This window comes from Cornus florida, unplaced genomic scaffold (genome assembly GCF_030987335.1).
Source record: "Cornus florida cultivar Cherokee Brave unplaced genomic scaffold, ASM3098733v1 CherokeeBrave_3.0.0_Hap2_Chr08, whole genome shotgun sequence".
NCBI classification, from domain to species: domain Eukaryota; kingdom Viridiplantae; phylum Streptophyta; class Magnoliopsida; order Cornales; family Cornaceae; genus Cornus; species Cornus florida.
The window spans coordinates 11,415,582-11,520,918 of record NW_026775578.1 but is presented as its reverse complement, the minus strand read 5'-3'; the positions used below and the strand labels follow the sequence as shown (position 1 = coordinate 11,520,918).

At 34.7% G+C, this 105,337-nt stretch overlaps 12 protein-coding genes and 1 pseudogene across 17 annotated transcripts; 7 read left to right on the top strand and 6 right to left on the bottom strand.

Annotated features, from left to right (window-relative positions):
- The first annotated feature begins 14,684 nt into the window (after positions 1–14,684).
- On the top strand, positions 14,685–23,315 carry LOC132269358 (phosphomethylpyrimidine synthase, chloroplastic). Of its 4 annotated transcripts, XR_009469486.1 has the most exons (8): positions 14,685–14,787; positions 16,747–17,063; positions 17,261–17,388; positions 19,143–19,969; positions 20,767–21,448; positions 21,920–22,015; positions 22,195–22,408; positions 23,059–23,315. XR_009469486.1 is itself a non-coding variant. In XM_059770521.1 (6 exons), exons 2-5 carry the CDS (start codon positions 16,759–16,761, stop codon positions 21,436–21,438), a joined length of 1,932 nt encoding a protein of 643 aa, XP_059626504.1. In that variant the 5' UTR covers positions 14,685–14,787; positions 16,747–16,758; the 3' UTR covers positions 21,439–21,448; positions 21,920–22,128. The 4 variants fall into 4 exon arrangements, 1 of the variants encoding a protein (XP_059626504.1); XR_009469484.1 differs by lacking the exon at positions 22,195–22,408; XR_009469485.1 differs by lacking the exons at positions 14,685–14,787; positions 22,195–22,408 and adding an exon at positions 14,890–14,958.
- A 1,866-nt stretch (positions 23,316–25,181) lies between these two features.
- On the top strand, positions 25,182–26,705 carry LOC132269359 (josephin-like protein). The gene is made up of 2 exons (XM_059770523.1): positions 25,182–25,432; positions 25,818–26,705. Exons 1-2 carry the CDS (start codon positions 25,340–25,342, stop codon positions 26,280–26,282), a joined length of 558 nt encoding a protein of 185 aa, XP_059626506.1. The 5' UTR covers positions 25,182–25,339; the 3' UTR covers positions 26,283–26,705.
- A 2,017-nt stretch (positions 26,706–28,722) lies between these two features.
- Positions 28,723–29,307, bottom strand: LOC132269360 (uncharacterized). Its single transcript, XM_059770524.1, has one exon. It carries the CDS (start codon positions 29,164–29,166, stop codon positions 28,879–28,881), a length of 288 nt encoding a protein of 95 aa, XP_059626507.1. The 5' UTR covers positions 29,167–29,307; the 3' UTR covers positions 28,723–28,878.
- Positions 29,308–31,180: 1,873 nt separating this feature from the next.
- LOC132269718 (transcription factor MYB119-like) lies at positions 31,181–33,687 on the bottom strand. Its single transcript, XM_059770973.1, has 3 exons — positions 33,221–33,687; positions 32,928–33,054; positions 31,181–32,038 (listed from the first exon to the last, which is right to left on the bottom strand). Exons 1-3 carry the CDS (start codon positions 33,685–33,687, stop codon positions 31,181–31,183), a joined length of 1,452 nt encoding a protein of 483 aa, XP_059626956.1.
- A 3,217-nt stretch (positions 33,688–36,904) lies between these two features.
- LOC132269717 (cell division control protein 6 homolog B-like) lies at positions 36,905–44,446 on the top strand. The gene is made up of 17 exons (XM_059770972.1): positions 36,905–37,237; positions 37,345–37,438; positions 37,570–37,790; positions 38,441–38,515; positions 38,597–38,706; positions 38,883–38,989; positions 39,129–39,188; positions 39,720–39,793; positions 40,487–40,537; positions 40,816–40,865; positions 41,620–41,755; positions 42,325–42,414; positions 42,782–42,844; positions 42,927–43,022; positions 43,205–43,294; positions 43,415–43,540; positions 44,173–44,446. The coding sequence occupies exons 1-16, from the start codon at positions 36,905–36,907 to the stop codon at positions 43,445–43,447; spliced, it is 1,683 nt and encodes a 560-aa protein (XP_059626955.1). The 3' UTR covers positions 43,448–43,540; positions 44,173–44,446.
- Positions 44,447–45,355: 909 nt separating this feature from the next.
- LOC132268396 (large ribosomal subunit protein uL10-like) lies at positions 45,356–48,571 on the bottom strand. The gene is made up of 6 exons (XM_059769249.1): positions 48,449–48,571; positions 48,281–48,349; positions 47,449–47,517; positions 46,108–46,206; positions 45,650–46,042; positions 45,356–45,572 (listed from the first exon to the last, which is right to left on the bottom strand). The coding sequence occupies exons 1-6, from the start codon at positions 48,536–48,538 to the stop codon at positions 45,429–45,431; spliced, it is 864 nt and encodes a 287-aa protein (XP_059625232.1). The 5' UTR covers positions 48,539–48,571; the 3' UTR covers positions 45,356–45,428.
- A 5,534-nt stretch (positions 48,572–54,105) lies between these two features.
- LOC132269354 (anthranilate synthase alpha subunit 2, chloroplastic-like) lies at positions 54,106–66,314 on the top strand. Of its 2 annotated transcripts, none has more exons than XM_059770517.1 (11): positions 54,106–54,336; positions 54,474–54,655; positions 55,392–55,581; positions 56,814–56,965; positions 58,542–58,657; positions 58,752–58,998; positions 59,087–59,143; positions 59,340–59,492; positions 62,440–62,520; positions 62,941–63,027; positions 65,667–66,314. In XM_059770517.1, the coding sequence occupies exons 1-11, from the start codon at positions 54,177–54,179 to the stop codon at positions 65,988–65,990; spliced, it is 1,749 nt and encodes a 582-aa protein (XP_059626500.1). In that variant the 5' UTR covers positions 54,106–54,176; the 3' UTR covers positions 65,991–66,314. The 2 variants fall into 2 exon arrangements, with proteins under 2 accessions (XP_059626500.1, XP_059626499.1); XM_059770516.1 differs by having other exon boundaries at positions 54,107–54,336; positions 54,471–54,655.
- A 1,049-nt stretch (positions 66,315–67,363) lies between these two features.
- LOC132269355 (probable NAD(P)H dehydrogenase (quinone) FQR1-like 3) lies at positions 67,364–74,895 on the top strand. Of its 2 annotated transcripts, XM_059770519.1 has the most exons (6): positions 67,364–67,462; positions 67,767–67,877; positions 68,152–68,245; positions 68,354–68,619; positions 70,901–71,085; positions 71,710–74,895. In XM_059770519.1, the coding sequence occupies exons 2-6, from the start codon at positions 67,852–67,854 to the stop codon at positions 71,715–71,717; spliced, it is 579 nt and encodes a 192-aa protein (XP_059626502.1). In that variant the 5' UTR covers positions 67,364–67,462; positions 67,767–67,851; the 3' UTR covers positions 71,718–74,895. The 2 variants fall into 2 exon arrangements, with proteins under 2 accessions (XP_059626502.1, XP_059626501.1); XM_059770518.1 differs by lacking the exon at positions 71,710–74,895 and having other exon boundaries at positions 70,901–71,352.
- LOC132269716 (probable LRR receptor-like serine/threonine-protein kinase At3g47570) lies at positions 74,509–77,525 on the bottom strand (annotated as a pseudogene).
- A 3,802-nt stretch (positions 77,526–81,327) lies between these two features.
- LOC132269353 (uncharacterized) lies at positions 81,328–84,157 on the top strand. The gene is made up of 4 exons (XM_059770515.1): positions 81,328–81,690; positions 82,904–82,949; positions 83,036–83,196; positions 83,355–84,157. The coding sequence occupies exons 1-4, from the start codon at positions 81,475–81,477 to the stop codon at positions 83,955–83,957; spliced, it is 1,026 nt and encodes a 341-aa protein (XP_059626498.1). The 5' UTR covers positions 81,328–81,474; the 3' UTR covers positions 83,958–84,157.
- A 397-nt stretch (positions 84,158–84,554) lies between these two features.
- LOC132269715 (putative receptor-like protein kinase At3g47110) lies at positions 84,555–87,962 on the bottom strand. The gene is made up of 3 exons (XM_059770971.1): positions 85,349–87,962; positions 84,673–85,090; positions 84,555–84,585 (listed from the first exon to the last, which is right to left on the bottom strand). The coding sequence occupies exons 1-3, from the start codon at positions 87,960–87,962 to the stop codon at positions 84,555–84,557; spliced, it is 3,063 nt and encodes a 1,020-aa protein (XP_059626954.1).
- Positions 87,963–91,237: 3,275 nt separating this feature from the next.
- On the top strand, positions 91,238–92,951 carry LOC132269351 (ammonium transporter 1 member 3). The gene has a single exon (XM_059770513.1). The coding sequence runs from the start codon at positions 91,292–91,294 to the stop codon at positions 92,684–92,686; it is 1,395 nt and encodes a 464-aa protein (XP_059626496.1). The 5' UTR covers positions 91,238–91,291; the 3' UTR covers positions 92,687–92,951.
- A 593-nt stretch (positions 92,952–93,544) lies between these two features.
- Positions 93,545–96,945, bottom strand: LOC132269352 (E3 ubiquitin-protein ligase AIRP2-like). The gene is made up of 5 exons (XM_059770514.1): positions 96,669–96,945; positions 95,075–95,225; positions 94,798–94,864; positions 94,450–94,684; positions 93,545–93,933 (listed from the first exon to the last, which is right to left on the bottom strand). Exons 1-5 carry the CDS (start codon positions 96,860–96,862, stop codon positions 93,711–93,713), a joined length of 870 nt encoding a protein of 289 aa, XP_059626497.1. The 5' UTR covers positions 96,863–96,945; the 3' UTR covers positions 93,545–93,710.
- Positions 96,946–105,337: the final 8,392 nt, after the last annotated feature.

The following is a 105,337-nucleotide window of genomic DNA, read 5'->3' as shown; positions in this document are numbered from 1 at the left end:
ATTGAAACCTTCCAAAGGTAATCAATCAAATTAACCAAGACCACCATCAAACTGCCCTATAAACTTACAGTACCTCTTGTTGGGCCGTCCAAGCAGGAAATGAGAAGAATTTAACTGAAACCCAATACAATATATACATAAATAATTCAACACACACTGATCATATATATATATATATAAGAGGAGAGAGAGTATAGTTAAACCCAATACAATATATATACATATATAAATCAACACACTGATCATAAGAAAGTGAGGATGAGATCTGAGCTTACAAAGAGAATCTCCAATGAGAAAGCTTCAAATCCCCATAAACCAGCCAAATCCAACTCAATAAAAAAAAAATTAATAATAATAAAACTCATCAAATCAACGATTTGCACTGGCACACAATATTGTAATCATTGGTAAGCAACTCGGATTTGTATCCTCGGCCTTCAGAATCGGCAGCGGCTCGCTCTCATTTATTCTCAAATCAAAGAGTCGTCATTCTTGTACAGCCTTATGGTCCACGATTCCACATCCTCGTTGACTCTACACTTCAACACGGCTTGCTCTGGCAACTCAGTCATCACTCTGGTGCTCGATCAGATCTCCAAATTCGACCGGTTCTTTTACATCGGCTCAAAGGACTCGGCGTCTGCGGTTAGATCCCCTAAATCTCGCCGTGGGATGTAACCAATCAGTGGGTGTCCAGAGGACAGCGCCTCCATTAGGTGATAGGTTAGAAAGAGAAAGTAGTAAAATGAATTAAATAATAATAAATAATTATAATGGGCATTTTGGTCATTTTGCACTTCTGATATTTTAATGAATTAAATAATGAAGGGTTATATAGACATTTCACATGTTTTTTAAAGGAAAAAACTTATAGGGGTGTCAATGTACAAAAAATGGCTAACTTTCATCTAACTGTCAATATATCAAATCTCAAGGGGCGTGAGTGTAATTAACCCTTTATTTAACTTAGTTAACTTGTTTTTTTAGTCGCGTCAAAAGATGTAACTTTTTTGTTGGTGATTTTTGATGGGTCGCGTCAAAGAAAATAATTTATTCAATAGAAATAACTTCTTCTTCATTTTTGTTTTTTTTTTTTTTGTGTGTGTGTGTGTGTTTGTCATATCCAAATAGATAATTTATTCAAAGAGATAAAAAAAAAAAAACTTTGAATCCTCTTTTTTTTGTTTTTTTTTTATTTTTATCTTGACCAAAAAGATAATGTCTTTAATAAATATAGATAAGGAGAGGAAATCGAAAGGATAGTTGTGTCATTTAAAAGGTAATAATAATTTACTTGTAAACTTAATATTAGAATTGTCATTTCATTTGAGATTGTAGTGCAAATTTAGAAAAATGGAGTGCGAGTATCGCCTCCCAAAATAGGAATTTGGATTATAAAAAATTATTAATTTTTAAAAATGCAAATAAATAAATATATTTTATCAAGTGGACAAAGCACTTCATCATATTTCATCGGGTTATGTGCAAAAAAAAAAAAAAAAAAAAAAAAAAAACCTGCACTATTGATATAGTGTCAAAAAGTCCATGTGTGGTATAAAACACCCATTTACTTTTAATTTGGTGCAAATACCCCATGTCTATATAAAAAGACTATAATACCCTCTTGCCAGTAAAATGAAATAATATTTTAAAAATAAAGTAAGGTAAAATTACCATTTTGAGACAAGGACACAGGTCTTTCAATCCTAATTGGTTAGGTGGCCCAATAGAAAAAAAAAAACATGTGTACAAAAATTTATGTAATATTAAAAATAAATAAATAAATAAATAATGGAGAAGGCCCGTTGTTAAACGGGTGAAACCAACTGATAAAAAAATGCAGAATATGAAAAGAGAGGGGACAAATTAGGGTTTTTAAATTTATTTTATGTCCATTTTGATCAAAAAGTGGTCAGAGCTTATTTGCACCTTTTTTAAATTTTATAGACTAAGATGTACATTTTCAAAAAAGACGAATTATTTGTGCATATAACCTATATTACAAGTAGTTTTCTCCACTTAATCCTATTTCATCATATGATATCAAATATATAGATTTTTAACACGAAAAAGCTTCAAATTTTATATTAAATTTATGGGCGACAAATTTATATGAGTCAGTAAAGACAAAGTTAAATTGAAAAGGAAGTTCTAAAATTTGTGATAAATAAAACTTATTTATATCAATATATATATCATCAAACATTTTGTTGTCTTATGGTGTTCTCTGAAAGTGTAGCAGTTTAATGGAACGGAAAGATTGTTTTATGGCGGCATGGAGACAAATGTTAGCGCGTGCGTGAATAAGTTTTGTTTCCTACAAAATTTTAATTATTAGTAAATGAAATTTATTTTTGTAAAAGTTATCCTATCATTTCTCAAACAAACAACGCAGTGTCATGAATTGTAAATAAACAAAAGTTTCATATGTGTGATAATGATAAATGAAGAACTCTACTTTCACGAATGACAAGTTGAAGAGTTTTCAAGATACACCGTATTCTTATAAGTAAACGAAATTCCATATGTGTGACCAACCATTAGCAAGCATATAAATGGCATGACTAATCACACGTTACATGCTTTCTATGTCATAAAAAATCAATGACTAATCTACTGAGAAAATTAAAATTAGGTTAGAAAAAGTATGCTATATGAGATACCCCTCGGATCCGAGACACGGGTTGATCAGGCCCAGGCCCAAACCCGAGGGAATATCAAACAATTAATATTTTATAATGAACACGGAATACAAAATAAATTAAGAAATGAAATTAAAGCTGGAAGGAACTAAAAATAGAATCCGCAAAATATTATAATTATTAAAATCCATCAAACCCAAACTCCAAAACTCCATTAGTTTACAACTTGGGAATCCATCTCTAGTGGACCCCTATTAAACATCCTAACGGAAGATAGAACAACTGTAATAAATGTCCAGAAATAAAACTATAGAGAGAGCCCTACATCGTCGGAAGAGTGAATAGAGACCCCTGCTCAGCACGAACACGTCTAAGCCTGGAACTGTCGTGTACCTGAAAAATAGAAGTGGGTCAGGCCCACGCGCAAGTTCTATACTACTACAATCCAAACAGAGGCCCGATACGCATGTACATCCTAAACAATTCAACAATAGCTAATAGTCCGTAAATATATATATAGTCACACTAAAGGACTCTCACTGGACTACAAGCCGGTCTCAACCTGAATAGAGGTAACATGTTAAAACGCACACGAAGTGGGCATATGTACCTATACCTAAACAGGGTACACCTCCAACCATCGTAGCTAGTTACACATCCCGATGCATATACGCTCCCTAGCCATCGGTCCTGAGGCTCAAGCTCATACCGAGGCACCATAACAGTACATATATAAAATCCATCCAAAATCCCTGGTATTGCCGCTCAACAAGTAGTTGCCATGACAATACAAATCCACGGGACTTAACTTTTAGTTAATCCCATCCTTATTCCAAGTAGGTGGGTAATGGTATTGTTTTAAAAACCAAACCCATCCTTAGTATGCCACCGTCTCATACCGGTGCCTACTTTCCAATCCTCCAGTAGTCAATAATACCAATAAATCAAGTATATATCAACTAAATTCCAACATCCAACATTCAATGTTAGCAGTGATAAAATAAGCATTGATAAACAGGGTCACAACAACAACATATACATGCCCAATTTAAGTTGTTCCCTTTAGTCTGATATAAAGACAATTAATTAAAACTTCCATTTAACACCTTACAAATGACATACAGATATGTAGGGTATGTATCACAAAATCCTAACCTCCACAGTTGATACTAACTGTGATAATATAAGCATCAAAACAATATTCACAGTATGTATGTAGACATGCTTAAATTATAGTGTTCCACAAAACCGATCTAGTGTTAAATTCAAATCCTCCTAGTATTTAAGTTCCAACAGTTGCTATTACAGAAGTTAAGATAGCTATCATCTAGACCCATCCTTCCAATAATTTATACTAGCAGTGGTAAGGAAAAACGTGAACCACAGAATCACAATGCATCCACAAACATGCTTAGTCTAGGTTGAACAAGCATACAACACTACTGTAACTACCAGTTTCATAGTAAAACAGATATCATTTTAGTTTGGTTTAATCTTCATTAATCCTGAAATCATTTAAAAGTGCAAAGAGTATGAAGCCTAAGGGAAAGAGTAAGGATAGAATCTTGCCTCAGAAACTTTTGTTCAAAGTTTCAACGTCGTCTTCTTAAAAAAAATCCCGGCGAGTTCCAAAACCCGGTTACTGTTCACTGGTACGAAACACTATTCCCGAACTCAAAATCTGATCTCCACCGTTCAGATTGTGTGACACTGAGTCATAAACCTATCCTCCAAATTTCAGCTCGATCGGACCACGGATGAAGCGGAATCGGATGTTTGATGAAATCTGGGCAGAATGGAAAAAACCTGTACGACCCAGTTACTGTTCACGAGTACAAATCACTGTTCCCAAGGTCAAACTCTGATCTCCACCGTTCAGATTGTGCGTCACTGAGTCGTGAACCTCTCCTCCAAAATTCAGCTCGATCGGACCACGGACGAAGCGGGATCGGAGCTTTGATCAAACCTTGGCAGAATGTGAAAAACTGCATTTTTCCTTCTCCACTTCCACAAAACGTGTGTTTTGTTTAAAAAAAACCCTACACAGACGTCTACCTTATACTTATAGAGTTTTTCTAAACCCTAGGTTCATTTAAGTCTAACTCACAATCCTAACCGGCTCATCCAATTAACGTAGAAACCTACGACGGCTATAATATAAAACCCTAATTTATACTGTAATTAAAACCCTAGTTAGATGTATTTACCTAATTACCCTATTCACCATTAAATACTTAACAAATAATCTAATTGAACAAAATAATAATTAGTAAACCCAATTAAACCAAATAAGACACACATAAAATAAGACACACATAGAATAATTAAACCAATTACACTTAAACCATTAATGCCAATTAAATAATTAAAACACTAACAAGTAATTCCAATCAAATAACTAAACTAATTACACTTAAACCATTAATGCCAATTAAATAATTAAAACACTAATAAGTAATTCCAATCAAATAACTAAAAATAAATATCATTTAAATAAATTAAATCACCACAAAAGAAATAAATTAAATCACCACAAAAGAAAACAATTAAGCACCTAATAAAAAAAATAATGACACATAATCAAATAAAATGCACTTAAATAATAAATTAAATACCATTAAATACCAGGAATATCCTTTTTAAAATTAGGGGTATTACACTATATCATGCATGTGATTTCATGAAAAGAAAAGATTGTTCTATGCTGGCATGGAGGCAAACTTTACCGTTATTTGTTAGCGCGTGCGTGAATAAATTTTGGTTTTCCCCAAAATCTTAATTATTAGTAAATGAAATTTATTATTCAAACATCCTATCATTTTTCAAAGAAACAACAAAAAAAAGTTTCATATGTGTGATAATGATAAATGAAGAACTCTACCTTCACGAATGACAACCTGAAAAGTTTTCAAGATATAACATATTCGTATAAGTAAATGAAATTCATATGTGTGACCAATCATTAGCAAGCATATAAGTGGCATGACTAATCACAAGTTATATATTTTCTATGGCATAAAAAATTAATGACCAATCTACTGAGAAAAATAAAAATTACAAATCCATAATTTTTTTAAAAATATAATTCTTCTGTTGGATGAAATAAAGTCTTACAAATTTAAACCCTCCATGATTCACGAACTCACACAATCAACACAAAAAAAAATTATGTTAAAAAAAGTATGCCATATCATACATGTAATTTTATATCGATTCACCCGCTAGTCAATCGTACACTCTCAAGTGCTAAATTTGAGAGTGTAAAATTGTAAATTGTAATAAATAGATGTATGTATATATATATATATATATATATATATATATAGTATAATATGTATTATAACTTGCACGGAGAGATATATAGAGAAAGAACGAAAGAGAAAGAGATAGAGAGAATTTTTATTTCATGCTTTCATTTCATATATATGAAGCCTATTTATAGGCATATACTGAGTCTTCTCTTGTAAGCCAATAAAGCAATCTTACTCTATTCGCCAATAGGAAAATCTTCATTGATGCCTTTAGGAATTCATGGACCCCACACATTGATAAATATATACATAACACTCCCCCTTGGGGTCCACAAAACTACACTAAGAATATGTCTCGTTAAAACCTAGCTAAGGAAAACCCAGTGAAACAAAACCCTAGCGAAAGAAAAAGAGTACAGTATTCTTGTGTACCAGAAAATGGTATTGCATAAATTAAAACTGCCTTATTAAAACCTTGCTAGGAAAACCCAATGGGACAAAACCTGGACGAAGGAAAAAGAGTACATCATGCCAATACCTCTTTGATCAATTGCTCCCCCTCATTAGTTTAACCCTGAAGATCCTTTAGTTGACGCATTCCAATGTTGTGCACTACCTTTTTTAATGTTGTAGTTAGAGGCGTTTTAGTGAATAGATCTACTAGATTTTCACATGAACGTATCTTCTGAATATCAATATCACCTCCTTTTTGGAGTTCATGTGCATAAAAGAATTTTGGTGAAATGTGTTTGGTCCTGTCACTTTTAATATACCCTTCTTTCATCTGTGCAATGAATGCCGCATTATCTTTATATAATACTGTTGGGCTATTTTTTTTTTATGAAAGACCACATGTTGTTCGAATATGTTGGATCATTAACCTCAACCAAATGCATTCCCTACTTGCCTCATGAAATGCAAGTATCTCATAATGATTTGAAGAAGTTGCAATCATTGTTTGTTTCATAGATCGCCATGATATAGCAGTGCCGCCACAAGTAAACACATATCTTGTTTGTGAATAAGCTTTATGTGGGTCAGAGAGATAGCCGACATTTACATATCCAACTAATTGAGAACTTGATACTTTTGAATAAAACAATCCCATATCAGTTGTGCCGCGAAGATATCGCAATATGTGTTTAATTCTATTCCAATGTCTGCGAGTTGGTGCAAAACTGTACCGTGCTAGCAAATTGACTGAAAAATTATGTCAGGTCTTATGCAATTTGCAAGATATAAAAGAGCACCAATCGCACTGAGATAGGGCACTTCAGGACCTAGGAGTTCTTCATCATCCTCTCGAGGACGAAAATGATCTTTTTTAATGTTAAGTGATTGGACAACCATTGGGGAGCTCAATGGATAGGCTTTATCCATATGAAAACGTTTCAGAATCTTTTCTGTATATATTGATTGATGGATAAAAATACCGCTCGAAAAATGTTCAACCTGCAGCCCAAGGCATAATTTTATCTTTCCGAGATCTTTCATTTCGAATTCTTTCTTTAAATAAGTGGTCGTCTTTTTGATATCGTCCAATGTTCCCACAAGATTCAGATCATCAATATATACTGCAACAATAACAAAACCAGTGTCTGATTTGTTAATAAAAATGCATGGACAAATATGATTGTTTACATACCCTTCTTTGAGTAAGTAATCGCTAAGGCGATTGTACCACATTCGTCCAGATTGCTTCAAACCATATAAGGATCGCTGTAATTTTATCGAGTACATATTACGTGGTTTTATTTCAGGCATTTTTAATCCTTCTGGGTTTTTCATATAAATATCACTATCTAGTGATCCATATAAATATGTTGTAACCACGTCCATTAGATGCATATGCAATTTTTCTATGACTGCCAAATGTATTATGAATCTAAATGTGGGTGCATCAATCACAGGGGAGTATGTTTTCTAATAATCAATACCAGGTCTCTGTGAGAAACCTTGCGCTACTAGTCGGATTTTGTATCTCACAATTTCATTTTTCTCATTACGCTTTCGTACAAATACCCATTTGTACTCAACAGGATTAACACCTTCAGGTGTCTGGACTTCTGGTCCAAATACTTCATGTTTAGCTAATGAATTTAGCTCTGCTTGTATCGCTTCTTTCCATTTTGGCCAATCATTTCTTCGTCAACATTATTTGACGTTTTGAGGTTCCGGATCCTCATTATCGATATCAAGAATAACGAGATATGAGAATATGTTGTCGACAACAATTTCATTTCTATTCCATCTCGTTTCATAATTTAATGAGATCTCATCATTTTCAGGTACCTTTGTCTCATCAAGAGCATGTGCCTCATCAAGGGCTATATCATCATCTGTTACTTTTGCCTCATCAATATTTATTATTTCATCATTTTTAGGTACATGAGACTCATCAAGAGCCTTTGCCTTATCAAAGGCTATTATCTCAGATTGATTAATAATATCCGTTGCTCCTTTTGTGGCCTCTTCAGGAGTGCCAGCTTTTCTTTGTGATTTCTTCTTACAAGGAACAATATCTTTTGCACCGACTGGTCTGCCACGCTTCAGGCTTATTTTAGATGCATTTACTGCATTACTAACAGAAGGTCCCTTAGGGACAGCAATTCGAGCTGGAATATTTGCAGCTGGTATATGTGATTTTATCACTTTATTTGTATCAGTAAATATATCAAGTAACTGATTTGCAACATTTTGCAAGTGAATGATCTTCTGAACTTCTCATTCACATTGATTTATGCGAGGATCAAAATGAGACAATTCCAGGGCATTCCAAGTAAGATCACATTACTGCTGTGCCTTTTCTCCCCCTAATGGTAGGAGAACAATTTCATCAAAATGACAGTCAACAAATCGTGCTTTAAAGACATTACCTGTCAGGGGTTCAAGATATCTAATAATAGATGGAGAATCAAAACCAACATAAATTCCAAGTCTACATTGAGGACCCATTTTAGTACGTTGGGATGGTGCAATTGAAATATATACAGTATAACCAAAAACTCGCATGTGAGAGATATTTGGTTGTTGACCAAAAACAAGTTGCAATGGTGAGTACTTATGATAAGCAGTTGGTCGTATACAAACTAATGATGCAGCATGTAATATGGCATGACCCCAGGCAGAAACAGGTAATTTTATTCGCATAAGCAAAGGACGACCAATTAACTGAAGTCTTTTAATAAAAAAATTCAACCATATCATTTTGAGTATGAGTGTGTGCAACAGGGTGTTCAACATTAATTCCAACTAACATGCAATAATCATCAATTGCTTAAGAAGAAAATTCAGTGGCATTATCAAGACGGATTGTCTTAATTGGGTAATCAGAAAAGTGTGCCCGTAATTTGATGATTTGAGCAAGGAGTTTAGCAAATGCAACATTACAGGTAGAAAGCAGACAAACATGCGACCATCGTGTTGAGGCATCAATTAAGACCATAAAATAGCGAAATGGTCCACAGGATGGATGAATTGGCTCACATATATCCCCGTGAATTCGTTGTAAAAATAGGGGAGACTCAACAATGACTTTTGAGGGGGATGGTCTGATAATCAACTTACTTTGTGAGCAGGCGGTGCATAGATGATTATCTGGTAAGATGATTTTTTGATCCTTTAGTGGGTGTCCATATGAATTTTTAATAATTCGACGCATCATTGTACTCCCCGGGTGACCAAGTCGATCATGCCAAAGCATAAAAAGTTTTGAGTCACAAGATTTTTTATGTATCACACCATTTAACTCAATTGTCCTAATAATTGTATAGTATAACCCAAAAGAGAAAACAGGGAGTTTTTCTAATATCAACTTTTTGCCTGAGGTAATGGAAGTAACGTAGAGATATTCCACATTTCTTTCATTTGCAGTCTAAATATGATACCCATTATGACGCAAGTCTTTAAAACTTAACAGATTTCTCCGAGATCTTGTAGAATATAAGGCATCACTGATTTGTAATCTTGTTCTATGTGTTAAAATGATGTTGGCTCGTCCGGAGTCTTCAATTAAGTCGGTGGGACCTGATATTGTACTGATACTAGCGTCTGTTAGAATTAAGTGGGAAAAATATTTTTGATCTCAAAGGATTGTGTGTGTCGTTCCACTATCTGCAAGACATATATCTTCTCCATTTATTTTGGAACTAGTAAGATTCATTCCTATGCATGCAAATTTCTTTATTATAAAAGAAACTTTTATAACAAAAGAAACTTTAATACAAACTAGAAAATAAAAACTTTAATACAATGAAAATAAAAACATAGTAGACATAACATGAAAAGAAAATAGGTTTAATTGGTGTGGACATTTCCATCACCAATCAGGAAGTCTATCTTTCCATCACGGTCCTCAAAAAAATCTGATACACCCAGATTTGCGACTGGCTCATTATGATCAATGAAATTCATTTCCAGATTTGTGATGTCAACTGGCTCATCATGATCAAGGAAATTCATTTCCTTTTGTTTCCCCTTTTCTTTCATTAAGGCTTGGTAAAGTTCAGCCAGATGCTTAGGTGTACGACAAATGCTTTGCCAATCCCTCGTCATTCCACATCGGTAATAGGTATTATCATGTGTCTTGGAAGGTTGAGCCACATCCTTCCCTTTTCCCTATTTCATTTCATTATGATCTCTCCTTTGGAGATATAGTGTGGATCTCTGATTGCGAAAATGTGAGGATTGATATCCTTCACGGTAATAAGAATGATTTCTACCACAACCATATTTATTATTGTGGTAGTTATTTTTACCACGACCATATTCATTATTGTAGCCATTTCTACCACCACGACCACGTCCGCGTCCACGAGATGAGTCAACATATGTTTCAGGGATCGGTGTCGATTCAGTTGGACGAGACTGGTGGTTTCTTAACAAAAGCTCATTATTTTGCTCTGCCATAAGCAAACATGATATCAGCTCTAAATATTTTTTAAATCTACACTCTAGATATTATTGTTGTAAAAGCACATTCGAGGCATGAAATGTGGTGAATGTTTTTTCCAGAAAAAGTTCATAAGTAATAATATCACCACATAATTTCAATGTAGAGCTGATTTTGAATAGGGCAGAGTTATATTCAGCCACAATTTTAAAATCTTGTAACCTCAATTACTGCCAATCAGCCCTGGCCTTTGGGAGAATAACTGTTTTTTGATTGTCATATCTTTCTTTCAAATTATTCCATAAACAAAGTGGATCTCTTTCAGTGAGGTATTCAGTTGAGGAAAATCATGGCATTTGCTTTATCTTGTAATGATGCATCATTTTCTTCTTTAATTGTGTCTCCAAGGCCCATTGCAACCAAATGGATCTGAGCATCCAGAATCCAAGATAAATAATTTTTACCAAAAATATCCAGGGCCACGAATTCCAGCTTTGTCAAATTTGACATTTTCATAATAACCTTTGGAATCGGAAATACTATTTTCTTCGATAAAGTAAACAAACCCAACAATCTATCAAAGCTAATATCACAAAATAGATATATAGTTGGGATAGAAAGAGGGAGAGAAAGTTTCTCAGATGAATAGAGATCGTGCTGATAACGTGTAATAAATAGATATGTGTGTGTGTGTGTGTGTATAGTATAATTTGTATTATAATTTGCACAGAGAAAGAGATATAGAGGGAGAGAACGAGTATAACAAAGAGAGAGAATTTTTATTTCACGTTTTCATTTCATACATATGAAGCCTATTTATAGGCATATACTGAGTCTTCTCTTGTAAGCCAATAAAGCAATCTTACTCCATACACCAACAGGATAATCTTCATTGATGCCTTTGGAATTCGTGGACCCCACACATTGATAGATATATACATAACATAAATGAAAATTTTCACACTTAACATTTGTCTTATTTTAAACCATATTTAAATTGCATAAGACACTCTCAAGTGCTAAATGCCAGAGTGTAAAATTGTAAATGAATTTTTTCACACTTAACATTTGACTTATTTTAGACCATATTTAAATTGCATAATTAAATAATCTTAATTGAATAACTATTTAAATATTTTTAAAAAAATTTAAATTGAATTATCAAACACTATCAAATTTTTTTTAAAAATGCATATATATAATAAGTATGTCTTTCCTTTATCAAGTGGTGGTGGATAAACGGATTTTGTTCACATATTATTTATTTATTATTATTTTTTGTTCACATATCATTTTATTTATTTATTTTATTCCTATATTAATAAGTTTGTTAAAAGTAATGTTTGTGTCAAAAAGTAATGTTTTAAAAGCCCCATGCAAATAGGAAACAATAATTAATGCGTTTAAAAAACAAATATTATAGGAGCAACTGTGGAGTTAAACTACTCCTCCTTATTCAAATACTATAAGAAAAATTCCCCATTAGTCTTACTTTTTAGCTCTAAAAATAAATAAGTACTGTGAAATCACAAAAAAAAAAAAAAAAAAAAAAAAAAAAATCGTAATTAAAAAGTATTTTCAAATAAGTTCAGATTACGTGTGAATAATGAACAGTTTTTCAATATTGCCCTTTATTGTTAAGTTACAATAACATTTTTTTTTTAATACAAATTTTCTTTCTACTATCATTATTTTGTAATTAATTAATTTTATAAAAAAATTATTTATTACCAAAATAAATAATCCTAAAAAAATTAATAAAGTATTTCAAATACATTTTTTTAAAAAAATATTCACATGTTAAAATATGAAGAAGAAGTTCAAAAAGAATAGAAATAATTCATTTGTTATTCATAGATGTATTTAACGAAAAAAAAAAAAAATCATGGTATTTAGGCATACACTTTGTAATTATGACTTTATGCATCTAAAGCAATTAAATATATTGATGGAAATAAAGGCTTTACAGTGATATTTTTTTTTTCTTTTAATTTTGTCCTTTTATATTGATGGAAATAAAGGCTGAGGTAACCTTAATCTTAACAAATACATAAAGACATTTATTTACTGTAATATAATATCTGCCAAGAATGTTAAACATTAATTTCAATTTTACCAAATTGAGTGTGAACTATAATTAGTTCACATCAAATATATATTTTGACAAGACTTGGCCTCCAACCAAACTAACTAAATGCTGAAAATGTGAAATTCAACGTATGAATACTGGTAAATGTGATGATTATGGTAAAAATAAGGATAATATTTAGGTCTCACTAGTAAAGATTTATAACATACCCATCGCTTATGTAAATCAATAATAAATTGATATATGATTTTTAATTACCAAATCAAAGATGGTGGTCCCGGTAAGGGTGTTTAAAAAATCCGGTAAACCGAAAAACCGGACCAGACCGTACTGAATTGGGTTAGTTGTATAGCGGTTTGGTTCAATCTTGGGTCCAAAATTATGAAACTGCAATTTTTTGGTTTGGTCTTGGTTTAGGGTCATGTTGGACCGAACCAGCCCGGACCGAACTGTTACTATGTGATATATATATATATATATATCATATTCTAAACCTAAATCAAGTAAAGTTTTCACGTGCCCTATTTCTTTCTTTTGTTCTTTAAATTCCTTAAATTTCTTTTAAAAAAAAGTCAAATTTCCCTTTTGCAAATATATCTCAATTTTCTTTCTTTTCAAATATATCTCCATTTTCTTTCCTTTATTTATTTTTTAAATTTTTTTTTTTTTAAAACTTTGTCCCCTCTAAATTAAAATAAAATAAAAAGGAAATCAACTGAAACCGACAAACCGAACATAATCAAACCAGTTTTTCGCGGTTTGGTTTGGTTTGATTTGGTTCTACGGACATTATGGCTCGGTTTGATTTTAAAAATAGTGGAACCGTTATAAATGGTTTGGTCCCAAAATACTCCTAATTCACTCCAAACCGGACCGTGTGCACCCATTGGTAGATAGATATTCACTCACCAAATCAGAGATTTGATTACCATCTATGATTTGGTAATAAAAATAGGAGTATGTTGCAAATTCTCACTAGTGAAAACATTTGTATTGTCTAATAAGTAATAAGTAGTAGTGCTAAAACAAGTTGATTATTTTGTAAGAAAAAGGAAAAATACGTGTAAACCAAAATCAAAATCAAATATTCCCATTTTCAGTAGTCTAGACGCTGCGAAAAATTCGTTTATACTCACATGTTAAAATACAATGATATTTTTTCACTAAATACATTTATGTAACAAATGAATTATTTTCATTCTTTTGAATTTTTTACTTTATATTTTAATATGTGAATATTTACGAAAAATGTATTTGAAATGCTTTATTAAATTTTTTAGAATTATTTATTTTGGCAACAAATAATTTTTTATAAAAGTAATTAGTTACTAGAGAGAAAATTTGTATTTTAGTATAAAATAAAATAAAAAAGTAATGGTAACTTAGCAATAGAAGACAAAAAATATTGATTATTCACATAATCTGAATTTATTGTAAAATATTTTTAAAAAATATGACTTATTTGTCTTTGTGAAAGATTTCATTTATGTCAAGTAGGACTAATTAGAAAATTTTCTAACATTATATTGTGTTTGATTGATAGTATTACTCAATTAGCAAATAGCAAGGAAAAAAAAATTAGCATATAGCAGCAAACAGATATGACTCGGTGACAACGAGTTAACTCAATTACAGACGGTCCTGATCGATCTAGCTGATCAGACCTTTAAAAAAAGTCATGGTGCTTGGCGCGTGAGTTGGGTGATCTTATCACATCAATCGTTGTAAGTCAATAACTACTGTCTATTAACATTCCACAAATAACTCTCTCATATGATTGCCACGTGAACATTCGCTTTTTGGGTATTTTTTGAAGGATACGAAAGGTTCTCTCTATATAACGCTACTAAGCCCGTGAACGACGTGTTCAGTTAGTGCTCTCGTAGCGAGTGAAGAGATAAGACCAGACTAGAGGTTCGTGTTCTCTCTCTTCTACAATTCCGACTATGATTTATATATATATATATATATATATATATATCTATATATATGAATTCGAATAATCTAATACATAGTAGCTTAATCGCTATTCTCTGCCTGGACTTTCACTTCGTTACTTCTTGAATTGATCATTGTAACCCTAAGGTGTCTACTGAATCTGATTGATGTGAAATCGTGATCTGATTTTTGTTTCGTTTCATCATTTCTAGCATGTTTTTGTTCTTACCATTTACAAGCTAAATGTGTACATCTTAATGCTATAATAGCATTTAATTGGATTGTGATCTGCTTTTTATAGTTTCTTTCTGTTATTATTTCTGTGATTCTAAATTAGAGAGGTGTATATGTGCATTCGACAACCTAAAATTTCCAATTATCTGATATTTTTGCAGGTTTTGTGTGAATTTTAAAGATTTAAATCAATTTTTCGAAGTTCTACTTTTATTTATTTATTGAAAGACAAATAAATCTTAAAAAAATTCTTTAGGACCATAAGTCCTACTTTTGAGAATATATATTTTTTCATTTAAGTTATAAATCACGGAATCTTCCATTTATAAACTAACTAAATAGAAGTAGAATTTCTAATCATAAATTTATTCCTGAATTGATATATAATCTATTTTTTCGTATATTCCTTTAAGTTTTAGTTAGTTAATAATATTGCTTTGTGAGTTCAAATGATAATTAATCTTTTTAAAATTTATTCTAATACAAAAAATAATTATTCTATAAAAAAACATTTTATTTTTTTCGTTTTATTCAAATTTTATGTCGAATTTTGTAAGAGTATATATGAAAGCTTGAGTCTAAATTTTATATCTAATTTAGCAAAATTATATCTAATTTAGTAAGGGTATAAATGGAAGATTAAGTAAGTGGCTTAAAGACTTATATGGGAAAATATCTCAAGTTGGACTTAATGATCTTCCAATTTGAAAAGTAGGAGTTGGTGGTAATTTTCCCAATTTTCTTAGCATGTTTTATGTGAATGTAATACGGGTAGGATAGGGTATGTCGTAGTTCCTTGATCATGTCTGCTATGAGTTGTCTTTTTCACCAGCATATCCTGCCATGTTTTTTACTATATATCAGCTATCTAATATGGCGGCCTCGTGACCGGACTACCCTTTTTAGGCCATAGAAATCAACTTGTGCTAGATGACCACTATCTGATAGACTAGCCCTTTTTAGGTCATAGAAATTAATCTAGAAGAGAGAGATTGCAACTTGAGATTGCTACATGCACATGTACGCTTGCTAGTAATATTAGCGCTGTGTTCACGGTGTTAGGACCACTATCTAATAAGCTTAGCCACAAAAAACTGTTCATTGGGAACTAAGGAGCTCATACCAAGATGCCGTCATCGGACAAGCTTTTTTGTCAGATTTTTGGGTTCTTTTTTCTGATAGGGGGAGGGGAAATGTTTCAAATATATTTTCAAGAAGTTTGGCCGGTCAAAATTTTTTAAATTGGGTTGAGGAATTGTAAGATTTTGGAAGAGGCTTGTAAATAAATAAATAAAACTTTGACAATGCACTCACATCCCTAAACTGGTAAAATAAATATACAGGAGCAAATGGCCCTAAGAATTGATAACATAATAATGCGGAACCAAAGAGAGAGCATTGATGTGCACTTAAACTTGAAATATGTCATACTAAAGAATGGCTTTTAAATATATAATAAGCTTTTGTTTAAGATCTTTGATGATTCACAAGAATACTAGGAGCCTAATATAATTGTATTACTTGATTTGTTAGTTCAAAATTTAATTGTTCTATGAGGTTTCTTATTCCTATCATTTTGCGAAGAGACAGTCCCTTATGTTCATATTCTTTTGAATTTCTATTAGTTTTGTTGGCTATCCATGTCAATTAATTGTTTATTAATAGATTTTGACCTTGTCATTGTGCTATTCTTTTTTTCAGTTCATTCCAAACATGGCATCAGTGAACACTACTTTGACATCAATTGTATGCAAGAATGGCAACCATTCTGCTGCCTCAAAATTGCCAAATACCACCTTCTTGCCTGGGTTTGATGTGGTTCGGAATGTTGCTAGTATGAGGAAGGACATATGTCTCACTTCCTCTTTAGGCCCTAGAGCCACATTAACCTTTGAACCCTCAACAACCAATTCAGAGAAAACTAAACAAAGGAAACACACAGTCGATCCTGCTGCCCCTGATTTTCTCCCACTTCCATCCTTTGAACAGTGTTTCCCAAAGAGCTCAAAAGAGTACAGGTGTGTATTTGCTTCTATTACTTTACATATTTTTTTTGTTCCCATCTCTAGATATGTAAATTGGTGATATTTTTCATGGTTAGATTTGCAAAAAAAGGTTATGCCCATGCTTGTGTGCATGTACTCACATGTTTATGCAACGCATGCTCTTAGATACATCAGTTTGCATAGGTTTGATGCATGGATCTGCCTTACAGGGATGTTATTCATGAAGAATCTGGCCATGTGCTCAAAGTTCCATTTAGAAGGGTACACCTAGTTGGGGATGAACCGCATTTTGACACCTACGACACTAGTGGCCCCCAAAACATTAGCCCAAGCATTGGTATGCACAAAAGTGTTGCTTTTACATAATTTTTCATCTCTAAGAGTTTTTATTCTCTTGGCTACTTGATTTTGTACTGCTTTAGTATGATGATTTATGTTTGATGTCTTGCATATTTATACTTTAGTATGTGCAGTATGTGCATGATCACTACTATAACAAGTTTACTTCTTTCCTCTTATATATTTTATTTTTGGATAAATTACAATGACACCGCATGAGGTTTGCTATAATGACAATCGTAATCAAGTTAGGCCTTTTTTGAACACTGACGCTTCTCAGGTTTGGTAAAGTGCTCAACCCCACCTCTACGACAACAATACCATAGTGTTTTGAACATGCAGATCAATACCAAACCCAATTTTCACCTTGGAACCGTGAACTTGTTTGCCCAAACTCAAGCTCCGAATGCCAACATAGGCATCCTTAAGGACAAAAAGGTATGTAATTGAGAGAGAAACTTACGGGAAGAGAGTGAATTACACCTCGACCAAGATGACAGTCATCACCGCTGATTTGGTCGTTGCCAACATACAGTGGTGGTGGTCATCATCATCAGTAAGATTTGCAGAGGGTTTGTCATGATCTATGTTACATGGACTCGGATACATGTATCGGACACGGGTATGTATCGATGTGTCCGTATGTCGGACATGACAAATCTCCAAACAGGACACACGGACATTGCTAAATATTCATTTTTTAATTATTTTATTTTATTTTTTAGAGTAAAGTAATGTTTTATCTAATATAGTGTTCAATAGAAGCATTTAACTCATTTTAAAGTAATAATATAATTGAATGATTGGATATGCTTTTTAAGTACATGTCCAGCCAAAAATGCCGAACACATATCCCATACCCATGTCTGTCCGACAACGGTGTTTCACTACTTTTGAAGAGTCCATGTAACATAGGTCATGATCCAAGGGTTAGGTAGCAAGAGAATCTGCATGCCTTTCTGTTCTCTACAGTGGTGCTTCAGGCCGCTAAGTGACTCCTCTCCACTGTCGGCAACTTCAATTCCCAGATCACCTTTTATATATATACATACACACAAACATGTATATTGATTTTTGCAAAGTACTGTTAGAGAGGGATTATGGTGAGGTGTCAATGTTAATAGTTGATTTTTTTAAAAGAATGGCAGTTTGGTCATTTCATGGTTCTAATATTCTTTTATCAAATATGAATAAAGTATTAAAGGGCAATGTAGACATTTCAACATCTTTTAGGCCCTGTTTGGATTCAAAAATTGACAAGGGGGTGTCATTGTTAAAAAAAATGCCCAACTTGTATATGGCTGTTATTACGGCAAACCTCAGGGGATGTCACTGTAATTTACCCTTTATTTTTATATTATTGATATATTACGGATCTCAATTATGAGCCTAAATTTTCCCTTAATATCCTATGATATTCCACATTTCTACTTCATAATTATTGATTTGTGTATATTGAATGAATTGACTTCCTTTCTCTCTTTCATAGTTTCGAACTATTTCTGAGCCTCTCCATGATCAAATGGTAACTCTTATCCTTAAAAAAAAGAAAAAAAGAAAAAAAAAAAGTCATATATATATATATATATATATATATATATTTTTTTTTTCTTTCTTTCAAAGTTTTATTTATTTTTATGGACATTTTTTTTTTTTTACATTGAAGGACAATAAGTTAGATACATCATAAAGTAGTTTGTAATAATTGTATGATATCCTTCTTAAGAGTCCTGTATGGCTTATTCTCGACAGGACTCCCTAAATTGCGCAAGGACTGGATTGACAGGCGGGAGAAGTTAGGTGGACCAAGATACACTCAAATGTTCTATGCTAAGCAGGGGATTATAACTGAGGAAATGGTGTTCTGTGCTGCTCGTGAGAAGCTTGACCCAGAGTTTGTGAGATCAGAGGTTGCCCGTGGGCGGGCAATCATCCCTTCCAACAAGAAGCACCTAGAGTTGGAGCCAATGATAGTTGGAAGAAACTTTTTGGTGAAAGTTAATGCAAATATTGGAAATTCTGCTGTTGTGAGCTCCATCGAGGAAGAAGTTCAAAAGCTTCAGTGGGCAACAATGTGGGGTGCTGACACCATTATGGATCTCTCGACAGGTCGCCACATCCATGAAACCCGTGAGTGGATCCTACGTAACTCTTCTGTACCTGTGGGGACTGTGCCCATCTATCAAGCACTTGAAAAGGTAAATGGAATTGCAGAGAATCTGAACTGGGAAGTCTTCAGAGAGACCCTGATTGAACAAGCTGAGCAGGGTGTCGATTACTTCACAATCCATGCTGGAGTTCTGCTTAGATACATCCCATTAACAGCAAAGCGTATGACTGGAATTGTTTCTCGTGGGGGTTCAATTCATGCAAAATGGTGCTTAACTTATCACAAAGAGAACTTTGCTTATGAGCACTGGGATGACATACTAGACATCTGTAATCAATACGATGTAGCACTGTCAATAGGTGATGGGTTGAGACCTGGGTCAATATATGATGCCAATGATTCTGCTCAGTTTGCGGAGCTATTAACTCAAGGGGAACTGACGCGTAGAGCTTGGGAAAAGGATGTACAGGTAATGACATAACGGAATATGTTAGGCCATGTAAATATATAATATTTGCAGGAAATCGGTCTGTAGTCTCCTCTTTGATAAAAATGGGGGAAGGACTATGTATACGGCAAGTCATAGATTTTTTTGGCTAATATTAAATTAAAAAATTATCACTTTCCAATCCTAAAAAATGGTCACTCTCTCATTCTTCTTCTGCATTATATATATATATATATATATATATATATATATATATATATATATATATATATAAAATTTTCAACTTAATCTTTATGCTGAAAAGGCATTGAACATATAATTTGACCATATCAAGCCATTAATCTTTTTTGGAAAATCTAAATTTATAAAGCAGGAGTGTCTATAGAGTTCAAGCCTTGTTTTTTACTGTTTTCTTTCTGATTTTTCAAAAGAGCATTATATAAGAAGTAGGGCATCAATCATTGCTCTGTAATGATATGATTGTTAACCTATATGCACAGTAACTTTATTAACTTCTGATCCAGTTGCATACATATTTGGGCAATACCTTAGGATGTTTTCCCCCTCCCATGGTAAGTAGGATGTTTATACTTTATAATATGGTAGATTACTCTTTCCTTTGTCAAATTGAATATTATGGATATTATATTTCACTATAGGGAATATAAAACTTTTGTTCCATTGGGCCTTTTAACATCATTGTTGCATTGCTTGTTGCACCTTTTCTGTGTCACTTTCCTTGCTTAAAATTTCACTTTGACCTAGCTAGCATTTGAATTACCATTTTGATATGCAATATGCTGTTTATGCCTTTTCAGGTGATGAACGAAGGACCTGGACATATACCTATGCATAAGATTCCTGAAAACATGGAAAAACAGCTGGAGTGGTGTAATGAAGCGCCTTTCTACACTCTTGGACCTTTAACAACTGATATTGCTCCTGGATATGATCATATCACGTCAGCCATTGGTGCTGCCAATATTGGGGCCCTTGGTACTGCGCTTCTCTGTTATGTAACGCCAAAAGAACACCTTGGTTTGCCTAATCGAGATGATGTGAAAGCTGGGGTTATTGCATATAAGATAGCTGCTCATGCAGCTGACTTGGCGAAAGGTCACCCACATGCTCAAGCCTGGGATGATGCGCTAAGCAAGGCAAGATTTGAGTTCCGATGGATGGACCAATTTGCTCTAGCGTTGGACCCCATGACTGCAATGTCCTTCCATGACGAAACCTTGCCAGCAGATGGTGCCAAAGTGGCACACTTTTGCTCTATGTGTGGGCCTAAGTTCTGTTCTATGAAGATAACAGAAGATGTGCGGAAGTATGCTGAGGAGCATGGTTATGGTAGTGCTGAGGAAGCTGTGCAGCATGGGATGGATGCTATGAGTGCTGAATTTCTGGCTGCAAAGAAAACTGTCAGTGGGGAACAACATGGCGAGATTGGTGGAGAAATCTACTTGCCAGCAAATCAAATAAATCCTTGAAGAGTTAAAGGTCAGTATTAGTTGATTTCATGTTAATGGAATGCCAGCATCATGACTTCCATGACATATGTGTCTAAGAAACAAATTCACTCAACTACTTTGGTGTCATATCTATAATAAGAGAGAAGGAAAGAGGGACGGGGTTTTTTATACTTGAAAAGTTAAAAGGAGTGGCGTACCTAAATTCTTTACATTATTGGGAATGAAGCTGGAAATGTGAAAATTTGGTGAAGAACTTTTTTTTTTTTTTTTGGAAAGGTTACCTAAAGAAAACCTTATTTTCTTTTCATAAATCCTTTGGTATATAAATGTTGAACTAGAAGCCCCAGCAGCCAGAATTATCTGACATGGTAAATCGTAATGCATTTTGTTGTCTCTGTCCAGCTATAGGCATCTAGGTCTCTTAATTTTTACATTTATCACCTTGTCTTGATTTTCTTACATCTATCCAATTGGGTTATCTTATAGGACTTTTTTGCAGGATATGTGGATATGGAGAATGAGTTTGGAATTTCTTGGACTGTTGGCACATCATTAGTCAGTCAAGAATGGAGTTCTGCAATCTTCATTTTGTTTTGTAAGTACCGAATTTTAGCTTATTTAATAGCTCGAGACTAATATGTCTTTAATCTGCTCGTTTTGGAGCACCTTTGTAATAATAATAATAATAAATTCGGCATGTTCTGTCCAGTTGATGTTTGTTTTGCTCTCCCATTGACATAAGAAATGCACCGGGGGTGTCCGTATCTGCTTCAGCACTAGCTGTATGGCTAGGGTGCGGGCAGGTCAGGCTGAGAAAGTCCCTTTGAACCTGAACAGGATAATGCCTGCGTAGGGAGTGTGCAGTTTCTTTCCCATTGTTTTTTGTGCTTTCACAGGGAGGGAGCTTCCATCTATGGTTTGGGTTAGCTGATCCATGTGCGGGCTGGTTCAGCATAATGGTCAGGCTTATAACTGATATGGCCAGGAAGTACTGAAGCTGACAATTTTTCTTTTTCTTTTCTTTCATGCTTTCATCATAATTTATTCTTGGCTGGTCAGAATTTATTGAAATCTCTAGCGAGATGAAACCTAATTTTCTTATACTACCATGCCAGGGGGAGCCTTATCATGCATTATTTTTGGCTAGTGAAAATTTATTGAAAAAATACACCTAATTTTCTTTCACTACCATGCCAGTGGAGCCTTGTCATAGAATGAAATTTACAACACCCCAAACTCGATTTTTTAAATCTTAAAAAATAACCTGCAATGTGGTTAAAATTCTATTGTACAAATTTGTCGTCTTATCTCATTTTCCATCCACAAATAGAATGTGGTAGGAGAAGTTTCATTCTTTGCGCTAAACTGGGCCAGACAAAATTGTCAAATACTTGGTAGTTGAGATTGCAGAAAGTTCCTTAAGCCTGCTTACTTTCATGTTCTCCATCCGATTCTTTGCACTAATGGGGAGTGACTGTATATTTGAGATTCGTTTTTTAGAAGTTCTTCCTTTTATTATTCTTGGACACTCAAAAGGTGGGAAAACTTGCTGTATATTTATCACTTCTAACCTTGATATTTCATTTGATGTTGTTTCTAAAGAATTCTTTCTTCTATTTTTTGTGTCTTGGTGGACAGGGAAAAGAGGGCTCTCTTGTTAGTAGTTATATTCAGAAGTGGAAAATACTGGCCTAGTTAAACCTTTTATTCAGAAGATGCGGAACTTCATGCTTGCTTTTTCATCATGTATGTGACCGATGGTATGCTTGTTTATCCATTTTCAGAACTTTGGGGCTTCCTGTCTAATAAGCGCCCGAATGTTATTTGTTCTGAACACATGGTTTGTTTAAAATTCTCTTCAATAATTTCCATTCATAATTTTAGAATTTTCGTAATTCTGAGTCACCAACTCTAAAGTTAATATTTGAGGTTCTAACCTTGATCCCAATCCATAAATTATTGTATGAATGTGGCAGGAGAACTTTTCATCGGCACCCGAACTCGTGCCATGGGTAAATCAGAGAGCTTACCTGAGTAGTCAGCTCTCAAGACTATAGAAGATTGAGAAATTATAGATGACAGAATATATAGCAACGTGTACTCTCTCACTTAAACCTTGTTTGCTGTGAAATCTATCCCTATTCCATTCTCTGGTAGACATTAATGTATTAGAAGTTCTTTCTCTTCCTGATCGCCATGGTCAATATCACAGGGTGCAAATTACACAAAGACCAACACTCGAACTCATACGACCATAGAAACTATAGTGTCAATTGCCCACTTTTTTTTAGCATTCATAAAATATATTCCCATTGTACTTTTTTGTGGTTTAGCAAATAATCACTGCGGGATCATTGGCTTGGCGCAGGTTGTATAACATCTCCAGATAGGAGTGAGGATTTGAGCCTCTTAGGGTGTGAATATTTATGTGGCCAAAATAATAATAATTTTAGTGAGTTAATGTCCTTTTATGATATGTTCTACGTTTTAATATGGCCCAAACTAATAATATACTTATACCAGGTTACTGTAGAGGAGGCATCGCGTATATAAGTTCCATGTTTTTTGAAACCCTTGCATTTATGCCTCTCGTTTCTCTCTCTTCTAGCGCTAGCTCTGTATCTTTTAAGGGCATCAACTTTAGGAGAATGTGCATAGCGGAAGCGGAATTATGTTCTCATCCATAGAAAATGTGGAGCGACGAAGAGTACCAATATAATCATCTTCCTATGTGCATATCAATACATGTATTATGCATAAATAAATAAATAAACTGAAACCATTTCTATCTTGCAAGATGCTAAAATGCAAACTGACAATTTCAGGAAGATGGCATTATTTGAAAGTTACTACTTAAAAACAAGATTTATGAGCTCAGTAATTTTTTAAGAGCAATAAAAAGTTATATAAATTATTGAATGATTCTTTTCAATTTTGTAGTCAAACGTGAATAATTCATAGTGAAGTATACTAAATATACCACTTCTGCAATTCACAAATATATGTTTGATTATAACTCTATTAATAACATTAGCACCTACTAATTAAGTGTAATAATAGTCCAGTGATACCTCTTCCACTGTTAAAATTAGAGGTTAAGATCTTGTGGTCTAAATCCCCAATTCATAGTGAAGTATACTAAATATACCACTTCTGCAATTCACAAATATATGTTTGATTATAACTCTTTATTAATAACATTAGCACCTAATAATTAAGTGTAATAATAGTCCAGTGATACCTCTTCCACGGTTAAAATTAGAGGTTAAGATCTTGGGGTTTAAATCCCTAGAACATACAAATATGTTATATGTGAGTGTTGGTCAACGAGAGAAAAATATTAAGAGTGAAATTAAGTCATAGAAAGTGCGTGAAGATATGGGAGTTCAATTTAAACTCTTTGTTATTTTTTAATACTTATATAATTAAAAAAAAAATCAGAATATCATAAATTCATAAGTAAATTAAAATGAAAATAGAGGATATATGGATTAATTGCGATTATTTGATTGTCCTCAAACCAACGACATAAATTTCACGGGATTCATCTCACCTGACATCAAACCAACGACATAAATTTCACGGGATTCATCTCACCTGACAACTATGGATGTATAGGACAGGAGTGAAGGGGTTGTATTTGAAAGTGAAACCAAGATGAGGTACTTAATCGCAATTTAATAAATTTAAGAGGAGGTTCTTGTAATTATGAGAAAAGACAGGGTTATGATAACGAAATATTACGCTGCTCGGTCACCGACTCACCACGCCCCTGGTTTTCAACGCATCCCTTGCTTACTTGTCGCGATCTCTCTATATATACACAGTATATATATATATATATAGATATTATCAAAAAAATTTGTTTTCGCTTTCAAGAATTGTTATAATAAAGGGGAAGTAAGTGGAGTTACTGAAGATGGAAGAGGAAGAGAAAGAGAAGACGCAGATATATCACGAGAGGCAAAAATTGCAATTCTGCCTCTTGCACTCACTCAACAATCTTTTCCAGGTACCTATTGCTTCCCTTTACACACACATATATGTATCTTTTACTTTTGTTTTGAAATCTTTTGTTTCATAAATTAATCGATCTCAAAACCCTTTTTTTTTTTTTAATGAGTATCTCAAATTCCCTTAATTGCTGGTTTTTTTTTTTTGGAAAAAGAGTGAAAAGTTTATTTTTAACATATTGAATATTTAGGTCTTCCTGAAATTTATACTATAAAACACAAACGGTTACCTAGTTGTATCTCTTAATTTTTATTTCGTTTTCTGGTATTGATTTATACTATTTATGGACTTTCTTCAAGTGAATTATGTTTCTTTTAATTCCTTTTTATTTCTGTTTTGAGAATTTTCTATAAATTTGTAGTAAGAAGTTCTTTGTAATTTAGGAAAAGGACGCATTCACTCGTGAATTTTTGAATGCCACTGCTGAAAGACTCGTTCTCGATGATCCAAACAATGCAACCTGGACACCTTTATCTGTTATCTTCAAGCCTCATCATAATGCACTTACAGGGAACTATGATATAAATGTTCTAATTGCAGCACTTGAAGGAAAAGGTAAAAGGGTAGTATGGCATGATCGGCGTAATGGAGGTTCGGGCATTGATCTTGATGGGTCTGATGATAAACTAATGGGTATTGTGCTGAACATTCGAGTGAGAAAGTATGGTGGGATGTGGAGAAGTAGGCATTGGGTTGCTTTGAGAAGGATCGATGGGGTTTGGTATAATTTGGATAGTGATTTTACTGGTCCTTATGCTTTTAAAGATACAGAAGAAGTTAGGGAGTTCTTGGACTACATCATTTCGGGTGGCGCAGAGGTTTTGCTTGTCATGAATGATGAACAGTGAGGTTTCTTTTTTGGGTTGTGGCTGCCTTAGGACTTCTAGATACGCATATTTCCAAGCTAGCAACTGTATCATACCAGTTTGAGAAGCAGCTTCATTACAGAATTTAGTTTCTTTTGAATGTTCTCTTTTCAAGGTGAATGATGGCGTTCTCTTGGCAAACTAAAAGCGTTGAATTGGCAATGTAAATTAGGAAGACAGGAAAAGTGCTAGTTGTATACATATTTTTGGTTGGTGATAATGGATGCTGATTTTGAGCTGTCAGTCTGACCTTATTACAGTTTACTGTGAGTAAAATTCATTAAAAAAATTAGATGAAATCTCTCATGAATATGAATTTGACTTGTATCTGAATTGCATGGTCTTGTATTTTGTTGAGTGCTTTTAGCTCATAAGAATTTATTTTCTTTTCTTCTTTCTTTTGAAGTGCAATGATCTAAATCCTAAATTCAAGACTTTCATTCTTTGTACCTTTTTCTCGTTAAAATTCAATTAGATAGATCCATGCACTAGAATGAGCTTATGATCCAATTGTTACATGTAAAATGTACAGTATCACAGGTCAGAATCACTGTATTGTCAAATGCTTGGTAATGAGCTCAATTTTATATACGAAGTCTTTGAAGTTGTGACCCCTCCTTGTACATTACCAAGTGCAGGAAACCTTAAGATATGCTCTCCCCTTGTGCACTGTTGATGTTGCCTTATTGTGCATTTCTGGCCTACCTGTTTCTCTGTAGTAAATTTCTGTAGATTTTGTTGTAGATATCTAGGCTCTATAGCGCTTAAAGGGTCGTATAACCTTGCTGTTGTGCTTTCATCTTCTCTCAGTATCTCTTTTCTTTAAAGAAGTTGAATTGAGGGCATGTTCTTTGTAGTTCATTCAGAAAGATGTGTTTAGTGTTCAGATTAAAAGCATACATTGTGAAACATTATGCAACCTTCTTTTGGAGGGTTTGGCACTGATTTATGTAAAAATATTAAGCAACGCCATATTCTCGCCCTTTTTCCTTATGTAGGGGTTCCTCTCTAGCTTATGATGCTGCAAGGACATCTATTTATCATATAGGGTGGCCAGTGGTCATGATGGGGAAACGATTTCTAAAACCGAGCAAAGCAGTGTTAGTACTTAGTAATTATGGACAAAGGGGATAAACAGATTTTGCTTTCCTTCAGGTGATTTTGTGTGAACAAAGAAAATTTTCCTTTCTGATCCTTGAGCGTCCTTCTGCCGAGCATATGATTTCTTGAAGTAGGTTCAGAGGGTAGAATTCTTCCTATTCAGGAGGGTATTTGAATTCCTGGCATGCCCAATATAAAAGTTGTTTTTTTATTTTTTTCTTTCTTTTTTCTGTTTGTCCGATATCTGTTTATCAGGTTATATTTAAGTATTGCTTCTTTTGCGAAGCATTCAACTGAAAGAGAGTGCTGAAATTTTCACAGTTTGAGTAGTGCTTATCAGGTAACTAAACCAACATGACTCCTAAGATGTTTGAGCTCTCAATCACCTGCTTCCTCCACCCTTGGAAGCAGAGTTGAAATGCAGAAAAGGCAACAAGTCATTGTTACATAAAAAATCTTCAAGACGGATTACCTCTGCAGCTAGTTCATTTTTCGGTTCTCAGTTGATAGAAAATCTTGGCCCTTGGCCAGTATTGAAGATCACGGTATAATTCTTTGCAAGTGAATCAGCTCCAGTTTCCTTTGTAAAGTATTTGGCAAACTAAGCAGCTGCGTGTGGTACATAATGCTTTCAGATGAGTTTATTCTTTTTTTTTATTGGATGTGTCTCCTTATTCTTCTTTTTTCCTGTGGTTAGCTTTGGTTTCTGTCTACCTGAAAAATGATGATTATAGTTAAAGAGAAAAAGGAACAACCTAGATTTAGGCAATGTGAAATGCAGTTGTTAATTGCCCATTTTGGAGAGAGATTGTTACCCTTGAGACATTGTCAGTGCCAAAATCATCTTGAGCTGATATACATCAGATCACATATCTTCTGAAAATCTTATTTTATTAATTTTGTATAGTTATATGTCTTAGTCTCATCATCAAGGTTACAGTTCTGGTATTCTCTTTGTATTCTACGTTTCCTGAATCTGAATTTTGTGTGATAAAATTAGATAGACTCCACACTATTTTGTTAGTTTCTGTTTGGAATTTTAATGTGAACTTTAACCATCTTGAATGTATAGATTCATTTAAAGAAAAATTTTAGTAGTTCCACCATATTTCAAAATTTTAACCTGAACTTCACTGACAAAAATTCATGATTTTGATCATTCGAGTTGGCTATTTGTCTCTTAAATGGATTTTTATTCAGTTGGATGATTTTTTTTCTTGTTTATACTTTTGCTTAGTGAATTGTGATACTCATTACCAAATGTTCATATGCTGAAATGAAACTGCATTTGTTCTAGTAATACTGCTGTAAAAGTAGAACATATCAACTAACCAAATATTTGAAGGTAATAGATTACTTTGCAGCAGATTCGAAATGTATGAAGAATGGTTAGATATAATGCAGTGTGGAGAAGAGTGTGTAAATTGCAGAGAAGGAAACACAATACAAACTGTATTTGACAGAGAGAGTAGACTGATCATTTCTTGGCGAAGAGGCCTCCGAAACCACCGAACCCGCCTCCGTTCTTCTTGGGCTGTGGAACCGCCACGGAATTCTTCCGGCCGGTGGTGCCGCCACTCTTGTCCTCCACCTTCTTGAGGATTGGGTCAGTCTCCAGCAGCTGGTCTTCCTTCTGTAAGCCCCCAATGATCCAGTCCCAGAGCCCTTTCTCCTCACTGCTTCCTACGGAGCTCTTTGCCGCGGACGCCGCAAACACTCTTCTGGGGGTGGCTGCCGGAGAGAATAACACGTTCAGAGAAGCCATCTCTGCTCAGCTCACCTCAATGATCAGTCAAAAGGTGTGGTGGAGGGAATGGAGAAGAGAAGCAATGTGGGTCAGATAAATATACCGGTTTTGGGGGGCCTATTGGGTGAATATGAGCCTTTGGATGGAGGTGAAGGTTGTGATACAGAATTACATGAGATGGCTTTACCGCGAGTTCTCCATAAGCGTCTTATCCTCATCACTCATTTTTTTTATTTCTATTTTTCTTCTCATATAACGACAATATAAACTCTTGGCATGGGAAGAACTGACACGTGGCAGATTTTGTGCCAGACTAAACAAAAAGGAAATTAATTCTGGACCTAAATTCTCCGGTACATTTTGGGGTCGACTCTACAACCATTAGGCACGCTTTAAGTCGACAATGCAAGGGTATAACAAAGATGCAAGTTTGAAGAGTACTAGTGTGAACCGGATGGGATGCTGATTTTTTATTACATTTGAAAAAATTGTTATTAAAATACTATGTTTAATCAACGGGATTGAAGGAAATTATTATTTGAAAAAAATTATGTATATATATATACACACACACAAACACATGTAAACCATTTGATTCACATTCGACATTCTTTCTAATCAAAACCAGTTACCATGGGGAACAAGAGCAAATGAAGCCTGTAGGACAGATTTTAATATTTTTTTAATTAAGTTTATTTATTTCACTTATCAAAAAAAAAAAAAAAAAAGTTTATTTATTTATTTTTATTTTATACTTTTAAGAGAGTTTTTAGTTTTAGATAATTTTCTTATATTTTTAATTTTCTTAAGCAATTACTTTCTTTTTTGCTACTAATTTTCTTATATATGTAGTCAAAAAACCGTCCTTCCATACGTCAAATTCACGATTATATGTGAATAAAGCCCATGGTGCATGTTGAAACCTTATAAAATTGTTGTTTCTTCAATTTTTTATCTTTTTATTTAGGAAATTCGATAGGTATAATTGGGCCTGGGAGTACTACCCCCAATCCGATCAAAAGCTAACAGGCCTAAACGGTTACAGAGTCATAGTGGTACAAAAAAAAGAGTCTAATCAAGCTAAACCCTAAAGCCCAACCCAATCATAGTTGTCCAAATTTGTTTGTTAGTACACTTCTATATCTTTACCTAAACACTGGACCTTTTTTGTTTTTATTTTTTTCCGGTAAACAACACTGGACTTGTATATTGATATGAGTTTGTTTGATTTTCTTCATTTTTTTTTTTTCTTTTCGGATTATTGTAGGTTTATTTGTTTATTTATTTATCATTTGGAGTTCTCATTATGTCCATAAAATTAACGGTCCGTATCCATTTTGTAAGAATCATCGAATTGAAGGTGGTGATCATGATTGACAAAAAGCTACATGGAAACAACTTAACTCAAATGCACCATTAATTAAATACCTATCTTGATGTTTCATTTATTGCATTAATTAATTCATCAGTCTTAGCCAACAAGGGCCAGTTGGTATGTTTTCTGAACCCAGATCTCCTCTTGTTCATAGGGATCAATGGTATTCCAGCTGACACCATTTTGATGTACAAGACGAGGAGTATTTTTTTCAAAAAAATTATAAAACTTCTATCGAAAACGAATTGATTATCATAAGAAGCGGTTGAGAAAATGAGAAAAAGAAATTGATTAATAATTAGAAAAAAGAAATTGTTACAATTAATGCAACTAATTAGTAACAAAAAAAAAAAATTTGACAAAATGTGTATTTGTTAAATGAATACACATTACATGAACAAAATAAATCAGTCCACCACAAAACATGAACCAACAAATTTTAATCTGACAATTTTTTCTCTTCAACCATTCTTCCCAATTAAATTAAAGTGAGCCAAATAGTTTAGTTTTCTACACCCCAAAATCTACATGCAACCATAAAATTAGTTTTAAGCAACATAACCCTAAAAACGGAGGGAATAAAGAGACCATACTCATCATCATCATAATCATTCTTACTTTTATTCCGTTCAAACGAAGTCCCCAGTATACTTTAAATCACAAAACAATATTATTACCTTGGGATCCGAACTGAGAAGAAGAAATCATCTCTATCAGATCCATCTCTTTCTTTCCACCTGGAGAAGCTTGACCTAAGTCCATCTTCAGAGTATCATAGCAATAATCCATGGAAGGCAAAGAAGTGGTTCCATCTAGCAGATAGGAGAGACAAAGATCAGAATACAGATGGGTTTTGGAAGTCTCATTCTTTTGGGCATGTACATACATGTTTTGGTCTACATGATCTGTAGAGGAGCAGCCACATTGAACCATTTCATGGAGCAAATGATCACCACCACTGTGTAGCCCTAACTCGGGAGGGTGGTTTAAGGCCGAAGAATTATTGACACCATCATCGTTGGATATATTGATCACTTCCACTGTATCCATGACTTTTTTGTTGTCATTATTAAAAAAATTCATCATGAAGTTCAGTTCATCATCATATGTATGAGTCATGAATGGTGGAGAGTCGTCGTCAATGGGGGATTCAGATAGTTCGGGGAGAGAAAGGTCAGTGAATTGGTTTGACACGGCGGTGGGGGAGTTGATCATGTTGGTGCTTTGGGTACTAATGGTGGTTGAAGTAGTATTGATATCGTTCGGATTATTATTCTTGCTTCTGATGTAGTCTTGTAATATGGATGATTGAGGAGTCTTTCCATTTTGGCCTGATTGTGGTTTCCTAGTCTTCGGTCTTCTTGAATTCTGCCTCCTCCTTGTGGCATTCCAATGGTTCTTTATTGAATTTTCAGTTCGTCCCGGAATTCGCTTAGCAATTTCAGCCCATCTGTTCCCAACCTTCTCATGAGCTTCAATCAACAGCCTCTCTTCTTCTTCACTCCAACTATCTTTCTGAAATGCATGCAACAGATGCATATAAATTAACAATTTGAGTAAAATAAAAATAAAAGAACAAGTAATATATATAGCTCCAAGAAGAACTTTCCCATATATGGAAATATTTAAAGGTGTAGACTTTTATAACAATCAAGATGCTTTGTCAGAAAAAAGTTTCCCAAATCACATGGAAATGAACATTGAAACAAGAATGGAAGAAGGAAGACAAAACCCTAAAGAGATTTTATATTTATTTATTGGCAATAAAAAAAAAAATTAAAAAAAAGAAGATAATAAAACAAAAAACCATATACTGAACATGAACAAGTATATAGATCTCATGGATACATGGAATAACGGAAGAAAGGGTGTGAGATGGTGTGAACGGACACGAAACTCACCTTAGGATTGCATGTCAAATTTCGTGATCTATAAAACAAAACCCTAGGCTGTTTTAATTAAGAATGGAAGTTAATTAACTGATCATCACCAAAAAGAAAATATTGAAAGAAGACGAAAAAAAACTAGAGATGAACAAATACAACTCCTTTATATATAAATCCTCAACACCTCATATCTTCAATATTTTATAGTATATATATAACAATTTGTTTGGGAAAAAAGGAAAATTAACTAGGGTTTTTTTTTTTTTTTTTGGGTAAACTACTTGAAAATAATTACTCCGTATAACAAGCAACAAAACCAAATATATCTCGGTTCTAAGATACTCAGAATATATAGGAATCTACTTAGAATCTAACAATCATATAGTAGAGAGGTACAAAGAAGCTAGTTAGATAACTTGACAATTAGTTATACAATACTAAAGTTGACCGAAATCACGACAGAAAAGAGAAAAGTGTCTTTGCAAAACTCCAGAAGAATTAAAGCAAATGAAAAGAACCTTGATATCCGGGCGCAAATGATTATGCCATCTCTCCCGGCACTGTTTTCCGGCTCGACCAACCATCTTTTCAGCTATCTGAGCCCATTTCCTCACCCCATATTGCTTCACTAACCTAAGCAGTTTTCTTATTTCATAAAACAAATTTATACAATATTTTAGTATTGACTGAATTTATACTATGGTGGAAGATCAACCAACTAATATATATATTCATGGGTTAACAAATTCAAAGAAAATTAAGAAAAAAAAACCTATATATATATATATATATATATATATATATATATGACCTGTCTTCTTCATCTGTCCATTGCCCTTTGATCAAAGTTGTAGAAGAGCCACCTTTCACTCTCTTTTTCGAAATTTTCTGCGTCACTTTAGTTTCTTCTTTCAAACACAAGTTATGATTTATCTCGTTTGTCCAGTTAAGAGTCTCTCCATCTAGAAAAAGCCCGTCAACAAAACGAAACTCCTCGTGTTGTCTCGGCCACGAAACCCCAACTCCATAGCTACCAATTGCACCACTAGAAGAAGAAAAATCACATAACCAATTTGCAGAATTGAGTGTTCCGTTGTTGTTCACATCTTTTAGAGTTGGTTGCTGCGAGAAACAATGGTTTTGACCACCACCCCACAAGAACTTATCTATGGCTGTTAATGGAGGACTAGGTCGATAAGGAGGGTCGTTTTGTAAATTCACATACCCTAAACCCCCACCACCTCCACCTCCACCTCCACCTCCACTTCCACCTTCCATGAAAGGAGAGCTAATTAAACAAGAAGGGAAAGAACTGTTTTTAAGCAACAAAAATTGCTTCAAGACTAGCTTTGATTAAGGGTTGTGTTTTTTTTTTTGCCTTCTCTCAGCTTGTAAGGAGAATAGTTTGGACAAACAGGTGGTGATCATACTTGTGATGAGCTTATAGATGGGCTGATTGATAACCTTTGATTTGAAAGTTGATCCAACGGATGAGAATCAAAGATGGCTGTAACTCCTGAGCTTCCTCTATCAGACAAAAGTCGAAAGAGGGGTGGAGAGATTAGTGGGTTCGTTATTAAACCCACAGTAATTAGTTAATTATTAGTCATTGAAATTACTATTGTTGGTGAAATATGGAAAGTCTTTTTTTTTTTTTTTTGGAATTATCCACTCACTGCCATTTAAATTTAAATTACTACTATTATTTTTGTGAGTTAATTGTAGTTATGAAGGGAGAATTTTCAGCCCTGGTGTACTAAATGCTTAATTACCATTTGTAAAGCTAACAATATATGACATTTGTACCCTACATTTTTTTTCTAACATGGTTGACTAGGGTTGACCTTGGCAAATGACCTATTGACATTTTGGAATGCAAGAAACGACTGTTATACAACAATTAATTCATATATACAAATTTAAAATCTTAACTGATTATTCAAATCCCGTTGGGACATACTGCCTTTGAAGAAATTTTTTTTATTATTATTATTTAGTGCAGAGACAAATTTTTAAACATGTTCAAGGTAAATTATAAAGTGTTCTAAGAGACTTGACATTACTCAACATCAAAAAATAAAAAATAAAAAAAATCATAACCAATTGGAGTTGGCAATAACCAGATTTGAATAGTCTAGTCCACCAGTACTTTTCTTAAACTAAATGAAAAATATAAAATGCAGGAAAATGGATAAATAGGAATATGAACTTGTTGATTTCTTATATATATATATATGTTGAAATAATTTAAAATATTTCACAAATTTTTTAGTAACATTATGAGCTAGTTTCACAAACCTTTACAAAAAGATAAAATTATTTCATTGCAATCTCCATGTCACGAATTTGAAATAAAGAAATAATAGGCATAAAGTTTACGTACAACAAACCAAACCCATAATAATATGAGTCTCATGTACCGTGACCTTACTAGTCTAGCTAATCACTCTACTTTTCGTATAATAAACAAAAAGCGCCTTGTGTTATAGCTCAAAACCCTAACCCTCTGGGAATGAGCTTTTTGTTGGTTTTTGATATAACTGCACCAGTGGCAGTGACATTCTTGCATATGTTAATTTTATATCAGTTCACAAACAGGTGCCTAATGATTGAGATCAAACGAAGTATAAAAATATACATTACATATTACACATGATAATTTTCCATTTATGTGCCACGCGTTACACCAAACACCGAATCTTAATATGAAGCCCAAAACTACGCTAATCTTAAGAATGTCAATGCTAATCTTAAGAATCTCAAAAAAAAAAAAAAACCTTAAAGACGAAGATATCAGGCATGGTGCAGCGGAAGAAGTCGAGACATCCTGAGACAGTTGGCGAAGAATCTCATAATTCATCTAATTCTACCCACTCATCTAACCAATAGATGGGAACTGCTACCCGAATAGAACTTTCTAACCGATTAGATGAACCCATCTTCAATTCAGATTGTTGGATCAGATCATAACTGGCCCAAACAATAGGTAGACGGGATCTACACACTAAGCTAATTTGAAGCCCAACGTGTACAAGCCGCTCCATAGATGGCCCAGTTCCCAATGCTAATTGATTGTAAATGAGCCCAATCAAGTGTACCTTAGCATATTGGAGCAATAGCAGTCCATATCTAAAATAAATTACTGCCCTTTCATTTTTTACTGCTCTAGAATAAAGTTCTAAAATAAATGTCATGCTTGAAAAGTCAAAGTAGTGTTTTTTTTTTGACTTTACTAATTTAACCTTTAAACTTATAAAAAGTAAATAATCACATACCCACTGTAATCATAGGTCATCACAGGTGAAAATTTACAACTTACTCACCGTTAACGTGGACCAATAATAAATAGACACGTTCTATTTTAATTACCAGATCATAAGTACGATTTAATGGGTAGATATTCACACGTTCTATTTTAATTACCAGATCATAAGTACGATTTAATGGGTAGATATTCACTTAGTAAATCGTACTTATGATCTGATAATTAAAATATGACGTATCTATTTATTATTGGTCCACATCAACGGTAAATATGTCGTAAATTTTCACGACTTAAATATTGTCCAAAAATTTATACATTAAAACTCATCATTTTAAAAAGTTATATTTTAAAAAAAGAACGTTTAATTTGGGACCGATGAAGTAATTGTTATTTTCTTCTTTTTTTCAAAAATGATTGTAAATGATTGTGTCGGGCCGCTAAGAGCTTCCTAAAATCCGTCGCCAAGTAAGTGTGGTTGTAGTTCCATCCACATATATTAAGCAATTATCGAAAGAGTTGGGAATGAAACTTGGGTGTAAGTTGAGCGAGCTAATCATCATTAAACTCAAGTTTTTAACATCTCATCACATCTAAAGTTGCATAGAGTTATCCAAATTGTAATATTGCACTAATAAATAAATATCAAAAAAATATTAATATATATAACTATGTATTAAACATAAATAAAATCTCTCAGATAATATGATAAAAAATAACCAAATTATATTATTAGAATTTGAAAATTTGTAAAACATAATAAAATTCATCCTTTTGAAAAGAACTCAAATCTTAAACTCCTTGTGTTTCAAATTAAAAGTACCTTTTGAGAAATGACTCATAAATTACTCCCTCATTCTCAAATTAGTCAGAAATTACCGAATTTTTTTTATTTTGTTTCCTTAACTAAAATTCTATTACTATAATTTTTTTTTTTAATTTTTACTTTAAACTTTTAAAGCAAATGTGTTTAAGTTAGGTGAAGTGAAAACCTGAACACATCAACATAAGCTTTTTTTTTTTTTTTGTTAGGTGTCAGAGAAATTTCCCCCCTCTCAAAAAAAAAATATATATATATATAAGAAAAAGTGGGGGAAAAAAATTAAAAGTTGTATCCAAGTAGAATACAGCCTATCGAAAAGAAAAGAATACAAAAAAAATATATGGCGGGAAAACGCAATTGTTATGGTCCTGCATTTCCCGCTAAAACACATCAACATTATTTATATACATATGCGTACATTATATACACATCATCTTGTACCTATTATCTTGACGAACGAGATCGCTGTTACTGAATATCGTGGCCGTCTTCATTTTCCAATTAGTTCAACCATGCCAACCATCGTCTCATCTCCATTCAATAACAGCAACGAATTGAATGAAACGTTACGTCTCAAAGTTGAGAGATCCAATGCCGACACCACTCCGAAACGGAGATTGAGATCCGATTCCGTTCTGCAAGGCAGTCCGATCTATTCGAGAAATCCGCCCAGGTCTTGTTCTCCGATGAAGTGGAAATCGCCTCGCCGATGCATCAATCACAGCCCAAACACTCCCGCAAACGTGAGTCCACTACTTCGATCTCATCATAAATTCTCATTTCACTCATTATCTAACAATATCATGATTCGTTTTAGTAATTTTCATGAGTGATTTACAATAATTTGCAGGAAATGCAGGAAGAATGTTGCGAGAAATCGCCCAAATTGCCGGTGAAAAGATTGTCAGATAGTTTTCTCGATAAACCAAAATGGAATCCGAGAGGCAAGTTTAATTTTAAACTGTAATTATGTTGGTGATCATATAGGTGTATGTATGTTCTTTCTTTGTGTTTTAATTTGGTGATATGTGTTGCATTTGGCTTTAATTTAGGTTCGCTTTTGATTTGTACGCAGATCCGGTACAGTTGAGTGCAGTGAAGGAGGCATTGCATGTATCGACCGTGCCATCTATGACTGTGTGCAGAGAAAATGAGCAGAGAAGAGTTTTGGAGTTCTGTAAGCAATGCATAGAAAAAGAGAAGGCCGGGAGTTTGTATGTGTGTGGATGCCCGGGGACCGGGAAATCACTGTCGATGGAAAGAGTTAAAGAGTCTTTGATTGATTGGGCAAAGGAGGTGCGTTAATGACCCTTTATTGATTCTTCTGTTAAATTGGTATTGTTTCAATTATTATGCCAGCACTAATTAAGTGCAAAATTGGAATAGTTCAATCATTTTACACATTCTTGCATTCTTCAATTTAGTGTATAATTAGGTGAAGATATTGCTGAACTTATCTTCGTTCTTTTTTTCTTTTTCTTTTTATTCTACAAGAGGGCTAATTATTACTTACACTTATGATTGTCAGTTATATCAATACATTTTATGTCAATTTTTAAGTTTGAATAGTTTAGAACATGGCAATGTGCTATAAATAGATCTGAAAAGTTTAAACTCCATTTTAATCCATTCCAATGGTTGTTGTTAGTTGATGTAAAGTTGATTTTGTTGGCAAATTCACTTTTATTTACTGGCAATAAGACATTACCTTTTAGCTTTTGCTATGTATATCTTCTATTGATTTTTGGGAAATACCATTTAATTGGACAGAGAAACGTTATCGAAATCCCTTAATGATCTCAATATTGCACATTATTTACATGCTTGTTCGGGTTTCTCAAGAAGGAAGATTGTTGGTTCCGTGCTTGCATATAAATTTCTTAATAATCTTGATGTGGGATTGTTTACTTTCTGTATACTAATTTAATCATTGTTCTTGCTATCAGGAAGGATTTCAGCCACCAGATGTTTTAGCCATAAATTGTACTTCTCTTGCACACACTTCCGAAATTTTTAGCAAGGTAGTGAAATTTGTAGCATTTTTCTTTATGTGCATCAGCACTGCAATGGCACAAATGCTTATGTTCTGTTAGCTTTGGCAGATACTAGAGAAGAACCAGCTGCGGAAGAAAACAAATGGTTCTAATTCACCCTTGCAGCATCTTCAGAATTTGTTTTCTCAAAAGCAGCAATCAACTGGCATGAAGATGATGTAAGTTTGCATTCCCTCAGCCATGTGTGCTCATAGATCCCACCATACATCTACATATAATATTTGGTGTACATGTTGAATCAAATATGATCATAGTTTTTCTTGGAATCTTGTCTGTACAGTTAGTTACTAAACTCAGTGTCCCTAAGTAGATTTCATTGTTCACAACTTCACAGGCTGATTATTGCTGACGAGTTGGATTATTTGATAACTAGAGACCGAGCTGTGCTGCATGATCTTTTCATGCTTACAACTTTGCCATTCTCCAGATGCATATTGATAGGTATTATATTGCAAATTATTGTTACAAGTTTCCCGCCCTTTTGTGTCACTGTTCTTTAAAGTTCAAGAACTTCAGGTTTTCCAAGTAAAACAACTGTTTGCTAACTTGTGCAAGACTTACAATTCATTTGCTTTTATAGGAGTAGCCAATGCCATAGACCTAGCAGATCGATTTCTTCCAAGACTTCAATCATTGAATTGTAAGTTCATTACTTGTTTTTATCAGTTAAATCTTTATTGATTGTCCTTGTGATATGATTGGGTGTGTTGGACGAAGTTTCTTTTTTCAAGAACCTCTATATGATGCTATCTAGGCCTTGTATTTGAATTGATTATATTCTTCAAAACTTGATTCATAGCCAATGTGCCAGCCAGCCTAGTTGGTAAAGTCTTGGCAATTGTATTAGACTTTGTACCAAATTATACCTTCAATCCTGGTTTTGGTTGTTATTCGGGTAGGGGAAGGCACCCTCAAATTGTCACCAAATTATCTTCCTGGATTCCATCAGTGAAGAGAAATTGTTTTGGTGTCTCATGTCTGGTCGTAGGTCAGCGACTATGAATGATGATTTTATAGCTGGCTGTATTCTAAATCTCCTAGCTGTTTATTCCTCCTTTTCCTTATCCCCAATAAGCAACCTTAGGAGGCATTGAGCACTACTGGTTCTAATATTTGCTCTGCTGTTTAAGAATAGTACTTACTCTTTGGTTCTACTGGTTTCTTATGCTAGGCAAGCCTGCGGTTATAACTTTTCGGGCCTACTACAAGGATCAGATCATCACGATTCTTCAACAGAGACTAACGGTAAATGTTGTGCTGCTTTTTTTAAATATCCATTAACAAGTGCAAGCACTTTTCTTTAGTCCATGCAATATCATTAGGAAGACCAACTGTGACATTGTTTTTCCTTGAAGAAAAACACCTTTAGACAGCTTAGCTCAAAGATAAATATGGCCCAGATTCCCCTATGATGCAACAAATGAAATTCCATGCCTTGTTGATTAATTATGTTACATAAATCTTATAGAACTTGGAATAAATGAGAATGTTTCATTCACTTATCAGTATTTTTCATTCAGGTTGGCTGTAAATGTTCTCAGTTCGTCAGGTTCACATTTGCAAGAAGGTCTGCTTTAACATGCTGCACTCATCCCATTGAGTCTGGCTAAAGAATTCTTATTTTTTCTGAATAAAAAATGTAAGGTTTGAAGCCACAAAAAGTGAACATAGACTAGCAGTCCTAAATACAAGTTAAATGATATTTGAACAGCTCAATGATCTTAATAAAATTTCACTTGGAATCCAGTAATCCAGTAAAGTTCTCTCTTGCCTTATTCTTTATGTACCATTGGAACATCACAAGATTCAACAAGTTGAAGTACCTGTGTTATAGGAATCATTTATATGAACATAGTTCTTTTGGATTTTGTAAATTCTGAAAAATAGTAAAATGTTTTCATTATTGACTTAAGAATGACCAATATTATGTTCTGACAGGTACTTCCTTACACTGTCTTTCAATCGCAAGCCTTGGAGCTCTGTGCCAGAGTAAGTCACCACCATTGATTTTTAGCTGTCTTCTGACAAATCATGTTTGCTTCTCCTCACTCCACATTTTGCCATCAACTTTTGAGAATATCCATCTGTGTACTATTATTTAATTGAATATCATCTTATGAGAAACTATTTTCTCTTAACATAAAGCATGAAGCATCACTATTTCTGAACTTTATTACACGTTACCTATTAAAATATGGCACATGAATTCAGTATTGTAAATCATGACGTGTGCAAGTTTAGAAACTGACATGGGTAAAACATGGCAGAAAGTTGCAGCTGCTTCTGGAGACATGAGGAAAGCTTTATGCATTTGCAGGTTGGTTTTTGATTTGCAATTGTTGAAGCACTTTGTGTAACCTATATTGAATTTGTAATCATAAGATCTGGAATTAGAATGTTGGGTAAACTCTGCTTATAAACTATAATTTTAAGGAGATGGCTATGTAATTAAAACCACAATTAAATTTGTACTGTTTGGATTCATAACATTGCATCTTAGTGATTACATCCACGTCTGTATAACAACTAGAACAATGATCTTAATGTTAAAGTTTATTCACTTAGAACTCTATAAATATGAAAAGTCCATATTCTGTGTGGAATTTAATTAATTTTTTGTAGAATAAACAAGAAAACTTAGGAAGGTAGTGCAGGAAGTTTTGTATGTCAATGTCCAACAGGAGCAGTCACTTGTTTGCAAGTGTCTGTGCAAGTGGGTTGTACCAATTTGTCTGCAAGTGTCTGTGCAAGTAGGTTGTACCAATTTCTACATTTTCATTTATTTGCATGGAACTAGAAGTACATCTATGATGCACTTCCTTGCTCTTATTGAAAAAGTGATTATACCAATAAATTAGAACTGACAGGAAATATAGGACTTCTTGCATGCCTGTAACCAATATTTTTAACCACAGCATTTTCAAACAGCTCTGTGATAGGTCTAAATCCAATGCTAGAAATGACTAAAACCAAGGACCTAGAATAGTATTAAATACAGATCTGGTGAATACAGTTATTTTGCTTGGATAATAGGAAAAACTGCAATATTAACTGTTTTAATTTTGTACCAGGAGTGCAATTGAGATGCTAGAAGCAGAGCTGAGAGAATCTTCCTGCAATCTAAATATGCCGTCAGTAGAAAACGTGCTTTTTGATCAACATACAACTCCAGCTCGGGAAAGTTTGACAAAGCAAGAAATTGATATTGTAAACATTCTTTATCCATTCCAAGCATAGACTTGTGAAAATGATATACAATCTTGTCTCTTGAGTAAATGTCAGGCTCATTGCAGCAAATATAAAAAATTGTGAGCACTTTGTTTACTAAAGAAGCTAAAAGTGCTCACCTTCAGCCATAGCTTTTAAGCATTTTTCATATGTTTTGTTGGCTGTTCTATTTATTCTCAATATTCCATTGAAATATTTATTAGATTTAAGTTTTGTGGTGCAAGATTGGTAGTAATTGGAGCCAGTGAGATTGAACGCTTTAGTTTAGTACCATTAACAATGTTCTTGCCAGATTTCGTTATCATTGTTTTCTCATATTTCTAGTGAGCTTTTAAACCAATAATTCTCATATCCAGAGAGCTTAGCTCTAGTGCATATGTCCTCTGCTTTCCAAGTGGAAGGTTGAAGATTTAAGTCCTATAAAGGTCAATTAGGGGTGGGTGAGTTACCAAAAGTAATAATAATTTTTTATTCTGATTTAGTTTCCATATCTTCTTTATGTCAATTATTGTCTTCTTTATTCTTACAAGTTTTGGAACCTGTTACAGGTGAGGGTTGATCACATGGCCACTGCTTTGTCAAAGACGTATAGATCACCAATAGTTGATACTATACAATCTCTTCCACAACACCAACAGGTAGGTTCTTGCTAATAAGTTAATAACATACATAACATGACCTACAATATGTGTTGCATTTTGATAGATGTCTGCAAACTTTTTATTTAATCTTGGCATGCCTTGTGGTGCTTGTAATTGATGGTCATCATGAGAAGTTTTAGATACATCATAAGATATTTGGCATAGTACTTATTGCAGCCAACCCAATCTGCATGAGCTTGAGTTTGCTACAAATTTCTTATTTAGTTAGCCCTTAGGTTTGAACCCAAGTTAATCCCAAAACAACATATGCCATATAATTGAGGCCTTTTAGCTCATCACTTTTTGACTGCTTAGTTACTATAAATATGTCTTTGAACTTTTTAATTATGTGTTCATGCTGCAGATTATACTTTGTTCAGCTGTGAAACTATTCCGTAGGGGAAAGAAGGATACAACCATAGGGGAGGTATATTTCCTATCAGTATTGACAGTAAAAGACTTTGGAATAAAATAGTAGACTGATTTGTGAGTTTTCTATATGGATGCAGCTCAGTAAATTTTACATGGATATTTGCAAATCAATATTAATCCCACCAGTCGGAATCATGGAACTTTCTAGCATGTGCAGAGTGCTAGGTGACCAGGTGAGCAAAAGACATTACATTTGCTGATTAGGTTCATATCCTTTGACATAAATTATCTTCACAAAGATTTATATCAGAGCACATAAACCTCATTTGAACTAAATTTCAGGATCTAATACCAGCTTACCAACTGGAAAAAATAATGAAATCGGCAAACTAATGGGACATTTTTCGAATTGCAGGGGCTTCTCAAACTTGGTCAATCTAGAGAAGATAAATTAAGAAGAGTAACATTAAAAGTAGACGAGGCAGATATTACTTTTGCATTGCAGGTATATAAAGATAAATCTAAGTTTCCTAGACTTAAATCTGCCAAAATATTACAAAGTTATCTTCTGAGATAGCTTGGACTATTTATTTTTTGGCTCACTATTATAATTGTTCTGGAACAGGGATTTCGCGTATTTCGAAATTGCCTTCAGTAGTTCAGGACATAAGTACATGGGCTCATGGTTATTCTCATGCATGGTGGTGGTGAATGTTCCGTTTTCACTTCTTCGCTTACTCTGAATTTAAAGGTTAGAAGGTATTGCTTTTAGAGTTGTTTCTTAAGCTGCCATTTGAAGTTAAGTTTGTGTTGATACTCCCTCTTCCATACCTGTTACGGCAGTTGATACCACTCTGCTTCTGGGGTTTACTCATTTCTTAACAGTAAGAACCAATATGTTTTCTTCCTCGGCAAAAATAGCCACCCTGCCAACCTAGATTTTTCACATCTCATTCTTCAAGATGATCAGAATGAACACAATCAACACCGTCAGTCTGTCACTGATGTTGTTCAATGTCACAAGACCAAATACTTGTGATATGGGGTATTGGTGGTGGAAGGAATCTGACACAAGATATTTTAAAATTGGAAAATACTTATAAAATACTTATTAACACTGCAATATTTGGCCAAAATTATCATTGCTTGGCTAATTTGCTGGTCGAGTTTTCTAAGGATGGCTGCACGAGCCCATTTATATTTGGGAGGGGGTCAAGTTTTCTCTGTTTGGTTCCATGAAAGCTTTGGGGTCCTTTTAGATATTGGATAGGGAGTTACGACATTTTGTGACATCAATGCATGTTAAATATATGCTTCTCTCTCTTTCTTGCTTTACAGGTTAGCCTTATTCTTATAGGCTACATTTTCATTTTGTAAATGCAGATATCAGTGCATTGGCACAATTGCTTCAGTCTATTTTCATCAGATGTGGAGTAATGGAGAGAACAGTTGGTAGACTTCTAGATGTGGTATTAGCCAGTTGCCAGCAAAGAGTTGCCGCTGCTGACATATCTATTATCATTAGTTCCAATCATATAAATATATATATATATATCTTTATTTTTCAAGAAAAAACTGATAAATGTAATATACAAATGTCACTTGTAACAGAATTTATTGATAGCAGAGCTATTACATACATTTTAGCAATAAAGTAATTTTGATTCATTTCCAAATGTCAGTCTCTTGACAGTATCTGGATGGGTTGTGTGTGCCATGGCTTCCCTTTGTTGAGTAAGAAGACCAAGGAGTGGTGGTACCGCCATTTAGCAGTCCGGGTGTAAGCCAACCCCATGGAACATTACTCGAGCGAGCAAATGTTTTCTTTAAATTTAATCCGATAAAATCTGTTTTTATTTAGGTAATTCATTGTTCATGCTAAAAATCTTTTATGAAAATAACAAGAACTTTCTAGAGTATAAAAGTAATGTAAGAAAAAGAAGACGATGGATGAACATAGGTGTAATTAATTCACACAAGGAACAGATTTATCCTTTTTAAAATTAAAACAGAGAATCACTAGTTTTTAGAATTGTTATATTATCCTGCACCGGGTGTATTGATAAAAATGTTGTATGTAAGATCCAAATGCAAGGAAAATTGATTAAATTGAATATCTATGTGCAATAACAGTGTAGAAGTGAGAGACTTGTAGGCTCATCCATAACCCTACGAACCGAGAATTTCGAGAAAACCATCACAAGATATCTATTGAAAATGTGCACGGAGCCGAGAGCGGCACCCGTTTGAAAGAATTGTGTGACTTAGGCCAAAATGACATTATCATGAACTTATTTTTTTTTCCTTAAAGAGATCATGAACATTGTGATAAATAGATATGTATAACAGTGCCAGAGGTTGCTGAAAATGCCAGCCATCTAAAGATGAACGGACAAGAATTGAATTAGAAGAGGGAACAAATCGCCACTACCTAGGGTTTTGATTCAACCACAAATTTGCAGTGGCTTTAAAATAGAACTATCACAAATGAAAAAGCATATGATTAGAATATGAAATAACTGAAGCTAGAAATGTTGTTTCTAATTAAATCCAGTGTTTCCCAAATGTCATAAGCAAACATGATAGCAAAATATAAGTTCGGTCTGCTACCCTACTCCATCTAGCAGTCCGTGGACAACTCAATCAAACAAACCAAATAAGCCTTCTTCTTCAGATTCCTCTTCCTCATCCTTCTTTGCTTCCTCCTTGGCGGGAGGAGCTGCAGCAGTCCCAGAATCAACAGCATCGACTGGAGCCAAAACAACTGCGAATTTGCTTGGGTCCTGCAATTTTGTTATTTAAATGAGATATTGCTGTAAAAAAATAAACAAAGACAGATTTTATAGTGCCAAATGCAAACCTTTAAGTACTCCTTCACTTGCTCAGCCTCTGGGAAGGAATACTCGGTTGCCATTGCAACAGCCAGAACATTTTTGTAGTCATTAATGAACATGTGAGGTGCAGCAGCAAGTGTTGGGTATGCGGCAGCCATTGACAGAGAGGTAATCATGCACACCCCAGCAGCAAATTTCTCAATAAGGTCGTCTTCTGTGAGGTCAAGCACCTCAGGATTGAATACAGAACCATTGTCATAGACAGAGACGACTATGAGACCGTAGGAGAATGGCCTTATCCCTAGCTTCGAAAGAAGGGCAGCTTCAGAAGAGCCCACCTTGTCACCCTTCTTGATAAGCTCCACAGCAGTGACAATTTCAACTGTGCCTTTGTTAATCTTCGTTGGGATGTTAAGCACCTGAAAAGTGAAAGGGTTACAAGTATAGCAGAAATTCAGTGGTGCTAGAAGTTCGAATATGTAACCTGAAAAAAGGAAGTCTGAGAAGGATCCAGTCCAGTGTTCCCGGGTGGGACAACAACGTCAATCGGAGCAACCAGGCCAACACGTGCAGGAGCTCCAACCTGTTCAAGAAAATATTAGAACTCCGTGAGCTTATACTAAATATTACAAAATCAACTAGCCATGAAATGAGCAGTAACAGCTATGAAATTGCAGAATAGACAAAATAATGTGACCAACGTACATCCCAATTTGTAAATTCGACTAATGAAATTAACAATACTAACTACCAAGGAGAGCTAATTAAGGTATAGCAGAGTTGATGATAGACCAAACTAATGAAAAACTACTAGTGAAAACTCTTACAGATTGTAGTCAAAACTTGAATGTCATTTATGACAAGTAAACTGTATGTCCTCGAACAGAAACATATTTCTCAAGCACAAATAGTTCATTTGCTAGTTAAGAACAAAGCAAGAACTTGGATTTCCTAAGTTTTCACATAAGCATGGGATTAATTAAACTGATAATATCTGAATAAGTGCTTCAATGAAATAAACTTTATTGTGGTTAAAACCAAATACAAAGATTATGGTTGCTTCAGCTCTCAATCCTCAAATAGTACAATCATGTTCTACTCCTTCAGGTCCAGCTCCAACAAAGTTGAAATCAGAAATACATGTAGTACACCGAATTTCGACTTATCACCCACCTATATATTCAGGTTAATTAAACCCCTTTTCAGTTTTTCCCCGAAATTAGGGAAAATTGGGAGTCAAGCATGTGCTAAAACATGACAACAAGAAATACCCATGTTTAAAAAACATTCTTTTACACCTTTTATCTTCTGATTTATTGCTGCTCTCCAACTATTTGAGTTAAATGCATATATTGTGACAGTACATTATACTAATGCATACCTAGTAGCATAAATACATGTACAAGCATCATAATGTAATTTGAAGTTGCACATATAGCGAGCTGTGGTTAACTTATAAGATTAAGAATAAGGAAGGACAGACATGACTAACAAAGATGCACATTCTTGTAATGCATGATTCGCAATTAAAAGGAAACAAATTGAAGAAAGAAAAACAATAATAGATAAATCAAGAAACTAATGACAATAATAGATCAAGAAACTAATGCAATAATAGATCAGTCTAAAGTGAACACTACAACATGCTTATCACAAAAAACTGACAATGATAGATCAAGAAACTAATGCAATAATAGATCAATTAATAATAAATCAGTCTAAAGTGAACATTACAACATGCTTATCACAAAAAACCACTCTATCAAAAACAAAAATAGAAATACATTAACAATATTAATCATAGTAGTAGCACTAATAACCATACCTTATACTTTGCAACCTCATCGCTTACTTCCTTCAAATCACCCTTTGTAAAGATCAATCCCACATTACCCTAATTCAAAAGGAGAAAATTATTTACTAGGCATCATCAACAGGAGCAGAGTGAGTATATTAAATAACCCAACCCTACAAAATTTGAGAAAAGAACAATAATCAAACTAATATCCTCCAATTGATTGCTGAGACAACAGATAAATCAAAAAATTAAGTGCACATTTGGGAGTGTTTCTGAGGATTGCCTTGTATTTTTGGAACAAAAAATTGGTAGAATGTTTAGAATATTTTCTTGAAAGAAAACTGGAAACACATCCTGAAATTTTAATTTTAGAAACTTTTTCAGCCCTTTTTCACTTTCTATCTTATTTTCAGAAATTAATTAAACCCTAAAAAAGAAAACCATTCCATATCTTCTGCAAAAACAAAAACAAAAACAAAAATAAATAAATAAATAAATCTCAAACCAAAAGAGAGAAGAAAAATCGATCAGTAGCATAATACATCAACCAAATAAGATATTTATAAAAAAAAAAAAGAAAAAGAAATAGAGCCAAAAAATTAAAAATCAAGCAGTGATATAATATTAGAGAGAGAATAAAAATCGAGCAGTGACATAATATATTAACCAAGTAAAAAAAAAAAAAAAAAAAAAAAAAAATCTCTTGAGTCCCAAGTAACCAAAAAAGGGGAAAAAAAGAAGCGCGTAGCAGATCATTTAGTTTTCTTTTCTTTCCCACGCTTTCTCGCCAACCAAACAGACCAAAGCCCAGGAAAAACCCACAAAACACCTAGAAAGTTGACATAAAAACGTGACGTACCACAAGAAGAGGCACGAGACTGAGGAACTCATTGTTACCGGTCTTCTGAACATGCATCTTGATGGAACGCTTCATCATAGTGTTCTTACCCATCAACACCACCGAGTGACCACGCAAACCCTGGCGTATTTTCTGAAGCTGGTTTGATCCGACGTTGTCTGCATACACGATCAAGATCTGAGAGTACATATCAAGAAGATCGCACAACTTCTGGTCGTACTTGATCTTCTTCTCCATCCTTGAAGGTTTCACCGCCATTCTTGAGATCAGAGCAAGCTAGTTCTAAGGGTTTTTGTTTCTGAGACAAGTAGTCAACAAAACCCTATATTACTATATTTATATATACACGGATATATATATATATATATATGTATATGTATACATACATACATACATACATACAGAGAAAGAGAGAGAGATTACCTTGCTGGGTGTCTATATTCCACGGCAGCTTTTGTGAAAAGAAACCGGAAAATTGCAAGGGTTGGCGCAGAGAGAAAAAGTGTGAGCGTGTACGTACATATATATATATTACATGGAGTAGGTAATAAAGACAAAAGATATTTAGGCCCTGTTTGGACAAAACATATTTGAATTTGGGTTTTTTTTATAAATAAATTGGAATTTCTGAAATGAAATTAGGGGGTCAGACGTAGTAAATGCAATCAAACTAATTCGACGGTCTAGATTCATCGACCATTGGGGGCGAGGAATCTCGATTCTCGTGTGGATTGGATGTTTTTAAGCTATGTAGTAGGTTTTGGACGAATTAACACGGTATGACTTATGAGCCTATCAGGCTCGTATCAGTGTATTTTTTTTCCAACATTGGCTATGAAGCCTATGATGCAAATTCTTTACTTTTTAAAATATAATTCAATAAAAATAAATTCCTGTGATAATTGATGATTTTTTTAAAATAATTTATTTATAAATTATAAGTAGCATAAATTTATGAATGAGAGACATTGGCATTCTACCTTTTATGCCTTTGCACTCCATCAAATAATATTTAATACTTCTAAGTTTAACTCTATCTTTATAGGTGAATGATTGTTTTCTTTTAAATTACACAATTAGATATGATTGATTTTACCAGTTAATCTTTAATGTTTTACCAGTTAATCTTTAATGTTAGGGTGCTTTTTCACCTTATACTTTCTGAATACGTGAACTTTTAAATATAGGCTATAAAAGTTATTTAAAAATTAAATTATCTCAAAAGAAAAAATCCTAACCCTAGAAGTTGAAGGAATTAAATTAATAATTTAATACATTCCTTATTAGACTCCGAATTTCCATTATTATTATTATTTTTTTTCTATTTTCTCTCACACCGCTTGGATGAGTGTTCATTAGTATCAATTTAATTTTTAAATACCAACGGACTAATGGCCCAGCGATATCAGCCACTTACTTTTTAAAGGGAGGTCAGGTTCAAGTCTTAGAAGAGAAAAAAAAAAAATTAGTTTTAAAATTCTTCATTATTTTCTTTTAAATAATGAACTTTTATTATTACAACAAGACCCTTATTTTTTTATAAAATGATTTTCGATTTTATTTAGTCGTATTCTGAAAATATTCCACTGTATCCGATTTATAAAATATATATATTTAAATTCATAACATTTCTTAGGCATTTGGGACACATATCTAACCCGTATCAGTTCTGATTCTGCAAGAATTGTCTAGTGCTTCTGTAAATACGTAGTAGCATTCTTCCTCTGCATTTTTAGTTGTCAGTTTGGGAGAACATTGTTTGGGTTTTTGGGGCTTCGGCCTTCTTGTTTTCTTATTTCTTTTGCTGGGCCACCTTTGATTGTCTGCTTGTTTTGTGGGCTTATTTTCTCTATAAGCCCACCTATCTGTATTATCCTTTTTAATCAATAATATATTTGCTTTGCTTTAAAATAAATTAAAAAAATAAAAAGGATAATTTCACTGACATCTCCTGAAATTTGGCTAAATATCACCCTCGAATATCTTTGAAAAATAACTCTCACTCACATTACAAATTTTTGCTCCGTTTTTCACTCACACCTTAAAAGTTAATTGACAGATGCGTCAGATTATTTTTTACATGTAAAAAGACATTCTTACTTTTTAACTTTGGTTTGACTCACTTCTTTAATGATTCAAATGATATATTTACCCTCCTTTTACTAACTAACTTTTTTCTTTAAGTACTCAAATGACATATTTACGCTTACTTTTCCATTGAAATCAACTATCCCTCTTCAACCGCTACATAAGACTCATATTAGGTGACCAAAATACCCATTATATATATATAAATTTTAGATTGCCAGACTTTTCGCAAACAGCCCCTAAACAAACAAATGATGGTTTTTGTAGTCCTCTGCAATAAAGAAAATAGAAGGTGAAGGTGAGGCTGGACAATTGATATAAAAGTTTTTTTCTTTTCTTTGTCTTTGGCCAAATATACGAGTGAATCTTAAATTAAAGATCTTTCTGCAACTGCGAGACAAAAAGAGATTGACTTCTCTAAAATGAAACAAATAAAACCAAAAAAATAAACTATATAAATAGAGAGAAAGATTGTTGTAAAGAGAGAAATTTTCATTCTCTAATTCGTGTAACTAGTCGATTATGTTGTATGAATTCAACATATATATATATATATATATATATAACTCATGTATAAAATCAACCCATGGTCTTTAAAAAAGGGGCACTCTGAAACTAGGGTTTCATGATTTTGTTAATCTATGAAAATGGACCTAAGTAATACTTATTTTCGAAAAATGTTTGAGGTTAATATTTGGTCAAATCTAAGGGAGTATTAATAAAATTAATAAAAAAAAAAAAAACTAAACTAAGCACAATAAATATTAGCTTTGAATTATTATTACAAATATATATACGATTTTGTTTGATGGTTATTGTATTATTTTATTTTAAAAGTGGAGTAAATTGAAAACTAATGGTAAACACTGTACTTTATTATTTATTTTTTGTGAATTTTGTCACCTGACTCTGTTGATTGTTAACATGTGAAGAAATTTGTTGCAAAATACTTGAATTGTAATGTACAAAGCATTTACACGTGTGTGTGTACATATACATATATACATACATACATACATATATATATATATATAGGTGATGAATGGGAAGGGGGTGAGTACCCTACAAATTATGGTAGGCAGTGATAGGTAATTAAATTATCGATGTAAGGAAAATGGGCAAGTGATGGGGGTGTAAATTATACGAAGTCATCTTAACTTCGAAGATAAGAACCCCTTCAGAGTCAAGGTGGGTTATATGAAGTCATCTTGACTTTTGAGATAAGATTTTCGAAAGCAGTAAGAAGTAATGGACTGCATTTATCATCGTAATAAGTAATAGACCACAACTATAAGGTCAAAAATTGACAATCGATTTCAATATATTTGATGTGCTTATGAAATGCATTAATATGTGCAATATGGATTGCATTCATATTATCACAAAAACAATACTTGCCTACTCACCGATGAGTAGGGAATTTCTACTGACTAGGTAGGTGGCATAATAAAATTATGACAAGTGTTATAAAATTTATAAAATATAAATATAACAAAAATAAAATTAGAACTGGTTTGACCAATTTTTAATTGGATTCACAGTATATTTTACAATTTTCCTCTAGTACATTGTATACATTCTTGACCACTATCTCTATAAATATCAGAATATGTGTATGGACGTTATAAAAAAAATAATTGAATTGAAATATAGCAATAGTGTTTTGAGGGGTTAGTTTTGCTCTCTACTTTCTGTGGAAAATATGTGATTGATATGAAGAACCATTCCTATAATCATAAAATGCTTCCGGTTTGTGTTTTAAAAAAAAGGTTCTTGCCCTTCTCTAGTCCAACTTAGGATTGTTACAATGAGAATGAGGAATACTTTGGGAGTGGAGGTGAATGGGTATTTTAATAACATGGTTTATGTATATGTATTTATATTTGTACAGTTATGGTGAAATCCAAATTTTGATCTTTCAATTCCAAAGAACAAAAACTATATATTGTTTTAGGAATATCTTGTTTTTGGAAAGTATTGTTTTAGGAAGCTTGAATCCTAATTTTTTTCTACTTTAAAAGCTAAATTTGTACCTATGTATGTACAAGTGTGTATAGATATATATAGAGAGAGAGATGCGGTTAACCCGATTAAAATGAATAAAATACGTTTTGGTTTGATTTTTTTTATATTTTATATATTTATAAAATTTGAAACATTTGTCATAATTTTATTATGCCACCTATTAAGTTAGTGGAAACTCCATACTCACCAGTGAGTAGGCAAGTATTGTCCTTATCACAATAAATAGGAGTGGTAGTGGGTGATGAAAATCTCATGTTATGAATTAAGGAGCCAACGCAACTACGAAAACTCATAATTAATATCAGTAAGTGCCCAATATTCAACTTTTGTACGAGCAACCATAGTTAGTTTCTTGTTGTGCCAAGAAATAAGTCATCGATAAAGAAACAGAAGCCTGTGGTGGAACAACGATCTGTGGGATATCTTGCTTAGTTTGCATCTGAATAGGCATGAAGTACAAGTGATGATTGAGGATAGAAATGAAATCTATGAAACATAGTCCTTTGAAGATGCTAAAAAAATGCAATAAAATGAGTATATCTAGGGACAAGCATGAATTGACTAACTATACGGATGACATAAGAGATGTCTAGATGAGTGACAACGATATAAATCAGACTACCACCCAATTGGCGTTACAATGTAGCATCTTGAAGAGATTCGCCATCATGTAGATTAAATCTCGTGTTGTTCTCGAATTATATATCAACAATTTTGCTATCAGTTAAGTCCACTCTCAAAAGTAGTTCTGATATGTATTTTGCAACTATAAATGAGGGATCCAACATCCAAGATCATTCATCTTGAACTGATGACTGATAAATTGTTTGAGCTCCTGAATTCTCGTAAGTAATCTCTAGTGATTATAATATCATCGACAAAAAGATAAAAGAATAATATCCCAATTAGTGCATCGGATGAATAGAGCTGAGTCATGAAAATTAGCAGAGTATCAAAGACGAGAGATAATTTGATTGAATTTTCATAAATTTTATCACCGGACTTTATTGATTGTTAACATGGGAAGAAAAATGTAATTTTTCAATCAACAAAGTATTTTCCCGTCAATGAATTAAAGAATAATTTGCAATAATATTTTTTAAAGACTATATTCATACTTTTAAAAAGTTTCTTATTCATGATAATAATTTATTTGATAATTTAGATTATCCTCTTCAGAGATATATTATAATTACACGAGTCTCAGCTATTGATTTAAAATATTTATTAGGTTATGATCAGTTATATAAAATTAGAGAATTGAAATTGAATTTGATAGAATTAGAAAAAAATTTAGTTCAATTTTCGACTAAACTTTGCTTGAATTTTACCGATTACAATTTCAAAACATCAATTTTATACTGTCAAACATAACTACTTATTTATTTGTGTCTAGAGTGAAAGCAAGAAATTTGTCCAGTAAAATACAAAAATAAAAAGTCGGTATATAATAATGTCATAATTTAAACAAATGAGGCAAGAAAATTTGAGGTTCAAGCCAACAAATGTATTGGTACTTCTTTTCACTTCGAAAAATAATTTTTTACGGAGTAATAAAAAAATATTTCTGATATGTATAGTGCAAAACCTGAATTAGAAAAACATAATCCTGTTCACAACCGACAAAGTTTAAGATATATTGACACACGTTTTTTTTGTTTTTTTAAAGATTAAATTGACACGTTTTTACAACATGCAAAACCTGAGTTTTCCGTTATAATTTGCCCTTAAAATCAAACAGGGCAAAGCCGCCTATCTTCCTCTCAAATGCTCCCCTGACCAAATGGAAACCCTAGTTCTCTCCCATCGTCCTCTTCCCTCCGACCTCCGTCGTCTGCCATTTACCTCCTGTCACAGACTAACCTCAACCTCTTTCTCTCTCGTCAACATCCCAAACTCGCGTGTCCGTAAACTCAAATGTTCCGCTCAATCTCCTCATGCAGGTACTAATCTCTCTCATTTCCTTCCCAATCTTGATCATAATGATATGTTGATATTTATGCTTGATTTTTCATTTATTTTTATTGATTGTGTGAATACATAATCGAATTGATATGATATGATTTGGCTCGTCCAGTAGAGCAAACTGTGAAATTCAAGGAAGCTGCGGAGTATGGGAATTTGATTCCGCTGTACCGTCCTGTGTTCTCCGATCACTTGACTCCGGTGCTTGCTTACCGTTGTTTGGTTAGGGAAGATGAAAGAGACGCCCCTAGCTTTCTATTCGAGGCGGTGGAGCCTGGTCTACAGGCTTCAAGTGTTGTAAGCCCCTTCTTTTACCCCTCTCGTATCTTTTTTGCTTGGTGAGAGAATGTAGGAAAAGAAAATATATCGTCTAAAAGGGGATTTCTGAGGTTTTTATTTTTTAGTTCTTGATTTTGTCACTGAAAGAAAGAAATGGAGAACAGGTGATATTTCGTTATTTCATTACTATTCAACATTCATTCAAAATATTCAAACAGGATTTAATGAAAAACCCACATTATTGGCGTTTTTGGATTTTTACAGGAACAGTTTTTTTTTTTGGTTGGACAACCAAGAAAAGCAAATTTTGAGTAATTTGTCCTTACATTTCTTTTCCCATTTTCAAGAACTGAAGAGTTTCCAGAAAATGATCCAAAAGGCGGTGTTATTATTGTAAACCTGAGAGTACTTATGTTGCAAAAATCAAAGTTTTTTTTTAGTTGGCCATATCAAAGAAATTTCTTCATTGGAATCTAATTGTTTTGAAAATGCTATTGGAATGGTGCTACATCCACAAATTTAAGCATTTGAATTTGGGCCTACTTCGATGTGGGTTTTAGTTTTCTTGAGGATCCAAATAATGAAAATTAGAAGATTTGAAAAATTTAATTGATTTTCTATTCCCAACATATTCTTGAAAACCAAACTTATATTTTTCTTTTCCTTCCATGTTTTTATTCGTCTTCTATTTTATTTTTGTTTTTGTTTTCCCCCTATCTCTTATACCTTATGTTTTTTGTGTTATTATTGTTAGGGGCGGTATAGTGTCGTTGGAGCCCAACCGGCAATGGAAATAATTGCAAAGGAGAATATGGTGACGGTTATGGATCACGAGGAAGGGAGGAAAACAGAGGAGATCATAGAGGATCCTATGCAAGTACCTCGGAGGATTATGGAGAAATGGAAACCCCAACGAGTGGATGAGCTCCCTGAAGCATTTTGTGGTAGGACTTATTGATTGATGAAAATTTGTGAGAGAGATGTTTTATTTATTCATTTATTTATAATTTTTAAACATTGGCAAGAAAACTCACACACCCACTTTGTCACTACGGGTAGTTGAACCCTCGATCTTCTACTTTGGAAGGCAAGAAATACCACTAGGCTACAACTTTTGGTGGTTTATGAGAGTGATGTTGAACCATCACATATTCCATAAATGAGAATGAAAGATGCCTCTGTTGATCGGTTGCTCACATTCGCGCGCACACACCTAGAAAAAGAGAAGTTCTATTCTGCCATTTGCTCTATTATTATTATTTAAAAAGAAAAAGAAAAAGAGAGAAAAAGAAAATGACATGGTGCCATTCATTGCTTAGTTGCCCATATAACCAAATAAATTTTCATTCTGTGGTCAACAATAGTATAATGGTCAAAAAAAAAAAAAGAAATGAAAAGAAAAGAGAAGAAAAGTAAATGAAAAATACAGGGCGCCGTTCATTGCTTAGATGCCCATCTAACCAAATAAATGTTCATTCTGTTGTCAGCATTAGAATAATGATGCGCAATTTCATCATTTTGATAGTTGTTACTAAAGAAAAATATTAATAGTTGGGTGATTAGCGTAAAAAATATGGTATATCTCTTTAATCACGACTTTCCTACACTTTTATTTTTGTATATTTTTTATTTTTCCTGTTGTAAGTTTCTTTGTGCTGTTTGACTTCAGTTTGATCTTTGATTTTTGATTTTTTTGGACTGATAAACTTTTCTGAAGAGATCATTTGCTGTTAAGTGTAATGTTGATGTTATGAGTATCATTTGATGTATGTAATTATATCCTTTAGAAATGAAAATTATAAACTGAGTTTACTATCAGATACACACAAGACCTCATACAGTTCTAAGTAAAGAATTACTATCATTTTTTTTAGTAGGTAGAAAGGATATGATATAGATATGCAACTCATATATTTGTCTCTCTTATATATATATATATATAATTTTTTTCTTCTTTCTTCTTTCTATTTGTATCTAAGATCCACACAGAAGAGAAAAGATTTGGTTAAGACATAAATTACCTATTAGATTCTCGCCCAAAATTTCCTTAGTCATGCGATCACAAATTAGAAAAGTTAATACGTTTAAATTATTATTCTGTTTAGTCTTAAGAAAATGGAGGTTTTATTATAAATTTACTTAACTATATCTAGCAATGTACTTCCTTCTTGACCAGGTGGGTGGGTTGGTTATTTCTCATATGATACAGTGCGATATGTAGAGAAGAAAAAGCTTCCATTCTCAAGTGCTCCAATGGATGACCGAAACCTTCCTGACATTCATCTAGGCCTTTATGATGACGTGATTGTGTTTGATCATGTGGAGAAGGTTCTTTGACTTTGGCCCTTCAACGTTTAGTTCTTAACAATGTGGAACTTATAATTTGTTGCTTTTTCCATGTATTTGCTCATTATTTTGTATACTTTTAGGTTTTAGTTACATGTTCCTTCTTCCTGATGTTCATCTAGGCCTTTATTATGACGTGCTTGTGTTTGATCATGTGGAGAAGGTTATTTGATTTTGGCCCTTGAACGTTTACTTCTTAACAATGTGGAACTTAGAATTTGTTGATTTTCCATGTATTTGTTCTTCCTAACGTTCATCTAGGCCTTTATGATGTCGTGATTGTGTTTGATCACGTGGAGAAGGTTCTTTGACTTTGGTGGCCCTTGAACATTTAATTCTTCAACAATGTGGAACCTAGAATTTGTTGCTTTTCCATGTATTTGCTTATCATTTTGTATACATTTTGGTTTCAGTTGCATGTTCCCTGTACCATATATATTCTTATATCACTTTATTTGAAAGGAAATTAGGGGCCATGGCTTGGTGAATTGGTAAAAGCTCAGGATAACAAGTGTGGCAACAGGGTCCTTAATTGGACATGAAATTGAGTAGGTTTCATTTAAGATTTGATTTGATTTAAGAACTATATTTTTTTTTTGATCAGTGAACGGTGCAATAATCCTGGGGTCTTGATTTGAGAACTAATTTATAGGATTTGATATGTGATTTTGAATAAAAAATTGGCTAGATATAACTATTCTCCAGAAGAACTGTCATTAATCTGGGGTGGACCCATGTATAATGAAAATACCAGTTTAGTTCTTTATAACTATTTAACCATGAATTAAATTCCGAAACTCCTTTAGTAAGAAATCTTTATTTTATTAGTAAATTCACCTCTCTTCTTTTGAGATTTTGTGAGCCCATCTAAATTTAAAAGTGTACTCTCTCTTCTCTCCCTAAAACACAAGTACATAGTGAAACCCAACAATGAGACTATGGTTCAACGACATGAACTGTAGCGATGCTGCACCATCTCTATCTTTGGGGCACCTAGATGGGAACATTTTCCTTGAACCACCTTCCCCTCTCCCTTCTAGCCAACTCTCACTCTCCAACCTCTTCTCTGTTGCCGCGGACTTAATGTAGCGATGCTGCACCTAGATGGGAACTTTTTCCTCCCCCCCTCCGCTTCCTCCTCTTAAAAAGAATGTACTTTATCTAAACGAGAGAACAAAATATGATGTAGGTTGAGATATCGACTCAGATCCTTGAAATATTCTTAAAGTTTGATTTCTTTATGGTCTCATTCATTCTTTTTTATGTTTAATATTGATAATGTTTTAAGTGTTCTCAAGTTATTTTGCTAGGAACATATATGGTGATTTTTTTTTTGTGGAAAGGTTTCTATGGTGAAGTTATGTCAAGAATCAAGTGATATCTTTCCAATCTATGGATTTGATTTATTATGAAGTGATAACTAATAGCTTCAATTGTGAATTTTTTAGATGAAGTGGTAACTAATAGCTTCAAATTCTGATTTTTTTAATAGATCGGGTGATTTCTTCATTAGATATGATTGAGTTCCTTTTTTCCATGGCAATTTGTTCAACTTCAGAAAGCAATTGTGATCCACTGGGTGCAATTGGATCGATTTTCTTCTGTTGAGGAGGCCTATAATGATGGAATGAAACGGTTGGAAACTTTAGTGTCTAGAGTGCATGATATAGTTCCGTGAGTAATCATTTTTATGCTTAATGATCCACTCCATTCATTATGCTGTTTATATCTTCATTGGTAGGATGCTTAATTTGACTTTAAATTTCAGCCCAAGGCTGGCTGCAGGTTCAATTAAATTATACAGTACCCCATTTAGTCCTTCATTGAAGGAGTCAACGATGACAAGTGAAGCATACAAGGAGGCAGTGCTTCAAGCTAAAGAACATATCCTGGCTGGGGATATTTTTCAGATTGTATTAAGTCAACGATTTGAACAACGAACTTTTGCAGACCCATTTGAAATCTACAGGGCATTGAGAATTGTTAATCCAAGTCCATATATGACTTATTTACAAGTGTGTCTGCTCTTCCCTGAAACTTTTTGCTGAGGTGTTCATTTTAATTTTTAATTCCAACTCTTATTGGAACTTTTCTTGTGATCAGGCTAGAGGATGCATTTTAGTTGCTTCAAGTCCAGAAATTCTTACTCGCGTGAAAAAGGTAATAAATCCATTTTTAAAAGGAGTAATAGAGCAATTGGTGCTCTCAACTATTCCTGTATTCTGTCATTGATAGCACAAAAATTCCAATTTCTGCCCATACTCACTGCAGAATGATTGCATTTTCCATAAGCATCTCTGCAGCAGTTTAATTTTAATTAACAGCATGGATGTGCATATTCCACTCTTATTGACAGACGAAGGTCACCAATCGACCCCTTGCTGGGACAATTAGGAGAGGGAAGACGCCCAAGGAAGATTATATGTTGGAAAAGCAGCTTTTGAATGATGAAAAGCAATGTGCAGAGCACACTATGCTGGTTGACTTGGGAAGGAATGATGTTGGAAAGGTTTGTACTCTTATTTCTTCAAAATATTGATGTAAATACTTCATGGTGCAAAACTGATTATATTATTTATCATACTACGCTTTTGCTGAATTTGTGTAAACTTACTCTTAAATGATGAAGAAGTATATCACTAACTGAATATGAAGTTTGTCATACACTGAATGTCCTTTGATAGTTCCCAGGTTAGCACTATCTGCTTGTTTTTTTGATAAATTAAAATCTCTATTAAATGCTTTTTGAAGAGATGTCATACACTGAATGTCCTTGATAGATCCCTAGGTTTGCGCTATCTACTTGTATTTTTGATAAATTAAAATCTATATTAAATACTTTTTTATGATGAATACATTATTCAATCCCTTTAGAATTTTTTTTTCCTCTCTTGTCGTAGCTTTTATAATGTTGTTTTTGATAATAAATGCATGTGTTGCCAACAATGGTTCCTCGTTACCCCCCAAAGCATTTTGTTGCTTACCATGCCCTTCCTTGTCTTTTTTGGGTGATAGGTATCCACCGTAAGCCTTTCCTTGTTTGAACCTTGCCCTTTACTTACTTCAAGGCTATGCATCCTAAGGTGCTGCTAATTTGAAGGATCTTATCCAACGTCCATGAGGGAGGGGGGAGGGCTGTAAATCCTTTTAATATGGATGTGCTTTAGATGAATGATTGGGTAAAAAACTTTCTCCCACCACGTGTTGGGGTCTATTGGAAAGGTGCTACATATTGCCTATATCACTTAAGAATATTGTGTATGCCCCCTTGAGAGGTAGTTTGATATTCCACCATGAAATAAGGAGGATTTGGATTTCGGAGCTCAATTTATCTTGGGGTAACTTCTATTATGGGAGACAAGATGATATCATGTTACCTGGGTCCTGGCGATACATTCCGCCATTCAACACATTTTTGGTGTGTTTTTGGGTAATTTATCTGTCTATACTTTATGGTAAATTGCACTGACCACTCCAATACTTCTATTAGGGTACATTGAACAGACTGCTTCTAAAGTTTGTCATAATTACAAAGATCTCCCCTCTAATTTAAAAGTATCACTGACCTCTCATTAGACGTTGTTAACATCCTGTAAAATGACTTTTTTATCCATAACTTATTTCTATATTTTTTTTTCAAAAAATAACAGAAGTTAATGCAACTTAAAAGTGTGATTTGTCCTCTATCTGAGATTCTGATTCATTATTTTCCTTTTATAGTTTATACCAGTCTACTTTCTCTCTCTAAAATTCTCTCCTCTCTTTATGAATATGGCTAGATTTGTGTGTGTGTGTGCATCTCACAAACAGGGCAAGAAACATCCACTTTGGATCTATTGGTTTTTGATCATTGATCACCACCAAAACAATTACAAAGCTAACCTCCATTTTTGCAACAGAGGGAAATCATACCCAACCCATCAAACCTTTAAATTTATCTCTCTCTTTCTATCACTTCACTCTTGTAGGAAGCCAAAGATGATTATACTCTCAACCCATCAATTGGGAACACTGTGCCATTCCCAAGTTGTATATTAAAGAAGAGCTACCCAAACCCCAAAGCTGTTTTAACCTCTGTTCATTTGTCTGTAAAGCAGAGGCACATGCTCTCTCTGTCTCTCTATCTCTCTGGTTCCTATCATAGCAGGTTTTAAGCATTGCGCTGCTTTAATAATGTGGAGTAAAGCCTTGAAAAAAATCCTTAGCAAATGCACCACCCTTGCTTATGCTGCCATAACTGTCTTGCATGTTATGTGGAACCTTGACCTCTACTTTCCATCACTCCACTCCACCCAATTTAAACCCCGCAAATTTCCCTCACTTTCCCACCAATTTTCCTTAAATCCAAAGTCCACCATGTTCATTTTTTATTTTTATTTTTCCCGAGGGGGATAAAAAAAAACCCCACCATGTTTTAGTTTCCATTTGTTCCCATCTTCAACCAATCTCAACCTCACCCATCCTCCAAGTCCTGCCTTTTTTCCACAGGCAGATTCTTATAAACACACACGTATATATAGTTATATATATATATATATATTAGGGCTTTTGAAAGAAAGAAGAATTGAGGAAGGAGAGATGAATGATCTGTACACATAAAGTAAGGGCATTTTGTCAATTAATTTTAGTTAAAATGAGGGTATTTAAATCATCGCATGAAACAGAAAGAGGATAAGACCATTTTTGGTTGGTGTTGACCGCGTTTTAGTTTCCATTTGTTCCCATCTTCAACCAATCTCAACCTCACCCATCCTCCAAGTCTTGCCTTTGTTCCACAGGCAGATTCTTATAAACACACGTATATATATTTATATATATATATAACATATTACCTATAGCGTATATATATATTTATATATATATATAACATATTACCTATAGCGTATGTATATATATTATACATTATATATATATATATATATATTAGGGCTTTTGAAAGAAAGAAGAATTGAGGAAGGAGAGATGAATGATCTGTACACATAAAGTAAGGGCATTTTGTCAATTAATTTTACTTACAATGAGGGTATTTAAATCATCGCATAAAACAGAAAGAGGATTAGACCATTGTTGGTTGGTGTTGACCGTTAATGGAGGGGGTAATTTGTTACAAAACTATGCCTGACAGGTTAGTCTTGTAATAAAAGCTAACCTTAGGGAAGTGTAATTTACCCCCACCTTATATTAATTATTCCTTGTCTTTAATTCTTATGATTGACTCAATTTCTTGTGAAGCTTATATGTTTACCTTTATTGTGTAACCAACACAGTTCTTTGATTTCTTCCAACTAACTGAATATCTTGAAAAGGTTATATATCGTTGCTTTTATCTTGTAATTAACGTTTGCCTTTATCCTGAAACCAGCACAGTTCTTTGATTTCTTCCCGATTAACTGCATTTCTTGAAAAGCTTGTATATCGTTGCTTTTATCCTGTAACTAACAGGGCCATTTGAGCAGGTCTCGAAACCTGGTTCTGTGAAAGTGGAAAAGCTTATGAACATTGAGCGATATTCTCATGTCATGCACATCAGCTCCACAGTAAGTGTTTATTCATTCTCTTTACATGGGCGTCTGTATTCATATGTGAATGGAGGAGGATATAGATAATAATTAAATGTTGCTTATATTGTGTGGAAGTTTGAACAACGAAAGACCCATCATAAATTTTTTTTTTTTTTTTTTAAGGGGAAACAAATATCTAAGGTTGTGGCTTATATGCATATGAAGCACTGAATTGGAAAAATATTTGGTTTCATGGTGACGTTTTTTCTTTTGACTTTTTTCCTAAGTTCATTATGACATTTTCCCCAATTTGTTATGGCTATAATGTTATAGTCTATAGACTCACAGCTTTTTTCATCATAGGCTTAGAAAATATTTGAAGCAATGAACTGTTTCATTTTGCTGTGCTTTTAACAACTGCACACATTTAGTGGCAGCTGATACCTGGCTTTGCAGGTCACTGGAGAGTTATTGGATCATTTAACTAGCTGGGACGCTCTGCGTGCTGCGTTGCCTGTTGGAACTGTTAGCGGAGCACCAAAGGTCTCCATTCACTTTCCTTCTTTTACAAATAATATCGAATTTGTTTAAGCTATTGATTATTTATGCTCCTGAATATGGGTGAAGTCACTAGACATTCCAATACTTATTATATATGGTAGCAAGAAAGAGTGAGAGAAAAGAAATGGGGGAAAGAGAAAAGGGAAAAGGGAAAAGAGAGCGATATACAGTATTTTTCTTGTTTGGTAGGAGGGAAGGGGGAAGCAAAGAGAAGGGAATAGAGGAAGAAAGCAATTCCCTTTGGTTTCACCATATTCCAAAGGGTGGAAGAAAGGAGGAGGGGAAAAGTATTCTCAAATTTTGTTTCTTACATTTTTTTTGCCTCGAATACCATATTTTCTTAAAATGTAAAGATATATTTATAAAATCATGAAACAAACTTTTCCTTCATTCCTTCTCTCCTATCTTAACCAGGCAAAAGGACAAAATAGATCCCATCCTTTTTCTGATATACCTTCATTATCCTTAGTACCTTCCAATTCTTTCAAATTTTCATCCCTCGTATTAGTGCAGTTTTCTCAAAGCTATCTAATATTGCAAGTACAACTGGAAGGTGCAAAGTAGGGGTGCACACGGTTCGGTTCCTTACGGTTCCGACTGGAACCGGAACCGGAACCATTCATAACGGTTTCTTAAAATTAGAACCGGAACCGTATAGGTATTGAACCGAACCGAACCGAACCGAACCATGAATACCGGTTCGGTTCCACAAGAACCGATTGTTTGCTTCACAGGCTTGATTGAGGAAGACGATGAAGCCGGCGATTTGATAGAAAAGAAGGAATAGTATGTATTTTTCGTTGTGTCGCTGACTGAGATGGTATGTGGGTGTAGATCGAAGAAGTCGTGTGACGGTGTGACCGTGTCGCACTTTTCTGTCGCTGATTGATGAGAAAATGAGAGGATGAGATGGTGTGTGGGTCACTGGGTGTAGATCGGAGAAGCCTAGTGACTCGAGTGAGAAACGAAGATGAGGGGGGGCGATGAGGAAGCTTTGAGCCTTCGAGATTGGGGAGGGCGATGAGGAAGCCTTGAGATGAGGAAGGCGATGAGGAAGCTTTGAGCCTTTGAGATGGGGGCGATGAGACTTAGGTTTAGGATGAATGAGTGAAAACTGTGAAATTGTGAATTGACTGATGAAATTGTGAAATGAGAACCACGTGGTTTAGTGTGGACCACGTGGCTACCTCTGCATCAATCATTCACAATGACTGTTTAGTAACTTTAGTTGGTATAGGATTGACTACTGAGCTGTAAGTAATTAATAATATATATATATATATATATATATACGGTTCCGGTTCTTACCCGTTCCAATGGTTCTGGAACCGGAACCATACACTCACGGTTCTAAAATTAGGAACCGGGACCAGTACCGGAACCAAAACCGAAGCCCACGGTTCGGTTCGGTTCTCACGGTTCCACGGTTCTTTTGTGCACCCCTAGTGCAAAGGCATACTATGCCTAATTCCTAAGGTGATGGACTTCTTTAGCACTGGTTTGTTGGTACATGCAATCTGCTTGCAAAAATGTTAATGTCTTCCATTTATTGGGTCTTTTCCTCAACAGAACTCCTCTTGGATGTACTCATGAACATTCTCTTCTGATCTACTGATTTTGTCTGATTTTTGAGAAGTATGAGATGTTCATTAAATGAGGATGATTTGGATCATTATTAGCCAGTTGAGGTGGTTTATTCTAGCAGTTCATGTTACAGCTTGTAGTTGTGGGGAACATGAAAACATCTATGGCACAACAGGGTGGTGCCTTACCACCCGGCAGGCGGACGCGAGGTCTATGAAGAACATTAAGACATAGTCCAACAGTTGACAGTAATGCTGCCAATGAATTAAAAGGAGCTTGAGACTGTTCTTGGGTTCAGGCTGGGGCTCGGCTCGAGCTTGCTCGTGAGAAGGTTTGGCTTGTGAGGTTGAGAAACATATTATATTTAAAAATTTTTATTATGCTTTTTTATATCATGATTTTTTTTGTTACTTTTTTATTAATAAATAGGAAAAAAAACTTTTCAAAATTACAAGGAAAAAAGAAGAAAGAAGTACGTTCAAGAGCGGAGCCTATACAAATCATGCCTCTATGGTGAGTTTAGGTTATATATATATATATATATCAAGTCATGCCTTTATGGTGGGTAGGTTATATATATATATATATATTTTAAAATTATCAAATTACGGTGAGATTTTTGGGCATGGAATGTGTGGATATGGCGTATGTGTAGTTGTACAATGATCATTAACCTGAACAGGTTCAAGGTAAAGATTAACTTAATTGGGTTATGATTGAGCGAAAGGCCCCCTTCCAAAACCTGCCTTGCTATGCCCAAGCAGTTTTTGTATTTTCAAGTGCTCTTTGGTAGTTACATTTCCAAGGCAATCTTGGATATTAGAAGGAATCAATCCTTCATGTTGCCTCCAACAGAACGTCTTATCAGTTGACCATATGGCGAATTTGATAGTTATTCGTACTAATGGTCCAATATACAACTTATTGACACTAGTATGGGTTTATAAATATATATGCTAGTGATATATTTATCTTTGTTACCTTGCAACATTGCATTTTTAAGTGGTTCTTATCGTTGGATGTTCTGCAATATATAGGTGAAAGCGATGGAATTAATTGATCAGCTGGAAGTCACGAGGCGTGGGCCATATAGCGGTGGATTTGGAGGCATTTCCTTTACTGGTGATATGGATATTGCCCTAGCTTTGAGAACCATTGTATTTCCAACTGGATTGCGTTTCGACACAATGTACTCGTACAAGGACGTGAACAGGCGGAAAGAATGGGTCGCTCATCTTCAAGCTGGGGCAGGTATTGTGGCTGACAGTAAACCTGCTGAGGAACAGAGAGAATGTGAGAACAAAGCTGCGGCTCTTGCCTGTGCTATTGAACTTGCCGAGTCATCATTTATAGAGAAATGATAAAGATTTATCTGCCTGTAGAGTTTGTTGTTTTTCTCCAGAGCAATTCTATACAAGCCCAACACCTCAACCGAAGCGTTTGGCAGAGAGCATCCCAGCCATGGGATGCTATGCCCTTGGCCCAACGCTCCGGTTGAAGTGTTGGGCTATGCTCTCAGCCCAACACTTTGGTTTTAGTGTAGGGCTTTGCAAAGCATTTTCCTTCTCTCTATGTAGTTCATAGAGGTAGCAAGACATAGTGTGGATGGTTTATCATTGGAAATGGAAAAATGGAACTGTAAATGATCTGAGATGAACGGGATTAATATTTTGTTTTTTGCTTGATATTTTAGCATGTGCTACTTTAAGCATTTTTCTTTGTGTGATCATCTCTATTTATATTTTATCAACTTATCACACAGGTACATATCAACAAGTTATAAATTGTTCTGTCCTGTAAATTAAACTGACCTCTCTTCAATTTGGGTAAATTATACACGGATATGACCTGAGATCTGGCATCTTTTTTATTTTTATTTTTATTTTTTTGTGGGCAGAATAAATTTTATAAAATGATGATTTTGTCTTTTATCTTTCTATAGCATTATTAAATATTTACACTTAAAAGGTCGACTAGAGGAGATTCTATCAATCCGTTTGTAATTTGTTATGAGAAAAAGGATTTAAATTTTATAATGACTTTTATACTTGGTATGACGGGTTAAAATCGGCAGTCCATGTTAAGGGTGATTTGTAGAATTTCAGTAAAGATGAAGGGGTCTTCTAGTAAAATGATATATAGTGAGTTTTTTATTTGGTATATATATTAGTGTTTTTTTCCGTATATTTACTGCTTACAATACGGAGAATATATTCATTCAAAAAAAAAAAAAAAAAATTTACCTGCAAAATGTAAGAATAAGTATTTATTATAGAGAGACATTAAATAATTAATACACGTATAAAAAATAAAGAATTCAGGCAAACAGACAATATATCTTTACTTCTATTAGTAGTCCTTCTGTCTTATTTTAATTGTTGGAGGACAATGAATCTTTGTGAGTCATGGTTCGGAAGTGACAATTAAAAAAAAATTGAGGGAGCATTTAAATTGTGGGGACAAAGAATCTCACAAAATATTAAAATATATAGCATGTTGGCGTGTCGCTTTCTATTTAAATTCAATCCTTGTCAGACTTTTATCTTTATTATTATTATTTTTCGGAAAGTTTTATCTTTATTATCTTGTGGATAAAAAACACGATCACTAGTACATAAGGCTTGTGTGGTGATGTAGTACATAAGGCTTGTGGGGTCATGTTCGTGATTTGGCGGATAGTGAAATGAATTTTGAGCATATAGATATGGACAAGAATGTGTATAAGTTATAACAACGAGTCATATAATAAACCTCTTAACGTGGTTGTTTGGTTCACGAGCGCCCTCATTCTTAACGCTTCATTAGTCATTTTGGCAAAGCGATATTGAGCAGGTGATACCTCTTTTCCCGTTAGATTGCACGCCCTCTATCTATCTGATATAACCATCTACAAAAAAAAGTTGTATATATATTTATATATACACACACACTTAGCCTACCAGAAATTATCAGTGATGATATGTGATTTTAATTAATTAATTTTATTTTTCTAATTTTTTTGTGATTTGGGTATTCTTGTTGAGCTTATATGATAATTGGGATTGTTTGCTTTACTTTGAATTTTTATCAATTTGAAATTGAATTGTGATACAAATATGTTAATTCATGCATTATGTGGATTGCATTTGCTTATCAAGGTGAGTGCTGCAGTTGTGCTAGTGTGTTTTGCGTAAATAGTCAGTTGTTGGGTTGGTGTCAAAAGCCCTCCTTCAAACTGCAACAATGGCCACCACCAAGGTTTACATAATGTGAGTACAATCCCCTCCACCCCCTCTCTGTCTCTCTTACTGCACCGGATAATTGCTTTGACTTTGGAATGGAATTCTTGTAGTAGTCGTAGGTTATGGCCTTAAATATAGCAGAATGAAAACATTGGATTCATGTGGCCGACCCAAGTAGTTGGGAGATAAGGCTTGGTTGTTATTGTTGTTGTTGTTGTTGTCGTTGTCGTTGTCGTCGTTGTCTTCATTATATCAATCCTACCCTGAATTGCTATGGATGTGAAATCTCAATGGTGTTCAGTTACTATTCCTTGTATGGACATGTGGAGATCATGGCACGGGAAGTACAGCGAGGAGCTAATACGGTTCAAGGGGTTGAAGCCACACTTTGGCAGGTATGACTTCTTAGTTGTTATATTGCATCCTGAGAATGTGTATTTATTATGTAATAACAAGAAATGCTCTCGGTGTAGGTTGAGTTTAATGTGATTGGAATGAATTAGGTACCTGAAACACTCCCTGACCAAGTATTGGAAAAGATGAAGGCCCCTCCTAAAGCGAACGAAGTAGCAGAGATTAGTCCTGAACAACTTGTAGAGGCGGATGGTTTTATCTTTGGCTTTCCTTCTCGATTCGGCATGATGGCAGCTCAATGTAAGGCCTTCTTTGATGCCACCCATGAGTTATGGGAGACCCAAGCACTTGCTGGCAAACCTGCTGGAATCTTCTGGAGTACTGGTTTCCACGGTGGAGGCCAAGAGCTTACTGCGTGAGTTCTCATCGTCCACTGCTTCATCCTTTATGGAGTCTTCTTTTAGTTATTGTGTAGCAATGTACAAAGTCATTGCAATTTCTCTACTTAAACTCATTTGATGGGGATATTGCCGTTCTATTTAGTACCTGCAAATTTGATTCCTTCACTCGATATCATCTCATATTAGTATCAAAGTAAATATGAGTGGATCTGATTGGATTTTTTTGTCTATTCATAATTAATATACATATAGAAAACAATGCCATATAATTTCGGATAAATATTGAATTTTATGGAACATAATCATTAGTATAGCAATATAACATTTTTGATTTATCAGCCAACTATGAGGATTAAAAGATTTTTTAGTCTTTTATCCTGCATATGTTTTGTTTCTAGTTTGTTGCAATATCATTGGAGATAGCAAGATCATATAAGTTCTTTTCGTTGAATTGATGAACCTCATTCAGTTTATTATTCTGTTGACTATTTGTAGACTTGCAGGACTAAACCATTGTTTTTGGTTGTTCCCAGCGCTGAATTATGTGTGAATATATAATAACTAGCAGGATGTTTCATGCTTGCTATCATTTTGCAGACACATAGCGTATTTCATGCTTGTTATCACTTTGCAGAGACAAACGAATGACCTCCAAGGTTGTGTAGTGACTTTTTCTATATAATTATCATACTTCATATTCTCAGGCATTGTTTAAAGGCTTAATTTATTGATTCCAAATTTGTATCCTCAAAATTAATATAAAAGTGGAGGTGATGTCACTTTCTTAAGGTAGGGTGTCCCCTTCCAAATAATTTGATCTTTGCCCAGTCATCCAGGTTCGATCATAGATACCTTTTTCCCGCCAAAATAATGATGTTATAGATACCTTTTGGCCTTTAAGTAGATGGTCTGAATGGTTGAAAGTAAACCTATAGGACGCTGAAAGTAAACCTATAGGAATTATACCATAGGATTCAGACCTCCTGCATCATGCAACTAGCCTGATGCATCCGAAGTTTTTCCTTCAATTTTGATGCATCAGACCTGCTCTGCTTGGGTGGAACACATACTCTAGTTCATCTTTTTTATAGGTTTGATTTTTGGCCTACAGCTTTCCTACAATGTCCACCCCTTTCAAATTTTGATTTTGGAAGATCAGCGTTACCAAATACATCTATTCTGAGTCCAGATCAATATACTCCCAATTTTGGATGGGACACTCTTTGATCGCTCCATGAAGTTCTAATGATTTATTTATTTATTTTCTATCTGATCTTCAAATTAAGATAGTCATTCGTGGAAGGAAGCAGCAGCTCATGCCTCAACTCCCTCTCTCAAAGAATATCTGAGGAATTTTCCGAATGTGGTCATCATATATAGATGCAAACAACTTAAAATTGTAATTGGTCTAATTTGGTCTTCTAGGTATCACTAGTGATGCTTATTTTTGAAGTATTGCTGGTGTGATCCTGGTTCTATAAGTTCACTGGCTGACTGATAAAGCTTTTTAATCTTTTGAAAATAGTTCACGTGAGAAGAACTTCTTGTTTTCACTATCTAGATAAAACTACTCTGAGGCTCAAAGTCCAAAACCTGGGCTAAATATGTGCCAATATCCCAAAATGATGGACTGATAAGGAACCTGATCAAATTAATTGATAGACGTGGCATACATGTATTGTGTTCCACAGCATTCGCTTTAGCAGACTCCAGATAGTTGAGACTTTATGTTCAGTCGGTTTGTTGACTTGACTTTTATATCTTCAGCTTTCCCTTTGAAAGATTGTTGAATTTTTAAAAAAAAGGATTTCAGTTTGTGTAACTGCATGAGCAACAATAACTTACTATTTCTGATGATGACTATGTTGTAACCCATGATCTGGCAGTCCTCCTGCAGATTGCTGCACTTTCCTTGGCAAGGGCTCTCTTGATGGGATGAGTGGCCATGCGAAATGAAAATTTGTAATGCTAGAATCGTTATCACTTCGCAGATAAAACAACAAATTTGTTGTAATGGAACTGATCCCGCATGACCATCTCTTTACACAAACTGTGTCCAAGTTGGTGGCGACCTACGAAAAATGCCAAAAGATTTCCAATATATTTTATAAGTTGATGGTCATTAATTAACCTTCCATTAAAGTAAAACTCCAAAAAGTTATTGCCAGAAAGTATGATCCCTTTTCTTGAATGGTGAGATTATGAACTGTTATTTGTCTATTTTCTTTTCTTTTTTCCTCTGTGATGGAATATTTGGTTAACTTTTGGTATTTGATTCCACTCTTTACCTTGCAGCCTAACAGCCGTAACACAGTTAGCACATCACGGCATGATATATGTCCCTCTCGGATACACCTTTGGAAGCGGAATGTTTGAGATGAATGAGGTTAAGGGTGGATCTGCATATGGTGCTGGAACTTATGCAGCGGATGGATATCGCCAGCCCACTGAGCTAGAACTCCAACAAGCCTTTCATCAGGGTAAGTATGTCGGCGAAATAGCAAAAAAGCTCAAAAACCAGCCCCTTCCAGCATGACATGTATTTCCTGATTTGCAGCATGTGACAATCTACGTAATATCTTACTGGATTTAATAATGAAAAAAAAAAAAAAAAGGGTGATGTTTTGCTGAATTGGTGACCATTGTTTGTTATACACAAAGCCTTGCATTTACGGACTCCAGTTGCTGTTCACCATCTCTGCAAAAAATTGTTTAAATTTAACAGAGAAGAACACCAATTGCTGCTATTTTTTTTTTTTAGTAGTTGTTACATTGCCATAAATTCTATACAATGAAGTCCTGAAAAAGAAAGAAATTATATATGTTAAACCAGAAAGCGACTGCAGTTTACCTTTACCACAGGCAAATGAACCAGTAGAGTATGACAGCACGATAAGATTTGGTGACTGCAAAACAAAATTAGTTCTCTAATTCAAGAAATCTTCCTTTTTAACTCCCCCAGTAATGCAATATCCATTAGCCTGTCTTTTTTATGATATATCTTCAACATGGCAAGTTCCTTACTAGCAACTTGCTTAACAGAGCCTTCTTCTTGATGCCTGTTTGGCATTATTGCAACTCTAATAAAACACTTTTTCCTATAGGACTCTAAAATAAGTTGGCTGTTGGAAGATGAGAAAGTGACAGTGTAGGAGATACAATATTGAAAGTACATTTGAAGTACCAAATTTGCAATTCAGCTAGAAGAGTTGTGGGATTAAATTCTCGACGATAAAAGAAGTGCTTATATAAGATTTGGGAAAATAGCATGTAAGAAGTTGATCAACTGAAAGCACTTTGATTCCTGCTGAACTGTAATGCAAAACAGGTAGTTTTGAGATCCCTAAGATAGGCCTTCTTATAATGCATGTGCCCCATCTAGACTCTGGGAACACAATTCTATAAATGCATATTAAAATGGGATGACTGAAAAACCAAACAAACATTTGTCTTAAAATGAATAAAATGAGTAGGACCTGTTTGAAAGTTCAGTTGAATTGAGTAAGGGCTTCGTTCACTTTTTGCATAGCATTTTAATGTGAAAATTTATAGTTTTGAATGGATTCGTTTGGATTTACTTGGGATTTCAAGAAACTTTAATTGAATTTCGTCATTTCAAATAATTCTAAATATGTCCATGTGAGAACAAATATAATAAAGATCCTATTATTTATTTATTTATTTTTTAAATTGTTCAATTTCTAAGATGATAAGTTTATATACTACAACACATTCACAAACCCAAAATGGGGTTGCAAAATGAGAGGAGGAATGCTTACATCACATTATTAGCTTTACTCATTTTAATTCCAAAAGTCTTATTATCTAGAGAAACATAACCTAAGTTTCTGAATGATAAATCAGTAAATGTAGGAAACATTATTCCATGAACTTACTCTCACATGCATGACCTAGACTCTATGCTCCTGCATTCCGGTTCCAAGAAATTTCTCCCTGATGGAAAGCAGTTCAATAGAAACTTGTCTCACATTCATTCTCTCTTGTAGTAATTCAGCTGAACATGCAACTGCAAGTTGAAAAATAGAAATCAAACACTGTATGTCTACTTCTGCATTTGCTTCCCAATCTGTCCACTGATGTGTGTAATTTTATCACTCACAATAGCACAAATCTTTGTAGAATAGAACTATATTAAGGATGTCAATCCCACAATGAGATGAGTGTTTACTATAATATCCAATTAACCCAGGCTTTTGATTTAGAGAATAAGGATTGTTTGATTGGTTGTTTGTCACGAACATAAAATAAAATAAAACTAAATTAAAGCAAAGAGATTAGAGAGAGAAAGTCTTAAGGATTGAATTCACCACGAACTTTGTATTATGGTCAACCGTTCAACCTTGGAATTTCAACAATTTATGTATCATATGAATTAAACTCAATAATATTCATTTAATTCGGTTTTAAAGAAAGATGTTTCATGAATTTCAACTAACTATATAACCTATCTTCGGTTAGCATGATCTCTATTCTTAACGTCAAAAAGCCCTTATGCCGCCATCTCGTACATTGAGAGTAGGTTGAGAATAATTAAAGAACAATTAAATCTAAGACAAGGTATTAATTATTCAAAAAACTATTATTTCATAAAACACCAATTGATATTACTGAATTGCTCATAATCATGCAATCAAAATACATAAATTATTAAATTCCCAAAGTTAAAACAATCGAACCATAATACTCAAATCGGGTTACATCAATGCCCTAAGAGAGGAATTAACTACTCATGATGACGCAAGATATCATCTGTGTTGTCGTGGTTTTCATCATCATGGACTGCATTTCTCTTCTTTGGATCTTCACTTTTTTCTAACTACAGAAACCCTAAAAACCACCATTAGATCTAAAACAGAAAACTGAGATAAAAATTGAACTAAAACTAGGAGAGAGTTTTTCTGTGGCCTTATGCCTCCTTTTATAGAAGAATTAACTTCTATTAAGGTGTGAACAGGCTTTTAGGTCTTCTGGGATGATTTGGGCCCATTTAGGATGAAATATGACATAACTAGAACAAATCCCGCAACTTAAAGTTCTGACTTATCTTCAATGGCTCGAGCCTAGAAGCCTCGGCTCGAGCTATTTGGTCAATGGCTTGAGCTATATGGAAGGGTGCTTGAGCCCTAACTTCTATACTTAGCCAAATTTCTTCAAATATTTTCCGAAGCGTCTTTTTCATCAACACTTAGAATATTTTTGAATTTCTTCTTTAATAGTGCTCGATCCCTCCTTCATGGTGCTCGAGCGTTGGGTTTCTGGCTCGAGCTTTTTGGCAATGGCTCGAGCTATTTGACTTTTGGCTCAAGCTCTTGAGTCTTGGCTCGAGGCCCTGGCAACATGGATTTTCTTGAAGCAACTTTTCATATTCCGACGCATCCTGCTCAAGCTTTTTGGCAATGGCTCGAGCACCTAGAGGTTCGGCTCGAGCTATTTTGCCTTAGTAGGTTTTCTTGCTTCTTGCTGTTGTGCTCGAGCCAATGGACTTAGACTCGAGCTGTGGCACTTGAATTCTTCCAATATTCACCATTTTGACTCCAAGCTTGCTTCGGATGATCGACAACGACTCCGTAAGCTTTGATATCAATCTTTTCATCTTAAAGTCCCGGTTTTAGCCGTTTCTTTGGGAAAGTACATACAAACACGAAATAAACACAAATCAGTCTAACACCGGATAAAAGTATCACTTTAGGTCCTAACAAACGTATATTTAAGGGCTCGAATATGCAATATTCAGCGCTTATCATCCATTCACATTCAGCTCCATTTTCATGCACTTCTAGCTCTACATGTAAAAAACTGATTTATCCACAATATCCATTACCCCGCTCGGCAATGAAAGTTTGACGAAGTTGTGTAGGTTAAGATCATCTTTAAATAGTTCATCAGTAGGTCGTCTTCCAGTGAACATCTCCAACAAGAGTTCCATAACTGTACACATCTCCTTGAGTTGACACCTCGCTACCCATTCTATACCCTGCATAGTTCATAATATTCTATTATTACTGTAATGCTTGATGACACAGCTATTTATAATTGGTATTTCTAATTGAGAAGGAGGGCTTCGGATTTTCATGCGACATATGAAGCTTTAGATTTGATGAACATATAGATAGGACTTGATGATGGTGTTACTGGTGAATAATCTATATTGTTTTTCTGTAACTAGTGACACAAGTGTCCTTGTTTACTGAATATATTTAGACTTGTCAAATTAAGAAAATGCTCCTTTATAGCCACTAGTAAAACTAAAACTTCTCTAAAATGTATGATGGAAGGAAAATTACCTGGAGCAGCATATCCAATGGTTCCCTTAATCCCGAGTGAGCTGAGCAGACTCTGATTAGCTTCTTTACTGAATTTTGAAAGTAGCCTTGCTAAACCAAAGTCACTTACATTAGCAGTGAAATCATTGTCAAGGAGAACATTGCTTGGCTTTAGATTGCAGTGCACCACAGGAGTTTGGCACTGATGATGAAGATAGTGCACCACTGAATCTATATCTATTGCAATGTTTATTCTTTGTAGAATGTTTAAAATTTTCCTTTGCAATCCCCTTTCTTCTGGATGCAGCCACTCCTCCAAGCTCCCATTTGGCATATACTGATACATGAGCTTTGAAATCATTGCCCCTTAAAATCAGTACTTGAGCAAACAGTTAAGACCTTGACAAGGTTCCGGTGGCAGATATTTCTCAAGGCTTGGCACTCAGCCATGAAGCTTTTGAAAGCTCCTTGACGTTGAAGGTCGAGTACCTTAACTGCAACTACTGCATCATATTGCCTGAGATCTCCTTTATACACAGCACCAAAATTACCTGAGCCTATCAGATTACGTGAAGAGAATCCACCAGTTGCATTGAGGAGCTCTTTGTAAGAAATCTTCGGATAGAAAGGTAAATACGGAATGAGTCTTACTCTCCAACCTTTTCATCCAGTGAAGTGTCGGTAACAACAGCAACAGGGCTGAGCATGAAGCAACACTGGCAATCACCAATATGAACTTCGAAGCAATATGCTTTCTGTGATGCTCAGGTTCTTGAGCAGGGCAAGGTTGCAGATGCAGCTTCTGGATTCCCCCACAAAGCTTTGTATTTCCGAAGGCTTCAAATGCACTTGCATTCTGGAAGACTCCTTGAACAGGTACTTCTCCCTCAAGATTGTTTAATGACAGATTCAGATATAGTAGAAAGGAAAGATTCACCATATATCCTGGAATTTTCCCCGACAAGTTGTTGCTAGAAAGGTCTAAATATTAAATGGTTTTCAGATCAGTTAAATAAGGAATCACTCCTTGGAAGGAGTTTCCTTGCATATAAATTTCTTCCATGGCCAAACAACTCCCTAGGGTGCCTGGAATCTCACCAGAAAATTTGTTGTTTTGAAGCGCAGCAAGATTTGTCAAGTTTCCAACTTCCTTTGGTAAGGGACCAGTCAAGGAGTTATAAGACACATCAAGGACTATTGAAACGGATGAAATATCGTTAAGTTGTTTGGGTATTGTGCTTTCCAATTTATTCTGAGAAAGGTCAAGGGTTAGTAGGCAGTTGAAGTTGCTGAAACTCGAAGGAATGCTTCCTTCTAAGATGTTAATTTTGCAAATTAAGACGCAGCAGTTGCATGATGTTGCCAATTAAAGAAGGGATCTCCCCGATCAATTGATTTGATACCAAATCCAGATATTTCAAGTTTGGAAATTTACCTGATATGAAGTTCAGATCAAAGCTCAGAATATTTAAGTTGACGAGTTTAGCAATCTCTGTAGGTATGCTTCTGGAAATTTTGTTTACTCCAAGAAGTAGGCGCGTCAATTGGGTTGATAAATTGGTTATTGAGTGAGGCAACATACCTCCAAACTGGTTGATGGAGAAATCCAGGAACTGTAGCTGGCTGCAATTTGTCAAAGAAGTTATGATGCTCAAATCATCAATTGAGCCACCACATATTCTGTAGCTTGCTGAAACTCATAGGTATGCTTCCAACGAAATGGTTGTCTGGGATATCAAGCTGTAGGAAGTTCGGAAGCATTGGACAATGAAACTAGAATTCGTCCAATGAAGTAATTCGACGCCAAATAGAATTTCTGGAGATTTGGAAAAGCAAAGCCTGTGTTGGTTCTCAAATAACCAGTAAAGTTGTTAAAAGACGAACTTATGAGTTTGAGTGAGGACAGATTGTAGAGTGCAGGAAGAAACTCCCCAGAAAGACTGTTTACTGACAATCCAAGTAGTGCCAAGTTTCACGTTTGGGAAATTGCATCTGGAACTTCTCCCTCTAAATTGTTAAATGATAAATTTAGCTCCTAGAGCAATGTAAGATTCCGATAGAAGCTGGAAAGCTTCCGGTAAGGTTGTTGCTTTTGAGATGCAGTTTCACAAGCTTTGACGGTATCCCAAATTCAGGAGGAATATTTCGTGTGAGGTAATTATGGTCCAGTACAAGATTCATGAGGTTGGAACAGCAAAACAGGTTAACTGGGATTTCCCCTTTCTTAAAATTATAGCTCAAGTTCAAAGATCGAAGTCTGATCAAGAACCGAGTTGTGAGGGGATTCCACTATGAAAGGAATTCTCTGAAAGGTAAGAGGATTTGAAGGAAATAAAGATTTCTGACATGGGGTGAGATGGTTCCAGCCAATCTTCGCTCTCTAAGATCCAAACTAGTGACCCTTTGGTGTTTGCGGCCACATTTACTCCAATACACTGGCAGAAAGAATCGTTCCAAAGAGCAAAGATTGCTCGAGGATCTTCGGTTATGTGGGACTCAAACTCTTGCAATGCAAGTTTATCCGTCTCATTTCCATGTATAGCATATTTGGTAGAGTACAAACTGAGGAACATGAAACAGAACGCCCGGATGGTCAGTGAGGAAAAAGGCCGGAAATTCACTTGGGGATGCTCCATTTGTGAGGAAAAATGAAGCCAGTGATGGGCAGTGCTAAATCATATTCGTTTGTAGGTATAGGCTATAACATTATCGAGTCCTTGTGAATTTATATTTTTGACTACGGAAATGGGAACTTGATAAATGCATATGTTGTAGCAGGGAGGTATTTTCTGAAGTCACCTGTCTACACAATTAAATTAACCGTAATGACCCTGCAGTTTGGAGTTATGAATCAATTGTGTTATAGCATTGGACTTGCACATGCGCGCGCGCACACATATATATATTGGCGCGCGCGCACATATATATATATTTTCATATATAATTTAAGAAGATTGATTAAAGCTACGTATTCAGAATTTGCAAACCAATCGAGAGTTCAAAGTGGATGCTAATCTGTGGTGCTTTTGTGAGAGTCACAGTGATTGCACACTCTTGAAGACATACAACTGATAGTGATAGACTAAACATGCTCTGAATAAAACAAGAAGATTCATGCTGTTCTTGCGATTATGCCATTTAAGAATCTTGCTTCCACAAGAGTTGACTTTGACAAAACAGAAATTATAATTTGTTCTCTGAATTCATAACTGGGACTTTAATTTCTTCCCACCAGATTATATAAAGAAAGCAATGACATGGGAACTTCTTCCTTGGTTGACAATACAGTTTGTACCCCGTTCTTTAACGGTGGGAATTCTTTATTTTTTATTTATTTGTTTTTTTTTTTTGGGTCTAGGTTAGTGGTGTCTGCCCTTTTAAAACACTCTATAATTCACCACTAGGCATATTAAATCTTTCCAAAAAAATTCTTTTAAGGGAACAAACTCCCAACCTCCACATGTGAGGTGTATCACTTCACTGCTTCTTGACTCCAGCTAGTCTTTGATCATGCTGGAAATAAAACAAGATATGTGGATTATTTCAATTAGTACCGAGAGAATTATTACATTGAAAGGTACATAGTCCCTGATAAATGCCAGTATTTATTTATTTTTATTTTTTATTATAAGGAATACACTTTTGAAGACAGTATTTACATATGAAAAGATGCAAACTAGTAAATTAATTTCTGGTACATAATTATTATTAGATGTAATCCTTTTTCAATAAATTCAACCAATACAGAATTCTTTATTGAACTATACCGTCCAGTCCATAGTCCATCCTTGTTTAATTCTCACATTTGGTTAAGCCAACTTCTAGTTCAAAATTAGTTAGACCAAGATTGATGTAACGACCTGAAAAGATACCAAAATAATAATAATATTTATAAAAATTTCGGCATGACCTCCGCAGAAAAAGTCCTTCTACAATCTGTTGAAATACAAAAATAAATGCAATGGCCTCACTGGGCCTTAAATTCAACCTATCCTATCCCAACGCACAATACGGATATTATATTACATTCCCAAAATGGTTACATACATACAAAAGTCTCGTTCCCCCATCTCATCTAAACAAGGGACACACTTTAGTTACATCAATTTACAGTCCAAAAATATAGTTATAATTTAAAAGTCCATAACTTACAACATTATACTAATTAATCTCACAAGATAGTTAATATTATATTTATAAAATATTAGAATTCTAATACAAAAGATAGCAAAAATAAAATAGATCCCCCAAGCTCGTCTAAACTTGTGGTGAATTGTCTTTCGCCACATTTTTTCCATATCCTGAAAAATGTTAAAAATAATGGGGTGAGCATAAGCTCAGTAGGAAGTGTCTAAGACACACTTCTTATATCCCCGTGAATCCATACAATGAATAGATAAAAAGTGAACGGGATCATGGCATAGGGAAACACACATTTTCAATCACAATAACAAGTATGTAACAAATATCAACCAATCACAATTTTACCACAATGTTATGAAGTGCAATGTTTTGCAAATATTACTCCCTATTTTTGAAACAATTCCGTTTCAACAACCAAACCGTTAGTGTAATCCGACCCAAGACACCTCCAAGGCGTCATGAAAGGAAGGTTGATTAACTATCCACGATCACAAGGCACCTCCAAGGCATCGCATCCGGCCTAGTTAACTCAACTACATTCCCTTCTAAACTACACCAACATCACGGACCACTAGACGTCTCCTAGACGTCCAGTTTTCGCAACACTTTTAAAAAATATTTTCCCCAAAATAATTTCGTTTGTTCAAAAAAAATATTTTTCCCCCTTTCTCTTTCCCAATGAATGCATGAATGTGTGTGTTTCAATTTATCAATTCAACTATCGGTTTTCACACATTCCATTTACATCATCATCACAATTCAATAAGAATTTCTAAACATTCATTTATTTTAGTTATTTATTTATTTATTTATAACCGTAGCATCCATTTCTTTTCAAGACAATAAATAAATAAATAAATAATCATATAACTTACAACATATGAAACATTAAGCATGTTCATTTATTGTAATGAAAATAGACATGTATATGAACTCAAATAACTCATGGAACATAATTATCATTTTAATTACACATAACTACAACAACAAGAAGTTAGGTAATGAAAATTTAGCATGCTTAGGATCAAATTTAAGGGGAAAAATTCACAAAAGGCCAAGAAATTGTAGATTAGAATACCCCTACTTCAAATTGATGAAAATCTCCAATTTGAGTCCAAGAACCCTAAAATTTCGAACTCCCTAGAGTGCATCAAATGATGATTGGCTCCTATCAAATTGAAGGCCTCGACGAGCTCTCTGACTTTGCTTTATAAGGTTCTACCAAATTTCAAAGAAATAGAGCTAGATCAAGTTTGAAATTGCAAAAAGAGAAAAAAATAAGAAAACTATTGAGAGGAGTGATGCAGGGGAGAGAGAGAGAGAGAGGGAGGGGGAGGGGAGAAACCCACGAGTATGAGAAATGGTCTTATGGTTTTTTGTTATTTTTTTTATTTTATTGGTGGGGCCCATTAACTTTTGAAAAAAGAAATCTTTTAACTTTAATATATATATACATATATAATCATAACTATTACAATTGAAGAGCAGAAAATTAATTATAAATGTAAAAAAATTGTTCAGAGTGACAATTCTTGTTTGGAAGTCATAATTTTATTGAGTCGACCGAATAGTCCAGAACACTCGACACAAATTGTTATTAATTAGGTAATAAATAATTGATATAAAACATGACCGTTTAATAACCTATTTAATCTATTTACATTAATTGGATTATATAATTAGTTTATTAACTTAAGTATAAAATATAAATATAATTAGAAAAATGAATTCATTCAAATGAGGATAATTGGGACAATATAATTACTAACAAAAATATAAATATTAATTTTATATTAAAATAACAAAAATATTCATAGTTATTGGGGAATTAATCGGACTGAATTAACACAATTATGACACGGTTAATTTAACGGGTTGATGTTCAAAATACGAATTGGAACAATTAATTAAATGAGTTGATATAATTATGACTTAAACGTGATTAAAATAAATAAAAATCTACTAATTTCGTATTGTATTTTAGACCTGTTAAGATAGTGTCAAATTTTGTAACCCCTTTGTTAGGGAGGAGATAGGTTGAGAGATTTTCATTTTTAGTGGATTAGCGAACAAATAAAATCTACTTAAGACATAGTAACACCCATGTAACCTATAAGAAATTGATTTTTATATGTAGGACTAAGACCTAACTTATCAAGCAGAACAGAGGAATAGGGACAAAAATAAGATCCGGTAAAACACAGTAAGACCTTAAAAATCTGAGTTAGTTGAGATCCATTTAGAATTCTAAAACGAGATCTCAACAACACAACAACATCATTGAGATAACAGAATCACTGTGATGTTGCCACCACATTAGATCTAACCTGCTGCCATCATTTTCTTACACTTCTTATCTTATATATACACACACATACATACACGTCCTAGTAGCCAACACCAATCCCCCCCTCTCTCTCTCTAACCTGCATTGGTTGGAAGATGGATACTCTTATTATAAGATCATCCGCCAAGATCTTTACAAAAGAAACTTTACCATTATCAAGAAGAACTCTTGTCGGTAAATGTTCTGATACCAATTTGTTCCGACCTTGGCCATTTGGTGTTACTACTACCGTCTCTCAAAAACCCATTTTGCTTCGACACAGAACTATTCAATGCGTCGCTTCGTCATCTCATTTTTCATCTGAAACAGGGGTACCATTTTCATTCTCTCTCCCCTTTTTTTAGTATATTATGTTTTCTTTTACAAAAAAAGTTTTATTTATTTATTTATTATTTTTTAAAAAACTAATAAACCCATTTGACCAATTTACTCGAACCTTCACCTTTCACGTTAGATTATAGCCTTTATAGGTCTTTTCGGAAAAGGGTTCTTGTGGATCTTTAAGATTCCTTATTTTATTATTCAATTCCCTCTTTGTGAGCGCAATAGATAGTTCCAATTGATTTGATATATATATATATATTTTTCTTAATTTGTTCTTGAGATTCTTTTCTTGCAGTGGCACACCAAGAGACCGGCAAGGGTTTGTTTTTCTATTTGCAGCCATTTTGCTTTGGGCTTCTAAGAAGCCACATACTAAAACTTTGACCAACCTTTTAAGGCATACACAATGGTGATTTACAGTATGCAGGTTTTCATGTTGATTCTCACACACACACACGCATATATATAAATATTGGATGAATAGATTACATTCCACATTGTTGCTGAAGTATCATGGTTTATATCATCATTGTCATCATCCTTATCTTTGTCTCATATGGATATAGTCGTCAAGAATTATTATTATTTTTTGTTCTTTTCTATTATATACCATATTTTATTTAATTTTTAATTTTTCAAAATCATTTTTCCCATGCAGTTTTAGCCGGCCTTTTTGTCGCTTACCTTATAAGCAAACAACTCTTTGTTTGATTCATGCATTTTCGGATTAACCATTATCAACATGTCTTTGTTACTTAAAATGGAGCTCTCAAAAAAAAAACGTAATTGAAGAATGGTAAAATCACAAAATAGTAAAATCTTAATTATATTTCATATCGGTGTCAAGACAAACATATACAGACTTGTTTACATGCCAAAAGACTTGAAACGTAATAGACTAATTCAATTTCAATGAACATCCATAGGTATTGGTCTTATTTCAATGAACATCCATAGGCATCCAGAGTCTAATGTGAATTCCTACCCAAGAATGAATAGAATATGTGTCTTGTTTGGCACAGGATGAGTTTGCTTTACATTCCAAACTATATAATCCGAAAAAAGATTCCAATAGTATAAAATATTATTGGTAGACATATATAATTTTAAGTTTAATATTTTTTGCACATTTATTTTCTTTTGCATTATAGATGATTTGTCACATAGATGATTCTGCCTAATCTTATTTGAATTACACAGGCGTGGACAAGCTTGGATACTGCAAATATCAGGATTCAAACAATACGTAAGTTCTATTGTTTTTCAATTATTTCCATAGCATGTCTTGCAGTGACTTCTTTTCTGTTGATGTGTGATTTCTATCCTGTCCAGAGCCATCAAAGACTGTTCATGTGAAATTCCAGTTAGAGAAGAAATGCCGGTTTGGTGAGCACTTTTTCGTGGTTGGGAATGACCCTATTATAGGTTCATGGAATCCCTCAGATGCCATACCACTAACCTGGTCAGATGGACACATTTGGACAGCTAAACTGGTGAGTAGGAACTCCTTGTAAAAATGTTTCATCTGCTAAAACAGAAGTTAGTGCGTGTGTTTGCTTTAACTTCCAAAAAAAAAAAAAGTAAGTTAGTGTGTGTGTTTGCTTTAATTTCCAAAAAAGAGTTTATTTCTGATACAGTTTCTATATTCTAGGATTTACCCATTGGAAGGTCAGTCCAGTTCAAGTACATACTGAAACAAGAAACAGGGGATATTGTGTGGCAACCTGGCCCTGACCGTATTTTCCACACTTGGCAAACCGAGAACACAATAGTTGTCGAGGAAGATTGGGAAAATGCTGAACTTCAGAAAATAATTGAGGATCTAGAAGACGAACTGACATTTGATATTGAGAAGGAGACGATCAATATTGGTGGGAACGTGACTCACTCTCACTTAAGAGAGGAACTTATGCCTAAAGCAAATGCGAAATACAAACCATGGATTAGCAGAAACAAAAAATTCATAACTGCAGCAGAGGAAATGAGTGGTCCAAAAGAGGGGTCCTCGAAGCTTCACATTGGAGACAGAGGTTACAAAAGAGATACTGAAGGCAAAAACATAAGGAGAGCTACGACGGAAAGGAATGCAAAAAGCATGGAAGATGATGGAGGGACTGTGATTACAAGTGAAGAAGGTCATGTTCTGGTACCTGGCCTGAATCCACTGCAAGAGACCTCTGCCGGTGAAGCATATCCTGAAGAAATTGGTAAATTCATTGTTGCTGATGCCTCAGCTAGAACTGATGTAGCTTAAGGACTAAAAAAATAACTTCTTGTCGAGTTAAGCTATTTGATGCAAGTACATCTATGCACTAGTTTTTGTCTGTTGAGTCCATCCCATTTGGAAATCTGAGAGCCAATATTGTTAATGTGGTATTGGCATGAAACCCCTCTTCTTCTTCTTTTTGACACATATTGCTTATTGAGAGTAATATCGAGCTTTCTTTGTTTCTACCTGACAATGCTAATGAGAGCCATTTCTTGCTATTTCATATAAGCTTGCAGAAAAATAAAGCAGAAATGTTAAACATCATTTCCAATCTGAGGGACATCATTTTCACGATAAACATGAATATTTACACTACAGTGAAATCGCCAAAGGGTTTTTACATGAACTTCATACTTTACTTGCCAGAACTCAAAAACAGACTACATGCATACATTTTATATATATAGGGAAGCACAAATCTTAAAAGCTTAAATATAAACAAGGAACATGTAGGAAACGTAATTACATCGGCATAGCATCTTATTTCATGATGTGGTACAGATGCAGCCAAACCCTTACCCAATTGGCAGCTTCCACATAATTGGATAAACATACAGGCTTCATCACAATGATCTTCCTCTTTCATATGGCTTCAACAAGCTCTGTTGTACTGCTGCAAGTAGGAAACAGATCAGATTCATTCCATATTAGATCATAAGTAGGAAGTGCCTCATGGCTTAAACTACATCAGAAGTTTCACCTGTTTTCTAGGTGTGAGCTTTTCAGTCCATGCATTCCAATCCCAAAATATTTTTCCCTGATCAAAACCAGTTCCCTGGAAACTTGTGTCATATTGATTCTGTCTAGTGGAGATTCCATTGAACATGCAACCCCAATCCTTAATACACCGAACAAGCACTCAGTCTGTTCATAACTTCTCCAGTTGCTCCAAACCTCAGCCTTGTCTGTTTCTTTTCCTACCTCTATGTTGTATAAAGCTGATTGAACGACAATCTCCATTAGTTGCCCAGGCAATGCTAGCTTGACAAGGTTGTGAAGGTTTAAATTATCTTTAAATTGTTCATCAGTGGGCCTTCTACCTGTGAACATTTCCAACAAGAGAATACCATAGCTGTACACATCTCCTTGAGTTGATACCTGACCTCCCATGCCATATTCTGCAAAAATCATAGAACTTCCCTTAACAGTACTTGTGTCAATATATACTATTCATGCAACAGATTTCGAATATGTACTTTTCCCATGTTTGCTTGTAAAATTAAGAAGAATTTTCTTACTGTGATAGTTATTCTGTATAGATTGCCAATATATACTTTTCCCACGTTTGCTAGTAAAATTAAGAAGAATTTTCTTCTAGCAACAGATGTTTTAAAGAATAGGAACTTGTTAAAACAAGAGGAACTTGAAAAAGTTACCTGGTGCAGTATACCCAATGGTTCCCTTGACCGCAAGCGAACTGGAGTTATTTGAATTAGCCTTCTTACTGGATCTTGATAGGAGCCTTGCCAAACCAAAATCACTTACATGAGCGGTGAGGTCATTATCAAGAAGAACATTGCTTGGCTTTAGATCGCAATGAACCACAGGCATCTGCGAGAAATGGTGAAGATAATGCAGCGCAGAAGCCACATCTATTGCAATGTTTATCCTCTCGAGAAGGTCTAAACTCCTCCGTTGTATTTGCCCATCTTCTGGATGCAACCATTTCTCCAAGCTCCCATTTGGCATGAACTCATATACTAAAGCTTTGAAATCATTTCTCTCAAAATCAATACTTGAGCAAGCAGTAAGAACCTTGACAAGATTTCGGTGCCGTATATTCCTCAAGATTTGGCATTCAGCCATAAAGCTCTTGAAAGCTCCTCGCTGCTGAAGTTTAAGTACCTTAACTGCAACGGTGGTTTCTTCTGGACCTAGAATTCCTTTATAGACGGTGCCAAAATTTCCTGAACCAATCAAGTTGCTCAGAGAGAATCCGCCAGTCGCATTGAGGAGCTCTTCATAGGAAATCCTGTGGTAAATTCTCCCAAATGAAGATGTGAAAAGAGGTTTCTTCTGCAACTTTCTTGTCCAGCAAACAAAAGTCAGCAACAGTGTCAGAGCTAAGGCAAAAACAACAATGACAATCAGCACAATAAGTTTGAGAGCAATATGCTTGCCGGGTTTCTTTTGCTCTTTTATTGTGCACAGGCGCAAATGCAGCTCTTCAATCCCCCCACAAAGGTTGATGTTGCCTAAGATTTCAATTGCACTTGCATTTTTGAAGACTCCTTGTACAGGTACCTCACCCTCAAGATTGTTGAAAGACAGATTCAAATTTTGCAAGTAGGAGGAGAAGTTCACCATGTATAGTGGAATTTGGCCAGATAAGTGGTTGTTGGAGAGATCTAAATATTGAATACCTTTCAATCCACTTAAATTAGGAATGGTCCCTTGAAAGAAGTTGGCTTGCAGATAAAGTGTTTCCAATGCCAAACACTTCCCTATTGTGCTTGGAATATCGCCAGAAAATTTGTTGTACGAGACATCTAGATAAACAAGATTTCTCAAGTTTTCAGTTTCTGGTGGCAGGGAACCATACATGGAGTTATGAGACAAGTTAAGGTCTACCAAGGATGAAAGACCAATGAGTGGCATGGGTATGGTGCCATTGAATTTATTATGACAAAGGTGCACAATTTGCAGCGATTTGCAGTTTTCAAGACTTGATGGTATGATTCCTTCTAAGCTGTTATTGTACAAACTAAGTATTAACAGCTGACTGATGTTGCCAAAGGAAGAAGGGATCGCCCCCCTCAATCTGTTTGCGCCCAAAAATAGTTTTTTCAAATTTAGAAGCTTCCCAATTGAGTCGGGAATATTTCCTGTCAACAAGTTTTGCTCTAAGCTAAGTTGATTTAAGTTAACAAGTCTTGAGATCTCTGTAGGAATTCTTCCGCCAATATTGTTTCCTGCTAGCTCTAGCCATGTCAATTGGATCGAGAGATTTGTTATTGAATTGGGCAACTCGCCTCCGAAATGGTTGTTGCTCAACTCCAGCAATTGTAACTTGCTGCAATTGATTAAAGAAGTGATAAAACTCAAATCATCCCCCAAACTACTTCCAAGAAGATTGCCAAAGACATTGAGATTCAATAAGTTCTGTAGGTTGCCAAAAGACATAGGTATGCTTCCTGTGAAATTGTTTGAAGGGGCGTCAAGGTATTGGAATTCTGAAACATTGGACAACGAAACTGGAATTGGTCCTGTGAATTGATTTCCTCCAAGTAACAGCATCTGGAGATTTGGAAGAACAAGTCCCATATTGGGATCGAGATTACCAGAAAACTTACATACAGCCAAAGATATGATTTGCAGAGAAGAAAGATTGTAAAGTGGAGGAGGGAACACACCAGAAAATTTATTCTGTGCCACTATGAAAACTATCAGACTTTTCATTCCAGCTATTGCATTTGGAATTTCTCCCTCCAAATTATTATATAGTAGTGAAAGCTGCTGCAGAGATGAAAGGTTTCCGATAGAAGCTGGGAACCTTCCTTTAAGATTGTTGTTATTGAGGAACAGTATCACAAGGTTTGACAGAGAGCCAAGTTCAGAGGGAATGTTCTGTACAAGATTATTGTACTGAAGATCAAGATTGAGGAGGTTGGAGCAGTGGGACAGATTGGCTGGAATGCCCCCACCCAAAGAATTATGGCTCAAGTTCAAAGTTCTAAGCCTTAACAAGCGACCGGTTTCAAAGGGGATGTCAGCATGAAAGCTGTTGCTTGAAAGGTCGAGCAATCGAAGGAAGGAGAGATTTCCAATGTGTGGTGATATGGTTCCAGTCAAACTCTGCCCACCAAGGTCTAAGCTGGTGACTCTTTGGTGTTTGCGGCCACATGAGACTCCGCTCCACTGGCAGAAATGGAGAGAATCATTCCAAGAGGCCAAGACTCCAAGAGAATTGTCACTTATTTGAGACTTGAACTCGCGGAGTGCAAGTTTATCAGTGACATTTCCTGTTAAGGCAGCCAAAGCAGGATTCATAGTTGACAATTTCAAGCTCAGGAGGACGACATGGATGACTAGCAAGAATAATAGGTTTAAACTCACAACTGGAGGCTCCATTTCTTAGAGAGTAAGTGTTTGCAACTAAGAGAAGCCAGTTTGGCAGTTATGATCTTAATGAATAACTTATATAGGCTACTAACTTGACGTCTCTTTCAACAGGAAATGCTTTCACAAGCCAATTGACCCAAATGCCCAGATTCATACTCTCCCAACTTAACAAATCCGTTAATCAGTTGCATTTCGGATTTAACACAGTGAAGTCTACCCTTGGAAGAAAGCATAAATCAAAGTCAGATGCAGAACATTTTGATAATATATTATGATGCTATCAATGAGGTTAGTTTGTGATACGTATGACATGCACCAACACACAGCGATTCGTGCAAAAGATTTATCAAAGAAAAAAAGGGGTAAGCGTGACTTTAATTTGGTATATAATTTTATTTTTGTATTCTTTTATTGCAAACAATGTGGAAATGTGGGAAAATTTATCGTTACACGGCTGATCTTCCAATACCAGATTATTGGTATAGGAACAATTTTTTTGTTTAGTTGGTGAATATAGGGATCTTGCACCAGTGCATGCTCATTGCTCACTACAACATCATGCATTTCAACACCTGAGTATGTAGATATGCCTCCAGAAAATAAGTAGAACCAAGTGAGTGCTTCCCTTTGGTCTTAGTATTGTTGCAACTAAGTGATAGCTGCTATCATAATGATTTGAACTTATCAGGCCTCTCAGTAGACATTGGTTCGGTTTACTTAAATCTGGTTTGTCAATCTTAACCAAAAAAAATTATTATAATCTTGATGACGAGTGTATGAATTAACAGATCAAGGTTAAGGGTTCTGGGATTGGTGCCATGTCATCATCTTCCTCCATAATCAAAACTAGGACTTATTCCATGGACTCGGATGTTGCCCTTACGAAATGTGAGCTCCATGATGGAATTAAATATATTCAGTGTGCCCTTATCATGGTGGTAGTTTAGTTCGGAAAAAGAAAGAAGTGTGAACTAGTAATCGATCCAGCATCCACCAGATAAAAAAGAAATGAAAATATATGAAAGAGTTGCTATATATTCAGTCTTTCATGACATACATGATTTTGATGCAACTAAGGATTGGTAGCAAATTAGGTGAAATGATCCTACACTGAAAAGTACAGGACAACTTAACGCCTCAAGTTAAAGTTAGAATTGGTCAGAAAATTATTTTTAGATGAAACCCCAAGGTTAATTATAAATGAAGAAAACGTATACGAAAATTCAACTTTGTTCCTGTCATTTTGACCAAATCAGATGGTTTACTTTAAAGATTAAACCCTCTGATAAATTGCATGCTTTTGATTTGGACACGAGATAATATTGATTTATTTATGACCATGAAAGCTGAAAGAATTATCTGTAAATAAAGTTAATATTGGTTTGGTCATCCAATTTTATAAATTTTCATCCATGGACTCCCAAGTGGAAATGCTGAAACCTCTAATTAAGAATAATATAATAAACTGCTGCATTTTTCATGTAGATAAACCTGCCCCATTCAGGGTTAAAAAAAGTCCTTATTAATACAACAAGTTAAAACATCAAAGTTCATTAAAATTAAAGAAATTTGACTTTTCTGTTTTCTGCTTACAACCATGGGATAAGGACTCACAATTTACTTCAGTGGTTTAAACCTGCCTCATCCAGGGTTAAAAGCAACAGAATTTGAGAAATTTGACATTTCTGTTTTCTGCTTACAACCATTGGATAAGGACTCAAGATTAGCTCAAGTGATTTATTACAGAGAAAGTTTCAATCTTTTTCGATTGTGATTAACAAACTTACTTTAGTAATTTAATAATTTATATTGTTTTTTTGACTAGGTCATAAAGTGGCATGGTAACCAAAAGTTGAAACCTTGGGAACATTAGTTACTCTCAATTAGTACAATGATAACCAAATTTACTATTTCCATTGATTTTCTTTGTCAATGATAATTTTCATAGCATGCACCCAAAGCTTGAAATGTGATGGTATTCTTAGACCCATTGCTTTTACCATTGATACTAAAAACAATCTCTTATTCAATCCATTAATGGAGGACATCTGCACTTTCTGATGAGGGTAGGCCATAGTGTAACTGTAAATCCAGACCCCACAATGGTGGGAGTCTCGTGCCCTAGGCTGGCCCGCCTTTATCTGCATTTTCTGGTGGTTTATTCTGGGAATATTTATTGGATGAAAAGTTCCAATAGAAATTTAGAATGTCCCAAAGAGGAATTCATGTGCTTCCAAGATGACGGCAGAACAAGATGAATTTGTTCCTTCATATTTTCTAGGGCATGTGAAACTAACTACTCCTTTGTCGTCAAGGATAACCTGGTCTTTTTAAAATTTTATATAAGAATAAATTCCCCCCAAAAGAACTACTAACCGACTTTCAAATGTTCAATAACAACATCATTCCAATAATTAATCTTAGGTTTACAACTCCCTTGAATTATGCATTTAAGGACTAGTTGGATGATACTAAAATAGAGAGATTGAGGCATGTCAGTGATTCATCATCCTCTTTTTGACATGTATTAGCTCATTTTAGAGTCCTTGTCTCTTACCTAATTACAATGTTAAGGAAGCCACTTCATAGTATTTCATTTTTGAACAAGCGAAGCTGCATAAAAATGAAGCACAAAATTTATGCATATTTCCAAATTCTTTTTACCTCAACCGTGTAAGAGAGCTTAGATAACAAAATACACAAATTCTTTATAGTAAGAGTCTGAATCTATTAATTTTCTGTATTAGTTTTCATAGGAGGAGAGGGTGCATCTTATAAGATTGCTCCATTGTGATTTAGAAGTCACGAGTTTGAATCGCGAAAATTATCTCTCCCCATACCGGGGTAAAGACTAGCCTTTTTAATTTTCACTGGAGAAGTATCTCTTAAGCAGAGGAGATGGTATGACGTCAAGTCCTCAAGTCAGGGAGAGAATCCTGACCCGAGTTAATTCGATCAAACCTTGGTCCTCTCTTTTGTACATTTCTTCCTTTCTTTTCTATTTATTTCATTCATAGAATCCTGACCCGAGTTAGTTAATTGGGTTGAAAAGCCTGACTTTATGTCTATCCATACCTACTAGCTCATTGAACCACAATGCACAAGTTGTCAACTGTCAACAACTTGAGTACGGACTGGAGGACCACAGCACCCACTGACCTACCCTTCAACGGAGTCCTTTTTAATATCCTTCTATCTTCCCACTTCTTTGAACACCAACCATCTCTCTCTCTCTCTCTCTCTCTCTCCTGCTTGCAATGGAGGTCTCATGGGAAACCAGTGTCACAGATTCAATAAACACCATTTACCTTCTATTTTCAGCTTACCTTGTTTTTGTAATGCAGCTTGGCTTTGCTATGCTATGTGCTGGCTCTGTCCGAGCCAAGAATGCCATGAACATTATGCTCACCAATGTGGTTGATGCTGTTGTTGGTAGCATCTCCTACTACCTCTTCGGCTTCGCTTTCGCCTTCGGAGATGGTTCCAATTCAAACCCATTCATTGGCACCCAATTCTTTGCTCTCAAAAACATTCCCAGTAGCTCCTATGACTACAGTTTCTTTCTTTATCAATGGGCTTTCGCCATCGCAGTTGCCGGTATCACCAGTGGCTCCATAGCTGAGCGTACTCAGTTCAGTGCCTACCTTGTTTTCTCATTTTTCCTAACTGGTTTTGTTTACCCCATTGTGGCTCACTGGGTTTGGTCATCCAGTGGTTGGTTGAGTCCTAGCTCAAGCGACTTGTTGTTTGGCTCTGGTGCAATTGACTTTGCTGGGAGTGGTGTGGTGCATTTGGTAGGTGGGATTGCTGGGCTTTGGGGCTCATTGATAGAAGGGCCAAGAGTGGGCCGATTCGATGCTTTTGGAAAGCCCGTGTCATTGCGAGGTCATAATGCCACTCTGGTGGTTCTTGGCACATTTTTGTTATGGTTTGGGTGGTTTGGATTCAACCCAGGTTCGTTCGATAAAATCCTCGTGTCATACCCTGACACGACCGATCAAGGTAACTGGACCGGGGTGGGCCGAACGGCGGTCACGACCACACTAGCTGGTTCAACGGCCGGACTGGTCACCCTATTCGGCCGACGGTTACTAGTGGGCCATTGGGATGCTTTAGATGTGTGCAACGGCTTGCTCGGTGGGTTCGTGGCGATCACGTCGGGCTGCTCGGTGGTGGAGCCTTGGGCTGCCATCGTGTGCGGATTCGTTGCGGCTTGGGTCTTGATTGGGCTCAATATGTTGGCACTAAAATTGAAATTTGACGACCCGTTGGAGGCTACACAATTGCATGGTGGGTGTGGAGCTTGGGGTTTGATCTTCACGGGCTTATTTGCAAAAGAGGAGTTTGTTGTTCAAGCCTATGACTCAGGGGAGAGTGGAGTGACGAGACCATATGGGTTCTTGTTGGGTGGGGGGTGGGGTTTGGTTGGAGCCCAAGTGGTTGAGGTTTTGGTGATTGTGGGATGGGTTAGTGTTACAATGGGGCCCCTGTTCTATGCACTTCATAAGCTAAGAATTTTGAGGATATCAACTGAGGAGGAAATTGCAGGTCTTGACATCTCCAGCCATGGAGGCTACGCTTACACTGCTCATGCAGAGGACACCGGTCCTCGCTTTTATGGCGAGTACATGCGCATGCAAGCTCAATCCTGATTCAATGGCCATATCTATCTCTGTCTGGACATTCATTTTGTTTTTCTTTTATTCTTTTCATTTTACCAAGAATTTGTAAGAACTTCAATTAATTTTTTTTTTTTTTTCCCTGAAAGATTTGTAATAACTTCAGTTTATTATTATTTAATTAGAAAAGTGTACTCAAACCCCTAAAAACACTGGTTATCTTCTATCATAATGGAATCATAAAACAATATGTATATGACCAAATAACTGAAAGAAAATTTTGTTTAGTTGAGTTGGATACATGAACAACGAACAATTCTCGAATGTTGAAAGCAATCGTGAAGTTTACAGGTGACAAGCATGCCGGTAATGCAACCTAGCTATATGATCAGCAGAGGAACACAAGTCACCTAATGAGAAGTGATCAATAACAGATCAAGCAACAATATTTTGTTTTGATCTGATGATTAGAAGCATCCATTTCTTTAAATTTCTAAACACCATTATACTACTACTTTTAGTAAACATCATAATACACCATATAGATGGTTCAGAACACTGTCGGTCAAGTTAAATTACTCCATAACCTGTCTAAAGAATGGAACACATTACATGGTAAAACTTGAACCTGTTTTTTGTTGTTCAATTCAGTGCTACCATAGCAAAGGGAATTCTTGGACCTAATGCATATATCTAAAATGGAGACAATACTATAAATTCTACATTTGTTATGTAAAAGCCGTATATTGAGAGGAGGCCTTACACAGCATTGTACAATACATCCATGGATAAGTATTTGTACATGTTCATCATCAATTTGTCATATGTGAGATACTCGAACCAAAATGCTCATCAAGTCAAATTTTTGGCCGCATTGCAACAACTTGAACAGGGACCAAGAAAGTTAAATATATAATGTAGTTATAGTTGATATGTACAAATAGAGATCAACACCATGTTGATCTCCAGAAAATAAAAACCAGTAGGGATTTACCGATGTAGATGTTCATGTGTCAATCATATACAACCAGGCATAATATGCAGACTCTTTCCAGTGTCAAAGTACCCCATACCTCATATGAGAATTATAGGTAATGAACAGAGGTTCTGGAACAATAAGAGGTAACTTTTCTATGTATTTGAACAGCCTCTGTAAGTTATTTCTCAGGATTATGGATAAATCAGTAACTTCATTGTTGTTGATGCAAATCCAAAGATCACCTGACTTCACTCGTTTGAGGTTATTTCGACAAAACGGGCATGACTGAGATCTCCCACGCCTGAGGCAAACAGCACACAAGATATTCATCAGGTCCAAATATATGTTTAAAATTCAAATAAGATCCCATAATTAAATGAATAAAATCCTTCATCACATACTTCACAAGGAAGGTCTGTCAGTTCCACACTGAACAAGCTGATATCACTTATTCAAGGGATTGCCTAACACTCTCAACAGCGATTAAAGCACACTGGATGAAGGGATCCATAGAGAAAATACCCCAAAATGAAATTACCATGATAGAATGGATACACTACGTTAAACACTTTTCCTAAATCCCTCTCTCATACGTTTTTTCATAATTTGAATTCGGGGAAAAAAATGAAGGGGAAAGAAAAAGGACTGCAACTAGAAAGCTAAATGTTAATGGCCGTGACAGTCCGACTACCAGCTAGTCTAACAAGATTCCAGAGGCAGTAGCTTCCGTTTCCTACCATATTAGGACAACTAGGTATATGCAGAAATCATAAAATTTTAAAAATGTTTATCAGACAAACAAGAAACAAGAGCTCACCAATCCCGATAACACTTCAAGCACAAGGAATGGCTGCAATTAGGCAACACAACCTTGCTCTTCATTTCCATGCAAATCCCACATTCTTCTTCTCTCTCTATATCAGCTTCAGAGAGTTTTCCCCTGCTCAAATCGTCCTTCCTTGAGTACCTGAGTGAACTCAAATCCTTCTGTTTTCTATCCTCCACATCAGTTATCCCACTTTGAAGTTGAAACAAAGAAGGAAATATCACAGCTGTTTATAAAGAGTTATACTTGTAAGAATCAGTTGTCAAACATTTAAAGAAAAATATCAACAGTAAAATTTTCAAAATCAATCCAACTTTCCCTTCCTCAGCTCTTACTCACCATAAAATTCTTTGATGCTTGCTTTTCTTTCTTGAACAGACATGGTAGTTTTGCCATCTGCATACGTCTGCATCAGACCACCACTTGGTCACACCCCAACACCAAAAATAAGTAATATTGGAATTACTTTATTGTTGCAGAGGAGGGACTTTCAAATAATTACATTCACAAAAATAAAAACAAGATATAGAAAGAAGTTGGGCTTCAATGGCTAAACAAACAAATGTAAGGACAAGGACGAACAAAGCAGACATGTATAAAGGAGACGGGAACCTACCATATAAATAAGAATTCTAAGCAACCCTAGGGCACCGGCAAGCTGACAATCAGCCCACTGGACGAAAAAAAGGAACAGATGAGCAGCTGGACTGTAAGACAGTCTCATCTGAAGGCATGCTCCATCACACTCCCTTGGATGACCCATAGCCCTGTAAATAATGAGGGGGAATAATAAGGGGAAGCAGAACAAAAGATTAAAAAATAAAATAAAAACTTGTAAGATTCATTTATCCCCTTTTGACATATTATGCTCAAAGGTGCAAAGTGAAATAATTGAAAAATTGCATAAGGACCAATTTGACATATTATGCTCATAGGATTGTAAGCATAAAATAATAATTTTATTAGGGGTAGAAACCTTATAGAGTTGAAAAGTTGACATGTTCCGATTTGCACCTAAAAGTCTCAGAGCTATTGCCCATGAAAAATTCCCAAGCTAGTAAGATTGACATGACAAAACACATTCACTGGTATAATTTGAATTCTGGATTTGCCTCTGCAAGAAGAGGTCATGCTACAAATAGGACTTTTTTGACTTGGTACGTGAAAACAATATGTAAGACCACTGATAAGTTTCACAGATCAGCGCGGTCATTCATCAATTTATGAACATGTTCCTCGACTACCCAACATAATTGTTTGCCAGTAATAAAATTTACCCATCAATTTAGAAATATAAGCAAATATAAGCTGACCCATAATATTCCTCAAGCGTTTCACTTAAGCCAACTTATTTTTATCCTTCCGAGAAACGTCATCCCCAATCCCATCTCTATGAGTAAGTCTTATGAACAATTTCACTTGGCAAGACTCTCACATCACATCTCGAAGACTGAGAGTTTGAATCTCCTTGGGACCACCCCACATAATTTCCCGGTAAATGTTCGGTGCATGTGGGACGAGTAATTCTATGTGTTCGGTGGTGGACTGGGTGCTCTAACACCAACATCACAAAACAAAATAAAACAACAAACAAACAAAAAAACTCACTTTTAAGACTTATACTCAAGGCACAGCTTTCTCTCAAAAGCACTAAAAAGTAGTAGTAGTTTATAACCCATCCAATAGATGCATAACCTTTTCATATTTTCTTCCTTTACCGAATTAAGGCAATCACCATCACATGAAAAAACAATAGAGTGAACTTTCAAACAAGTTCAGAATGTTTTGCTAATTTAGTGGAAGACTTAAATTAAACACCAAAGTTTCGCCTTCGGTTTCTCCTTGTATTGAGACGAACCTATGAACAAAGAAGAAAAAAACTTGTTGGGTTTGACATTGGAAATCTCACATATCCAGTAGTAATTCAACAAGAAGACACAGAACTGGATAAATAATGGTCTGATGGAAGATCAGTAAAGATTGCTAGCTCAATTAATACAAATAAATATACATATACATACTAACCCTGTGGAATTAAAAGCAGTATAATACTTCACAACAAATTTGGCATAATTCTCAATCTAAACACCAAAAGGAGAATACTCGTTACTTTCTATGACTGAAAGCAAATAAAATCAGATATACAAAAATAAAAATTAAAAATTAAACACACACAAACACACACACGAGGGAGAGGAGGAGAGTTTTACAGAGTGTTGGCATGCTGAATATCTGCTTCGAGAGCTTTAAGAGAATCCATGAACGACTTTCTCATAGCCATGATTTTCTCGCAAAAATAATTCCCATACAAGAACAGAGAAAACAAAGCAATATAAAACCCTAAACTTTCCAAAACAATTTGATAGTCGTTTGACAGAATTTTTTCGTTGGGACAACAAACCATACATACACGAGCATTCTCGCATATAGTCTCTGAACCGTTCCGAGTCTTCGATTTCTTATAGAAAGAACCGGAGAACAGTAGCACCTGTCTGACTACTACATACTCCACCCTTTAATTGCAATTTTATATATTTTATCCACTTAATTGCACTTTGACCCCATACTATCATTTTGTGACACATAAAAACCTTAAATTCTGTTTTCGACCAATAATTCTAGGGGTGAGCAAATAATTCGTCAATCCGGTCCGAACCAATCTGATTTGTGTGGTTCATTTAAGTTTTCAGATATCATGGTTCGGCGAAGGTTTAAAAAAATAATAACCCGCTATTCGCGGTTTGGTTAAAGGATCGAGTCTTGGAAAAACCAAACCGATCCGATTCCTTACCTTAGTTATATATTAATATATTATATATATTGTTTTATATATATATACAATATACTTACTGCATTTCTATTTTTTTTCTTTTATTTATTATTTAAAATTTTTCACTTTTGGATGATTTATAACCCTATTTTGTTATTAAGTAATTTAAGTTTGTGGTTATATATGGTTAAAAAATTAGTTATAAGTTTTTAATTACTCATTTGAGATTTTAATGGGCCATAGAGTATAATCATATTGGACTGTTTGAAAAGTTCAATTCGTGGAAACTGAATCGATCCAATCCGTTATTTCACGGATTGATTTGGTTTGGATTGAATGTCCTAACGGATCGATTCGGTTTCAAATTTCACCAATTCGTGAGGACCATTTCTTTTTTAAACGAAAACCTTTTAACTATCCCATCGACTCAGGACATCTGAATTTACGGTTCACCCCTTCAAATTTCTTAACCATTTAATTATCGATTAAATAAATATGCAAAATTACCTTAATTTCTATTTTTTTTAAAAAAGAAATATGTTCATGAATAAAATATATATCAAAATGGACAATAAAAGTGAATATCACTTTTTATTTAACCAACAACTAACGACAAAAAGGTAAGATACATATTTTTTTATAATCTAAGTAAAAATTATATTAAGTGTGATAAAACATAAAAAATGATAAATAGTCTAAAGATCTGACAATTATATATGTGTGGTGGATGATATCATTTTTATTAATGACGTCATTTCTTATGATACGTTTGATTTTCTATCTCTGTATTACAATTCTTAAGCACATTAAAGTATTTGTATCACAACTCTTAAACTCAAAGGGATTTACTCAAATGGGTAAAGTCAATTAGTCCTCATACCTCAAGAAATATCAAGTTTAAGATTCGACTCTTCCTAAATATAAATAATTTTTTAAGGGTTTGAGAGTATCAACTCTTAAGCATATTTTATTGTATGCCAATTAGTAGTCTTACTTAGACTGAACTGTCAAAAAAATAATTTATTTGACCGAACACTTTTAAATGGTCATGTATTTCAATTATGATTAGGATTTAGACAACGTAAAATATAGAATGATGTTCATGCACCTAATTAATGAATTATATCCGATCAATCTTATGAGAAATTATTAGATAATTCAGGTCCATTTACATTTGGTGGACTAATTAAATCTAAACTTTTGAATTGATAAAATGACCCTACAAGAGTAAATATATGAACAACTCTTAAGTCCCGTAATATGGACCACATACCTTTTTTTCATTACCAAATCAAATAATATATGTATCATATTTGATTTGGTAAGTAAATAAATACTTCATTATTTTTTATTTGCTATTTGTCTACATCAATGATAAGGATAAAGGACTAAATATTGTCCTACAAAGAAATTTTAGCATTGACTTTCATTGAATTAGTCAACAAGTGTGAAATGGATAAGAACAATTTAATAATTTATCCAATCTTATCTTGGTTAGTGTTATAGTAGCGAATCCATTTAAGCCACGTGGCAAATATACTTGGGAATGTGGCAACGTCCCAGGTTAAATGATGAGGGTAAGACAGAGGAAAATGCACAATTGTAGCAGTATATTGTGGCTACAGGCCGGTGAGAGGAGGTTACTTCTTGAGGGGTTACTCCTTAGAAGTATGGATTTTCACATGTGGTTTCCATTGCCTATGCATTTAGGTATTGTTTGATAAAATTGAAAAATAAGTACTGAAAAATTATAAGAATTGAATTTTAAGTGTTTAAAGTTTTTAAGTGCTAATTAAAAACTAAATATTTTTGAATTTGCAGCGTGCATTCAGTGATAAATGATGTATTGTCTTTTAAAATTTTACCTTATTTTAAGTGGTGGTTACAATTTTTAATGATATTCAAATTGTGTTACCAAACATAATTAATTGAATAAATGCTTAATCCATTCAGAAATAAGCGTTGAATTGAGTTTTCGAATAGCACCGCTTTCAAACAGCACCTTAGCGTGGCAAAGAGTATTGTCAAGAGGCCATAAAGAGTATTGGCCTCCAATGTCTCTCTGTACCTCCCACCGCCACCAGTACCCACTACGTATCTCTCTCCCAAATCGAATCTATTAGGGTTCCCTCCACCATACACATCCCCTCTTCTTTCTTTGGTTTACTTTAAAAGGCCAATTGCTTTTTTAGTGATTTTGTTTAGTCACTGCAAAAGGAATGACTTGTGTGACCCCTTCAACGTCTATTTCGTCTTGCTTTAAAAAAATTAAATCTAGTAAGAAAATTAAAATTGTTAATTAGTAGTGTAATCTTTTCTACATGTTAGTGATATATATATATATCACTAACATGTAGAAAAGATTACAATACTAATTATATATAATTTGTTATGAATTCACAAAAGGAGAAAGAATGTTTGACGACTTCATTTACTTGCTGTCAAATGTTCTTCTATCCATTTTCTCTTCTCATATCATTTTATGGACATGATATTCTTTTTCTACAATTAATATATATTTATTTTAAAATTTAATTTCATATTAATAGTTTGGTGTTCCAAATAAAAAAAAAATTTGGCTTCGCCCTTGCGAGTAGAAGGGGCAAATCCAACGCAAGAGCCTTCCACTATTGTGGTGGGTTCACGGAGTATTAGATGATGCAATCTTACATTCGCATGCGGAAGAGACTGTTTTTTTAGTTTCAAACCCACCACCTCCAAATTATAATAAAACAACTTTATCATCTCCTTGCTTGTTTACCCTTGTAACCCAGTAAGTTCTAATCTCATCAGTTCAGTCTCTCCACAAACCATCAGATACACACCATCCTCAGCCTATTGACTCCGACTCCACCTTCCTCCCCACTTCTCTAATCACCGTTGCCACCACAGATCCAAGCCAATGAGCCCTAACGTCGTGATATTGCCCGGTGAGAACCATGATCTCGATCCAGAGCTGCCCTTTCTTTTTTATTATTCTTCAAACTTGAAGCACAAGTAACTAATTGGGTACCCTGTTAAATCCCCCTTCTGTCAACAAGTGGAGATTTATTTGTATCTTCTACCACTTGAGTTGCATACAACAGATGCAGAAAGCAGTACAAGCCAGATATCATGTAAAATAAATAAACAAATGTAACTTGCACCAGGTTTTTGATTTTGCAGAAGAAATTCAAATTCATCATCACTTCAGTAGCCATCTCTCTCAACCTATTTTCTATATTAGTAAGGGAGTTTAAAGAGGTTTTCCTTGTTAGACCTCCAGTGGGGTCATCAAATGCAAACGGGAACAGAAAGGCATTGGAAGGTTTTGTCATCATTCCAATTAGAGTATGCAAGTACATTTAAATTAAATAGTGGTAGTGCAAAAGTCTTTGCACTGATTTTTGGGTAATTTTGGTATTTCACCTTGAAAGAGGGCTGATAAACTGTTATGACATGCCAACCTTCAAGCTAGGGCATCGTATCAAATGAAAACAGTGTAATAATAGAACATCTCGGGGAAGGACAGTGTAATTATCACTTTCAAAATATGTTCATGCAAATTTGCATTGTAGTAATGCAAATGTCAAATGAAGGACAGTGTAATTATCACTATTACAGTGCCTAATAACATTTAATTCCTTTCCCCTCGTCCCAAAATGACACTTTTAAAGTACAAATTGGTTTTATCAAAAAAGATAACATTAAAAGACTTGAAAATAGAATGGAAACGGAGGGGCAGACCTAACCAAAGTTGGAACACAGCTCTCGAATATGATAAGCTCACAGAAGCCACTTCCAGCAATATAACAGAAAATTTAGTCCCAATAAATTAAAGCAAGGTCGCACAAGTTAAGACACAGGCCTGCTGAATTGTCAGATGTTAGTCCAAAACATTGAGATTGAGCTCCACACAAACGAGCAAAGGAACCTAATCAAAACCCAAATGAAAAACTTCAGTCTCCCAATGTCAAAAGTATCTCCTTTCTTGGACCCTGAAACAGTCAAAGAAAATTTAGTCCCAATTAATTAAAGCAAGGTCGCACAAGTTAAAACACAGGCCTGTTGAATTGTCAGATGTTAGTCCAAAACACTGAGCTCAACACAAACGAGCAAAGGAACCTAATCAACTCCCAAAAGACAAACTTTAGCCTTCCAATGCCAAAAGTAGCTTCTTTCTTGGACCCTGAAACAGTCAAAGTGAACATAAAATGAGCAAGAGACTGAAATTTTGGATGGCGGGAGTCAAATCTCTTATTCATATTAACAAAAAAAAGGGGAAAATTTTGAGAAGAAAAAAAGAGGAGCATTTCCTAGATCACAACCCATGAACTCTGGTCCACAAATATAGAGACCTGCCAACTAGCTGTTGTGCATAGAGAGAGGCATCCAACAAAGCCAGTTTTTTTATTTTTGGATACACACACACACACATATATATTAAAGAGCATTCAAAAGGGGAACGAACGCGTCCCTCAAAAACTATACAAGGCCAAATAGGGCCTCTAAGCACCTTAAAGAACCCAAAATATCAACAATTTCCCAAATGGAAATACAATTTCTTTCTAGAACCCAACAAAAAAGGGTGTTAATAATAGAGAACTTCAACGCCTCAATAAAGGTCTCCACTCCTTTGAAAGGATGTCCAATTTGTTTCAAGCAATGGGCACCACCAAACGCATAAAGGCCCTAAGCAACCTTGAGTCCAACACTCACTCTCAGTCCATTGCTAAGCTGGAATCCCAAGTCGGACAGTTGCCAATACTTGGAATCAACGAGAGAAGGGTAAACTTCCAAGTCAACCTGTGGCTAATCCTAATGGACAATACATGATTGGTGACATCCCACCTAGTGGCTCTCATCATGAGCATGTCCAAGCCATCACCACACTTCTAAGAGAAGAAAGATGAAGAGGTCACTCCTCCCACAAATCCATTAAAAGCTCCAAAAATCCAAATCAATCCCTACATAATCCAAATTTATCAAATGAAAAACAAGTGACGTTCAAAGTCCCTTTTTCACCTACTCCAACTCGTGGGACACCATATGAGCTAAAAGCTCCATATCCTCAACGTCTCAAGGAACCTTCCTACTTCAGGAAACAAAGGGACATGACATGATGAAAGTTTTCAAACAAGTTACAATCAACCTTCCTCTCCTTGATGCTATCAAGCAAATTCCGTCATATGCAAAAAAAATTTAAGACTTGTGTACTCACAAACGCGTCTTCAAGAATAATGCCCCAAGAAGGAGTACGTCTTCCTGAGCAAGTAAGCGCAATTCTTCAATACAACACTCCTCCAAAGTTCAAGGATCCCGGTGCCCCTACAATCTTGTGTGTCATTGGCAATAACAAAATAGAAAAAGCCCTTCTTGACTTACGAGTAGGGGTGGCAAAGTTCGACACGATCCGCTAATGCGACACGTACACGACACGAGTTAAATGGGTAATGGGTTTACCATAAACGGGTTCGTGTCGTAAACGGGTTGACACGAATAACCCGTTTAGTTAAACGTATCGTGTTCTGGTTTATGTGGCTTAACCCGTTTAATTAAATGTGTCACTCATGAACTCGTCTAACCCGTTACCTATTTTGACCTGATTATTAGGGACATTTTGGTCATTTTATTATTACACAAGAAACCCTATTAAGGCTATTATACAAAATATATCAACAGATTCAACACCAGTCTCCAGACAACTCTTTAGTCTTACCTTACGCGGCGCCTTCACTCTTTAGTCTCTCTCTCGGACCTCTCGGTCTCTCTTCTTTCTTCTCTCTGAAAAATTCAACACCAGACAACTCCTTCTCTCTTTCAAATCTACACCACACCAGCACACCTCGAGCGACCAAGAAGTTTAAGAACACTACAGTCTACACTTCGAGCGAACCAGCGAAGAACACAAACCTTGAACAATCAAAGTAAGTTTTCTACTTTTCTTTAATTTTTTTGTCTTCTCTCTTTCAGATCTACCCTGAAACAACAAGAGGTCGATTTTTTTCGTCTTTCCTCTTTCAGATCTACTTGAAAACAAGTTTTCTTTAATTTTTTTCTTTCAGATCTACTTTTAAACAAGTTTTATCTATTTTTTTTCCATTATTATTGTTATTTTTTAGAAACATTATGTTTAAAGTTTCTGAATGAGCCGTTGGACAACAAAATGGCTGCAGTTCACCATGGGTCCATGACACACGGATTTTTTTTTCATTATATATATGTTGATTTTAATACACAAAAAACATTCATAAATATAAAGTTGGAGCATATGGTTTTAAGTTTTACAAATCAAATTAAGTTAGAGTCAGGTCCATATAATTATGTTAGAGGCTTAAATCTTAATTCAGAGAGATTCGGTGGTAGCAAATGGTTCAATTGTGTTGAAGACCTATAACATTCTTATTTTATTTTATTTATTTATTTTTATGGTATGGCCGTGAGATTCTCATTTCATTTCATAAAGATATATGGCAAAACAATTGTTAGTGAACATATATATATATATATATATATATATATATATATATATATATCCTCTGTAACAACATTTTTTGAAATAGAGTCTTGATTCCCAAACTGATCGATATGATGACAAATCGGCATTAGTGAACAAAGATTTATGTTTCCCTCCATCCAACAACTGCAACACTAGTCTCATCTTCCAACTGATGACCATTTGGGCAATCTTACCCATTTCCATCGCTTGGAATTGCAAGTTTTCTTCACCATTTTTGCTGCCAAGTCTTTTTTGTTTTTTTGCCTTCTTACTAGTGCTTTTCAATTTCTTATTGCAATTAACAATTCCTGTAAGCAAGCCAAGAAAAAATTTAGAAAGAAAGCCTGTGATTATAATGATAAGATAAAATAATTCATATGAAGAAAAATAAATTATCAATAATATCCAAAATGAATGCAAAACTTCCAATGCAATGCAATACAGTGTGAACCATAAATCAATTTTGTAGAGAGAGTATAGTCAACATAATTGCCATTGCTGCTACACATTTATTATATCCTTACAGCCACTACAGTTATGTTCGGTCACACATGGATTCTTCATTCCATGACATTTCTGTGTTTATGACAGAACAACTGATATTTCTAAGCACCTGCAGTCAACAGCTGATATTTCTACATGTCTGCATCATCAACATTTTGACAATAAGGATATGTGTTGTATCCTGCACCCTTATCGTCTTAGTCGAACATTTTGTTATATTGATTAAGTTGTGATTCACACTTAATAATTTAAAGGGGGTGAATAGGTCAAGTTGTTTAATTTTTGTTTGATTAATTATTATATATGTCCTCTTTATTAATTATTATATATGTTTGATTTATTTATTTATTTATTGGTAATATTTAGATGGATTTTGCCATGAGACTTGACGAAAGTGGATCAGAAGATGATCTTGATTTAATTGACCTTGAAGTGGATCAGAATGAAATGCAGATGTGCAAGTGCAACCGAAAAAGAAACAGGACACGAAGCGCAAAAGAAAACTCACATCAAAAGTTTGGTTACACTATGATATACTTCCACCCGACAAGGACAAGAAAAGAAGATACAGATATAAGAAGTGTGGGACTGAGTATATTGCGGAGGGCAGGTGTAACGACCCTAGCTGATGCCAAAATTTAAAAAAAATTCCGCATAACATTCCCTAAAAATGGGCCTTCTGTCCCAATACACAAAACACATAAAATCATCTAGTATCCCATTCATCTGTTTATTATCCCTCAACATAGTTCCTCTCATGGTGGAACATCCACACACCAATTAATCTAAATTATCATAATTACAGTCCCAAAATACAAGATTAATATTTAAAGTCCCTATCTTACAACATTACATGATACAATTGCATGGAAACATATACCATAATTCCATTAGTTTCATTTACATCAAACAAAAGATAAGTTCGTTCTTAAGTTACAAGGCCATGAATACTAACTTAGTTACATCCCCACAACTATGAATATACATAAAACGGTCAAAATACAAAATAGCAAACAACCTTCTAACAATTTTCGAACTTGAGGTGGATTGTCGTCTACCGGTTCATTTCCAAGACCTGAAAAAAAATAATATAAATAGTAGGGTGAGCAAATATGCTCAGTAGGTGA

Bases quoted from the DNA above. Each gene is read 5' to 3' on its own strand.
- LOC132269358 (XM_059770521.1), top strand. From the start codon at position 16,759: ATGGCATCAGTGAACACTACTTTGACATCAATTGTATGCAAGAATGGC. The intron at 17,064-17,260 runs GTGTGTATTTGC...TCTGCCTTACAG, and splicing joins AAGAGCTCAAAAGAGTACAG to GGATGTTATTCATGAAGAAT. The intron at 17,389-19,142 runs GTATGCACAAAA...TATTCTCGACAG, and splicing joins AAACATTAGCCCAAGCATTG to GACTCCCTAAATTGCGCAAG.
- LOC132269359 (XM_059770523.1), top strand. From the start codon at position 25,340: ATGGAAGAGGAAGAGAAAGAGAAGACGCAGATATATCACGAGAGGCAA. The intron at 25,433-25,817 runs GTACCTATTGCT...TTTGTAATTTAG, and splicing joins CACTCAACAATCTTTTCCAG to GAAAAGGACGCATTCACTCG.
- LOC132269360 (XM_059770524.1), bottom strand. From the start codon at position 29,166: ATGGCTTCTCTGAACGTGTTATTCTCTCCGGCAGCCACCCCCAGAAGA.
- LOC132269718 (XM_059770973.1), bottom strand. From the start codon at position 33,687: ATGGAAGGTGGAAGTGGAGGTGGAGGTGGAGGTGGAGGTGGTGGGGGT. The intron at 33,055-33,220 runs GTCATATATATA...TTATGAAATAAG, and splicing joins TGGACAGATGAAGAAGACAG to AAAACTGCTTAGGTTAGTGA. The intron at 32,039-32,927 runs GTTCTTTTCATT...CATGCATTTCAG, and splicing joins ATTTGCGCCCGGATATCAAG to AAAGATAGTTGGAGTGAAGA.
- LOC132269717 (XM_059770972.1), top strand. From the start codon at position 36,905: ATGCGTACATTATATACACATCATCTTGTACCTATTATCTTGACGAAC. The intron at 40,538-40,815 runs GTAAGTCACCAC...AAAACATGGCAG, and splicing joins CCTTGGAGCTCTGTGCCAGA to AAAGTTGCAGCTGCTTCTGG. The intron at 40,866-41,619 runs GTTGGTTTTTGA...ATTTTGTACCAG, and splicing joins AAAGCTTTATGCATTTGCAG to GAGTGCAATTGAGATGCTAG.
- LOC132268396 (XM_059769249.1), bottom strand. From the start codon at position 48,538: ATGGCGGTGAAACCTTCAAGGATGGAGAAGAAGATCAAGTACGACCAG. The intron at 47,518-48,280 runs GTACGTCACGTT...CTTTTGAATTAG, and splicing joins GTCTCGTGCCTCTTCTTGTG to GGTAATGTGGGATTGATCTT. The intron at 46,207-47,448 runs GTATGGTTATTA...TTTCTTGAACAG, and splicing joins ATGAGGTTGCAAAGTATAAG to GTTGGAGCTCCTGCACGTGT.
- LOC132269354 (XM_059770516.1), top strand. From the start codon at position 54,177: ATGGAAACCCTAGTTCTCTCCCATCGTCCTCTTCCCTCCGACCTCCGT. The intron at 54,656-55,391 runs GTAAGCCCCTTC...TATTATTGTTAG, and splicing joins GTCTACAGGCTTCAAGTGTT to GGGCGGTATAGTGTCGTTGG. The intron at 56,966-58,541 runs GTTCTTTGACTT...GTTCAACTTCAG, and splicing joins TGTTTGATCATGTGGAGAAG to AAAGCAATTGTGATCCACTG.
- LOC132269355 (XM_059770518.1), top strand. From the start codon at position 67,852: ATGGCCACCACCAAGGTTTACATAAT. The intron at 67,878-68,151 runs GTGAGTACAATC...AATGGTGTTCAG, and splicing joins ACCACCAAGGTTTACATAAT to TTACTATTCCTTGTATGGAC. The intron at 68,620-70,900 runs GTGAGTTCTCAT...TTTACCTTGCAG, and splicing joins GGAGGCCAAGAGCTTACTGC to CCTAACAGCCGTAACACAGT.
- LOC132269353 (XM_059770515.1), top strand. From the start codon at position 81,475: ATGGATACTCTTATTATAAGATCATCCGCCAAGATCTTTACAAAAGAA. The intron at 81,691-82,903 runs GTACCATTTTCA...TGAATTACACAG, and splicing joins ATTTTTCATCTGAAACAGGG to GCGTGGACAAGCTTGGATAC. The intron at 83,197-83,354 runs GTGAGTAGGAAC...TCTATATTCTAG, and splicing joins ACATTTGGACAGCTAAACTG to GATTTACCCATTGGAAGGTC.
- LOC132269715 (XM_059770971.1), bottom strand. From the start codon at position 87,962: ATGAATCCTGCTTTGGCTGCCTTAACAGGAAATGTCACTGATAAACTT. The intron at 85,091-85,348 runs GTAACTTTTTCA...TGATTTTTGCAG, and splicing joins CATTGGGTATACTGCACCAG to AATATGGCATGGGAGGTCAG. The intron at 84,586-84,672 runs GTGAAACTTCTG...TCCTACTTGCAG, and splicing joins AGCTCACACCTAGAAAACAG to CAGTACAACAGAGCTTGTTG.
- LOC132269351 (XM_059770513.1), top strand. From the start codon at position 91,292: ATGGAGGTCTCATGGGAAACCAGTGTCACAGATTCAATAAACACCATT.
- LOC132269352 (XM_059770514.1), bottom strand. From the start codon at position 96,862: ATGGTTTGTTGTCCCAACGAAAAAATTCTGTCAAACGACTATCAAATT. The intron at 94,865-95,074 runs GTAGGTTCCCGT...GGTCTGATGCAG, and splicing joins TTAGAATTCTTATTTATATG to ACGTATGCAGATGGCAAAAC. The intron at 94,685-94,797 runs GTGAGTAAGAGC...CTTTATAAACAG, and splicing joins AAGCATCAAAGAATTTTATG to CTGTGATATTTCCTTCTTTG.